Source organism: Adiantum capillus-veneris, chromosome 23 (assembly GCF_014529385.1).
Source record: "Adiantum capillus-veneris isolate H3 chromosome 23, ASM1452938v2, whole genome shotgun sequence".
Taxonomy (NCBI): Eukaryota; Viridiplantae; Streptophyta; class Polypodiopsida; order Polypodiales; family Pteridaceae; genus Adiantum; species Adiantum capillus-veneris.
Window position 1 is genome coordinate 113,136,041 of NC_140953.1, and position 144,179 is coordinate 113,280,219.

Below are 144,179 nucleotides of genomic sequence, written 5' to 3' on the forward strand. Positions count from 1 at the left end.
CGTTTCATGATCGTATCTAAGCAAGAATAGGAATCTCAATCCTATACGTAAAAATAACAAACCCTAGAGGCACCTCATGAGAAAATTAACACGGAAGCTGTCTCAGTGAATAGACTAGTCTTGCTTATTCTAAAACTTCTCAAAAGTAAGCAAATACCCACCATATAACATAGGTCCATCCACCAAGTTTTATGTAAGATGGCTCCTCCTCATTGATGCTTTTTTTTTTTTTTATAATAGCATTACTTTCTTAGCCATAAAAGGTCTCAAGGAAACCTATTAACCTACATTGCAGAGAAAGAATACATTCTTTCAAAGTGTTTTATTGATAGTATACACACCTATGATAGGTCAGTAGACATATACTGAAAGAAGTCCCTAAGCTTGAAAGGAGAGTAAAAACCAGTGCCGCAGATACCAAAGGGCCAGTGGAAGTTTCCAACCATAAGCAAGCAAGTTATGACATAGCAACATAACTTACATACTACGACACTAGTTAAGTCAAAACATGCATGAGTTATATTACCATATCAAAAATGAATCACAACACATCCATGAAGCTCGGACGGTAGCTCGATAGCAGTATCTTAAGTCACCTAAGATTGAGTCAGAGTAGCCAGCTCCACAATAGCTTGCTTATCTTTGCCTTTTTTCCATAGAGACAAACACACTACCCTTGCTGGCAAACCCTTGAAATCCAAAGGTACATGTAAACCTTCATTAGTACACACACACACACACACACACACACACACACACACACACACACACACACACACACACACACACACACACACACACACACACACACACACACACACACACACACACACACACACACCACAGAAGCACATAGGTACCAATGCTAAGTGAGCAAAGGAAGATCACCTTTTATAGGGGAGGGTGCCAATAGCCAAATACCCTCCACATTAGTATGGCAGGTCCAAACTTCATGAGGGAGAAGAGCATTCGGTGCCACCTCATAGAGAGAGAGAGAGAGAGAGAGAGAGAGAGAGAGAGAGAGAGAGAGAGAGAGAGAGAGAGAGAGAGCATGTGCCACCGTGTAATCATGCGGATAAGTGTATAGCCTTTTCTTCATCCGCTTAATGTATAAGTGTAACCTATGGAGATAAGTGTATAGCCTTTCTTCACCAATGGACACAACCTAATTGAGATTATAGTGCCTCTTAAACATGCCTCAACAGTAGTGCAATCCCACTCTCCAAAACATTGAGAATCTCTCTCTATCACCCAAACCTACTACATTTTGAACATAGTAGGTTTTAGCACGTATAATAGCTAGTTGTCTCAATCAATCATGGGAGTTTTGGAATGATAGCTTATGTCAATTGAAAATCATCCCTTTCTCTCAAGGTCATAAATTCAATTATTTTATGAGTCTACATGTATGATATGCTATGGCCAATCTAGGAAGACCACAATCAAATGCTCAACCAGTGTTTCCTTGATAGCCATCAAGAAAGAGTGTCACAATTTGAAAGCAATGTAGGTAGCCTAGCGAGAAATCATGTTCCATCCACTTTGTGGCAACACTTGTTTGAATTCCGACCCCAAAGGTGATAGTGATGTTAATGTGAAAATAATGCCCTAAAGATGGCAAAATTTCCCCATGGATAGATGCTATTTATGATGCCCGCAACTATACTCATGCTGGTAAAAAAAGGCACTCCTATACTCTTTCTTAAAGTTCTTGAAAAATTGATACCTCCACGTGTCACGAGCAATTGTGCTACCCCCTCCCCTCCCATCCCCAATTGAGTTGTTGATTGTTGCGATGAGTGTGTGTATGCATGCGTACACGAGACGTGCGTACATGAGAGAGAGAGAGAGAGAGAGAGAGAGAGAGAGAGAGAGAGAGAGAGAGAGAGAGAGAGAGAGAGAGAGAGAGAGACTAAGGAAAACTCAAAGGTTAGTATGTTTCTACAAATAGAGAGGGACTCAGTTGCTTATGGCAAAGTTAATCCTTCTACATACCAACTCCAAATGTAGTTCAAGTTTGTCACGGGGGGCCGGGGGAGAGAGAGAGAGAGAGAGAGAGAGAGAGAGAGAGAGAGAGAGAGAGAGAGAGAGAGAGAGAGAGAGATGGTAAAGAGAATAGGTTTGTAAAAATCCCATTATCAAATTTGACAAGAGTGCATTTGATTGTGTGAATTGTCTTCTAAGATCATGGGGCTAGGATGGTGCACGGGCATGTGTGCGTGTGTGTGTGTGTATTTACACACACACACACACACACACACACACACACACACACACACACATGTTGACACCTTCAAAGAAGGTGAGAGAGGAGAGTGCCACAGTTACTTCTTCACGACCACAACAATGCACGGGTCACATACTAATGTATATATGTACATGTTGCCACCTTTGGGGGAAGCTGATTGCTTCTAGCTGCAGCAATGCATGGGTCACATACTAGTTCTCACTAAATGTGATGGGAGTGAGGATCATGATGGTTGCAAGGACCTCATCATTTTTAAAATGTTATCATTTTATTTTCAAGCTTGCATCGAGAAGGCTTATGGGGGACCAAGATTGGCATCGCTTGCTTAAGTGGTTTGTGTATTAGTAGACCAAGTTGGGAATATTTGCATTCATCTATTTGTATAAGAAATTGATATTATTTTGTAGCTGCATATCCCTATGCTCTTTGCTAGCCTTATGATTCCACTCAAAGGCTTTGCTAGCCGGTATAAAAATTGAAACACGCTTTTGTACTTGTTTCCAAGATAAATTGGGACTTTTGTTGTCTAAAATCTACATGTTGGGAACATGGAGACTACATACATTACTAGAGGAGTATAACAGTCTATACATTTTTTTTTTTGAAGCAAGATAGCTTTGTAATATATGTCATATTTTTGTTTATTGACTCGTGGAGATGAAGAACATCATTAACACTAGAATGGTAACAGGACACTTTTATGTCCTTGGACACTTTTGTGTCCTGTTAAGTGACCATTTTGCTTGAATTATTTGAAGAGTATGAAAATGAATTTCTAGGTGCTATATATCCACAAAGTTGCCTTATGAGCTGAAAAAAACTTAGCATTTTTTTTTGAGTATCGATCTCACCATTACCTTACTCTTGCACAACATTTTTGAACCTAAATTGTGTGAAAAAACGGGTCCTATTTTTGGCCTTTTTTCAATTTTTGGCAACTATACCACTCTAAACTTCATGTTTGTGAGGTTTAGATGGCTAGAGGTTAGGCATTCATAGTTCTCAACATGTTTTGATGCTTGTAGGGAGAGCTAAGTGTTAAAATTGAAAGTTATGACCAATTTACAAGAATTGCATAATCCTGTTTTTTGGCCAAAATTAGCACTTTTATGATTTTTTTGGTGGATTTCTTGATATCCAAATTCAATTTTGATTGTGTAAGTGTAATGTATAACATAAAGCTAATCTTCCTTGAGTTTTGGGGGACCTAATATGCTATATAGCATAGTATATGATGATGGTTGAGTTTTTTGATTGCTGAAGAATACGATACATTTTAGAGTAGCAAGTATAACTTTCTCAATATTGCTAGTTTCTTAGGCCAATTGTGTGTATTTTGTAGGTAGCGACCATATCTAATCATAGACTACAAACTTGGCTAGATATTCAGTAGTTTCTATGGGTTTCTAGAGGTCATACTACTAAACCCAGTTTTTTCATGTTTGCTGTATTTAGCACTTTATCATTGCCCCCAAGGTTCCAATTGTAAGAGATCCATTATCCTTTTGACATGCTCCATGTCTCCTTTTGAATCCAAAGGCCCAAAGGGAACTAAGAAAACATGTATATAGTATCTGTATTGAGCGTGACTATAGAAACTTTGATGATAGGTCCGCAGAATGGCAAAAATGCAACTTTTTTGTACCTATTTTTTTTTCCCAAAAAAAAATAGTGAGGTAAAAGTAACCATATGTTTTGGTCACCAACCCATTGAAGTTAACGAGGCATTTTATTGCAAGTCCTACAAAATTCCCCACTCTTATTTATATGCAATCAACCGTAAGAAATTGCTGGTTTGGGCAAAATGCACTGGTCCATCAACTTTGGAGGCTTGTAGTGGCCAAGGGATGAGAAAAATTACAAGTTTCTCATTTTTTCCATATGTAGTAGTTATTGAGCTATAAGCTCATGAAAGGATTTTTCAAAATGAGTGGATCTACTATGGTTTTGGAAATTTTTTCCAAAACCCTGAAAGGACACTTTTATGTCCTGTTAGGTTACCATTCTAGTGTTAAAGGAAAGTGATTAAGGGTAACTATGAAGGGATAATGTGATGATGCCTCTAAGGAATAAAAGGATTTCTTGCTCGCCTTTCATGATTTCTTGGATTCCTTTGCTCACCTTATCACTACTTCACATTGTGGTGCGATATAAAAATGTCATGCCACAATGTGATATAGAGGCATTTCAATCGTCCATGTTGCGTTGTGGAATGACATAAAAATGTTGTGTCACAATGCAATATGGACATGTCAATAGAAGCCTCTTGCATTATTTGTGTTGTAGGGTGACATTTACCTTTGTCAAGACTCCTTATATCGCGATATGGAGGTACCTCTGTCACACTCACAATATGTTCTCTGATTATTGCATGACACAAATAAGTGGTCTTCAAGGTGCATACCTCTTTCTCATGTTGTGGCATAGAAAATAGATCGTTGTTCCACAACGCGAGGTAGTGAGCATTTGTGGAATGAAAACCTCCTCTCATGTTGTGGCGTGAAACAGTTTGACAATAAATTTGGCATCATCACCCAACCTCAAAAAATGAAACATAGAGGTGCAAGTATAGGAACAAGATAGTATGACCATTATGTAATTTCAAAGAAAAATATACAATGGATTCTCCTTTAGACAAGTCCAATAGGTGACCATTGCACTATGTTGTTTATCCCTTCCTACTATTCTCCCTCTTCCTTTATCATTGCAGGTTTTTTCTTTGCACTGATGTCTCCCTACATTGCATTTATATGCCCGTACTGAAAAAAATATATGTATAAAACGTCATTATATGTTGAAATCCCAAAAAACCATCGGATAGCCATTTTATTTCTTTTCGATCAAAACATATTTTGATCAAATATCTTTTGATCGAAAGGTCTTTTGATCAAAAAAATATTTATATAAGAACCGTCGCCGGTTTCAATCAAAACCAACGACTAAAAGAGAAGGAGCAATAGACAACTCGAGCTTAAGGTATAATTTTGAAATTGTTACCATTTCTTCTAACTTGTTTTTGTGTGTTGTGTCAGATTCATGTGGTGCAATTGTTTTTCCCTCACCACAAAGTTGGCTTATAGGCTATAAGCCACTTTGTGGTGTGTAGCAATTCGGCTCACTCCAGAAGTGGGTAGAAACTAGTCACTTTTCTTGTGTTGTGCAGCCACTTGGCTCACTGTAGAGAAGGGTTTTAGGATAGACTTAGATTCTCACTTGTATGGTGCAGTAGTCTATCTATCACCACAGGGCCGGGCTGAGTTCAAATTTAATGGTCGACTCGTGGAGTGCAGTAGGAATGATGCTACACCTCTCACTTCAGAGTGACCTATAGGTTTCTCAACTTTAGATCAGCTCAAATCATCATTTGTATCACATAGAAACGCAAGAGTTTTGCTCATCACACAAAGAGTGGAGAGATGCATAGTTTATGCCCTCTTCATTTTTGTGTGATGCATTGTTAGTCTGTTTACTCTTTTATTTTGAACTCCAAAGACACGCCATTGTTCATCACTAGATGACTTGATGTTGTCATGGATGTAGATACATACGATATTTGGTCTGCATCTAAGATTGTTAAGTTGTCCGTTGATGTTTGTGTTGTGAGTTCCACACACTTCATCAGGGATTGGATTAAGTCACATCATCTTTATTACTACATAGAAATATGAGCAATACATTTGTCTACCTAAGAGTAGAGAGATGCATACCTATGCCCTCTTCATCTTAGCATGACATGCCTTGCTCTTGTACTTTCTATCCGTAGATACTCCACTCATCAATATTAGACTTGATGTTGTCTTAGATGTAAATATGTACGATGTTTGGCCACAATCTGAGATTTTTAAATTATCCATTGATGGTTGTATTGTGCGTTGAAGTTCCACACACTTCATCAAGGACTAGATTGATTAAACTATCAATCAACATTACAACAACGTTGAGCATATCTGACACAAGATGGGTTGTTCACATTCATGTCTTGATCGTTTACGTGTATTATGTAATGCACTTAATAGGGTCCAATTCTTGTGATGAGCATCCCTCACACTCCTGGAATGTTCACCTCTCTGCATCTCTCTCTTTGTGTATTCTCCTCTCCATTGTACAATGTATGTATTGCAATCATAATATATCATTGTTTGCTATAAATTCTGTCAATAGTCTATGGATTAGGATCACGACACAATTTTGAAAGTCTCCCCTCCCCTCTGAAAATGCTTATATTTTGAAATTATATCTTGCAGATATGGTGGACATCAACAAAAAAATTACTTCGAAGTGATAGTATGTCACTTTCATCACATATCAGAGCCTGAGCTTTATCATTGCCTAAACCCCTCTACTCCGGAACATTATTATCAATTCATAGAGGCCTTTTTGAAGTCTTTATTTGAGCAACTTCAGCACGCATTTACGTGCAATGCTATTGATGTATCTCTAATGACATCATGTTCATTATTGAACATGGTCAAGCAGTCTATTGGACAGATTGTGAAGTTTTTTTAGGATCTAGAAAATCCTAAAATCATTATTTTGCTAGACATAGCTACTTGCATACAACTTGTGCAACAGTTGTATACTGAGTTCAAGAGCAAGGGAAATCTAGAAAGAGCCACAAAGCGCACAAGAGTGGAAGCTAGCTCTTCTGATGCTACAAAAGAGCCGAGAACTACGGTTAGAAATAGAGTCTGCTGCTAGTGCCACTCTCGCTCTTGATCAATCTTAGCTCCCCTCTGTATTACATCTTTTGTCAGAAACTGCAATCTTCAACATACGGGCTACGCAACTGGGAGAAGGGAGATGGGCACATGTGAAGTGTGTAAGTGTCACACATCCTGTGTTTAAAGAGCCAATGTATGCAACGAAGATCTTAAAAGTCCACTTGCATGGACCCACAGTGGATTAGCAAGTCATGGACGAAGCCACATTTTTGGACATTGCTTATTGCAGCATTATTTATCCACTTGCCATGGTCCGCCACATAGACTGTCCAATGCTCATTTCACGTTTTTGGAATGGCGGCCTTGTAGAGCAGTGGATAAGAGAGTGCACTGTAGATAGCAGTCAACTTGCCATTTGTGATTATGTAACCACTGAAAGAATACTAGAGTTATTCCAAAATAACACTTTGTAGATAATAAACGCTCTTCTTCAGACTCTAAAGTATCTACATGCACAAAACTATCTCCACAATGACCTTCACTCCTGCAACATGGTGCTTCACTTTGGATAGAAGAGGGTGTATGTAGGCATTGTGGATTGAGGGTCATGTACAAAGACCAAACCAATGACATGCTTTCGTCCTCTTCGCAACTTGCAAATAGAAACTAGAGAGCAAAGCTAGAGAGATTTTCCATGGGCTTCTCCAGAATGCATATCTACTAATCCCCCTCCCTAGAATAAAGCCATGGATATCTACTCCATGTGTACATTGGTCACACCGCCCCAAGAATTTTGGCATTGGGCATGGTTGGATTGCAGTGAAAGTGGAAGCAAGTCATGTCAATAATCCAATGCCTACATGAAAACATCCCATAGTTCTGCTTCTTGAAGAATCAAAGATGCTCGTTGCATTGGAAAGACAAGGGCAAGATCTTGCAAGCCAAGGAGAGACACCTAATATTTTGCACAGCAGTATCCTTGAGCTTGAGATAGAGCTATCAGAGGCCCAAGCCAAGTTGCAACAATATGCAACACTCTACGGACCATTGCGAGATCAGGCTAGTCCTTCGCAACAAGAACCTCCAGGCCCATCTCCTGCGCCTGCAAGTACAACATTCGACATAGATGAACTACTCAATGAGATGATTCAATCTTTGGCTTGAGCACTTGGCTCACTTTACCCCTATCTATTTTGGCAAAGGGATATAGTTTTTGTAATCATCATAGCTTGTCATTTATCCCCTCAAATGTCCATTTTTGTATTTTTATCAAACAAATTGTATTGTATTGTATCTAACTGTAATTATGACTCTTATTGCAAAAGTAACTTGAGTGAGTGAGTGAGTGCATGAGAGAGAGAGAGATATATATATATATATATATATATATATATATATATATATATATATATATATATATATATATATATATATATATATATATATATATATATATATATATATATATATATATATATATATATATATATATATATATATATATATATAGAGAGAGAGAGAGAGAGAGAGAGAGAGAGAGAGAGAGAGAGAGAGAGAGAGAGAGAGAGGTGAACATCTTGTAGTGTAAAATGACGATGTGTCATTACTTTTACATACTGACACCGAGCAAAACTTATGGCCTTTAGTCATACATCTTTGTCTCCATCAAACACACCAATCATATCATCTATTTCATCCATATCAGAGCATTCTGAAGCTATCTTCCATTCTATATCATCATCATTGTCTACTTCACAGCTATAGCTTCATGGGTTTGAAAGACACCATAGTGCTTTTGTGTTGCTCTTGAAGCAATGTTCATTGGCAAATGGGTAAGTCTCATGTTGCAAAAAACATAAACCAAATCAGCAGCACGAATTTAGGATGAAGCTGATTTTGTTTCTTGGTATGCATAAAGTCAAAAGCTGACCAATTTCTATCAGAGCTTCCACTTGATGCAACAAAAATAGATAGAGCTCTAACATCAATGTGTTGTTCCACTTTCTCCCCACCATACTCCTTCCACTATAGAGATGCACTTGTGTGTGCAATGGCATCTATATGCCATGGATCCTGGAACATGCCAGTTCTATTAGCATAATCAACTCACTGATGAAAAGCAGTCTTCTCATCCTCTTGTCCTAATAGTTGAGAGCACACTGTTTTGAAGTCACTCGTGACTTCTTTATTGGACAATTTTTGGTGCATTTGAAATTTAGGATCCAATACAAATGCAGCACCATGCAATGGCGTATGCAATTGCACCCATCCCTTGTTGACAACTGTGATGGAAGCTTTGTCCTTTATACCAAAGCCAGCATGATCTCTTACTTTACGTAATGCCTCTGACATATACCAATAGACTCAACCAAAGACAAAAGAGTCTTTGTTGCAAAAGATCTACAAATGGTTTGGCCAGGGTGACAATTCTCTCTACATTGCGCCAAAAAACTTGCGAGTTCACAAGCTTTATACATCTTGCAGCTGCATCTTGGTAGCTAGGATATTTATTGAGCCAAGCATCCCATCCTCTATCGGCTAACGTTTCAATCAAATGCAAGATTCACTTCTTGCAATGTGGCAAGAACATAGTATGAAGTTGCAAGCCTTGTTGGACAAAATATTTGCAAAGTTTCATAGGATGATTTTATTCAAAAAAGAGCATACAAAAATTGATGCTCTCTAATAAATTTCACCGCATGATTTGCATCGAGAAGCGTTTGTTTCATGACGGCCATTTTCCCAATGTCTTTTAATAGAATATTGGGAGTATGCGCAGTAGATGGCACCCAAGTAATTTCTGGGTACTTCACTTGGATAACCCTTCCTGTAGCCTTGTAATTGGATGCATTATCTGTGACAATTGCAATCATATTCTTTGGCCCACCTGCCTTTGCTATGGCATGCTCATATATCCTTGCTAGATAATCATTGGTCTTCTCTTTTAAAGAGGTGTCAATGGATTCTACAAACATAGACCCTCTAGGATTGATAATCATCACATTGATGAGCGGCTTCTTTTGACAGTTGGTCCATCTATCCAAGGCTATGGTGCAACCATATGCAGGAACAACTTCCACCACCGTGCGCTTGAGGATGGCTTTAGTACTATCTTTCACTTTATCTAGAGACTTTGTGCGTATCTTAATATAATCAGGAAGCACAAACCCCTTTTTGGCCGTGCTCATTAAAGCATCTTGAAATATGGGGTTGCGCATAACATTGAATGGTGTAGCGCACGCCACAAAAGCTTGCGTCCATTTCAAGTGCAACTCAAGCAACCATTGCTTATCTCTAGCTTCATACAATGTTTGGCCATTGGATGAAGCTTTACTTACTTTAGTTGAGCTAGGATTTATTGATGCTGCCGACATTGAAGCATGTCCATGAAAAGGAGTTGATTGGGGAGTGTGATCATTTGCTTCCGTAGGCACATTCTCGGTCTTCTCATTGACAACAGACATTTCAATATCCGTTGCAGTTGTTTGGCATTAGCACTTTCCTTTTTAGCTGCAAGAATTTGATCTGCTATGCGAGCATACTCTGGCAATCTAGCCTCGATATCTCTTGGCGGAGCCGTACACTTGGAGACATTACTAGGGACTTTAAACAATATCTCTTTGATTTTGGTCACATTACTACTAAAATCATGTCTGTAGGTCTTGCATTTCAATTGAGATGTATTATTTCCAGCATGTAGCTCATGGATGTAACTCCACTCATGCTTTTTCACTATGCCAGGATAGATAAATTTAAATTGCCAGATCAACAAATCCACTTGCTAATTTCGAGGTCAAAACTAATTCAAAACAACAAACTACACGAGAAATGCTCTATATAGTAATCAAAATCTGTCCACATTATCAATTAGTCTCACGCTACATTATCAATTAACAATAAAAAATGACAATCTTAGCATTCTTCAATAAACTCATGTTAATCGAATTATATAGGCTACGCTAAATAACTTTATCACTTCAAACAAAAAATTTCAATAACATTGCACTATATTGATTCATCTAAAGTGCAAGCTTTTGGCTTTCACACATTACGATAATCAATAATCTTAATCAATTATTTAAAACAATACAAACAAAACTCATCATCATGCTACACTATATTGATTAGTCAAAGTGCAAGATTAAAGCTTTCTCACATTATGATAATCAATAATATTGATCAAATCATGCAATTGATTCTCATTGGAACATGAGGATTAATGGCAGACCTTGACAATTTTCATATCTATTTGAAGTGCGAACATGAAGTTATCACACTCCATAATAGATCTTTAAAAGCTTATCTATCTACAGTTGATGCACGTGTACGATCACACAGTATGATAGATGTAGCAATCCAAATAAAGATAATATAATATCAATGTATTTGGACATGAGATTCCTAAATTTTGATTCCAGTGAGAGTATAAAGTAATGGCTCTACACAGCACCAAAAAAATTCTATATATGTTCACTTTGAGGTGAGAAAGTATCTACGCCTCAAAATTGAACCTACCTAAGTACAATTGACCTCTATTCTATTATATTTTGCAGATAGATAACCTCATTTGAGAGTACACTCTGCACACAATGACAAACTCTAAATTATATCACTAATTCACTTCCACATGTCAGTAAACTGCGCACGTAGGAAGTGACTCCTAAAAACTAAACACCTTGTATGAGTGAGAGTTTGAGCTCTACACAACATACATAGCTTACATAATTTGATTTTAAAAAAAAGAATCAATCAAATTTTAACAAAACAACAAATTGATTTTAATCAAAAGATTTTAAAACTATTTCAAATTTTGATATTTTTGAACTATAAAAAATCACTTTTTTAGTCTACTATTGACATAGAATACCTTTTGTGATGAATACTAGTCTCAGCAAGGCACGTTGCCGATATATATACTTCCTTTTTTGATCAAAACATTCTTCGATCGAAAAATATTTTTTCCTAATTTTTTTTTGATCAAAAAACTGGGAAAAAAATATGTTGCCCATTTTTGCTAAAGTGGCACCGTATAATACGCTCGTATAATATGAGCTGAAGAAAAGTACACCCGTATATGACATATTATATGTTTTGCGTATAACATATAATGCAACTTAGATATCTCCCATAACCTTCACGTTCTGGTTTTCTTTGTTTTTCTTCTTCAACCCCTTTGGCATTTCGTTTTCCTCAGCCAACATTTTTGCAACCTCCTTCATGTCTGCCATCATCTTCTTGAGGAGCTTCACTTTTCCCATGCTCTTGTGGGTGAGTCCAAGATTGTGTACTCAAGGTACTTTATATAAATAACTACAATAATCACCTAGCCAAGACATGTGTCATATGTTGTGATTGAGCTTGTTGCCTCGGGCTCAACCACAGCATATGACACATGTCCGGGCTATATTAAAGAAATCATTGGGATGGATAGAATGACATCATGGAATTCTTGAGATGACTATAAATATCAGACTGTTCTTTCCTCTCTTTGTACTTACAAGTCCTAGCCAGAGTCTTCTTACTCCCACGCTTACCTTTGAAAATTTTCTTGCTTCCTTTCACAAATGGATCCCTTCTAGATCAAGATAGAGGATGAGATGCCTTGCTCTAAGGAGGAACCTAAGGACAAGATCTTCCACTTTCTCTACCAAATTTGACTTCAATAACGATAGATGAAGAGTTTCATGTATATGCACCAACAATTGGATTTAATTTTTCATAGCCTATAGTTTATGATAATAAAACACCATATTATAGTGTTTGAGACTTTAGCGACAATTTGGGAATCACCAATATCTTTAACATTTGTCCAAATGGACAAATATCAACTTTTTTTTCAATGTCAAATCCTTTCACAAGGTAGTACTTAAAAACCTCCTTCAAGCCATGCTCTCAAAACTTTGGGTATGTAGTCAAATCTTAAGCTTGTCACTACAAGAGGCTATTCATATTAGCGACGCTCACACAGCGACGCTCAAAAAAAAATTCCCCGCGTCGCTATGAGCGTCGCAAATTTCTTTGTAAATTTGCGACGCTCATAGCGACGCCGGCTGGGCTAAAAAAAATAACCGAGCGCGCCCAAAAACTCAGATCTCAGATCTGAGTTTTTCGGCGCCCTCAAGCAAGGAGCAGGTAATGCTCTCCCTCACTCTCTCTCTCTCTCTCTCTCTCTCTCTCTCTTTTTCTTCTCCACACACACACACACACACACGAGGAGAGGAAGGAGAGCCAGGTATGCTCCTTCCCTCTCCTCATTCTCATGTTCCCTTCCCCTCTTTCTCTCTCTCCCTCTCTCTCTCTCTCTCTCTCTCTTTTTCTTCTCCACACACACACACACACGAGGAGAGGAAGGAGAGCCAGGTATGCTCCTTCCCTCTCCTCATTCTCATGTTCCCTTCCCCTCTTTCTCTCTCCCTCTCTCACACACACACATACACACACACATAGTGTTTTTGAGAGAGAGAGAGAGAGAGAGAGAGAGAGAGAGAGAGAGAGTACAAACAAAAACAAAAACGCACACACACATACATAAACAAAGAATGCACACACACATTGAGAGAGAAAAAGAGAGAGAGAGCATGCATAAACAAAAAACGCACGCATTGAGAGAGGAAAAGAGAGAGAGAACATGCATAAACAAAAAACGCACACATTGAGAGAGGAAAAGAGAGAGAAAACATGCATACGATCCAAAAAAATGCACACACATTGAGAGAGAAAGAGAGAGAAACTAATTTAACGTCGTAGGAAACTAATTAAAATTAAAAGAACTAAAGATCTAGCCGACGAGGAGTTGAACTCAAGACCTATTATTCAAGAGGGAAATGACATAATCAATCTATCATACTTGGCATGGGTGATAGAAAGGTTAGACCATTTATCTCTTTTTATTGGCACACACATCCACACACGCGCACACACACAAGAAGAAGAGAGTTATAACGTCGTAGGAAACTATCTTAAAAGACGTTAAAGATTAGGTTATATGTAGACTTACATTAAATTAGATTTAGGTTTATTTTTAACTAGATTTACGTTATATTAGATTAGATTTAGGTCTCCATAGACTGCGATGCCTGCATGAAGCGGGTGAAGAAAGCCCTCAATGGAATATAGGGTATTGCTGCCTTCACTCATGGTGGGCTCCGTCGATCCAAAAGTACTGGTGAAATATCTTCAGAAGATAGGGAAGAAGGTGGATCTTCAGGGCGGCAAGAGTCACTCCATCCCCGACACAATGACCATCTAGACAACCTCTAGTCATTCAACAGCAACTTCAAAGTTAGTAACAAGAGCAAGAACGGTCTAAAGGGCCAATTGCTGTCGTCAGATGTGGATGGAGATGAGGCAGCGTCACCGCCGGAAGTTAACTCTCACATCTTTAGTGATGAGAATGCCAAATCTTGCCGAGTTATGTGAAAAATTATGTGTTAAATCAGTTTTAAGGTTCTTATAATCCCTGTTAGTTTAGTTCTTTGTTTTTAATATAACATAATTTACGTTAGATTTAGATTTATGTTATATTAGATTAGACTTAGGTTTATTTAGGTTTACCCCCACACACACACACACACACAAGAAGAAGAGAGTTTTAACGTCGTAGGAAACTATCCCAAAAGACGTTAAAGATTAGGTTAGATGTAGACTTACGTTAAATTAGATTTAGGTTTATTTTTAGTTAGATTTACGTTTATTTAGATTTACGCTTATTTACGTTAGATCGAGTCCACGCAAGAATTACTTACGGTTTAGGGTTTAGAGTTAGACGAACAGTGAAAAGATCTACTGTGAAAAGATGTTAAGATGCTGTGAAGTGCTACAGCTAGAGAAGAGGCAAAGGGGTTTTGTCCACTACATGCAGTATCATGTAGACGTGGGTGTGTAGATTTCTTGTACCCACAAATATAGGTATTGACCAATAAAGACGAGATTATAACCCGGTGGTTCTGATCTCCGTGCACCTCTAGACCGAGGTGTGCGGGGATTGGACATGACTAGAGAATGTGAGGTAGAGAGAGAGAGAGAGAGAGAGAGAGAGAGAGAGAGAGAGAGAGAGAGAGAGAGAGAGAGAGAGAGAGAGAGAGATAAGACAAAGAATGCCAATAGAATATTAAATTTGTTGTCTAGGTTATAAGTTTTTTATCCTCATTATGAGTAGCGACGAGGATGTGGGACCGTCCAACCGAAACACCTATCTCTCAACGAGGGTCTTATGTCCTTGTAATCAATGCAAGCATGTTGTGCGACGGACAAGACGTGTTTCTTTGCAGCACGTTCGTGAATTTGGAGAGTTCTATCCATCTATTATAGATCGCGTTGTTGCCAATTATAACTCGTCGGACTCTGACGCTGGCCAACAAGCAGCAATCTTGCAACCCAATAGACGTGTTCGCAGGCGCTTTGGTCAAGCAGCATATGTGAGGCCACAAGATGTAGCCTCTGACAGCTCGGGGGATGATCATGCAGAGCACATTCCCAACGAGGCAATGTTTGAGCCCAAGATTGATGAAATGATCGAGACGATCATGGATTCAGAAAGGCTTATCTATGATGATATGAAAAGTGAAGCCGATACGCCATTGTATAATGGAGCACGTATGTCTAGATTGAAAGCACTCCTGGTTCTTCTCAACATGCAGGCAAAGTTTGGATGGAGTGACACTAGCGTCACAACGCTTTTCAGGTGATCTATTACAATTAGTTTACTTTACACTACAAGAGGCTCTTCATATTAGCGACGCTCAAAAAAAAATTTCCCGGCGTCGCTATGAGCGTCGCTATAAGCGTCGCTATGAGCGTCGCAAATTTTGTTGTAAATTTGCGACGCTCATAGCGACACTTATAGCGACGCTCATAGCGACGCCAGCTGGGGTAAAAAAATAACCGAGCGCGCCCAAAAACTCAGATCTCAGATCTGAGTTTTTCGGCGCCCTCAAGCAAGGAGCAGGTAATGCTCTCCCTCTCTCTCTCTCTTTTTCTTCTCCACACACACACACACACACACACACGAGGAGAGGAAGGAGAGCCAGGTATGCTCCTTCCCTCTCCTCATTCTCATGTTCCCTTCCCCTCTTTCTCTATCCCACTCTCTCTCTCTCACACACACACATACACACACACACATAGTGTTTTTGAGAGAGAGAGAGAGAGAGAGAGAGAGAGAGAGAGAGAGAGAGAGAGAGAGAGAGAGAGAGAGAACAAACAAAAACAAAAACGCACACACACATACATAAACAAAGAATGCACACACACATTGAGAGAGAAAAAGAGAGAGAGAGCATGCATAAACAAAAAACGCACGCATTGAGAGAGGAAAAGAGAGAGAGAACATGCATAAACAAAAAACGCACACATTGAGAGAGGAAAAGAGAGAGAAAACATGCATACGATCCAAAAAAACGCACACACATTGAGAGAGAAACTAATTTAACGTCGTAGGAAACTAATTAAAATTAAAAGACCTAAAGATCTAGCCGACGAGGAGTTGAACTCAAGACCTATTATTCAAGAGGGAAATGGCATAATCAATCTATCATACTTGGCATGGGTGATAGAAAGGTTATACCATTTATCTCTTTTTATTGGCACACACATCCACACACGCGCATACACACAAGAAGAAGAGAGTTATAACGTCGTAGGAAACTATCTTAAAAGACGTTAAAGATTAGGTTATATGTAGACTTACATTAAATTAGATTTAGGTTTATTTTTAACTAGATTTACGTTTATTTAAGCTAGATTTAGATTTACGTTATATTAGATTAGATTTAGGTCTCCATAGACTGCGATGCCTGCATGAAGCGGGTGAAGAAAGCCCTCAATGGAATATAGGGTATTGCTGCCTTCACTCATGGTGGGCTCCGTCGATCCAAAAGTACTGGTGAAATGTCTTCAGAAGATAGGGAAGAAGGTGGATCTTCAGGGCGGCAAGAGTCACTACATCCCCGACACAATGACCATCTAGACAACCTCTAGTCATTAGACTTACGTTAAATTAGATTTAGGTTTATTTTTAGTTAGATTTACGTTTATTTAGATTTACGCTTATTTACGTTAGATCGAGTCCACGCAAGAATTACTTACGGTTTAGGGTTTAGAGTTAGACGAACAGTGAAAAGATCTACTGTGAAAAGATGTTAAGATGAAGTGAAGTGCTACAGCTAGAGAAGAGGCAAAGGGGTTTTGTCCACTACATGCAGTATCATGTAGACGTGGGTGTGTAGATTTCTTGTACCCACAAATATAGGTATTGACCAATAAAGACGAGATTATAACCCGGTGGTTCTGATCTCCGTGCACCTCTAGACCGAGGTGTGCGGGGATTGGACATGACTAGAGAATGTGAGGTAAAGAGAGAGAGAGAGAGAGAGAGAGAGAGAGAGAGAGAGAGAGAGAGAGAGAGAGAGAGAGAGAGAGATAAAACGAAGAATGCCAATAGAATATTAAATTTGTTGTCCAGGTTATAAGTTTTTTATCCTCATTATGAGTAGCGACGAGGATGTGGGACCGTCCAACCGAAACACCTATCTCTCAACGAGGGTCTTATGTCCTTGTAATCAATGCAAGCATGCTGTGCGACGGACAAGACGTGTTTCTTTGCAGCACGTTCGCGAATTTGGCGAGTTCGATCCATCTATTATAGCTCGAGTTGTTGCCAATTATAACTCGTCGGACTTTGACGCTGGCCAACAAGCAGCAATCTTGCAACCCAATAGACGTGTTCGCAGGCGCTTTGGTCAAGCAGCATATGTGAGGCCACAAGATGTAGCCTCTGACAGCTCGGGAGATGATCATGCAGAGCACATTCCAAACGAGGCAATGTTTGAGCGCGAGATTGATGAAATGATCGAGACGATCATGGATTCAGAAAGGCTTATCTATGATGATATGAAAAGTGAAGCCGATACGCCATTGTATAATGGAGCACGTATGTCTAGATTGAAAGCACTCCTGGTTCTTCTCAACATGCAGGCAAAGTTTGGATGGAGTGACACTAGCGTCACAGCGCTTTTCAGGTGATCTATTACAATTAGTTTACTTTAATACTAGAACTCTAAATGTACAATGATCTGATAGATTTTTACACGACTGTATCATATTTTTATGTTGTGTAGATTGCTGAAAGAGCACATACTACCAACTGACAATGTGATGCCAGATTCCCGAGATGAAGCAAGAAAGATTTTGCGAAACTTGGGGATGGATTACAATTCTATCCACGCTTGTCCTAATGACTGCATTCTTTTCAGAGGGGAATACACAGACATGGAGAAGTGTCCGAAATGTGATTCCGAAAGATATCGAGTAGATCTCCACGGGACAAAAATTCCACAAAAGGTTTTGCGACATTTTCCTCTGCTTCCTCGCATCAAGCATTTCTTCGAATGTAAGTCCATGGCCGCCCTAGCATCATGGCATGAGGAGAATAAATCTTCGGATGGTGTGCTACGAATTCCTGCAGATTGCGCAGCCTGGAAACATATAGATGGAACATGGTCGGATTTTGCCAGGGAAGCTTGAAATTTGCGCTTAGGCCTGGCTATGGATGGCGTAAATCCATTTGGTCAAAGATCAACATCTTACAGTGTATGGCCCGTTGTCATCGTCAACTACAAAATTCTCCCGTGGTTGACTACGAAGAAGGGGCACCTATGGCTAAGCTTGATTGTGCCAGGGCGATATAAAGTGGGGAATATGGATGTGTATCTTCGTCCACTATTGGAAGAGCTACAACAATTGTGGATTGGCATAGAGGTGGTGGATATGAGCCGACACACAGGACGACGAAATGCTTTGATCAGAGGCATTCTAATGTGGACCATGCATGACTATCCCGGGCTAACAGAATGCTCAGGTGATCTATTGACACTCCTCACTCAGACACTGTAAATCTTGTTTTTTCTCATAGTTGATCTATTATCATGTGTATACATGCAGGGCTTCAAACAAGCGGATATAGAGCATGTGTCACATGTGGACCTAGACTGAATGCACGTAGGGCACCCTCACTGAAGAAGAAAATCTACGAAGGTCATCAAGCGTATCTTCCAGAGAATCATGTGTTACGCGACGGCTTTTTGGGAAGAGAGCCACCAAGGATGTCTGCACAAGCATGGTTAGAGCAGAAGGAGATGTGCGATGACGGATTGCCTCCAGGGATGAAGAGACTATCTCTATGGTACGAGTTACCATACTGGCCCCGACTCATGATCAATCACTTGCTCGATCCAATGCACATATTCAAGAATGTGGGTAATCTACTATGGGACCATTTGACCGGCAAGAAAGATACTTTGGGAGCCAGAGTTGACCTTAGAAATGTGGATCGTATGGAGCAATATTGTCCGCAAACAGCGTCTGATGGATCGATAAAACTCCCTAAAGCACCATGGATTTTCACAGGAGCCCAAGAACGCAAAGTAAAAGAGGCCATTCGATCTTTGCGGACCCCCACTGGCGTAATGCACTCGCTCCGAACGTGTTTTACTAAAGAAGAAAAGCTTACCGGTTTGAAGTCACACGATTGGCATAAAATGTGTCAGGTACGTTCATAGTGGACTTTAATATCATTGCATAAAATGTGGACTTTAATATCATTGCTGCACATACTTTACAGTTTATTTTACAGGTTGCCATTGAGGGATGTTTGTCTCTCGACATCCGTAACACAATCTACAAACTTGCAAAGCTGGTGCAATGGATCTCACAAAAGGAGATCAACGTAGACTCCATACCATTCGCCAAACTAAATGCTGCGGAGCTTGTGTGCATGTTTGAGAAACATTTTCCTACTACATGCTAACCATTCAGGTGCATCTTCTTGTTCACATAGTTGATGAGGTGGAAATAGCTGGCACAGTTCATTCCAGATGGATGTTCTTCTTACAGCGTTTCATGAAAACGCTTAAGGGATATGTGCGTCAAAAGGCACGTCCGGAGGGTAGCATGGCAGAAGGTTGGTTGGTATCAGAGTCCCTAGTGTACATTGGAGAGTGGCTAGACGGATTTGATAAATCCCGGGACACGCTATGGCGAACCATAGATGATGAGCGCATATCTGGGATTGTCATGTGCAATCTCGGTGTTGAGAAGAAGATGACGGAAGATCTAGAGGCTAAAATCAACCGATTTTGCATGCTTCACAATCCAGTGATGCAAAAGTGGATTTCACAATATGAGGATGCAAAGCAAGAGCGACAAAGGGCACGAATCGAGTGGAGACGGGGAAGACGACCACCGATGCACTATCCAGCGGTTCTGGAGAGCCTACCAACCTTCATGAGCTTAAGATGGTTGCACAACCAATTGAAAAGCGCACAACAATGCGGTGACGAAGTGACTGAAGAAGAGTGGGAGTACTCTCGGGGTTGCGCGACCAAGGTAAGTTTGCAATGTACGACTAGCAAGTGACTTTATTTATAAACGTTTGAACGGCCACTCATAATCTTTGTTCGTTGTAGTATAAGTCATACACAGCAGCATGGTGTAAAGGTCGACATTTTAGGGTGGAACGAATCGACAAAAAGCGTTTTACTCAAGATTGTGGAATCATGGCAAAATTTGAACAGTCTAGTCGACGACGTTCCTCTGATGCAGATCCTGTGGTGGCGGAACTCACTTACTTCGGCACGCTGCAAGAGATTTTGAGGATCGATTACAGAGGATTTTTTGTCGACTTGTTCGACGTGCAATGGTTCAAGATAATCATGGAGGGTCGCAACGCTACTGTGCGTAGAGGAGAGTCTGGTTTTCTTGAGGTGGATTCTACTAAGAAATGGACTGACCTAAGAGACACTTTCGTACTACCCGAGCATTGTGAACAAGTAAGTATGTAAATAGTTAACATCCCCCTTTTACAAGTTATGTGCTTGAAAGCTCTCATGTAAGTTATGTGGCTCTGGCAGGTAATATTTCATCCTACAAAGTCTACATCAAACTGGTGGTACGTCATAGAGGTAGCCCCTCGTAGTGCAAGGACGTATGAAGGCTACCATGTGCCAATCACAACGACATCAATGGAGGAGATCAGAGAAGATGCTCAATCAGAAGCCGCTGCGGTGGTGCCAGACGAGCATCAAGATGCTACTACTCTATATGGGGTGCATGCAGAGGAGCTACAAAATGAAACAGAGGATATGTGTTTAAACGGAGAGCTCTATATAGATATAGGAAGTTATGCTGAGTTATGCGAGGATGAGAGAGAGATCTCTTAAAGCCACAAATATTGTATTTGAACAATTTTGCTCCGTGTTGTAAAAGCTCTGGCTCTCTAAGTACCTTCCATGGTGTATAACGCTCTTTTCTACTCGCGCTCACATCTTTTGATTGAAAATTTTGAGTTTTCGACTTGCCTCTTCTATCACTCGATTCATTGCGTCATTGTATTTATATGCGTCATTACGTCATTGTATTTAATGGTCTTTGCGTCATTGTCTACTCTATTCATTCAATATTAGGTTTAAATATTCGTGTGTTTAATGCAGGTATGGATGATGAGGAGTTTCTTTCTTCTTTGTCACCGCAGCAGAGACAGTGGTACGTGGAGCGTCATCGCTCTGGCGCATCATCGTGCGTTCCTACACCATCCGCATCTCCCTCTCTTTCGGATCATTCGGCGCGCTCCGAAGCTTCGGCGTCGACGAGACGAGCTTCACACTCGTCTAGACACTGGCGCTCTAGTGGTGGCGGTGGCGATTGTTGTGGGGATTCCGCCACCGATGCCTCCACACCGCCTCGTGTTCGACGAGGCTCTTTACCCTCCCCTTCTTTGCCCGCCCCCACACCAGCCACAGCATCGCCATCTACGCCAGGTTTTGCACGGCTAGCTGTTCCTAGAAGCTACACATCTCTACCTACTCCACCAGGAGCCACCCCACTCAACACTCCTCGCTTCGGGGCCCAGACAAAACCTGACGTCCGTACCCCCATCGACACGCCGCTAGAGACCCCTGCCGGGACACCCAGGTTCACGCGTCACCGGCCAGAGGGCTTGCCTTACTCCGTCGACATCAGCGGCGGCATCATCATGGATGATGACGGCAAGAAGGTGATCTCGCGCATGCGTGGTCTTTGCTCTCAGCTGTTTAGACACTACATACTAAACAAATGGAGTGAAGTACCAAGTGATTTAAAAAACAGAGTCATCAGCATACTTCATGATGAGTTTCCCGTTCCAACACGGGATCAGCGCTTCAATGAAGACCTGATGAAGATTCGAATGCGCGAATACTACAAACACAAGCGTTCCGAAGTGCAAAAAGCAATCAAGAATGGGTGGAACAGGCCAGATTGGCTGCCCAAAGAAGAGTGGAAGAATGCGAAGAAAGCAGCGTGCGAGAATCCCGACAAGTGGAAGCAACAAAAGGATACAGCCAGACCGCAAGTAGAGGCAGGGAGCTCGCACCACTTGGGGAGCGGTGGATGGGCATCATTTGAGGCCGATTTTGTAAGTCTTTTCACATTGCTCTTTATGCATGTTCGATAGTTTAGGGTTTATGAGTTTTTTAGTTCTAACATAATGAAATCTTTGTATGTTTTGACAGTGGTCGATGACAGGACGTGATCCCACACCGTACGAGCGCGAGTACGCAGGCAAGAAGGGCTTAAACGCCCTGATGGACATTCTCCGTTCTCGCGGCGGCATGGTTAGTATTAGGGTTTACTCTTTTTTATTTTTTGTATTGTTTTATAAATGTCGTTATATGTTTATACTTACTGAGAGCTGTCTTATTGTCTTTTTTTGCAAAATCCGACAGATACGCCGCTTGGACGCGATGAGACGTCTGACTAGACGACGTCAGTTTAGCCGTAGCTAGATAGCATTAGTTTAGGGTTTCTCATAGCTTATGTATCATGAGACAGATTTTATACGTCTTTTTGAACCATGTATATTATTACATTTGTCACCGCAGTTCCTTTTGCCAATCAATTCTTTATGCCTATGATGTTGTACAATTGTCATTATTACATTTGCCAATCAATTCATTTTGCCTCTGATGTGTACAATTGTCAATTTTGCAAACAATGCGTCTTGTCGGTGACTATTTTGGGTTTATTATTTACCTTTGCACTTTTTTTAAAAAGTGAATCAAGTACAATATGGTTGATGGGTGGCAGGGCATTCAATGCTCTGCCACCAAAAAAAAATTCTCTCGGGCGTCGCTATAAGCGTCGCTATTTATGGCTCTGGAGCGTCGCTATAGTCTTCTGTGTAAACGTCACTATATGTGTCGCTATAAGCGTCGCTATATAGAGACGCTTATAGCGACGCATATAGCGACGCCTATAGCGACGCTCTCGTAGCGACGCTCTTAGCGACGGTTTTAGCGACGTCGAGGGTTATAAAAACCCAATGTATTTTCGTCGCTAACAGCGTCACAAGAGCACACAACCTCTTGTAGTGTTAATAAAACTCTAAATGTTTAATGATCTGATAGATTTTTACACGACTGTATCATATTTTTATGTTGTGTAGATTGCTGAAAGAGCACATACTACCAGCTGACAATGTGATGACAGATTCGCGAGATGAAGCAAGAAAGATTTTGCGAAACTTGGGGATGGATTACAATTCTATCCACGCTTGTCCTAATGACTGCATTCTTTTCAGAGGGGAATACATAGACATGGAGAAGTGTCCGAAATGTGATTCCGAAAGATATCGAGTAGATCTCCACGGGACAAAAATTCCACAAAAGGTTTTGCGACATTTCCCTCTGCTTCCTCGCATCAAGCATTTCTTCGAATGTAAGTCCATGGCCGCCCTAGCATCATGGCATGAGGAGAATAAATCTTCGGATGGTGTGCTACGAATTCCTGCAGATTGCGTAGCGTGGAAACATATAGATGGAACATGGTCGGATTTTGCCAGGGAAGCTCGAAATTTGCGCTTAGGCCTGGCTATGGATGGCGTAAATCCATTTGGTCAAAGATCAACATCTTACAGTGTATGGCCCGTTGTCATCGTCAACTACAACATTCCCCGTGGTTGACTACGAAGAAAGGGCACCTATGGCTAAGCTTGATTGTGCCAGGGCGATATAAAGTGGGGAATATGGATGTGTATCTTCGTCCACTATTGGAAGAGCTACAACAATTGTGGATTGGCATAGAGGTGGTGGATATGAGCCGACACACAGGACGACGGAATGCTTTGATCAGAGGCATTCTAATGTGGACCATGCATGACTATCCCGGGCTAACAGAATGCTCAGGTGATCTATTGACACTCCTCACTCAGACACTATAAATCTTGTTTTTTCCCATAGTTGATCTATTATCATGTGTATACATGCAGGGCTTCAAACAAGCGGATACAGAGCATGTGTCACATGTGGACCTAGACTGAATGCACGTAGGGTACCCTCACTGAAGAAGCAAAAGGCACGTCCGGAGGGTAGCATGGCAGAAGGTTGGTTGGTATCAGAGTCCCTAGTGTACATTGGAGAGTGGCTAGACGGATTTGATAAATCCCGGGACACGCTATGGCGAACCATAGATGATGAGCGCATATCTAGGATTGTCATGTGCAATCTCGGTGTTGAGAAGAAGATGACGGAAGATCTAGAGGCTAAAATCAACCAATTTTGCATGCTTCACAATCCAGTGATGCAAAAGTGGATTTCACAATATGAGGATGCAAAGCAAGAGCGACAAAGGGCACGAATCGAGTGGAGACGGGGAAGACGACCACCGATGCACTATCCAGTGGTTCTGGAGAGCCTACCAACCTTCATGAGCTTAAGATGGTTGCACAACCAATTGAAAAGCACACAACAATGCGGTGACGAAGTGACTAAAGAAGAGTGGGAGTACTCTCAGCGTTGCGCGACCAAGGTAAGTTTGCAATGTACGACTAGCAAGTGACTTTATTTATAAACATTTGAACGGCCACTCATAATCTTTGTTCGTTTTAGTATAAGTCATACACAGCAGCATGGTGTAAAGGTCGACATTTTAGGGTGGAACGAATCGACAAAAAGCGTTTTACTCAAGATTGTGGAATCATGGCAAAATTTGAACAGTCTAGTCGACGACGTTCCTCTGATGCAGATCCTGTGGTGGCGGAACTCACTTACTTCGGCACGCTGCAAGAGATTTTGAGGATCGATTACAGAGGATTTTTTGTCGACTTGTTTGATGTGCAATGGTTCAAGATAATCATGGAGGGTCGCAACGCTACTGTGCGTAGAGGAGAGTCTGGTTTTCTTGAGGTGGATTCTACTAAGAAATGGACTGACCTAAGAGACACTTTCGTACTACCCGAGCATTGTGAACAAGTAAGTATGTAAATAGTTAACATCCCCCTTTTACAAGTTATGTGCTTGAAAGCTCTCATGTAAGTTATGTGGCTCTGGCTGGTAATATTTCATCCTACAAAGTCTACATCAAACTGGTGGTACGTCATAGAGGTAGCCCCTCGTAGTGCAAGGACGTATGAAGGCTACCATGTGCCAATCACAACGACATCAATGGAGGAGATCAGAGAAGATGCTCAATCAGAAGCCGCTGCGGTGGTACCAGACGAGCATCAATATGCTACTACTCTATATGGGGTGCATGCAGAGGAGCTACAAAATGAAACAGAGGATATGTGTTTAAACGGAGAGCTCTATATAGATATAGGAAGTTATGCTGAGTTATGCGAGGATGAGAGAGAGATCTCTTAAAGCCACAAATATTGTATTTGAACAATTTTGCTCCGTGTTGTAAAAGCTCTGGCTCTCTAAGTACCTTCCATGGTGTATAACGCTCTTTTCTACTCGCGCTCACATCTTTTGATTGAAAATTTTGAGTTTTCGACTTGCCTCTTCTATCACTCGATTCATTGCGTCATTGTATTTATATGCGTCATTACGTCATTGTATTTAATGGTCTTTGCGTCATTGTCTACTCTATTCATTCAATATTAGGTTTAAATATTCGTGTGTTTAATGCAGGTATGGATGATGAGGAGTTTCTTTCTTCTTTGTCACCGCAGCAGAGACAGTGGTACGTGGAGCGTCATCGCTCTGGCGCATCATCGCGCGTTCCTACACCATCCGCATCTCCCTGTCTTTCGGAGCATTCGGCGCGCTCCGAAGCTTCGGCGTGGACGAGACGAGCTTCACACTCGTCTAGACACCGGCGCTCTAGTGGTGGCGGTGGCGGTTGTTGTGGGGATTCCGCCACCGATGCCTCCACACCGCCTCGTGTTCGACGAGGCTCTTTACCCTCTCCTTCTTTGCCCGCCCCCACACCAGCCACAACATCGCCATCTACGCCAGGTTTTGCACGGCTGACTATTCCTAGAAGCTACACACCTCTACCTACTCCGCGAGGAGCCACCCCACTCGACACTCCTCGCTTCAGGGCCTAGACGCCGGTGGAGACACCTGACGTCCGTACCCCCATCGACACGCCGCTAGAGACCCCTGCCGGGACACCCAGGTTCACGCGTCACCGGCCAGAGGGCTTGCCTTACTCCGTCGACATCAGCGGCATCATCATGGATGATGACGGCAAGAAGGTGATCTCGCGCATGCGTGGTCTTTGCTCTCAGCTGTTTAGACACTACATACTAAACAAATGGAGTGAAGTACCAAGTGATTTAAAAAATAGAGTCATCAGCATACTTCATGATGAGTTTCCCGTTCCAACACGTGATCAGCGCTTCAATGAAGACCTGATGAAGATTCGAATGCGCGAATACTGCAAACACAAGCGTTCAGAAGTGCAAAAAGCAATCAAGAATGGGTGGAACAGGCCAGATTGGCTGGCCAAGGAAGATTGGAAGAATGCGAAGAAAGCAGCGCGCGAGAATCCCGACAAGTGGAAGCAACAAAAGGATGCAGCCAGAGCGCGAGTAGAGGCAGGGAGCTCGCACCACTTGGGGAGCGGTGGATAGGCATCATTTGAGGCCGATTTTGTAAGTGTTTTCACATTGCTCTTTATGTTTGATAGTTTAGGGTTTATGAGTTTTTTAATTCTAACATAATGAAATCTTTGTATGTTTTGACAGTGGTCGATGACAGGACGTGATCCCACACCGTACGAGCGCGAGTACGTAGGTAGGAAGGGCTTAAACGCCCTGATGGACATTCTCAGTTCTCGCGGCGGCATGGTTAGTATTAGGGTTTACTCTTTTTTATTTTTTGTATTGTTTTATAAATGTCGTTATATGTTTATACTTACTGAAAGCTGTCTTATTGTCTTTTTTTGCAGAATTCGACAGATACGCCGCTTGGACGCGATGAGACGTCTGACTAGACGATGTCAGTTTAGCCGTAGCTAGATAGCATTAGTTTAGGGTTTCTCATAGCTTATGTATCATGAGACGGATTTTATACGTCTTTTTGAACCATGTATATTATTACATTTGTCACCGCAGTTCCTTTTTCCAATCAATTCTTTATGCCTATGATGTTGTACAATTCATTATTACATTTGCCAATCAATTCATTTTGCCTATGATGTGTACAATTGTCAATTTTGCAAACAATGCGTCTTGTGGGTGACTATTTTGGGTCTATTATCTACCCTTGCACTTTTTTTAAAAAGTGAATCAAGTACAATATGGTTGATGGGTGAATGCCCTGCCACCAAAAAAAATTTCTCTCAAGCGTCGCTATTTATGGCTCTGTAGCGTCGCTATAGTCTTCTGTGTAAACGTCGCTATATGCGTCGCTATGAGCGTCTCTATGAGCGTCGCTATATAGCGACGCTTATAGCGACGCATATAGCGACGCTCTCGTAGCGACGGTTGTAACGACGCCGGGGGTTATAAAAACCCAGTGTATTTCTGTCGCTAACAACGTCACAAGAGCACACAACCTCTTGTAGTGTGTTTTGAAAGTGGTAATTGGGAAATGCCCATATTCACCAATATAGTGTTATAAGTTCATTCCTCATTCCTATGGATAGTAGGGCAAGGGAGATTTGGAAAAGAATTCCTCCCTTGGACATTACTACTTGCCAGAGAATTTGAGATTCCAAATTTCCTTCGCTTTCATTCCAGCTTCTTCAAGGACAAGTTTGAATTTTCTCTTTTTTGATTGAAGACACTCCTAAGATATCTAGGATATGTGGCTATTAGATGGAATGCATACAAGGACATGTTGCTAGAGATGCAAGCATTTCATTTAATATTTGGTCTTGGTCCTAGCTTTTATAGACTATGCAATCACTACTTTTTGACTCATTCTATGTATGGTTTTGCTTGTGGAATCATAGACCCATGCCAATTGGCACAATATATAAAATATGATCTGCTAAAAAATAAGTAGCCAGTCCTTCAACTTATAGAAGAGGCCCCACAATCTGAGGCAAATGAGGAGACTAGATTGCTTGACCTCAATGTGCTCAAAGCATATGCTAATGATGAAACACATTGCTCAAAAAGACTAAGGCATGAGGAGGAGGGCCCTTTAGATGAGGGCTAGAGGCTAGAGTATTTTGTATCATTTTTTGATGTCTAAAAACAATCAAAATGTATTTGTTTTATGAATCAAAGTTAGATTGATTTTGTACCAAAATCTTGCAAAGTATTTTATTTTTTTACAACCATCATTCACATTATAGAAATTTGAAATTACACAAAGTCTTCTAGATACATTATGGTTTGTATATGGAGTTATGAAAAACTTGAAACAATGTTATCAAAACAGTTCCTCCCTTGTGTTGTTTCTACAGCCGCCAATTTGCATGTTGTCTTACCACAAATGATAACTCCCACATCTTCCTCCTTCGTCATTTTTTAGCTAATCTCAATGGATGGCCAATATGGATGTATTTTAAATGTTCCTTACAAAGTGGAATGTGAATAAGTTTGCTATGTGTCCATTGATGTAGCTCCTCTGAGCTATTTTATTTCTCTATAGCACTCACTATGAAAATCTCCAAGTGTTTACCGCGATGTTTTATCGCATTTTGTATTGAGAAGGTGCAAATTCATTTAGAGAAACAAGAGAGAGGAGGGGGGGGGGGGGGGGGGGGGGGGTGGGGGGGGGGGGGGTGGGGGGTGTTGTTTGTGTTTTAAAGTATTACTGTGACTTTTTCCGCTGCTATTATCGCGGTTATTACGGCGCTTATTACCATTGTTATATCCGACAACCAAATTTAGCGCCTAAACTTTTAGATTCTGGCTTAACTCCTCTCCCCCCTTCAAATTTTGGTGTTTCCCTCCTATCAATAAAATTTAAAGAATATTGTATATAATTTTCAAATTAAAAAATAAGAGAGAGAGAGAGAGAGAGAGAGAGAGAGAGAGAGAGAGAGAGAGAGAGAGAGAGAGAGAGAGAGACAGGGGGGGGGGAGAAGGAGGTGGGGGATATAAGATTACACTTGGTTATAACTAAAATAATCATTGTCAATTGATTAACATTATTGAGCATATTCTCAAATCTAAAGAGAGGAAGAGGAGGGAGAGAGAGATGAATGGATTATACGACCAAAAAACTTCATAACTGCAAAATGTTTATGAATCATCTTCCAAAAGATCTCTACATGAAGCATCATCCAATTCTAAGCTCATGGATCCTAAATAAATAAAGAGAGAAACGGAATTGTTGTTTGTGGATGCATTGCCAGTTTCATCATCTTTGAATTCGTCATCCTCCATATCATCATCTTCATCATGACAATCATCCTCGCTAAGAATAGATTTCTTCCACCGGCCTTGACTCATCGACCTCCCTCTCCTCTTTTTCCACCTCATCCAAAGTCGGAGGTGGAAGAGGGTCGAAGATAGTCTCCAATTCATTAGTGGAAAAAATGGTTCTCTCCCGAGGTGTTACGGGAATTATGAACCAAAGTTTTGGTTGGTGGATTGTTGGGATATAGATGACCTATAAAATAGAAGCTCAAAGTGAGTAACATTGGTATAGCTAACTCTACAAGAAAATAAAAATAAAAAAGATACATATCACTCACGTGCTCACAATTGCGCGGTAAAACTAATTTGTCATATCTCCTTGTGTGATGCACACTAGAGTCCACCATGTAGAGGCCATTCTCATGTCGTCTAGACACATTTGCAAACCATTTTCACTCAAAGATGAAGGTATGAAAGGTTCTAAAATTAACCTTTAGTATCCTTTCAATAATTCCGCAGTACCTGGCTTCATCACCATCTGTGTCAAAGTTGCCCATGATTGCACAATCCATGGTGGTTCTACGCTCGTCAATGTGGTGCGTACATAGGTGCATGGGATCCAAGAGGTGCTATATTTTAACAATATGGAAGCCTTAAAAATATGGAATACCTTGACATACCTTTTGGTGGAGGACACGGAGCCGGACTGTTGTTGTGGTGTTCCTCCCAAATGGTTGCCCAATCTGCCATTGTGAGCTTTAGAGGAGTCCTCCTATTTGTTGGAGCCTTGTGCTTGTTATGCCCTTGGGGCAAGAAATGATCGTTGTTTGGATAGATTACCTTGCACAAGGAATCGGGCCTCTCTGTCACCAACGATGGCCCGCAAGTAGGACATGCATTGTGCCCCAATGTGGACAACCTGCATACATATCATATGGTTAGAGTGATGAGTGAACTAAAGTGAACTAAAGGGAGAGAGGGAAAGAGGGAAAGAGATATAAAGAAAAGGGGGTTACCATAAATATCTACAAGCCCAGGATAGTCGTGCATAGTCCACATAAGGATTCCCCTCACTTGGGCCTCTCTCCCCCCCTTTGCAAGTGAGACATCGACAACAGGAATGCCTCTGCATAACTCCGCGATGAGGGGCTCAAGATAAATGTCAATATTTGACACTTTGTACTTCTTTGGCACAAGCGAAAGAAGTTTATCGCCCTTCTTGGTTGTCTCCCATGGTGGAATATTGTAGTTGACGATCACCACATGCCAAGTGCTCCATGAAGTAGACTTAGTGCTGAAGGGGTTGACACCATCACTTGCTAACCCAAGCCTCAAGGGTCGAGGCTCCAACCCAAACTCTGGACATTGAGTTTCGATGTGTCTCCATGCAGGTGAATCAGCAGGGACACGCAACATTCCATCATTTGAGTGATGGTTTGTGTGCCACGTGAGAAGATCTACGGTAGGCCTGCTTTTAAACATGTATTGGATGCGAGGAATTAATGGAAAATGTCTCAATACCTTGCACGGTAGGAGTGCCCCGGTCACTCCTGTCTTGTATCGTCCCTCCCCGCACATGGGACATGAGGTAGCATGTGCATGCTCATTGCATTATAGCATGCTATCGTTGACGCACGCATGGATGCACTCATACTCCATTCCAAGTGCAGTGACATATGATCTAGCTCATCGATGATCTGGAGGCATGTGGTGATCTTTTGGCAACATTTTTCCCATCAAACTACAACAAACATGCGAATTAGTATAATTCCTAGAAGATGGCACCATAAAGAGAGAGAGAGAGAGTATATAAAAGCCACATTCCATACTTACAGAAGTAGTGCATTGACACTTGCATTACTCCAACCAAATTTTGCTTGCAAGTTGAGGACTTCCAATGATGCTCGGAGCACCGAGTACCGTGCACTATTGTAAAGATGTGTTCAGGCACTCATCATCAATCTATCCTCCATTTCGACAACCGTTTAGTGTAGGGCTAAAAATCCTCCTCACACATGTCGCGCTCATGAGCTAGTAACTCATCACACATGTCAAACATGTGCTCATCCTCTGCCTCAAAGTGTGAGGAAGACGCCATAGGAGCTATCGACGTAGAGACAACGGGAGGATCACCATGCAGTGCACCCAAATTGCCCAATTGCTCTTGCCTCTGCCATTTGGCCTTGCGCGCCAGTGCACCACCATTGAAAACAGACCAATGGGGTACCTCCTCAAGCAACGGGTGAGTCGCGCTATCATCTCTCCAAGCGTTTTTTAGAGGCTTCCAAAGCCCTTGGTTCTCCACGTGCTCCAAAGCAATGCGCCTCAAGTGAGGGATTTCCCTTTTGCACTTGGCGCAAGGACAAGGTAGTTTTTCCTTGAGCCAACGATTTTGCTCTGGGTCTCCAGGAGGACCACGATCATCCCAGTCGATGTCCTGCACATGCGAAATGTTGTTTATTTAGTCATGTGTCCTAAAAAATAAATAATTAGAAAAGCACTTAATTCCATTAGAAAATTACATATAGTTAAAGTCAAAGGAAATAAATGACAATGAGTGTAAGAATTATTTTTTAACTAAAAGAGAATTTCAAAAATGCAATTAATAAACATTTAAAAGTACTACAAAATAAAGTATCCATAAAAAATTAAAAATCTTCATCAAAGAACTCAAAAGTCTAAAAAATGAAATAATGTATATATAGCTAAGGTAGAGGGGATGGTTTGTACCCCCCCACCCCCCCTGCAACCTTTGATTCGCATGTATCCGTTTGAAATGATTGGTCGCGGTAATATAAGTGGTAATATCTGCGATAATAACTGGCGCGTAAAAAAGGCAAGAAGGCAGAGTATGCCGCGTTTTTACAGCATACCCTGCGTTCTTCTCTCCGCCATCTCTCCCAAGATTCCCATTCCCCCCCCTCCCCGTCCCCCCCCCCCCCCCCCCCCCCCCCAACCCCCCCCCCCCCCCCCCCCCCCCCCCCCACCTCTCCCTTCCCAAGCTTCCCAAGTTTCATCGAAGAGGGTTTCGTCCAAGTTTTGGCGAAGGGGGTATTCCACCATTCGCTCTCCATCACCTCCTGAATGGAGAAGACCATCACACACTTCTCCACACCATAATTCAAAGAGGGATAGAGAGAGAGAGAGAGAGAAAGAGAGAGAAAGAGGGATAGGAAAGAGAGAGAGAGAGAGGGAGAGAGATAGGGATAGATAGAAATAGAGAGAGAGAGAGAGAGAGAGAGAGAAAGAGAGAGAAAGAGGGATAGGAAAGAGAGAGAGAGAGAGATAGAGATAGATAGAAATAGAGAGAGAGAGAGAGAGAGAGAGAGAGAGAGAGAGAGAGAGATAGGGAGATATGAAAGAGAGAGAGGGAGAGAGATAGGGATAGGTAGAAAAAGATATATATATATATATATATATATATAGAGAGAGAGAGAGAGAGAGAGAGAGAGAGAGGGAGAGATAGGAAAGAGGGAGAGATATAGAAAAAGTGTGAGAGAGAGAGAGAGAGTGAGAGAGAGTAAATAGAGAGAGGGAAAGAAAGGAATAGAGAGAGAAAAAGAGAGAGAGAGATAGAGGGAGAGAGGGAGAGAAAGAGAGAAAGAAGGAAAGAGGGAGAGAAAGAGATAGAGAGAGAGAGAAAGAGAAAGAGAGAGAGAGAGAGAGAGAGAGAGAGAGAGAGAGGGAGGGAGGGAGAGAGGGAGAGAAAGAGGGAGAGATAGGGAGAGAGAGAGATATATATATAAGGAAAGAGATAGAGAGAAAGAGGGAGAGATAGAGAGAAGGAGAGAGAGAGAGATAGGATAGAGGAAAAGAGAGAGTATAGATAGTTAGAGAGAGAGAGAGAGAGAGAGAGAGAGAGAGAGAGAGAGAGAGAGAGAGGGAAAGTGAGGAATAAAGAGAGATAGGGAAAGATAGGGAGAGAGGGAAAGAGGGAGAGATAAAGGGAGAGAGGAAAATTGGGCTCCAAAGGGATACCTGAGCAAACATCACCAAGATTACCTCCAAGGCGAGGACACTTTGTTGAATGAAGTGCTTGCTTTACATGGAGGTGCAGGCATGAATCTGGGATGGAGCTTCTGCTTTGTAGTTCAACTGCACGACCGAGAAGGGGAGGGTGAGAGGGATAGAGAGTGAGAGACTCAGTGAGAGAAATAGAATTACTCATTGCATTACATTAGGATTGTAATGTTATGATCAATTGATCACTTGGACGTTGAATCTAGGTGTAACCAACACACAAATGATGGCTACATTTACAACCATAACATATATATGTGTGTACATATATATTTGTTTATACATGTATGTAGGAACTAAATACAGGAGCATAGCACCCGAAGGTTAGACGCTTCCTCTTGGGTATAGTCATTTTTTAATCGCGGCGTTGTGATCATTGATCCACTCATGCATGGATTACCACAATGTACCTTTGGTTTTACCACGGTTGAGACTGCGATGATATCTAAAGAGGTGCAGTTGACCTTTGGCACTACTAGCCTCTACTTAGGTCTACTAGTATGTATATGTATCTATCTGTTTGTGTGCTAATATATATATCCTCTGGGAGAGAATTGTAATGTTACAATCAATTGATCACTTAGACGTTGAATCTAGGTGCATCCAACACAAAATGATGGATACATTTACAACCATAACATATATATGTGTGTACATATATATTTGTTTATGCATGTATGTAGGCACGAAGTACGGGAGCATAGCACCTGAAGGTTAGATGCTTCCTCTTGGGTATAGAACTTTTTTAATCGTGGCATTGCGGTCATTGATCCACTCATGCTGGATTACCGCAATGTACCTTTGGTTTCACCACGGTTGAGACTGCGATGATATCTAAAGAGGTGCAGTTGACCTTTGGCACTACTAGCCTCTACTTAGGTCTACTAGTATGTATATGTATCTACATGTTTGTGTGCTAATATACTTGTGTACGTATTTATAGATGAATGAGTAGGGTGGAAAGCTTAATCTTATATTGCTCTTTGTAATGTAGATGTCAGAGGAGAGACCAATAGTGAGGAGAAGCTAGCTGGCTCTTCTTTTGGTTGGTTCACATCTCATGTGGGCTCCCACCCGGGGTGGACATCGCCTCTATTGGAGCCAAATCTTGAGTTGGTGAGAACAAACAAAGAAATAAAGAATGTTACTACATAGTTAATCCTAAACCATGAGTGTCATAGGTTTTTTTTGTTATTTGTAGGCATGACCATCCTACACCTGCCCTTCTCACGTTCTTCCACTGGTCGTAGATCCCGACTTACAGCAGGCTATCTCTTTACGAGAGCATTATCTCCGTTCGACGAAGGATTTGTTTGGCTGCTACACTCTGCAATAGCTTGTGGCCTACGGTATTTCTCCACATACTACACCATGGGGGAGTCAGGGAGGTACTCCTTACCTATAGAGCCTCGCACTGACGACACCTCCCTCTACTCTCCCTTCCTATCGTCCTACTCCTATTCCATCGGATAGTCCTAATCCCCTTGCATTGGAGGGTCCTACTCCCATGGCATCATAGGGTCCTATGCCACTCCATTCCACTCCTGCTTCACCAGAACATCGTCATCGGACTTCCTCTGGCGATGCGTGTCAACGCTCGTCTCAGGGCAGCGAGCACCGTGAGAGATGAAGCGGCAATGGATCTTGTGGTTTTGCATGTTTTGGTAGGGGTGGGGGAACGGAGTCCCCAATTTCAGAGCGTGCCACCCCTGACACAGAGGACAAGGATACTGACGCACCTGTGCCAGACACACAACATGGACGCTACTACAGGGTTAAATATGGCAGGGAGATGCATTTCAACACAGCACATGGCAAGGCATTTCGACGCCATCTACAAATTCTTATACATTCAATGTATAAGAACTGTTTTATAAAGTTTAGAGACCAATTGTCCCATCATGCACGGTACATTGAGGACGCTCTGTTAGCTAGATTTCCAAATGGCCCCGATCAACGGTTTTCACAACAATGGTTGAAGGGCTATATAAAGACATTTCTAAAATACAAGCAGTCCAGTGTGCGGTATGTAGTAGCCAACCAGGTGAAAGATCCAGACAGGAGTTACTACGGTGGCAACATGGCAGACGTGGAGTGGGAGTGGGCAGTTCAAGAGAAGAGCGATCAAGCTACGATGGGCTCATCATATAGACAACAACGCGAGGCTCGCGCAAGATAAACTCCCACGCACTATGGCTCAAGAGGCAAGGGAGCTTGGAAGGATAAATATGTAATATTAATTGAATTATAACATCTATCGATGATTATAAAGATTGTAGTTGATGATTTGGTATTGTTATTGCTAACTTAGGAAAATATCACTCTCTCTCTCAACCAGCCAGAGAGATGGTCAAGTATTGGGAGCGACATACAGAATTTGATACTTGGCGATGGTTGTTCGAAAACAACCACATCTCTTGTGAGAAATTTGACATGACGGTTGGACCACTACAAGCGGTAAATTTAAACAAGTAATTTTGTATCAATTGTTTTGAGCTGTTGATGATTGTTTAATTTGGTTTGGGTTTATGTAGACTCAAAGTGATCCAACATATGTGCCTCTGGACAATGACGAGATAGAGGAGGATTAAATAGAAAAATGTTTTGTCAAAACTTTTGTAAAGTCCCAATGTGGCACAATGTATATACAACTATTTACTTTTTATTGTAACTTTTTTACATAGTTGATCTTCTACATTTTTAGTTGTCAAGTAAAGTAAATTCAATTTCATTTCTTTGGTATTTTTTATACTCTTCCAAAAAACAATTGATGTTTCATTGTTTTATGCAGGTAAAAAATAAAGGTGCTCATTTTGGGTGGCCCAAATAAGCACCTTTATTTTTGAATTGGTGTGTAGCGGCAATAAGCGCGGTAATAAAAGCGGCAAAGGTCACGATAATAGCAGCGGGTATATTGCCATGACTATTACCATGCTTACTACTGAGAAACCACTACTGCGTGCATAGCCATGGTTTTTGCCGCCCCCGCAAATTTTTCTCTCCTTTTTCCTTTGTTTTTCATTCCTAGCTATTTTTTATTTTTCTTGTAGAGGCCATTAGGTCCACCCAATCTTGGAAAATTAAAAATCCTTTCTAAACATCTCAAGTGCATAAGTGAAGGGTGAGTTTAGGAAATGAAAAGACCATGGAGGTGGAAAGTCAAAAGACTTGTTGTGTGCATATAAATATAGATGGTTGAATGCACCTTATAGATTCTTATAGATTCGTGTTTTTCTTCTTAATTTTCTTTCATTTGGCATTTTCAAGCCATTAGAGCCATTAGGAAGCCTTTTATTTTTTTTAGAGCCCTTACCTTTTATTTTTTGTAGAGGCCATTAGAGCCTTATTTTCTTCAATATTTTTGATAGAGATGTTATATTTATGAATTCAATAGCCAATATTCATGGGAGAAGTAAAATGTAAGCATGAAGCATGGTCTATGTTTGGTGGCCCCCTCTTGTTTTGTATTGGCTCTTTGTTTGAGTTCTCTTTTTGTGCTTTCATTGTTGCCAAACTTATCGTCGGTCACCTGAATACCACACACAAGGATTAGAATCTAGAAGAATTCAAGTACTACAATCAAAAAGTTCTTTTACATGTTGGAATTAGGGTTACAGTAAAAACACAAATAGCTTGGAGAAGACGAAGAAATCTCAAGGCACACAACAGAGAGTGTATTACTTAGTGTGCAATGGAAGGATGTATAGACCTAGAATGATGGGCGTATACCCGGGGAGGTCACCTAATAAAAATGCAACCTATCACGTGAGTTCAGCAGAAGGGTATCGAAAGTTCTTGACACTTACAGAAATATATACAGAAGGGCATTATTTTTTCAAATTTGAAAAAAACTTACAGATTTTAAAAGAAAAGGGTACATTATATTCCTAACAAAACTCACAGATAAGGGTTTTACAAACATGTCTTGAATGTACGTGATATGGTAGTTTTACACATAGTAAACCCCCCGAGGGCATATATACAATGAACGGGGGGTAAAACCTCCTAGTGAGGGAAAAAATGCCCCAACGGTCCTAAGTGTGTTCACACACATCACTGCCACATGTAAATGGTAATCCCCCCTGGAGTGATGCGGTAAACAAGAGCAAGCACATAGAGTAAAGGGAAGAGTCATGCCATGAGGACATAATCAGTTCACAAAGGGGAGCAAGTCCAAAGATTTGCGAAAAGCTTCAAACTTCTCAAGAGACAATACCTTTGTGAAAAGATCTTCAAGGTTGTCCTATGTTGGCACATAAGCCAAGCTGATCTCTCCTGCTGGGAGAGTCTCTCCCTGACATAGTGGTAATGTACCTCAATGTGCTTTGTGCGAGCATGAAAAATTGGGTTCCTTGCAACTGCCAATGCACTCTGATTGTCAGTGTATATAGAGTTGATAGTGTCATGTCCAACACCCAAATCAACCATAAGGCTACACTCAACCGTAGCTATGAAGACTACCCTATACTCAGCCTCACAACTAGAAGTTTCCACATTAGGTTTCTTCTTGCTCAACCATGATATACATGAACTGCTAAGAATGATGAAAAAACCACTTGTGGAAACTCACGTGTTGAAACAACCTGCCCAATCAGGGATTTCATTAACGTCAATAACTTTAGTATTTACACAAAAAAATCACGTGATCACGTTAATCGTTAACGTGACTTTGATTATGACCTGCAAAAACCTATAGATCCGGTTAGCCCTCTGGGTTTTTCATTTTTCCCTACAAGGACCGTCGAGTTTTTTCATTTTCCCGATGGGCCCGCCAGGAAAATGAAAAAGCCCGATGGGAATAATTATATATAGTAAACAATGTCTTAACCGCTTCTAAAAAGTTTTAATTTGTTTACCGACATAAAGGTACAAAACCAAAACAACTGAAAACTTCGAGAGTCATGCTCATTGCAAAGAAGCCATTGGTCCAAATGAGGGCTATAATTGGTTTTAGAAGATGAGTATATGTAAATGACAAGTCGATAGTCAAGGGTCGGATGCCCTATACTAGTGTACTAGGACATATAAAGATCCTTGAAGTTTTGCATTTGATTTGATTTACACTTGTCACTCCACAATATAAGATCTATAATCCTTAATTGGGTTAAAATAGCTTTTATATATTGAACTGGTTGTATGTGTGGGCTACAATCCTTCACTGGGTACAAGTAGTCCTCAATTCAGTGATTATATTGAAGATTTATTTGCGTTAATTCATGCATTGGTTTATATAGAGAGTGCATTATGTATTACAATATATTATTAGTGCATGAAATGACCAATCATATATTTTATTGTTCTCTTTTCGTTGTAGCAATTGAAATTATATGTGTCTTATTGTTTGCAAATCAAAGTGGACATATAAATAATCATTATAATAATAATTGCACTGAGAGATTCATAGCATTGTTATAGTTATTATGCCATGCACGGACTGCATTTCAATGTGTATGGTTGCTCACAATATAGGTGATCGATATGTGGATTCACTAGCCTGCATTGAAAATCTCATATTGTGCATCATAGTTACTTTCATATTGAATGGTTTTTAAATTTTAATATATATTGAAAATAAGAAAAATGTTTCAAAAACTAAACATCTGGTTCTTTCATCTTCGGTTTTAATTTAAAAGAAATGGAGCAAAATGTGGGCACAAGTGGTACGAAGAAGCCAAAGAATAAAAAAGCTCATGGCAAAGAGTGGGATTATGCTCACAATGTATGCGGCCAATATATGGATTGGCAATGTAAATTTTGTCACACAACAAAATCAGGCGGTGCACCACACATTACGTATCATTTTCTAGGTAGCGTTAAAAAGAGTTGTAAGAAATGTGAACATGCTTAGGCACCTACAGTTGCAAAGGGTTTGAGATAAGAGCTCGCCAAAAAGGATGGCAAGAGACAACATATATATAGATCTATGGCTTTGAGTCAAGAGTTCTCAGAGCCAAGTATTAACTCTATAGATCCTGTAGTGATGCCAACTAACCTTGGAGAACAACCTACGCAAGGAGAGGAAATTTCAGGCACTGTTCCTTGTAAGCGTCACAACGAAGGTGGAGTTAGTCAAATGCGTAAAAAATCATTACATCAAAGATTTCAAGTGCAGCCTCTAGAAGAAGCACAAACTGCACTCGCGAAAGAAATATTCTTTACTCAAAGTGCTTTGGTCATGGTAGACAGCAATCATTGGAAGGCTCCTTGGAAGAAAATCGGTGAGTTTGGTCCAGGATTTTCAGCTCCTTCTTATCACACGATAAGAAATGTTTTCTTGGATAAATTTTACGTCGAAGTTAAAGAGCATGTTGGCAAAATAATACTTGGGAATATTTCACTTTCAAGATATACGATTGTGAGTGATGACTGATCAAATCTTCAAAGAAGACTGCTGATCAATGTAATATTGGTTTGGCCAAGGGGAGAAATGTTTATAAATACGATCGATAGTTCTGGTGCAATTAAAAGTGGTAAATACATTTTTGAGGTCTTGATTAATGTAATTAAAGAAATTGGTGCTGAACATGTCATTCAAGTAGTCATGGACAGCGCAAATAATTATAAAAACACCAATAAATTAATAATGAAGTGCTTTCCACACATTTTTTCCAATGGTTGTAATACGCACAGCTTAAACTTGGTGCTGAAAGATTGGTACGCTAGCAAAGAAACCACATGGTTCACCAAAATAATTGATACAACACGTCAGGTTGTGAAATTTATCTTGAAACGACAAAGAGTGCTTGATTTGTATAGGATGCACATGTCAGTGATGTTGAAACTTTCTGCTGAAACTCGGTTCTTCACACACTTTTATACCTTGGAATCACTTCTCCGTAATAAATGTGTTGTGATTGGTCACACATTCAATTGTGCGGCCTTTGATGAATGGCAGCTTGAGCAGAAAGAAAAAGTGAAAGATAAAATTACATGTCTACGTGGCAATGTAAACAAGGCTGCTTGGTGGAGGAGTGTAATGGATGCATACCATGTAATGATGCCTGTTATGTTTGTGATCCGCAATCTTGATCAAAGGACGCCAAACTTGGGCAAAGTTTGGATGGCATGGTGGTCAGTCCAACAGAGTCTTGAAAATCCCGAAGAGTTGAAAGAGTCTGTAGTAGAGGAGTGGTGATTATCATTCTCTGGCAAACAGTGAAAAATTTTGGCCAAGTATTTTTATGCAAGGTGGAAGAGTGCTCATAGTCCACTCCATAGTGTCGCCTACATGCTCGATCCAGAGTGTTAGAATTTAGATTTGTCTCAAATACAGAGGTGGTAAGCAATTTCTATCACGTAGTCAACACGTTCTACTCCAACGTTTAGGATCCAATTGATTGCATCAAAGAAATGAGTGCATTTAGATTAAAAGAAGGTTCTTTTGCGAATGATTTTGTATAGGTAATGGCAAAAGAGCAACATGCATGGAAGTGGTGGATGATGAATGGTGGAGAGCATTACTCTGCCTTACATCCCCTTGCAATGAAAGTACTCGCACAATGTGCAACAAACTCAAGTTTAGAGAGAAACTGGAGTATGTACAAGTATGTTCACAACACAAATCACAACAGACTATTAGTAGAGAGAGCAAAAAAATTAGTGTATATGTTCTACAACGAAAAGATATTGAATCACATCGAAAGTTCTGGCTATGAAGAGGAAATGCCAACCTGGTTGTATGATTGTCAAAACAAAGATGAAGAAGAGTTCAATGTTGGTGTATCTCAATGCACTGTAGATGAAATAGAAGAGAATTTGATAATAGATGTGGAGGTTGAATTACAAGGAGAACCACAACACTCAGACTTAGAACCAGATAACAACTTAATAAATTCAATATAGCTTGAGAGTAGAGTGAGTAAATGTCAAAAACCATTGTAAAAGACCTTGTATTCAAATGTGTTATGAGTAATTACAATGCTTTATATTTGTAACTGTACATAGTTTGTCGATCTCAATTGTGTTGCTCTGAAGCAGCATCTTGCTCATCAAATTGATTTCTAATTGCGCTAAGGGTATCTTGGCGGGCTTGCTTGGATCTATACTCGTTTGCCATGCCAAACATAATATATATTTCTTGTGGAATATCTTGTGAACAGATTGCACATTGACTACTATTTTGCATTAAATGAATAAGACAAACAAAATGATAATAATGACCACATGTCAATGTATAATATCCATTCCATCCATTAAAATTCTTGTAGCAAACTGGACATTGGGAAGATGAGGATGCATCTGAAGTAGACAAGGGGACCAAATCTGGATGCATGACAAGGTGGATGATGTGTGTCCCTTGTACAAGTGTTGGATTCACTCGTTGTGTCAGATTTTGAACGTCCTGGCTTAAGCGGTGAATGCTTTTCTCCATCCGGACTTGTGAGGGTTGGGGTGTCTGGGTGGTTATAGAAAGCTGTGTTATTTCTGCATCTTTCTCTGCCAGCTGTGTCGTGTAAATATCCTTCTCTCTCTTTAACTATAGGTTGGCGCCTTCCACTATCAATGCCAGCTCATCTCGGGTGAAAGTGACACAACTCTCCCTTAAATCATGAGTGGAAACAATTGTCTCCGTTGATGAGAAGTCTACTAATCGTTGTTGGACAAAGTGGACATATAACATTTTTGCAAAATATAGCGCACAATCTGCATTGTGCAGGGGATGGCTATAAACCTCCAAATAAATCCTCTCAGCATTTTCTTTGATCGCATCATGGTTGCACTTCAGAATCTTCCACCTTCCTTTTTTGATCTCTGCATCCTCACATGGCCATATTGTCTTGATCATGTCCTTTGTCACTTCTTTATTGATCTCTTTCCATTACATGTGGTTTGGATTTTCCCATTTTGAGAGTCATCGAGCAGTATGCATCGCTTGTTGTGCCGACCTATCGTGTGCTAGAGACTTCACGTGCTGAAATGCATTGACAACCACTTGTTGATCATCAAGCAGTGATTGGGTGCCAATATATTGTTCTCCATCAGCCATTTTCTCTTAGAGATGCAATCAACAAACAAACAAATATTCAATATCATTGGAAAATATATATTCTCACGATTCAACAGTCTCACACATGCACAAGATAGAAAATTATCGTTCACTACAAAAGACATCAAAATCCACTAAATCAAACCACAGCAAATGTGACTAATTGAACCACAAGAAAAATTTGAAATACTGACACTCAATATGACAAATTTGAAATGACTAAAGATGCCGACGCGGGGTTTATTGGTGCAAGTAAAGTCCAACATTATGTTGAATGAGTGCAGGTCATTGTACACTATACCGGCTGAGTGGGCAGCCGCAACACCATCGATTAAGGAGTGACAAATGGCTGTCATCTACTCGATCACTGCTTTGATCCGCACTGTGTCTATCTCTTGTATAGGAAGATTTGCTACATGCAATGACCTCCAACCATGTTGTAGCCTGTGCATGTGTCGTCTGAACAATCCGTGAGTGAATGGTAAGCAGCACATCATGTCTCCCACGGTACCCCCACTGTAGTATGGGAATATTGTGATCGAAGGAGCTTCGGTAGTAAAGACAATGCACCTTACAATGGAGGAGTTAAGCGTTTGCATTCCTTGCTCTTTTTGAAATCTGTCAAATTTTGCCTCACTCCCTCCCTTGTAATATTTTCACACATATGTAATGTGGTCTAGAAAAAAAGAGATGCCTTTGATGGTGTACAATGTACACACACCAAAGGAACCTACTCCAATCCTCATAACTTCTACCAAGGCTTCATGAGGGATGCCGAAAAGATGAGTGCACTTTGCATTCAAAGCCATGCGCATGATTGTGCTGGCGCCGCTCGCATCGGATCGAACTCCCAAAGCTGGTTGTGCATGTTGGGCCATCTTCAATATCTTGGGTAAGGCTTCTTGGTCCTGCGCTTTCACACGCTTCATCTTTACCTTTTGTTCTTCCCACAATTTATCCCAGAGCTCTAATTTTGACATGTTGCAGGGAGGTGGTATATCTTCCTTTAAGTATTTGCAACATACTTTCATATTGCCCAACACTATCCTAACCTTGTGGTGGGGGTCAAATTCTCGAATCCCTGTTAGAAACAACAACTCATATTGCCCATCATGGTATGCAAAATGACCCAACCATAGTGTACAATACATCATCAATGTGAGTCCCCGATTACGCTAGCAACCCAAAAAAAGCCCTGCTCATCGAACCCGCCCCCCTCCCTTTTTTTAACAATTATCCCAATACAACCAGCCAGTACGTAGATACATCAATAGTGTATCCTGCTTTTTAATGGCATTAGCGGCTAAAACCGCAGCTAATAGCCCAAAATATTGAGTCAATACACCAAACTACGAGCCCAAAACCTAGGCCTTAGACTTATTGCCATGCTTACCTGTGAAGTGCATGGGTACGACCTAATGCTAGTTATCCCAATACATCAAAAAGATGGTCAAATCGCATTTTTTTCAAAGTGAATGCTAGCCAAAGGATTGGTGTAGAGATACCTACACCCTGTTATTGAGGCATAAGGGAGTGGGAATAATAACTAAATTAACCATTAAAGCATTACATCATCATCCCACAGAATGAAAACAATTTCAGTACTTGAACAGGTTCATAACCAAATCAGGGAAGTGAAGGAAAACTAAAGACTGAATACACATAGAATCATAGAATCTTAATGGCCATAGCCTTGCATTCATCACCCTTCTCTCATACAATGTGCTACCATCAGGTGCGAGGATAACTACTTAGGAACAATGAAGAGGCACAAAGCTCTTTCCCAATTACAAACTGAAAGTAAAACAACTAAGGTTCAAGAACACTTTACTGAAAGAATATGCAAGGCTAACACCTGGCACAGCCCGGTGGCAAAAAGTTTCTGAAAACCAAAAAAACTTTTGACTTGTTTCCCATCAATCCCTTGTTAATCAAAATCTAGTGCTCACAAGATAAAGTAAAACAAAGTGTAGTGCCTGGAACCAAATCCAAGGTACACAAATTATTTACTATATCCAATGAAACACCACCCTTTCCCACTTAGCGTTGAAAAACACTATTGATCATTTAAACATCAGTTTCCCCTGGTAACTCCCTATTGGGCTCCTCCAAGGTAACTGTCTCTTGATTCAATTCTGTAGCAACTGTTGTATCTGCAATGCCTTCTTCCACTTTTTGTTGATCATCAAGCATTGCCTCCTCTTTGTTGAAACCTGGAAATTCCTCAATGAGTTCCTTGGTGCTCATGATCTCCCCCACAATTTCTGTCACTGCACCTGTCTTAGTTTGTTCAGATTCCAAAGTCTGAAATGAATCAATTTTACTTCCAGGTATCATATCTCCTACATCCATTGCCTCATGAGTTTCCACAGCATTAACCAAGGTATTAAAATCAGTAGTGGATTTAGGATCAACTGCAGGACCTATGACCATCTTTCCTTTATTGCATCGTTCAGTTTTATATCCCTGAGTAAACCTTGAACTCTACTGAATCTTCAATTTCTCAAAATCCTCCATCAAGTCGTCAAATTGCTTTTGCAAAAGAACATAATCTTCATTCTTCTCCTCCTTTTCATAGCTTTGATAGGGAATATTCATCATGGAAAACATTTTTCTTCTCAATTCTAACCACAACTGGTCACCCTGCTTTTTGACTTCATTCTTCAAAATTTCTACATCATGTGGTAAGAGGTACCAACCATTCAATTCAAGGTCCTCCTCAGACATATCCCTGATCTTTTCTTCAAGCCCTTGACAAGTCTGGACTCTACTCAAAAGTACACTATTCTCTATTTGCAGTTTAGAATAGTCCCGAGCTATGACTTCCATTTGAGTATTTAAACAAGACATCCACTGCTCTTTCCAAATCTGAATCTGTTCTGAAGATTTCTCCTTTCTCTCCAACTGTGATCTGTAAAAGTCAACAGAGTTTTTAGCAGTAGCTAATTCATGAATGATTCCCTCTTGTTCCTCAATCAACTTGATGTCTTCTTCACTTCTCTTTGAAACATTTTGTAACTGAACCACCTGAGTTTGTAACTGAAATTTTTTCCTCTGCAGTACTGAACTATTCAGTTGTGACTGAGATGCTAAATTTCTCACCACTTCAAGAGCCTTATAAACATCAGAACTTGCAATTTGTTCACCAAATTTACCAAATTGTATTCCCTCCTGCAAGTCTGTTTTGACCTCTGCTATTGGGCTACTGAACTTCTTTCTTTTGAGTTTTAGAGAAGACTTAGGGGAAAACATTGTAGTAGTATGAGCTTTCAATGCAGGCTTGGGAGTTTCAATGAAAGAATCCAGATTAGTTTCAAACTAATCACCCAAATTTCTCCATAGATCTTCCTCCTCATGTTCTTTTGGGTTAGATTTCCTGTCCTGTTCCTGAGGATTTGCTACCTTCTTCTTTCTGTTCTCTGCCTGAGAACTGTCTTTGTTTCCCTCAAGATGACCTCCAAAGACAGAGACTTTTGGGGATATTGTACCTAAGGTTGTCATACTCATTGCATGGATTTGTAAAGCAATCAAGAATGCTCCAATCTTGGTAGACATATCCTTCCTCTTTTTCTTCTGATTTTTTTTTTGAACTAAGCCTTTGAAAAAGTAGATTTGCCCAACCAATTGTTCTGCCACACTCTGCAGCATGCAAGAGTGCAAAATTCTCCTTTGCAATGTCTTCCAGCTTTACAAGAACACATACCTTCTTTAAAAACCATTTCAATTGTTGAAATCTGAAAGGAATCTGAAGTTTGCTGATGGGATAATATCCCTTTTCACCCTGAGCCGGACCAAATTCTTTTTTCAACAACAGGGCCTTAGAAGCTCTATCAACTGAATTATCTTCCTCCAAATGAAGATAAAAAACTGTAGAGATCAGTTCAAGGCACAACCAGTAATTACCAAAAATATTCCCCTTTGTGTCCTATACATGACTGAGCAAGGTCATAAGGGAATCATTGTTCCTCTAGTGTTTCCATGGAAGTCTTGCAAATTGAAGATGGTTAATCTTTTGTAGCCACTCGTGATGTGCCAACATGGACAAGTCAAGCTCTTGTCTCATCTCCAAAAAGGTGTAGCTAACTGGACCAGTGTCCACTGCCAATGAAGATGCTTCCAAAGGAGTTGAAAGTTCTTCATCAATAACAACATCCTCAGCCGCAATAGTCTGAGCTTTGTGTAAAGCTTTCCTTGCTGAGCGCCGCGTCCCTGGACCAGTGTGCTCTTCAAATTCTTGACTAGGGATAGCAAAGGGGATATCAACAGTGAGTGACTTCTTTGACATGGCTAGAAAGTTTAAGAAAACACAGCAGAGGAGGTGTAGAAAACGCGCGTAGGAGAAAGAGTTTGTGTGTTGCCAAATATAAACGTCCTACTGGGGTTCTGATAACGTTTAAAAGTAGATTTTGAACTTACCCGGCATGAAATTTTGACATCCACATCATCAATCTATATGGAAAATATTGGGTTTTAGCCTAAAGCCATTAACTGCCTTTGGGAAAATTCTACCCTGCTCATTTGCCAGAAAAAATGTTGAATCTCCTATTTCTTCTGCTATCTGAAAAGGCCCTAAGTACCTTAACTTGAGTTTATCACGTCTTTTGCCAAAGATGTTGTTGTACATAAGTGCCGAATTACCTTCTGCAAAGGATTTGTACTTAATTTTCTTGTCCACCCAAGCTTGTCTTCTTCTTTGAATTGCTTCAGTGATATATGTTGCCTGAATTCTACTCTCCTCTAATTTCAATAATTGTTCCTGCCTGCAAACTGAAGACTCATCTTCTGACAATTTATACTGAAGTGCAATCCTCAAACTTGGAACAACAAATTCCATAGGGACTATGGCTTCTAGACCATACACCATCTTAAATGGTATCATCCCTGTGCTAAACTTAAATGCTATTTTGAATGCCCACAATGTTGAATCTAGTTTGGTATCCCTATCCTTCTTGTTTTTTGAAACAATTCTCCTCAGGATCCTCACTCGAGTTTTGTTGGTAGACTTTGCCTGACCATTAGCTTGTGGATAGTAAACTGTGGACTTCTTGTGGATAATCGGGTGATATTCAGTAAGATTCCTGATGACTTTATTGATGAAATGTCCACCCTGATCTGAAACTAATTCAACTGGACATCCAAATCTGGTCATTATGTTTTTGTAATGGAACTTGGCCACGCTCTCTGCCTTGTTATCCTTCATTGCCTCTGCTTCTACCCACTTCGTACAGTAATCTCTTGCCACAAGAATATACTTATTACCTATAAATTTTGTTGTTGGCTTCACAGGGCCCACAAAGGCTAATCCCCACTTCTAAAAAGGTTCAAGTGGTAGAATAGACTGTAAAGGCATACTATCAGCATTGAGAGTTCTATCATCCCTCTGACAAGTTGAATAGGACTTCAAAAACTCATGGGAATCCTTAAAAACTGAGGGCCACCACAAACCTGCTTGTAATATTTTCTTTGCAGTAATCTCTCTTGAAAAGTGACCACCTGCATCACCTGAATGGACTTCATTTAAAACTGCATGTTGTTCAAACTGCTCAACACATCTTTTGAGTATCTGATCAATTCCCTTTTTGTACAAGACTCCCATAATTACTGTGAAGGACCTGCTTTGCCATGCAAGTTTCTTCCTCTAGGTATCCACCATCTGTCTGGGTAAAACACCATCAAGAAGAAAGTATAACATATCTGCATACCATGAATCTTTGTCTTGAATGACCTGAACTGGAAACAGGTTTGCATCAGGTAATTCATCAATTTCCTGAGTGGGAACTTCACCTGTATCCAATCTGCTTAGGTAATCTGCAATAACCTGTTCTTGGCCTGGTTTATGAATGACTGAATAATCAAATTCTTGCATCAACAATACCCATCTTGCCAGTCTTCCTGACAAAAATGAGGTTTATTTAACAAGTAAACCAAAGCTTGATGATCTACATGAATTGTCACCTGATTAGCTAACAAATAATGCCTGAACTTCTGTAGTCCAAAGATCATCCCGAGGCATTCCCTTTCAGTTATTGAATAGTTTCTCTTTGCAGAAGATAAAACCCTGCTTGCATAATAGATTGGTTTGAACCAACCCTTCTCAGCTTCCTGCATCAAGACCGCACCAATAGCAGAATAAGAGGCATCCACAAACACGTGGAATGGTTTTTTCCAGTCAAGAGGAATCAAGATAGGGGCAATTACTAGCATTTTCTTCAACAATGTAAAAGCCCTTTCCTACTCTTCTTGCCATGCAAACTCCACATTCTTTTTTGTTAAGTGTGTCAAGGGTAAACACACATGAGCCAGATATCTGAGAAACTTGGTGTGCCATTTAACCTGTCCAATGAACCTCATCAGCTACTTAACAGTTTTAGGAGCATGTGCTTTCAAAATAGCTTCCACTTTCTTGGGATCAATGGAAATTCCCTCTCTACTGATGATGTGTCCCAACAAAATACCCCTTTTCACTGCAAATGAACATTTTGCAGGGTTGAGTGACATCCTGGCCTCCCTGCATTTCTGAAAACATAATCTCAAATGATGCAAATGTTCATTCTTAGTTTTTGACACACTGAAATCATCCAGAAAAAACTTCATAAATGTTGTCAGGTAAGGAGCAAAAACTTCCATCACCCATTTTTGAAATGTTGGTGATGCATTTTTAAGGCCAAAGTTCATAACTGTGGAAGCATAGACTCCCATTCTGTTATGAATGTTGTTTTATCCCTATCTTCAAAAGCCATACCAACCTAATTGTATCCACTAAATCCATCCAAAAAGCTGTAAATCTCCTTCCCTGCAACAACTGCATCCAACATTGTGTCACAGTAAGGCAATGGGAATGGATCAGTAATGGTGGCAGCATTCAATTTCGTGTAATCCACACAAATCCTGTTCTTGCCATTCTTTTTTGGCACTTCCACACTGGGTGACAACCATGTTACTTTATCCATTGGATAAATGAAACCTACTATCAATCTCCTCCTAAACCTGCTTTGCCTAATTGGGGTTGATTCTATACCTTTGTTGCTTAACTAGAACTACATCAGTTTTCAAATTGATCCTATGCTGGCACATTGCTGGGTATGATCCCTTCATATCAGTGTACGATCAAGCAAAACCATCTTTAAACTCCTTTAACAAGGTTTTTAATGATTCTTTGAAGCTCAGATCCAGCTCAGTGGAGACTTTAACTATTCTGGGATCTCTGTCCTCTCCCAGGTTCATGTCTTCCAAATCATCTTCCCTAACTCTTGATCTCTTTACCATTTGCTCATCAAAGATCTGCTATGCATGTTTAATTGCTTCTAATGCTTCCTGCTCCTCTTGTGACTTTTTGTTGGAAGCTGAAATCCCTGAAACTTTTCTCATGTTTATCGATTTTGGATCAGGTGATTGATCCTAATTCTGAATTGTGTTTGCAATTTTTTGAACATCAACCTCAAAAGTAGGAATAACTGTGTGATTCCTTTGAAGAAACTCTTCTTCCTCATCTTCTTCAACTGCCTCCCCCATATTAATACCCTCTGCATACAAAGGTCTAAAACCTAGTGGGATTGTTTTCCTGCATCCTAACCTTTTTCTTACCCTGTTTGATCACAATGGTGTCTGCACCCCAAAGTTGCTTGACTTTAGCTACTCTTAACCATGGTCTTCCCAGGATCATTGGGTAGGAGCAGGTTGTTTCTTTGAGTCTGAGAATCACAAAGTTCACCACGAAAATAAATTCTGCAACATTGATGGTTTGATTCCTAAGAATCCCCAAAGGTTGTACTCTCCTGTGATCTGCCATTTTCACTTGAAATGCTGCAGGCACCCAATTGGTTAATTTCAGTTTCTTACACACTAATTCAGGAAGAATGTTAACTTCTGAACCTCCATTAACACAATTGACAAGTACACCTTCCCAATGGAAATGTTGATCACTGGACCTTTGTAGTCTACATCCACTAGTGCTACATCTCTAGAATCAATATGTGATAGACGAATCTGTCCCATTTCTTATCTGTCCCATTTCTTAATGTGGTAATGTCTTTCCTTTAGCTTCATATGTCAGTTTCCTAAGGAACACCTGACTGAAGTCAGGGACCAGTTTCAAGAGTTGTCCCACTTTGACTCAAATTGGGACATCCATAAGAGCTTCAAAAAGGTCATCAGATAATCCTTTGGTAGAGGTTTGCACTAAATTATCTGGCTTCAAGGAATTTGGCAGTGATGCTGAATCTGACTGATTACTGCCCATCTTCTCCCAAATTTGTTTAATTGAATCTGTGGCCCAAAAATCTGTTGCTTTGTCAAGTTTTTTATTATATTGGATCTCTTGTAAGACTCCTCTCTTGATCTTCTCCTGAGCTCTCCAATCAATAGGGTCCCCAACATCTTTTCCTGGCTCTTTTTCCTGTAGTGGTAACTTTCCCTTGGATCGTGTGATGGATAAAGTTTGTACTTCCTGTGGTTTGTCAAACACTTCCTCAATTTGAATACAATGAGAGCAATCACACTGAGAAGTGTGCATAGAATCAGTATATGGTTTGGGTAACTTTCCTCTTGTTTCCTCAGTAGATAGTTTGTTGTCAGGTTCTAATAATTGACTACCTTGTTTTTCATTTGAAGTGTCAATCTCTTTCAAAAACAATGCATTTACCTGAGCTGGTGACTTCATTCTAGCATCATTGGAAAAACTAGTGCTGGCATTTGGGGAATGAAAATTCATAATTGGAATACCTCTCTCATTCCTATGCTTACACCACAGCTCACATGCAGGTCCTTGCCTGTGTCCCATTGTACCACAATAGGTACATGGTTGCATTGGATTGGTATTTTGCTAAAATCTTGGCCCATTTTTCCAACTCCCTTGTTGGAATGGTCTTTGTTGATTTGTATTCTAAAATCTACCCCTGAAGGGTTGTGGTGCAACCACATTAGCACATGATTCCATCTTTGTTAAAATGTGTGTTGGTCTTCTGCCTCTAAAATGTGAGGCATAAGGAAGTGGGAATAATAACTAAATTAACCATTAAAGCATTACATCATCATCCCACAAAATAAAAATAGTTTCAGTACTTGAACAGGTTCAGAACAGAATCAGGGAATTGAAGGAAAACTCAAGACTGAATACACACAGAAGCATAGAATCTTAATGTCCATAGCCTTGCATTCATCAACCCTGTCTCATACAACACGCTACCATCAGGTGCGAGGCTAACTACTTAGGAAGAATGAAGAGGCACAAAGTTCTTTCCCAATTACAAACTGAAAGTAAAACTACTAAGGTTCAAGAACACTTTACTGAAAGAATATGCAAGGATAACACACCCGTGCAGTCGTCATAAAAAACTTGCATTGTCTAGAAAGACCAGAGAAATCATGTGAGTTCATGGACTAGTTTGTTTTAATGCTCATGGCTACTAAATCTCAAGCCACACCATCTTTCTTACTTTTGTTTAGAAAATTTCCCTCCAAACCATATAAAACCAGAACGTGTAGTGCAAAAAAGACAGTAAAGAAATATTTTTATAGAATGCGGACCTGAGAAGCACCCTCTTTTTCCACAAGCTCCATGGTTAAATAGTATGCAAGCTTCCAAGAAAATCCCTCAAATCTCTCTTTATATCAACACAAACACCACGCAAAGAGACTAAATGAGGGCCTCAGGGCCATCCTCACCTTTATATAGTGCTTCATGATGATGCATACCCGTGTCTTTTAATTCTGCTCAATTTCCAAAGTGTCTGGCTACAAACGACAGCCATCATGGCCCCTAAGGGGGTTTAGTGGGAGAGAAGAGAGAAAGAACATCATCATGAAGCGTGCGGGTGCACAGAGCTCATATGACAATAAGATTGTGAGGTAGATATTGTAAGTGAGAAGGATGAACTACTCGATATGCACAAAGTCATTTAACTCAACATCAAGAAATGTCTACCAGTTACCAATTATTTTTGGGTAGTGTCCCATACTTCATGCGCCTTTGAGAGGCTAAAAAGTTATCAAAGTGATGCTTTAAGGGGCTAGTCCCAAAGGGGGGAGGGAATTATTTTTTGTATTGAGGATTTGTGGGGGTAAAGAAATCCTTAAACAAACTTGGTAAAGAGTCGGCTTTGGTCCTAGGTTAAATACTAGCTATATAAGTACTTAGGTGTGTGTGTGTGTGTGTACCCATCCTGTCCAAGACACCATACACAATGGGTCGATAGTAGGCCCATTGTGAATGGGCCTACTACCTAATTAAAGAAATGAGGTTATTGTGGTTGAAATGTAAGCCAGGCCAGTCACTTTGAGAAAGAGATTTTGTGATTTTGTTAATTATGTCATTTCTCTTGAATCCATTAAGCAAAAATTTATGTATCAGTATCTTGATATCTTCCCATGCTAAGAAGCAATTAGAAGAGGAGTATACTATCAAGTATAGGAGGCTGATGCAAGTACTAAGAGAAGCTTTATGTGGTCCATTACTGTTCTTTTTTATGATATCAATGGGTGGGATATCTAATAGGTCTCTCTTCCAAGTAAACTATTCGTCAAAGCCTCCCAAGCATGGGTTATGAAGTGTAACTGTAAAGTTAAAGAATTGTACCAAAGTAGAAATTAAGCCGGTTGCTGTAGTAAACCCTTGTCCATAGGTTGGTTCAATTTTTAGGCAATTAGGATAAATATGATTAATTTATTTTGAGAATGTTTTATTGAAGAAAATAACCAAGTTTATCTAGATGTTTTGAAATCATATCAGTGACCTCACACAGAGAAGTGTTAAGTGGTGTGAATTCCTTCCCAGACACCTTGGGGTGAGCCGCTTTCCAAGCCAAGTTTTTGCATAAAAGAGAGGGACATTTGGAGATTTTATCTAGGCCTACTATAAACCAGCCCCATGAAAGCTTTTAAAATTTCACTTCCAGTTGTGGTGTGATCCATGAGCTTTCAGTAGACAACCATTTATATGGTAAGAGCAAGATTTTAAAAAAAAACATTATTCAACCAAATTTGCTAAGTCCAGTAGGACTGTCTTCTCCAGTCAGAGAGTACTGACAAGGTCAGTTAAACAGTTAAGTAGAGATGATAAAGCGAGACACTATGGGCTTTTAGGAAAAATGGGTATGTGATCAAGTCCTTTAGCTAGAATTTTCCAGATTGTGGTATTTTTAACTAGATACAAGTGCAGCCATGCTTGCTATAAGTATTAAAATCTTTACAAAAAGGGATATATTTATCACATGCACAATCATGAACGGTGTTCTATCGTAAAAACCATTACTGTAGACTAGATTCTCAATAGGTTGTTGATACTTCCAACCAGTAACTACATTATCAAGCATTTCATGGTTTCCAAAAAGTAAGTCAAAACACTCACAAAAAAGTGTCTTTGGGCATACCCAATCTAGAAGTTCATTTTGGAAAAGACAATGTACGTAAATATACTCTTCGAAAGAAGTCTTCTTGGTAAGATGCCTCCTTCCACATGGGCCAACAACAATCTGCACAACATAAGTGATCATAAGTCAAGAAGGTTTCGAATAGGGGTGTTTCTTCCTCTTCCCGTAGTAAAGCTACAAGACTAAAATTAGAGGAAGAGCTAGGTGTGATAAATGAAGCGAATGAATTGGGGGTAACTAGAGAGTTAGGTCTTTTTAGTGAGGAGGAGTCATCATCCTCAATACATGGCTTGAGTAAATTGGTGATAATCTTAACACCTTTGTAGTTTACACAAGTGGTTAAATATGTCCTGGGTTGATCAGATTTTAGTTCTTTAAGGATATCCAACATAAGCCCACGAAAAATATTGAAAGCAATTTGAGCAATCACTAATTGTTTAGCTTGTCCACCTAACCAAGAACAGATAAGGGATAGATGAAAGTCCTCCGTCTTCTCGAGGAAGAGCTGGTCTAGATGGTTGAGGATAAACCCGATAGCATGATCAAACCACATAATGCTGGATTTGCACAAGGAATATTTTTTCACGAGCATTTTTTGGTGAGCGCTTTTTTGGAATCCATCGAGCAGATTCCATAAAGATTCTTTCTCCCTTCTTTTCTCAACCTTTCTCTCTCTCTCTCTCTCTCTCTCTCTCTCTCTCTCTCTCTCTCTCTCTCTCTCTCTCTCTCGTTCTCTTAGGTTTTTTTTCCTTTTTGGTAAACACACCTCGATCCCACATTGTCATCACCATCACTTTTTCTCCTTTTTCTCCTCCATGACTCTCTGTCTCTCTCTCTCTCTCTCCCTCTTAGATTTTTTTCCTTGGTAAACACACATCGATCCCACATTGTCGTCACCATCGCTTTTGCTCCTTTTTTATCTCCCATGATTCTCTCTCTCTCTCTCTCTCTCTCTCTCTCTCTCTCTCTCTCTCTCTCTCTCTCTCTCTCTCTCTCTCCGCCCTTGCTCCACCCATTAGTTCTCTCTCTCTCTCTCTCCAACCCCCTAACCTGTCCGCGTCTCTCTCTCTCTCTCTCTCTCTCTCTCTCTCTCTCTCTCTCTCTCTCTCTCTCTCTCTCTCTCTCTCTCTCTCTCTCTCTCTCTCTCTCTCTCTCTCTCTAGGAGAAATATATACCTAAATCAATTTACATCAAGATTATTGACAACAAAAAGAGAGATTAAAAGTTGTATAGCCCAAGATAATCCAAAACATTTTTTCCAAAGGTCCAATTGCTACCCAATCTATATCAAGTTTGCCAGTTATAATACATGGCAAAAAATTGTACAATCATCGACTTCACTTCCAGTTTGGATATGTGCCTTTGTGGCTAAGAGCATTGTTAACATGTACTTTGCTTAGCACGGGTTGATGTATGAACATGTTTTCATTTTGGTTCAATCCAAGAACTCTCAAGAAAATGAAGTACAAGTGCTTGCAAGCCAAATAAGATTTTTTCTTGGCCTCCTTATCGGTGAAATCGACATGTGCAATAGGGTTCATCCTTTATGTGCATCTCATAAACCCCCACATGTCCATGTACTGCGTGATGCTCAACCTTGAAGACTTTAGATGCTTTGTCTACAACGCATTTCTCTTCAATCACCTTTTCCTTTAAACAAAGAGCGAGCCCAATTTTCTTAATTGCCTCCTCTGAAATGGAAGTCCAAAATTTGACTCTTATGCCATTTCGTAGTATTGAACCACTACTACTTGCTGTTGTTGAAGCGGAAGAGGAATCACCTCCACCCCTAGGAGGAGTTCGCATGGTTGTTGCACTCTCTTGATCTCTTCCAACTGTCTCCACTTGAAATCCTCCTTCAAGTAGTACCTCAACTTCTTCATCTGTGATATTTGTTCCTAGATCAACTAGCCAAGTTGTTGGAGGAGGATCTCGCCTTGGTTCTATATTATGATCCACCACATAGCAATGAATAACGTGTCTAGGACAAAATCAGAACCATTGTCTGAGTAGCCCATTTGGATGTTTTCTATACCCCTCAAAGGATGGTATAGGAGTGCCTTTACTTCATGCCACAATATTTTGTCCACAGCTTTTTCCACCACTGGGAGTGCCACTCCATGTCACACGAATACCGATCGGGGTTCTTCTGATTTCCCACATAGCTTCATTGACCTTTCGTTCCAAAACACAAATATTCGTCTTCTCTTTGGAATTCTCACTCACATCTACTACCCTTGAATCTTCCGTGAAATTGATCTTCCTTAGCCTTTCCTGTGTTGTGGAAGTTCGTGATTTTGCATTGCACTCTGGCCTATGTGTCAATTCATCCTCAACATCAATCATAATCACTGGCCCTCGCTTTTTCCAAATGGTTTCTTTGTCTCCTTCAAGTGGGGTACAAGCCTCATACATGGTTGTTCCAGATGTAGCCTCGTTTACTACTCTTATCACTCGTGCTAGACTAGAGGAAACTCTTTCCTTTAGCCTCTCTAGTGAAGTACCCTTTCCAATATGCTTACCTTGAGAGTAAACTACCTTTGTGCTTTGTAGTATTTCATTTTCCATATCTAAAGTACATGCATCATACAATGATATTTTTCTTTTGAACCCTTCACCTGCAAGCTAGCTACCATGCTTGTTCTCGGCCAAGTTGGTTCTTGGAGTGTTTTCCCCATCAACACTTCTCTCTACTGATGACATGATGCTCCCCCAATGGGCAATACACACCTCCCACCAACTCAACCAAGAGTCCATTGCAGGCATGTTTTTATCCACCATGAAATTTACATTTTGCCACCATTATCAAAGTAGACAAGACTCCATTGTAGCTGCCTCTTTAGAGGGGGCTAGACACCACTTTTTTCACATGTCTTTGTGGGTTTGTTGAGATGAAGAGACAATGTACTTTGTGATGTGTACCACCATGCTTTGCTTCAAATGAAAAAGGAAAGATCACTCTCGATGTTGTAGAACATTGTCTTTTCCACCATTGAACACTGTGGAAACTGCATTCCAAATGGCTTGAGCTTTGTCCGCCATGAATCCATGGAAATCCACTCTCTCACATCCATGAACCTCCATAAATTCATTTATGCAATTCCTGAAGAAAAGAATTTGTACTTCCATGTCTTCCTCTTTCATCTCACATGTTGCAATAGTGAGGAGATCCTGCATGCTACACTAGAAGACAAGCACATTCGTAAACACGTTGCTGGTTGTTTCTTAAGATATGCCAAACTTTTGAAATATGTTCTTAAGACAACAAACCCTGGATCATAAACGTGGCATGCCATGGTCACCCAATCCGCCACTTGATGAGTGTGATCAAATTGCACCCAAGCGTGCCGAAGATATCTAGGTTCACTTTGTCGCATTTGATTAACCAAATCCAATCCATATGTAGGACCTACTGTAGACATCTTGAACACAAAACAACGCTCCCCTTCCGCTCCTTACGCGGGAAGCCTGCTTTTGTGAAAAAAAGCATATGTGCAATCTCTATTTAGCCGCAGCAAGGAGTCCACACCAAAGCTCTCCTTTGTTGGCCCATTCCTAGTTGCATCTATGGACCTTTGAAACCTGGACTTTATTGTTAACACTAGGTTGGTAACCTAACAGGACATAAAAGTGTCCTTTCAGGGTTTTGAAAAAAACCTCCAAAACCATAGTAGATCCACTCATTTTGTAAAATCCTTTCATGAGGTCATAGTTCAAGGCCTACTACACATGGAAAAAATAAGAAACTTGTACAATTTCTCATCTTTTGGTCACACCAAGCCTCCAAAGTTGATGGACCAGTACATTTTCATGAAAACAGTCATTTCTTACATTTTGTTGCATAAAAATAAGATTAGGGAGATAGTGAGTTAAGGGAAACATGCAAGTATGATCACTTCTCATACCAGAGGTGGAAAATCCGCACACCATAAGATGCAAGTAGCGAGATGATTGGAATATGAGAGGGAGAGAGAGAGTGTGTGTATGGTGGCGAATCCGCACACCTCATCGTAAGCAAAATGGAAGAAACAAGCATAAACCATACTCACAATGAAGTATATCCCAAACAACACAAGGTATGGCACCAAGATGGAGTCTGTTGATTGATTGCAAAAGATGAAAACAATAGGTAGCATAGGGCAAGAATATGAGAAGGGAACAAGATCGTAAGATGCATAGTGGAGGGATGGGAGTTGACGGCGAGGAATATCATGAGTGTAGCCATCATTCTTCTTCTTGAAATCGTGCCTCTAATCCTTCATTAAAAGTGTGTGGATATATGGTGTTCATTTTTGTGCAAGGTGATTGTGATGGTGTTGTGATTATGTGATTAGGGTTCATGCCAACTAGCATGTAACACAAGGGTGTGTATGTGTAGGTGTGTTGTGTGTGTGTGTGTCCAAAACAAGAGGTCTCCTTTAATAGGCCAAGAGAGTGATTAAGGAAGAGATTATGAGCAAAAGGAGTTATTACAAAGTAACCTTAGTTAGAGGCATTCCCCCAATGAGAGAGCTCCGTGTGTGCCATGCTTATTGACCAATTTCCTCTCGATCGCCTTCATCATGGTGCACTTTGTCTCCATGTCACCTTCCATAGATTGAGTCCAAGAGCTTCCTTATAATATTTGAGAGAATCTTGATCAAATAAGAGAAAATACAGCAATAATAAAGAGAAACCTATAAAAAATTACGTGTTATATGTGTCCGTCTTTTTCCTTCAAAAAGTCTTCCAGGTGGTCCCCTCTTGACTCCATGTGCAAACCTTGTGTCCACAAGTGAATTATGCTTAAATTTGATAATATTTTGTTGACTCCAACTCAATAATGTATAAGATTCTCCTCCCTTTCACTATTGACTTTTACTCTTCACCTGTAGTGACCGCCAGGTAGTGATCGTCGGGTAGAATCAGCATCTAGTTATTTTTTTATTTTTATGTTTTCCTTTTTATAGGGGTTGTTCCTACCTCTCCTTATTTCCAAGATCCAAATGTGTCAAAACCATAGCTATGTACAAAATAAATAGATATAATTTTTTGCATCAGGTCCCTCCTCCTCCGTGAAGCGTTGAAGCCTTTCCACTAAGTGCATACCAAGAGCGAGGTGGAGCAAAATTTGAAAAGTGTCCCTCATTAGCCCTCCCTCTAAAGCTAGAGGTATTTATGATTCTAGTTCCATACTTGAGTCAGGCTGCAACAAATGAGTCGATATCTAGTTGCCTTTTGAACTAGCCATTGGACTTGGCCATTAGTGAGATCTCTGCAACATTCACCTGCTTTCAAGAAAAGCAATACATCCTGACAAGGCTCCTTGGTTAGAGCTAATTAATGATCAACAACTCAAACTACCTTTGAGTAAATGGGAACCCTACAAATTTCAAAATTTTGTGTCAATATCCTCCAAGATCCTAGCTAAATAATAGGATAAGCACCTGCAATGTCCTTACAATAAGACTTCTTACTTCATAGGATTTGTAACCACCATAAGTGAAAGGATAATTGAGTATTTTAGCTCCTTCCAAGAAAATATTTAGAATCATGATCCCCAAGATTGTACAAAAGTCCTCCATCGATGGCTTCCTTGTTGATGTGGCAAGTGCCACTTCTCTTCAAAACCTAGCTTACCACTACATGTGAAGCTAGAAAAAGAGTCACTATCCTCTTGGGTGTTTTCGAAAAGGTCCATTACCTTTCCTAACATTGGTAATAAGCCACCAACCTTGTAGCTCAAAGATAAGCTTGATACATGTTGTATCAAAGTGCATAGCATATACAAAAGGTAGGTTACAATCCACTAGTTGAAAAACGCTTCATCTCGACTATATGTATGCAAGACTGTACTCCAATATTTCTCATTGGAATTGGAGCGGATCTCTTTAGATAGCTGATTCCAGTGTTAGAAGTTTACAACTACTGGTGATGTGTTAGTTCAAACAGTAGACTAGAAAAGGAGATAGAAACTGAACTGGAATACATCTACTTAAATGAGAAACAGATTGAAGTACTGAGAATGATGTCCAGATTCAGATTCAGAGCAAATGAGTACAGAGTATGGATGGCTGAAGTACACTGGACTTCTGTATTTAGGATTACCGATGAAAGATTACAGATAAAGATGATGTAGCTCAAGAATAGCTCAGGAACTAAGGATTATGAATCGAAAGCTAAGCAAAAGTATAGCCACATCAACAAGGATTAATGCCACATGATTAATGCCAACCCAATTATAGAATCTCAACCATTTCTCTGTATTGTGGTCCTAGGCCTGGTTTAGTCATAATGTCCTTCTCAGACACTTTAGAGGACTCAACATTGAGCTGCAGCAGTTGGTTGGTGATCTTAGTAAGGCCTCTGAGCTGAATTTTCCAGTGTCCCATACACAGTTTGATCCTCTGCACCTCATCTCTCAGCTCCTGGAGATCATTCAATTGGAGAGCATGTGCTTGCCAGGTTTTCCATTCCACAGTCGATCGCTCATACCAATCCTGAAGATCATCAATAATCTTGAAATATGTGAGCCGATTGACTGGTTCTAGATGTTGAGGATAAAGTGCTGGAAAAAATCTTGGCAATTCTGCCTCTCTTGCTGGTAAAGCATACAACAGAACTGGGGAATCAGACACAAGTTCCAAGAAGTTAAGGATAGCCTGGTTCTCTTGCTGCATCATCTTTTTGGTTACTTTAACCAGCTGAAATAGTCGTCGGAGAGCAGTTGCTTGTTGTCCCATTGACATTCGAGTTTGAGGTCCCTTGCTGGTGGCAGTCTCATCTTCAAGAATAATTCGCACCCTTTGATCCAGAACTCTCCTAGCAATCTGCATTTGCACTAAGACCTCTTTCAATTGATTCGTGACATTCTTCATGCATTTATATGGCGGTTTGTTCCCCAGCAAAAGCTCTAATTCCATGGCCAGAGAGCGACAATCTGCAGTAGACTGCCGTTGCCAATGTGGATTGGTTATTCTCTCTTTAGCAATTAGTATCCATTCAGGCACCCTTTCTAACAGTTGTATTGTCCTAGGATGCGCAGGCAAGTGGCATGCCTCTTGATCATAGAAAGCAGTTGATTTCCAATGCTCAACCATTTCCTTGGCATCGACATACAGTCGCTGAAAGCGCTCTAGATCAAAGATAAGATCATCATCCTCCAGATACTGTGTGGTTATAGGAGCCTACTAATGTCTCAATCTGTTGTTCAACATGATGAGCTATAATGAATGTTTCTCATCACCTACTGGTACATCAGTCACATTGCTTTGCCTTTCCCTTTAACATCTCGACTATTTTGTGCTGGTGTGCCGGTGGATTCCCGGTGTCGCTAGGTTGATGCTCTCCTAAATGCTGATTACTTGACCGCTACCCTTCATGCTGGTTTGGCTGGTCTGCCTGTGATTGATTTCCTCTAGTTGGCCCTGTACCACCAGTACCAGTTTCTGAAGGTGGAGATGGAGGAGAGGCATCATCATCATCATCATTATGCCCTTCATCTGGCTCATCCTCCTTCTCTGCTTCTTCTTCCTCCTTATCCTCATATTCTTCAATGGTATTCTGCTGTTCAATGTAATCAAGGATAGCTTGATTCGTCAGAGCACTGTTATATTCAGTACCTTTATTTTGCAAGTCACTCTACATCGTCTCCATAAGAGATTTCAAGTTATCCATGTTGAAAACAACATTGCCTACTGGATTCAGGATCTTGGCTAGATTATTATAGATATATCTTTCTGTTAATGTGGCCTTCAGAGCATTGTGGCGGATCAGTAAAGAGTTGAACTAAACTCGCTTCATTCTCAGTATGGTTTGGAACCGATCAGTAGCTTATTCAGCTTTTGCCTTTTCTTCCCGCATGGTCTGCATCTCAGACTCTACCATGGCTAGCTTATTTTGTGACTATTGAATAGTCCTATCTGAGTGAGCCTCAAGGATACTATGGCGTAGGTTCTGGGATGCTCTCCCTTGCTCTAGCTTTCCAATCTGTTCCTCATCTTCCTTGAGTTCAGTTTTTACTTTATTCAACTCATCTTCTGATCCTGCAGCATTCAGCATTTGTCCTATGCAATTAACAATAGTATTCCATGATGACTCAATGAGTATTGAACAGCCATCAGTAATTTTTGCTGGGTCAGATTCAGTTGGCTCATAGACTATGATAGGAGCCAGTGAGGCGGTCCAGGGCGGGCAACAAGAGAGGCGACCTCTAAACACCCCTCAAGGCTCCTGTGCTGCTCAATTGGGGATGGGCAACCACAAGCACAACAAAACAACAAACCCACAGCCAAACCCAAACAAGATAGGGGCACCACCTAGTTACGGTATGCGAACTAGGACGCAAGAGAGATTTTGGTACAACCAAGAAGATGCACCACACAACACACACAAGAAACCTCACACCAAGACACACACAAAATGGACCAGAGAGAGCTAGAGCAAAGGGAAGAGAGAGAGGAAAGGATCTTGCGTAATACCTTATTTGTGACTTGCAAATGGAGATGGTTCGTTATGATGCTATTGTAGAACTTGTACAAAACTCACTCAATGCTTAGTGATTGCTAAACATTGCCAAAACACACACACACAGTCTTAGGGTGTGGGAGACCTCTCACCACAATACCCTCTTACAATGGACACAAAACTGGCAATGAAAAACACACTAAAACACTTTCTAAAATCACGATCAACCGATAAAAACTCAAAACACACAAGTCACCTTGAATTCACCAAACCGTATTGCACAAATGGAAGGACAAAGATTTGAACGTTGAATCACGCCTTTGATGCACCAAACCTCAATTTATTGATGATGAAGGAGCATATACAATAGTGGTTTTGAGATTTGTGGAACTCACGCTCTCTCACTTGCAATGTGTAGCTTGAAGGCTTCTCTCACACCAAGAGTGAAGCTCACAAGTGGTTGCTACACCTAAGTCTCTCCTCACACATAGAGTGTTGGGGTGCTATGTGAGATGTTGGAGGTTGTTTTACAAGAAGGAGAGGGGCCTATTTATAGGTTGGAGACCCCTCATTAAGATTATTGAAAATCTTAATTTACAAGCTAACAAATCAGGATTATGATTTTTTTGAATATCAAAACATTGCGGGCCTTCTTTGTCTGCTTGAGTCATGGGTGTGGGCTCAAAAGAGAGCATTATTGATGGTAGATAAGGTGAAAGTAAGTAAGGAGAGAGAGAAAGAGAGAGAGAGAGTTACTATACACATGTCTTGAGGTGAGGTGTCTTTTATGGTTAGGTCAATGCTATTTTGTGTTAGTATGTTAGTCGTTAGTAATCACTAGAAAGTTAATGATATATTTACAATGGGTAGAATGGGGTGGATGGTTGAAGTAAGATGGTTGAATGAAGTGAGGAAATCCTTGTGATGGTGAAGCTTGAAGAAGTTTTTGACTTACTTGTGTAGGTTCTCAAAATGACTATCGATATTCTTCTTCATCTTCCCTTCTTTACGCCACCGCCGCCAAGGTTGATTATTGTGATGAAAATAGTAATTCCGTTGATGAGATCTCTTGATTTTCAGAGGTTAAGCATGGTACACATGCTAAATTTATGTATATATATAAGGAGTAAGATGGAATTGTACTTTGGAGATAATAGAGAGAGGCATAGAGATGGTGTATGTACATGGAGAGCTCATATGAGAGCTATGGGAGTAAGAGGGGAGGTTAATGGTGAAGAAGGTGAGAGAAACCATTGAAGGTGCAGGTTTGAGTGAGGGATTGAGAGGGATGTGTGTGTGTGTGTGTGTAGAAGTGTGGAAAGAGGTGAGAGAAGACTATGGGCTACTTGTGAGAAAAGTGAGCAGACTGGGGTCCACTCAAAAAATCATAGCTCACCGGTGGTTACTTCAAAAATCATGAAAAAATTTTGAGGTGATTATTCAAAAAGTGGGCTACATTTTATCTTTTGAACACCGCTTCAAATTTGGAGTGGAGATGGATATTAAAAATCCCACCAAAAGACCTGTTTTTTCTTCACAAAAAGTCTTCAGTGGCCCCCTTCTTTGTTGAATTTGTACAATGCATCCAAGAGTGAGCCCCTCCTTTGTCATATCATAATACAAAGCATCCAAGTTGCCCTTGAAACATGCATGGAGGAGGATTATTGGTGAATAAAGAAATATATACATGGTGGGACTAGTGTATGGACTATTCATGGACTTTAGCTCAATGAGCACATGGTGTTAGAATAATGAGTAAAAATAATAATAAAAATATGGAGGAGTTATGGATATGGAAAGATATTGGAATCATATGATATGGCCCCTCTTTTAATTATTTTGGGTGAAAGAGGAAAAGGTATGCAAGTAAATAATATAATAAACGTGACCAATGAGTAGAAATCAATTTTTTTGTTTTCACGAGGATGAGGGTGAAAATGTGGGGGTGATTCGTATAAAAGAAAAATATGAGGTTAGAGTATGTACATATTGGAAAAAAATATACTTATGGTGTAAGAGGATGAAAGAAGGTAAATTTAATAAAACACACACCTAGGTATAAATATTTAAATAAATATCAAAATAATTATAAAAATCCCTATATTTAGGCCACATATGAAATATTTACACACAAATGGGCCATAATATTTATTATTATTTTTATTTTTTTACTCAACTAGCCCAGTGACTAGCTAATTGAGGGTTTTTAAAGAAAATATGGGAAAAGTCCCCTAACTCACACACGCCTATTTACAGTGAAATGGTAGGGATAGCCATAGCGTTTGGGTGAATTTGGTAGGGTGGAGTAACTTACTATGGAAATTATGGAGAGCTGAAAAATGGCTATCATTAGCCCTCCCCCAAGATGATGGTATATTCATGTACCATCATAGAGCATCTTTTCCAAAGAGAGTGCTTCAGAGTCCTTGACGAGATCTTCATTGTTTGGGCCCTCATAATTTTGGCTGGAGTTACACTCATGCTTCATATAAAAATACTTACATGAGACAGCGGCCTTTTGACAGATCTTTGGTAGATCCTTTGGTAGAAGGCGACTCAAATAGGGATTCAAGCGATACCCGTTTACCTTCCTGGAGTGCTCTTTACCATTCAAGTCCATAAGCTGATAGTAACTTGAATTGAAAGCCTTCTTGACTATATATGGCCCTTGCCATCAAGTTTCAAACTTGGCATCAAAATGATTGTCAAGTCGATTGTCATACCTTAGCACAAGCTCTCCTTCCTTGATGCCTTTGTCCTTCAGTTTTGTGTCGAGCTTTTCTTTCGCTTGTGTGGCTTTCCTCATGTAGCACTCATATGCTGCTTCTATTTTCCACTCAAGCTCCACTAACGTAAGAAGTCAATCCATCCATACCTCTTGATCATCTTGTGCTGCTTTGCCATGAAATCGCATTGTTGGAATGTTGAGCTCGATAGGCTGCAAAGCCTCTTGACCATAGACCAAGTGAAATGGTGTGAACTCCGTGGCTTCCCTATATGTGGTTCGATATGCCCACAAGGCACCATCCAAGAAGTCATCCCACAACTTTGTCTTGTTTTGCACCATCTTTCTAATGATTCTTGCAATGACACCATTAGCCTTCTCCACCACACCATTTGACTGTGGGTAGTATGGAGTGCTATGACGATGTAGAATGTGAAGCTCTTCACAAACTTCTGTGAGTAAACCCTTCTTGAACCCCGAACCATTATCCGAGACAATCTCTAGAGGTTTGCCAAATCTACAACAAATATTAGTGTAGACAAACCTGCTCACTGTCCTCTCATTTACCTTTGCCACACTTTGTGCTTCTACCCACCTAGTCATATAGTTTATAGCCACTAGAATGTAGAGTTTACCATTTTTTGTCCTAAGCAGAGGACCCATAGCATCAATGCCCCATTTTTCAAAGGGTCCATTTGCAAGCACTATTTGCCTCAGGCCATGCACCAACTTTCTATTTCCATTTATCTGACAATTGTGATAGATTTTACACCAATGTTGAACATCCACATGCAAGCTTGGCCGAACATACCCCGCAAGCAAAATCTTCTTCACAGTTAATTCTTGGGCAAAATGACCACCACATGTTTCTACATGCAAACCTTTTAGAATGACTGGAATTTCCTCGATAGTTGGTACTCTTCTGCACACTTGATCCTTTCCTCTTTGGTAGAGCGATCCTTCTAGGAAGAGATACGCGTTTGCCTTCTTCATGAGTCTCCTCTTCTGAGCCTTCGTGAAGTATTGTGGAAACTCGCCCTCCAAAATGTAGCCAATAATGGGAGCCAATGACTCCAACCCTTGGTATCTCGGTTGCTTGACAACTGCTGCCACCATGATGACCTGCACTTCTTTCTCAACACATGTAACTGCTTGTTGTGCAAGTAAATCGACATCTTCATTTTGTTTCCCCGGAATATGATATAGTTGCACTTCTTCAAACTGATTAAACATCCTACGAATGGCATGAACTTTTGTCCTTAAGCTTCCATTCTTGCATACCCAAATGCCTAAAATCTGTTTAACAATGAGAAGTGCATCTCCCTTTACCATGAGACGTTGTATACCTTGGCCAATGCATATCTTTAAACCATGAAGTAGTGTGTCATATTCTGCTTCATTGTTGCTAGTTGAACCTGGTAGATTGACCTTCTCTTTCATGACCACCTCCCCACTTGGGTTGAGCAATACTAGACCTCCCCCTGCTTTTCCTATGGCTCGTCGAAAAGCTCCATCAAAGAACAAGGTAAAAGCATTAGGAATACTTTTAGGTGGTGGCAATGGTAGGGTCTTTACTTCAGGCACCTTAATCCTCTTTTCATGTACCCTATAAGTAAGATCCCTGCCAATTGTGCATGCACACTATCTTCTACCTTGAAAGAGTATTGGAAATCTTGCAACTTCATAATCCACTTTGAGATCCTAGTACTAAGATTCATTTGAGATGACACCCAAGGGAACAAATTTTCTGCAGTGAGGATTACAAAAGGTTTTGGTAGCAGGTAGGATCTAAACTTTCTCACCGCAAACATGAGAGAAAGCATCATGAGTTCTGCTTCTGTGTAGCTTCTCTCCAAGGCATTCATGACCCTACTAGCAAAGAAGATGGGTCGCATCCTGGTACTGTGGGGATCTTGTTGTAATAAAACTGCACCAATTGTTTCCTTCCCAACACTAGAGCTAACAAAGAATGTGTACTCCCAACAAGGAGGCATGAGTGTTGGTAGCTCTGACAAAATGACTTTAATGTTACAAAAGTACTCTTCAAGCTCATTAGACCATGAAAATTCTACTTGTTGTGTCAACTTTTGCAAAGGGTGAAGTAACTTCGAGGCTATGTGAATGAACCGTGACATATACTTCACCTTTTGAATGAATGAGATGACCTCCTTAAGACTCTTTGGTGATGGTAGCTCAATGAGAGATTTTGCCTTTGCTAGATCCACCTCAATACCTTTATAGGAAACCTTGTGACCAAGCAAGATCACTTCATCCTCACCTATGTGACATTTGTCGGGGTTGAGTTGACCTCCCATGTCATAGAGCTTCTTTAAACCTTCTTCTACCCTTTGTAGATGCAATGATTTTGAGGTATAAATGCAGAAATCATCAATGAACACCCTAATTGAATTTCCAAAGAATGCTTAAAACACCATGTTCATGAAACGTTGGAATGTTGCAGGAGCATTTGTCAGACCAAATGGCATGACTCTAAAAGCATAACAACCCCAAGGAGTGATAAAGGTTGTTTTCAATTGATCTTCCAATGCGATACCTATTTGAAAGTAACCCGAGTAGCCATCACACACAGTGTACTTCTCATGACCAACTACCTCATTTAGTATTTCATCCTGAAATGTGAGGGGAAAGTGATCTCTTTTTGTTGCCTCATTGAGTGGACGGTAATCCACACACACCCTCCACTTGCCGTTCTTCTTGGGAGTGACAACAACGGGAGAGACCCACTCTGAATTCTCTACTAGATAAATGAAACCTGTTGCTAGAAGCTTTCTTACCTCCTTGAGTAAAGCCTGCTCCTTGATGACTCCTAGCCTTCGTACCTCCTTGAGTAAAACACTGTTTTGATTTGACTTCCAACTGCTTGAGGAGAGGAGCGCTTTTAGTGAGTGTCGTCCTTGGCTTCTTTGAACTACCAGCTTCATCTTTTTTAGCCTTCCTTTTCTGTCCTGTGGGGGTTGATTGGCTTTCTGGCTCTTCTTCATCTGATGACAAGTCTATATTCTTTGATACTGGAAACAACTTCTAGATCTAAGCCATTCTCACATAATCATGGGTGTCTAGAGCTGTTTCCCAGTACAGAAACTGCCAAACATACCAAGCCTTGAATACACTTTGAGATTTCAGCTTGGCAGTTTGTTGAATCACATTATGCGACAATATATGGCAGAGGTTGATAGAGACTTTGGAATCCATTCTTTTTGCTAAAAGCATAGAAAAAAGTTTCTCTGACACATATGTGGGATTATTGTTCAAGCTCACAGCTTCAGCCACAAATCAAAAGGCAGTGATAGATTCCAGTCCTGCTACTAGAATCTCTTGTGCACTGACTTTCCTTTTCCTTTTGGCAGCATCATCTTCCTTCAGAGCTGCACTGATCTACTCTACTGTTTCCACAGATAGCTTGGGCCCGTTCGAAATGTGGAATGTAAAATCAATACTTTCTGGTGTGACAGAGACCTTCATGCCATAAACCACAGCACTGCCATCTTCAGCATTAAAAGAGTCCAGGACTTGCCTTATGATGGCTGTGTCAAACTCAATCCTCGTGGCTTGAAAAACCACATGCAAATCCCGCAATTGGAGTAAAGCCTTATCTTGCTTAGTAAACACATAGCACTGAATTTTGCTGTGCGGGATGAGTGGAAGGGTTGCCTTTGTAGCAGTAATAAGGGCTTGGGTTTTGTTGATAGTCTCTTGCATCTTCTTTGTCTGACAGTTTCTTCCTACCCATGCACCGTGAAGATGATGAAGGAGGAGAAGATAAAGATGACTAACTTGATTCTTCAACACCGTATCCAAGTGTGGCTTGCAAAGACAGACAACAATCCACATTCTCCTTAGAGGACGAGGTTTGCAGCTGTAGTGAAGAAACTTCAAAGCTCGACGATGGTGAGTGGACAACAGAATGCAAGCATCACGCAGGAGATTTACGAGGAAAAACTCCTACTCGCCTTACTGTTATACGCGTTCGCGCCATAAAAGCTCCACCACTTACCGTTCCTAGACTTCTATGCATCACAAATGACGTGGCAAACATGCATTGGACAAGAACTTCACCCGTCTTTGAAATGATTACCAATGATATTCCATCTGACCGTTGGTCCCCTAAAAACTGATAACTTTGTCCCCACTTTGTTGGTCTTGGTATAAGCATGGCTTGGTCATGCTGGTACTGGTCTGAAATTGGCTCTGGAAGTCCCAAGATAGATGATTCCGGAATTTCTTGGTCTTCACTGCCTAGATCCTTAGTACCCTGTTCCTGGCAAGGGTCTCTGGCTTCTAAATAGTAGAGCTTGATTCTAGCTCCATTATACACCCCTGGTAGCAGTAATCCAGATAGGTATTTTAATCTTACCGTGCCGTTGGAGAAAACCCATTCCACTTCGAATGGTCCTGCCTAGGCTATCTTTAGATTCAGCTTCTTAGGACCCAATTTGGACTGATATAGGAGTACTAGATCCCCTTTCTGAAACTCCCGGAGCTTAATCCTTCGGTCATGCCAGTGTTTCCTTCTTTGCTGAACAATCTTTTGTTCCAGCATAGCCCTTTGTCTCAGTTCATCTAACTGGGTAAGCTCCTTCAGTCGCTTCTTAAGATTGTGATTAAAATCTAACCCATATTCTACAACCGTTCTGAGACTTGGAACAACAAAATTTATAAGGACAATAGCTTCAGTACCATAGACCATTCTGAATGGTGTTAATCCTATAGTGACCTTATAAGCTGTCGTGTATGCCCATAAAGCAGTCTGAAGCTTCAAATCCCATTGGTCTGGCTTTTTTCTACACAATCTCAGTGAGAATAGTCTTAATGGTCTTGTTACTGCTTTCAGCCTGTCCATTGCATCTAGGATAATAAGGTGTGGATTTTCGATGCTTGATTGAAAGCATATCCATAAGGATCTCCACAGTGTCATTGATGATGTGTGTCCCTTCATTCGACACAATCTCCCCAGGACAGCCATAGCGGCAGACAATATTCTCAAATAAAAATCTTGCACTTGATTTGGTTGTGTTGTCAGGAAGAGCCTTAGCTTCTACTCACTTGGTTACATAGCAGGTAGACATCACTATATACCTATTCTTCCTAGGAGTAACCTTCTTGAAAGGTCCCATAAAATCCAAACCCCATTTCATGAAAACACCCAATAGATGTAATGGTGTTAAAGGAGTCATGTATGTAGCTGTGGGTCTACCCATTCTTTTACATGTGTCACAGGTTTCGTAAAAACTTCTGACATTGGATATCAAGGTTTGCCACCATAAACCAGCCTGCAGAATCTTCTTGTAAGTAACATCAGTAGAAAAATGTCCACCAGATTCTCCATTATACTCCTCTGAGATAACTTGCATTCTCCCCTCCATAGGCACACATCGATGAAGAATCCCATCCACACCTAATCTGTAGAGTGAACCCCCAATGATGGTAAACTTTAAGCTTTTGATAACCAGAGCCTTCTTCTAGTTTTGCTTCCAGTAATATGGGAAACCACCTTGAGAAAGAAACTGATATAATTCATATAGTTCAAAATCGACTGATTCTGCCACTTCCAACTGAAATAATACAGCATCCACTGGTTCGTCTCTTAAGGACGCTTCAGAATAGCCCTCCTTACTCCTAGAGAGTAAATACACACCACAGTGGTTCTTGCCAGGTTTATGGAAAATTCAAAATTCAAATTCCATAAGGAACATCATCCACCGTATTAACCTGCCTTGAATAATGACTTTATTAATCAATAATAATAGGGCCTGATGATCCACATAAAAATAAAAAAATTTGCCTAGCAAGTAATGACTGAATTTCGTAGCACTGAAAACCATCCCTAGAGACTCTTGTTCAATGGTCGTATAACCTTGTTCAGCTTGGCTGAATCTGCGACTGGCAAAGTAGACAAAATACTCAGTCCTTCCATCTCGCTAGTATCGCCCCCATCGCCAGCCCCGAAGTATCCACATGTACATGGAAAATAACATCCCAATTTGGTTGCGGAAGGACTGGTTTACTGATAATGGCACCTTTTAAGTTTTGGAAACTTTCCTCACACTTAGCAGTCCAATTGAACTTGTTGGTTTTCTTTGTGAGCTCATATAGTGGTAAAGCTTGGGAGGAAAATTTATGCACAAATCTTCTGTAAAAGTTAATATATCCCAAGAAAGAACTGAACTTAGATGCATTCTGGGGTGCCTTGGCTTATTGAACGCACTGGATCTTGTCATTGGCCATTTCTATTCCATTGTGGGATACCACATGTCCCAGTAGTTGTCCTTTCTAGACTAGAAAAACAGGTTTGAATGGATTCAGACAAATCCGCTTCTCCTCATAGCGCTTAAAAACCATTTCTAGGAATAGTAAATGTTGTTCATTAGCTGAATATACAGTGAAATAATCCATGAATATGGCGAGGAAACAATGAAGAAACTCATTGAATATCTCCATCATGCACCACTGGAAAGTGGCTGGTGCATTGCATAGGCCAAATGGCATTACCAGATACATAAATGCTCCCCACTCTATAATGAAAGTGGTCTTCCCCCGAACCTCAGGAGCAATTTGTAACTAGTTGTAGCCACTATATCCATCCATAGAACTGTACATCTCATACCCTCCAATCTCATCGACAAACATATCTATGAAGGGCAATGGAAATGGATCCTTGATGGTTTGAGCATTGAGTTTCCTATAATCTACACATAATCTCAACTACCCATTCTTCTTGGGAGCCACTACAATAGGAAACAACCAATCGCTACTGGCTACTTCAGTGATGAACCCAGCTTTGAGAAGGTTGTCAATCTCTTCCTTGACCTTCTTAGAAGACCTATTTAGGAATTTTGGGAATTATTCAAGTCCCATTTCTTATAACGCTATTAAAAAACTTAGTATTTTTGTGTAGTTTGAGCTATCATCTATTCACAGTTACACTCTATGTTTCATATACCCCTTAACACATATCTATAGGGATATGTGTATTTATATACATACTTATATGGATTAACTACAATGACATCAAAAGAATGAGGGAAGCATGGCACTAACTCAATTTGCATTATACTACATTATTCATGTAGAAAATGTTCTTTGAATCAGTAGCTCAGATTTGAGACATTAACGTTAAAGAATTGGCTTTATCAACACTCATAAAAAGAATACAATAATCAAAAACAAATTTTAGAATTGAAGGGACCTCAAAATAGTGTGGTGTTTAGAAACACCAAGATAAAAAATAAAATCCAATTCACATATTTACATGGATCCAAGTATTGTACAACTCATCTGAGGAAATGATACTATGTTAAGAGGCTCAATGACTATAAATACATCATTAAACTTTGCTTTTTTTCATGTATTGCTCCAATACATACAAGGTTTCTCTATCACAAGCTTCTTCATTTACCAACATATTGCAATTATACTCTCGTTTGTCCCTTGCATAGATCCAACCAAGTAACCATGCAGTGATTGTTCTCTCCAAAAAACTTTCAAGCTCTTCATTTGATTGATTCCACATTTTTGGAAAAATCAAGTAGGTTCCGGGCATATTCCACATTACACTGTAAAGGGCCTCGTAAAAAATTAAGGTATTATTTCCATCCAGATCATGAAAAATTCTCCATGCTACATCCAAGTTCTTGTGGTATACAAATCGATATCCAATTAGAAGATCTGTCTTTTGGCATGCTGCCTGTCCTGCTATGACATTAAATTTTTGATGGTGTTGTGGAAAGCATAACTCAAGAATCCGACGAGTTCTTTGCAATCTTTTAGTGCTCCAAATCCACACCTCAAACCATTGCATGCAAAAATCAAGGAAAGTGAATGCATCTTTGCGAATAAAATGCCACACATTTGTACTCTCTTCAATGATATGCATATGTTTTCCCCAATCTGGGCATACATCACCATGTTGCATTTCAATGGTCTTAAGTAAAACACCATTGAGTTCAAGGATCAATACTCTTCTTTGTTTCCGTATAGTATCTGAGGGTGGTGGAATCAATTTCCTTCTAGGACTATGAGTCCTCAATGACATGTGCCACCTCAATAGTAAATGCTTTGTACACTTGAAATCAAATTTATATGCTTCAGAATCTCCTGTTCCAAAACAAAGGCATGATGGTCAATGGAAGAGATATTATTTTCAATTAACACACTGTGCACCAACATTATTTATTTTATCCATGATATATATAGACTTAAACCTTGAGAAGACAACAAAAGAAAATATTTTTCTTCAATACACAGAAGAAATTTTGTGCAAAGAGCTCCAACCATAAAGATAAAAGAGAGACTTCTTTTCCAAGGCTGAATAACATCTAGTTGATGAAATATAAAAGTGTACATATTTGGTTCATGTTCAAATAATTGGACCCAACACATTGTTTTGGCTAGAATACTAGAGCCCAACACATTGTTTTGGTCAAAATCTTCTTAACACATTTCCACCACTCTAGATGTATGTGAACATTCCAGGTGATTGAGTCAACGCGCACGCCAAGCCCTTATTGGTTGTTTTCTTCCACCTGCAATAACAAATATGCTAGATTAGATAAACATTTGATTTTATTTTTTATATTTTTTGATAAATCTAAAGTGAGTCCTACCCATAAGCTTAAGTAGGCCTTTTGTAGCTTTGATATGTATGCTTTTGCTGCAACTCCGCTCATGAAATGACCACGACCATACCCCAAGCTAGTAGCATAAGCAATAGCATGTTGATCACTCAAATTTTTTGTTTTGTGAGACAATTTTAACAAGTTCAGCTGGTTTGAAGGTAATAGTGGCACACCAAACTTGGATGCCAACATAGCTGGATCCTTGCTTAAGGAGTTTACTACTTTCTTGCCTCTAATTTCTTGAACATAACTTAACTTGTTATTGCACAATGGTAGCTGTGAAGATGCACAAGATGAGCTTTCCACTTCGACTGAATTGTTGTCAGGTTCTTCCCTTAGAACTTGGACATTGAACATGCCCCATTCTTCCACAATGTCTTGAAACTTTGTAAATAGTTCATGAACCTCTGTGATTGGAGATTGTCCTAGCTGATTGAGTGAAATAATAGATCAAATGTCATCTGTATTATTTAGATTTAAAAGGTATGGTAGAAGCTCATTGCAAAGAAGATAGTCAGGCCTCCCTTGAAAACTTTCAGGATATAAGCAGTTATCATTTGGATTAATACATCCCTTGAAAGGGCTATCATCAATGAGCAATGTACTCTTTGTACTGCATAAATTCATGCATTGATACCAAACCCTCAACAAAGGCTTAAACATAGCCTCAACATTAGGCTTATCCGGTCTATACACTTTTCAAAGATTATGGATGTAGCAATCTTCTTGTCCCCATACCATAAAGAAATGATATTTTGTATGTGCATGCTTTTCAAGAGTGTTCACATAAGTGCAAACATTCTTTTAGCATGGTGGACCAAATACCAACATGAAAGTACTGACATATCTCATCCAAAAATTCAAAACAACCCGGGCGAACAACAATTGTGGTGTGACCAAGGTCAATTTTGACACAGTCTGTACATGGATGTCTCTTGTCTTCTTTGCTGAGTAAAACTTCATTAAGATCAAGAATGAGTGCATGTTTCTTCATGTTGATTGCATGAGCAATATTTTCTGCATACGATACAAAAGAATGATAACAATTTAAGTTTTTGCACTTATAAATCTCACAACAAGGGACCATATATTTGCAGCACACAATTGTAAATTGCACACGTTTATTTACGTCTCATACTCCCATACTCATCTATAATGATGTCTCCTAAAAGTGATTGCATTTCTCTATTGATGTGGAAAGATTGAAAGACTAGTTTATCTCCATCTCTCTCAAAAGAATATAATCTTCCAAGTGGCCTACGTTTTTGTGCATGGGACATAGCTCCTCAACATTGATGTCTACTTGTGGCACACTGGATCCTTGATTTTGAATGTCAATTTCACTTGCAAAGACAACATATCTATACTAATCACATTGGACAAATAAGTACCTTTTTTTTTCTCACCAACTTCAATCCCTTGCTCCCTTTCTTGAATGCTCTGAACTTTGTTTATATTTGGTGTCGCTTTTCTGTCCCTTTGTCATTTTTTTCTTGTATGTCCTTGGTTGCAAGAGTCGCTTGGAGCTCTTCATTGGCTTCACCCTTCTTCTCACTACCCTCTGCATCCTCATCTCTTTGAGGCATGTTGTTAGTGTCGTGTGAAGGTTTTGGAGAATTTTGCACAACAAACTCCTTTGATGCTCTACAACCACCATCTCCTCTTCACTATTCCTAATGTCACTTTCATGAATTTGGGTCTCTCCAATTGTAGGTAGCATGTTCTCGCTCTCTTTAGTCATGTCATTTGAAGTTTTTTGAGAGGTTTGTTCTACAAGATCACTTTTGTGCTCTACAAAATCACCTTTATGAAACTTGGTCTCTCCAACAATGGTGGGTAGCACTTGTGCTGCTTGAGATATGTTATGTCCGTCTTCTATTTTGTTGTCTTCATCTGAAAGATGAAAAAAGCCAAATTTTTACCAATTTAGAAAATAGTCTAGTGGATTCTCAATAACCATAGAATCCATTTCATTTCCATCATCTAACCTAGACGTTTTATGCTAGAAAGGCTCCATTTAGCACATTAACACAAAAATGCTAATCTAGAATAATACGTAAAGCACATTTGAAAGTGAGGCTTAATCTTAAGCTCCAGCCTAAGGCTTAAGTCTCAAAGTTTAGGCTTTTGTTTCAAGCCTAAAACTTAAGTCTCAAAATTTATGCTTATGTTTGAAGTTTAAAATGTAAGTCCTAAGCCCTTTTTAGTCTTCATCATTCACTATGTGAAAACCTTTTATACTATGTGCACTGAAGACTTATTTATAAAACCCCTTATCTATGAATTTTTCAAGGTATCATCCAATTTTTTTCATAATCTATAAGTATTTTGTTATTTGTAACATTTTTTTGCTACAATGCTCATGAGACTGGACTCATATGTTAGTGCTACACTAACATACAAAGGCAAGGCTCGAACTTAAGTTCGATCCTACAAAATAAATTTTAGTTTCTTATTATAGATTATGACTTTTTCTCTTTCTTAACATATGTAATCGCTACAATAGGATATGAAATTGTGAGCTTCACTTGGAAGTACTGAGGTAGGATGCTATGACAAGGACTTTTGTTGTTGAGGTAGGATTCAATGACAAGGAATTTTGAGGCTCAAACTTAATTTCATGCCTAAGGCTTAAGTCTTAACCTTAAGCTTATGTTTCAAGTGTAAGTCTTAAATCTCAAGCCATGTCTAGTCGCAACGCATTCACTATGTATAAAATTATTATATTGTGCACATCTAGGGCCTATTAAAAAAACCTCTTAACTATGAATTTTTCAAGGTATGATCCTTTTTACTTCATGATCTATAAGTATTGCTATTTGGAAGATTATATTACTACAATGCTCTTGAGATTGGCATAACATGGTAGTGCTCATGAGCTCGGCCTCACATGGTAGTGCTACACTAACATGTGGAGGCAAGGTTCAAACTTAAGTTCAAGCCTACAAACTAAATTTCAATGCCTTGTTAGGTACAAAGACATTATGAGTTTCACGTAACATATGCAAGTGCTACACTAGGATAAGGAAGTTCAAGTCTCACTTAGAACAACTCAGCCATGACTTTTTTGATTGAAGTTCATACACAAGTGCTTCACTATCTCTCCTTGTTAGGCTTGAACTTAAGTTTGAGCCTCATTAGTGTTTGGTAATGCTTCATTATTGTCTCACCAAAACCAAAATTTCTTACTCTTAAAACACATCTGTATGTTAGCTATGCTTTGTGAATTGACACTTTAAATAAAGACATGTGCTTTGTGATGGCTCAAACTCAAGTTTGATCCCCCCCATCATTTTTTAAAACAACAACAATTAAATCTAATTAAAATGATAGACTTTTAGATAAAGACACAAGATAGTATTAAGAAAATAGTGTTTGAAGGACCTAAAGTATCACAATTGATCAATTCAATACACTATCCTGCCTTTTTATACTTTAGGAGTCTGTTGGTACATGATAATGACATGCATCATTAAACCTAGTATAAAAAATACTCTAAGAAGCATTCACACCTTTTTCATCAGCTACTACAATGTCTTGAGGGGCTCTATCATCCTCTTGTGCATCCTCATTGCCTGCATCATCATCCTCATTATCTTCATCATTTTCTTTTTCTCACTCAATATCCACAACTAGACTCATTTCTCCAACATTGTCTGCCCCCCCTTAATGATCAAAATTCGTAGCTTCTTGAACTTCACTATCATCCGTGTTGTCTACGTTATCGTTGTCTTCATTTCCATCAACATCCTCTCCACTTCCTTGTTGCTCATCGATGTCAAGATTGTTAAGGTCTTCTTTTTCTTTATCATCCAGCTCCACTGTTTGTCTCGCAAGTGATGCTTGACTTGCACCACACCACTCCTGCAAGGACGGATTGCTCTCCAAAAGACTAGAGCATTGAGATTCTAGCTCCATTGATTCAAAATCATCTTTACATAAAGCAATTGCCCTTCTCTTCTTCCACAAGCTTTGCTGCAACACAACTCCACCGCAAAAAAATTCCAACACATAGCTTTTCTCAAGACAAAACCCTGTGATAAGTCCATCAATGAAGTTTCTATCAATAAATTCATGATCCTTGCCACAAGAGCCTGAGAAAAAGACTCTTTTTGTATGAGCTTTGTCAATAGCCTCAAATCTATCAACCTTGCTAACAAAAAGAGCAACCATTGCAGAGTCCACAGTTCCATCTATCCATGAGTCATCTCTTGTTGCTTCGATATTTCCATATTCAATATGGACCTTAGTTGACTGGCTAGAAACCCCTTCAACAAGCATTCCGATATTGATGAAATCAATGAAACACACTAGAACATATTAGTATTGTGCATTCAATGTATTTAGATTGAGTGCCAAGTTTGCAAAAAAATCTATAGAGAGCTTTTCTTTAGTACCATGAAGATCCAAGACAACCAATTGAAATGGTACGTGCTCTGTATTGCAAAAGTCTTTGATCTTCCCCATATCAAAGCCCACCCCCTTGATTCTCCATGGAACAGACTCATCTTGAGATATAATGCCCATATTAGCTCTATAAAGATGATTGAGGAGAGTTATTACACTTTTTGGAAGTGAGGGTGGAGTCTTCTTTGCTCTGTTGAGGGAGTCCTTGACATAGTACTGGCTATAGCTCCTCATTTGATTGTACTCATGCTCTCCTAGCTTGTACTTCTCACAAAATTGCTCCCAAGATAAATTTTCCCTTGTCAAATCAAAGAAGAATGATATTATTGCTTCTTTCAACACTCGATCTGTTTTTAGCTTCCAAGCCATCTCATCCATGTCCATTCTATGAGGGGTATGCTTGCTCTTCTTTAGCAAGATGGTTTTGTCCAGGATTGCATTTTGTAGTTCAAGAACTTCTTTATTCTCGAGGCCTAAAATGCACCTGAACAATGTAGGTGTCAGTGTTGCTGTGCCAGGTGCTTGTCGAATCTAACCACCCTTCATAGTTAGAAATTTAGTATTTTCGTTGGAACCTTCGTCAATTGTTTCTCCCTTTGTATTTGGTAGCAAGCCTCGAGCATATTGTCTCATGATCTTGACCCAATTCTTCCATATCTTCTCATCACATAGAAGCAAATGCAAGTCGGTCTTGACAAATCCCTTTTGAAGTGTGTGCTCTGTTGTCTCAACAAAGGTCTGCAAAATTGAAAATTCCAACATCAATATTGACAAGGCTCTAACTTGTGGGATTGAGACGTATACTTAATAAGTGCAAGCCTAGCTAGATTGAATTGTTTCTTTATGTGCTCACATACATCTATGAAAAGTCCAAAATACATGGGTATATGTAAGTGGGGCTCAAACTTAAGTTCGAGCCTCGCTTAGCCTCATATGCAAGTGACACTAAATCTTAAGTTAAAACCTCAATTTAAGTTCTAAATGATCACATGGAGGTCTTGCTCGAGCCTATGATAGACTCTAGTTTACAAATAGATATTGATTAAAAAGACTCACATCCATGTTTTCAAAGAATCAAACAAGTACCTTCCAAGCCTCAAAGTCCTTTTTGGTTTGGTTGACACCAGGTGGTGGCTTAGAAGGACAACCATTTGCATGCCACTGTGCTCGTGCTTGCATAAGTTGGTCAAGAAATGGATCCTTTTGCATTGACATTGCAACAGATAGATTCGCATCTTTGGAGATTTCACGAGAGATCTTTGGTGGGCAATTGAGAATAATCTTTGATCGTCTATATTTGAATTGTTGACGCAATTGAGGGGTAACCTTTGCAACGTTTGCACCTTGCAAACGTTTTGCAGCACTAATGGAGTGTTGTCCAGAGATGATCCAGTAATCAACATTGAGAACATCTTCTTTGGCAAGTTTGTCAAGAGGGTGTTTTTTGGAAGGATCACAAGGCATCAACATTGCTAGTATCTCCTCTTGCTTTGGTTCTTGAATGAAGTCTAAAGTCAAAATCCTGACCCAATCTAGATTTAATCTTCTGTACACATAGTTTGATGGAGCAGGAAAACACCTTGTCACATCAATGCTAAAGACTTCATTGATCCCAAAAGGATAGAATCCCTTCTTGATTTCTAAAGAGGTCAGTGCCTTGTTATCTTCGGATGGAGTTTCCATGTCCATCAACTCCTCTTCCGAAACCTCTTTTTCTTCTGCACTCTTTTTCATCTTCCTCTTTGCTAGTTTTTGTCGATCTTCCTCAAGAGTAGAATCATCCTTTGACTTTCTTTTTCTTCTGAGTCCTTGTGCATCTTGCCCTTGTGAACCTTCTTGCTCCTCTAAATTAATGGTGCCAGTGATCTTCTCTACATTTGTTAAAGCGCTTGCACGGGCACCTCTTGATGCTGCAAGTGCACTCCTAACTATGGCTTTCCCTGTCTTCTCCACAACTTTCTTAGGTAGTGCCCCTATTGGTTTCTTTGCAGGTACAATCTTCTTTGGTAAGCTCAAGACTCGCTTTGCATGTTTCACTGCCTTCACTAGGTCTTCCACACAGTCCACACCCGAGTCTTCTTGATTAGTGAAGCTGGAGATCTTCAATCCTAATTTTACAATAGAATTTTCTTTTCCTAGTTTGCTACCATTCATGTCTGCTACATGAAAAGTGCCCAATGATAAGAAAAACTTGTTTGCCTTTATGGTCTCTCCGATAGGTAGCACATTACATGCATTGCTGTTGCATCCACATCATCTTTGACACCCACAACAATCCCCATGTCTCCGTATTTCATATCACCTTGTGACAAATAAAGATGGATTTCACCTTTGTAGTTTGCATCTATATCGTAGGTATCCACAAACCACTTCACTCCTTCTTCTTTTGTTAACTCAAAGGTCTTGTCAACCTTTATTCTTGGAGCAGTAGTTTTGGCGTGAGTGGACATTCCAAGAACATCGAGTGTGAAGACTTGTGCACCCTGCTCTGGTATACTTGGTACATTGCAAACCTCCATTCCTGAAACAACCAAAAAGAACAATGTTAGAACCTAAACAAGGAGCATATGTTTAAGTTAAATAGTACATTAAAAAAAAACACTAGCATGTGTAGGCGAGGCTCGAACTTAAGTTTGAGCCAAAAGATGTTGTTTTGTACCCTTGCTAGCCACAAGGATGTCATGAGAGTAGTCTTGCAAGTTAGTGCTACATTAAATTTGAGCCTAAGAGTGAAGCTCTATTATTTTTCAAGCTAGAAGGATGTTATGAGGCTAGGCATGCACCCTAGTGCTACATTAGCATATGGAGAGGAAGTTCAAACTTAAGTTTGAGCCTAAAAGTGAATTTTTATTCCCTGATGCACTTGAGGCTCGAACTTAAGCTCGAGCCTAAAGGTGCTATTCTATGCCCTTGATAGCCACAAATATGTCATAAAGCTAGCCTTTCATGCTAGTGCTACACTCAAATATGAAAGTGGGGATCAAACTTTAGTTTGAGCCTCATGTCATTGGTAACCAAAAGGATGCCATGAGGCTAGACTTAAGTTCAATCCTAAGTGTTTTTCTATTCTTGCATGAATCCTAAAAGGACTTAGTGAATCTAGATTTTCATGATAGTGCTATACTAACATATCTAGGTGAGGCTCGAACTTAAGCTCGAGCCTCTTGCCTCCGGTATCCACAAGGATGTCCCTCGGCTAGCCTTACACCCTAGTGCTACAATAGCATATGAAAATAAAGCTAGCCACAAGGATGTCATGAGGCAAGCCTTGCATCCCAGTGCTAAAGAATATGCACTTGAGGCTCGAACTTAAGATCAAGCCTCATGCCTCTGGTATACTAACATTTCATGATAGTGCTATACTAACATATCTAGGTGAGGCTCAAACTTAAGCTCGAGCCTCTTGCCTCTGGTAGCAACAAGGATGTCCCTCGGCTAGCCTTACACCCTGGTGCTACGATAGCATATGCAAATAAGTCTAGCCACAAGGATGTCATGAGGCAAGCCTTGCATTCTAGTGCTAAAGAATATGCACTTGAGGCTCGAACTTAAGATCAAGCCTGAAGGTGTTCTTCTATGCCCTTGGTAGCAACAAGCTCTACATGTTGGTGCTACTCTAGTATATGCAAGTGAGGATCGAACTTCGAACTTAAGTTTGAGCCTACTGGCATTGGTAGCCAGATAGATGTCATGAGGCTAACCTTACACCCTAGTGCTAAAGTAACATATACAGTTGATGCTCAAACTTAAGTTCAAGGCAGACTTGCTATATTAGCATATGTAGGCAAGGTTCGAACTTAAGCTCGAGCCTCTTTCCCTAAGTAGCCACAAGGATGTCATTATGCGAGACTTGCTACAATAGCATATGTAGGCAGGGTTTGAGCTTAAATTTGATCCGCTTTCCCTAAGTAGACACAAGGATGACATTAAGTTAGACTTGCTATGTTAGCATAATTAGGCAAGGTTCAAACTCAAGTTTGAGCCTCTTTCCCTAAGTAGCCACAAGGATGTCATTAAGATAGCCTACAATAGCATATGCAGGCAAGGTTCGAACTTAAATTTGAGCCGCTTTCCCTAAGTATTCACAAGGATGTCATTAGCTTAGACTTGCTATACTAGCATATGTAGGCGAGGTTCGAACTTAAGTTCGAGCCTCTTTCCCTAAGTAGCCACAAGGATATCCCTCGGCTAGCCTTACACATTGGTGCTACAATATCATATGCAATGTTGGGGTATAGGCGCCTGTGCCTTGCCCGGCCGCCCAGAGTCTGGGTGCCCATTGACTTGTATACCTTAGACATAGCATAAGTGTATAGGGGGCTGCTCACTCTTTGAGTCTCCCCACCCATATCTGTGTGTCGTGTGTCTCCTTTCTCTCGCTCACTCTCCGTTTGTGGTGCTCCCCGATCCCCTTCAATTGGTATCAGAGCGACAGGTGTGAGAGCATAGATGGACGGCTTCGCGATGAACTCGTCGACTATGGCGGAGAGGTCACAGATCTAAGCAAAGAAATAGAGGAGGCTTGTGGGCAGCCATACAGAGGCTTGCAGGAGAGCTCTCAGGAGCTTCCTAGTGCTCACAGATCAGAGTTCCTCTACAAATCAGCCCACAGTGTACATCATTTTCCCTCTTCTCGGCAAGCTTTGCAACGGCTACATCGACAACGACAGGTTGGAGCTTGGAGCTTCCATAGACATGGAAGCATTGTGAGATTGATGCATTCATCTCATGCATCGAGGTGGGAAGTGAGTTTGAGCCTTTCTATGAGCTCAAAGAAGCACAGAAGAAAGTCGTTCAGTTTTTGACAGTTTGATAGCAGTCTACTATTTTGCTCATAACTTGAGCTACAGAGCTTTGATTTCAAAACTTTTTGGTTCAAAACGGAGCTGGCTTTGAGCTCTACGACTTTGTAGAAGGAATTGTTTTCTAATTCAGAGTGCAGGTGGGTCTGAAATTAAAAACACAGAGACTGTTTTTTCATGACAATTTTGGGCTCTGTTGTTTTCTTTGCTGCAGACAGCTTACCCGTGCACACTGCAAGTAGCAGGCACATATGAGGTGTTACAAAATTGGGTTTGACTCCCAGGTACATGTTGAGTCTAGTACTCCCACAGGTGTTGCCAGTTGTAGTTGAGTGGTTCTTCTGCAGTGTTGTGGCTTGCATACATGGTCTTTGAGCGGGTAATGCTCTATGTATGCTTATGTGGTGAGCAGTAGATCTTATGAGCAAGTGCAGAGGTTGGTTGTGGATGACATGTATGGTCACATGTGGTACTCTTTGTGAGTATTTGTTGGACACAGGTTTGTAGAGCTTATGCATGTATGTTGAGTGTAGTTTGATGCGCATTGATTGCTCGTTGTATTGAGCTTGCAGGACAATGGTTATTTTGTGTTGATAGCCATTGTGCGTCGAACTCTGGCAAAATTTTCCCAGGAGTTTTATGCGCATCATTTATGCAATCTAGGTAGAGATTGCGGGTTGCACTCAGCATTTGCGTGCGGTGTTCTCTGCAGCTGGGAGATTTGTGTGTGTATATGCATCGATACCGCACAGTGTGGGCTTGGTGATTAGCTCACAGATTGCAGTGTGATACTAGAGCAGGCGAGGCTTGTATTGACATTGCGGGAGCTCTATTTTGGAGTGTGTCTCACAGGTTTTACATTGTGTTTCTGGCCATATTTGTAGACAGTTTCCAGGTGTTGTTGGTGAGGTGGTTTTGCTTTCTAGTTTTCTACATTGTGCTCATGGCAGAGACAGGTGATCGCTCAGATTATGATCTCTCTGAAATGTGCATGTTTGATGGGTCAGACTTTGCAGCATGGAGAGAGTGTATGCTTGATGCATTGACACAGCAAGGGTTGCATCGACCATTGAGTGGTGATGCAGGTAGACCTTCAAACATGTCTGACGATCAGTGGCAGGAGCTAGAGGAGATGGCACTATCTACACTCTCTTTGCACCTTGCGGAATCTGTATATGCTCTTGTTATGTATGAGACTACTTCGAGAGAAATTTGGCACAGATTACATGATATGTATGATAGATCTGAGTCATCAAGGACTCGTGTAAGACATGTACATTCACGAGTATGCCGATAGGTGATATGTTGGTATTGTGGTCATTCTGGACACGTTAGACGACGTTGTTTTCGTCGTATGCGACATCGTAGGAGACATGGCAGTCTCAGAGATGTATGTAGTGATGCCATGGACTCAGTTGCTTTGACAGTTGAGGGAGATGTAGTGTCGGAGTATACTAGTGACGGGGATGTCACTTTTACCTTGAGCTATGCATGAGATGCTAAACATGTGGATAGTGCACTCCCTTCGCAGTGGTTGCTAGACGCAGATGCTATGTTTCATGTCACGCCGCATTGTGAATGGTTTTGTAGCTATTCTAGCGGGATGCGTGGCAGTGTACGTTTGACCGATGGATCGGTGCATGCGATAGCAGGTGCAGGAGATGTGAGACTGTCATTACCGAGTGGTGCATCTTACTTGTTACGACATGTGTGCTATGTACCAGATTTGACAGTGAGTTTGATCTCGATTGGTCAACTTAGAGATTGTGGATGTCAGATTTCGCTACGAGAGCGAGATTTTGTGATGCATTTGGGTTCGCTAGTGATTGCGAGAGGTGCCAGGAGTGGTACAGGTTACCCATTGCATGTGGATCATGGGAGAGACGATGTTGTCTCTGTGATCATGCAGCCAGGTAGAGAGCGAGAGAGTAGGCGAGTCTCTTTTACTTGTGGGTTGCAGGATGCTTTGCATGGCGTGCAGAGTAGTGAGCTCGTTGTGCACACAGTTGGGGCACGACTTGAGCAGTCACACAGAGAGGTGACAGAGTCAGACATGCATGCTTTGCTAGTGACTGAGCAAAGCAGAGAGTCAGTTGTGCGGGATAATTCTATGCAGGATAGACAGGTAGAGCGGTCTTGCTCTAGTGAGTCACGACAGGAGGACATTGTACAAGAGTCTATGCATACGGAGTTAGAGCATGAGAGCTCTAGTGAGTCACAACAGATTGAGTGGTCATGTTTGCAGTGGATGATTGTAGAGGAGGCTGAGACGTCAACGATTATGCAATCATTCCTTTCTATGCTTGACAGTGAGCATGGGGATATAGTTGTGCAGGATATGTCTTCCAGCAGACACCTAGAGCAGCTAGTTTGCTCTGAGGTTGCACGACAGGTTGATGCGTCTTTTGTGGACAGTCAGGAGATGCATGTGGCTGACACGCCTTGTCAGTCAGAGATGCCTATTGCCAGAGATATATATGTTGATGCATGCTCCGTAGAGCTAGAAGGGCCCTCTAGCATTGCATCGGCATTCGATGGTCTCATGTATGAGATGTTGATCTTGAGACCGGATATCGCAGCTGAAGTGGGAGCATTTGCAGTTGGGGTTGTCAGTCGTTTGTTGACTGATGATGGCATAGTGCACGAGGGAGATATGTAGGTATTGCGTACATACTTGCAGTACGTGTGCGGTACGTCTGGTGGTGTATGGACTTACACGGGAGTAGGACAGCCGGATGCACACGATCACAGCCAGCCAGTGGGCATCGATTGAGAGCGGTTTTCTCTCACCTTTTGTAGTCTTTAGACTAGGTTCCCTTGCTTAAAGGCACAGTCACCTTTAAGTGGGAGGTTGTTGGGGTATAGGCGCCTGTGCCTTGCCCGGCCGCCCAGAGTCTGGGCGCCCACTGACTTGTATACCTTATACATAGCATAAGTGTATAAGGGGCTGCTCACTCTTTGAGTCTCCCCACCCATATCTGTGTGTCGTGTGTCTCCACCTCTCGCTCACTCTCCGTTTGTGGTGCTCCCCGATCCCCTTCATGCAATTGAGGCTAAAACTTAAGTTTGAACCTAAAGGTGTTGTTATGTTCCCTTGGTATCCACAAGGATGTCATGAAGCTAGACTTTCATGCTAGTGCTATACTAGCATACGTAGGCAAGGCTCAAACTTAAGTTCAAGCCTCTTGCCCTTAGTAGACACAAGGATGTCATGAGGAAAGCCTTGCATCCTAGTGCTACACTAGCATATGAAAATGAGGCTTGAGCTTAAGGTGCTATTCTATACCCATGGTAGCCACAAGGATGGCATTAGGCTTGCATTCTAGTGCTACACTAGCCTATGCAAGTGAGGATCAAACTTAAGTTCGAGCCTCTTGAAATTAGTATCTCTAAAGGATGAGTCTAGACATACTCCCTAGTGCTACAGTAGCTTATACAATTGAGGCTCGAACTTAAGCTCGAGCCTCAAAGTTTTTTTCTTTAATTCCTTTGGTATCCACATGGATGTCATGAAGCTATACATGCATCGTAGTGCTATACTGACATTTGTAGGCAAGGTCTACACTTAAGTGCAAGCTTTTTCCCATTGTTTGCCACAAGGATGCTATTCTATGACCTTAGTAGCTATAAGGATTTCACAAGGCTAACCTTTCCTCCTAGCGCTATAGTATGAAATACTCAAACTTTAGCTTGAGTCTAAGATATTTTTACATGCCCTTGATAGCCACAACGATGTCGTGAGGCTGTGCCCTTGCATAGTAGGGCTACACAGCAAGCAAGTCTCTTTCCATTGGTAGCTACAAGGATGTTAGGAGGCAAGCCTTGCATCCTAGTTCTAAAGAATATGCACTTGAGGCTCGAACTTAAGATCGAGCCTAAAGGTGTTCTTCTATGCCCCGTGTAGCAACAAGCCCTACATGATGGTGCTACTCTACTATATGCAAGTGAGGATCGAACTTAAGTTTGAGCCTACTGGAATTGGTAGCCACACAGATGTCATGAGGGTAACCGTACACCCTAGTGCTAAAGTAACATATACAGTTGAGGCTCAAACTTAAGTTCAAGGCAGACTTGCTATATTAGCATATGTAGGCAAGGTTCGAACTTAAGCTCGAGCCTCTTTCCCTAAGTAGCCACAAGCATGCCATTAAGCCAAACTTGCTACAATAGCATATGTAGGCGAGGTTCGAACTTAAATTTGAGGCGCTTTCCCTAGAGTAGTTAAGTGTCAAGAACTTGCATGAGGCAACGCTATCATGCTAAAATATCCACAATAAGCTCATGAGGTCACACTAGAGTGGAATATGCTAGTGCTTTGAGAGCATTAGAAGGTGAGGTTTAAGCTACATCAGCTCATTGTTCTAGTTTCTCAACAACGAAACAAGGCACCAAAAACGAGCTAAATATCAAAAGAAAAGAATCTACGTCAAGTGGAAATGTCACACTCAATACCCAACCAAGTAAGTGTTGTTATCTATCTTTTTCTTTACGTAGATTAATTACTTAATTATAGTTTAAAAAAAAGTTAATTAAAGTACTTATTGATTAAGTACTCTAATTAAAGAATAGCCACTTACTTTCAATTTATAGAGCGTGATTTTAGACGTAGTTGTAGTTTGATTAACTTAATGATAGAGTTTAAAAGGTGTATCAAGGAGACGGTAGCAAACAATAATGAGTATAAGTAGTCATGAGAAGTAGATTAAATAGAGATTAGAAACTAATAGAATGATATTGAAGACTGAACTTTTGAGATGCAGGTTTAGGAGAGATTAAGAGGTAGGGAGGGAGTGATTAAGAGGAGGCAAGGGAGATTACATAGAGAGATTAGAAGAGATTAGGGAGTGATTAAGAGGAGGCAAGGGAGATTACATAGAGAGATTAGAAGAGATTAGGGAGTGATTAAGAGGAGGCAAAGGAGATTACATAGAGAGATTAGAAGAGATTAGGGAGTGATTAAGAGGAGGCAAGGGAGATTACACAAAGAGATTAGGGAATGATTAAGAGGATCTGATGGTAATTACACATAAAGATTAGAAGAAGATATCACACACACACACACACACACACACACACACACACACACGCACACACACACACACATGAGAGAGAGACAAAGAAGTGCACCTGGATAAGCCTTTCGAATTTGAAATTCAAATTTCAAATCTAAACTACAATCAGATCTTCACCTCCAATCAAAAAGAGAAAGATATGCATACACACACACACACACACACACACACACACACAGAGTTAATGTATACATTTTTGGGAGTGCAAATAGATTCATAGAGGAGAGGGAGATGGGAAAGTAAAGAGCCATACCTGTCACGTCGTCGTCAGTTTTTTCACTGTCTGCACAAAAACCGAAACCCTGTTTTAATGCAGAAGAGAGAGAGGCAGAGAGAGAGAGAGAGAGAGAGAATTAATCTAGAGTTGTGAAAAAGAGCCTTGTGGGGCCGCGAGCAGATTTGCAGAGGGCAAGGAGATGCGGGAGTAAACAATCTCACCTGTCGCACCGTCGTTGAATTCGTCATAGTCTGCAGAAAAATCCAAACCTATTATAATATAGAAGGTTTTAAAGCATTAAAAAGCCTTTAATAGCATTTCCCACCAACCCTACCAAGGTTATATTAGAAAACTCATATGTGTGGACCAAAACTAATGGTTTTCATGATGGTTAAAAGAAGTGAAAAAAAAACTTTTCACGAAAATCAGCATAACTTTCACATACGGAGTCCGATTGCAAAAACTTTTTTTATGAGCCTGTAGCTTGAGAGCGGCTCTACGCTTTTCTAAACAAACCCTATTCAGAAAACTTGTTGTTTACAATAAGTTTTATGAACAGTTTTCAAAAAAACGACGTTTAAGGGGTCAAAAAATTCGACGAAGTTAGGGGTGTCTAGAACTAGTTTTTTGAGAGTTTTGGGAAAATAATACTCACAAGTTGGACATAGTTTTGACTTCCCTTGGCTAAAACCTCTTAGGACCAATGAGTGAGGGACCCACCTCCACCAACCCTCTTCCTTAACCGATTTCATTGCACCTTTTTGCATGTAAAATTGTCCTGCTACAACACGTAAAACACCAGGACTATAATCACCAAGAATCGATTTACACATAAACAATTGAGAAAAAAACCTCATTGTATTTTGAATGTCCATCAACGCTCAATTTTCATAGCATAGTCTCCAAGGCCACCTATACTCAAACTAATGTCCTATCCTAAAAGAAAACTATATTACTAACTAGGCTCGAACTTAAGTTTGAGCCACTCATGCAACTACTTTGAAGCCTCACCTTCTTGTAAGCTCCGACTCTTTTGATAGGTCATTCAAGGAAACTTGGGTTTGATGTAAAGCTCATCATTACCTTGGATCCACCTTACAACTCTTTAAATGTATAATATAGCTCGAACTTCAATTTGAGTCTCCTTCCAAATTCAAGGCTACTTCAACATAGCTTGGGTTTTTTCTCACACCTTTTGTTGCTCGTAGATTTCTAACACTAGAATGTGCATCTATGCTCAAACTTGAGTTTGAGACTTCTACCAAATTCCATGGATGCCTCCATGTAACTTGGGCTACATCTTGCAACCCGTGTGACAAGTATAGATTTCTAACACTTGGATGTACATTTAGGCTCAAACTTGAGATCGAGCCACCAAAAAAATTCCATGCTTGCCTCTATGAAACTTTGGCTTTGTGAAACTCTTTTTATCTAGGTATTTATAGCACTTAGATGTACATCTAGGATCAAACTTGAGCTTAAGCCTCCTACCGTCGTGCGTGGGTTGACTTATAGCTTGAGATCCATCTTGCAACTATTTTAAGCTAAAGATTTCTAGCACTTAGACCTACATTTAAGCTCCATCGATGCTCCGGCATTGTAACTTAGGCACCATATTGGACCTATTTTCATCTTTAGATTTCTAGCACTTAGATGTACATTTAGGCTCAAACTTGAGCTCGAGCCTCCTACCATCCCCAATGGGTTGATTCAGTATAACTCAAGATCCATCTTGTAACTCTTGTGAGCTATATATTTCTAGCACTTGGATGTGCATAAAGGCTCTATGAAATTCCATGGGTGCCTCTGCAATGTAACATAGTCCCTATCTTGCAACTCTTGTCATCTTTATATTTCTAGCACTTGGATGTACATACAGGCTCAAACTTGAGCTCGAGACTCCTACCATCCTCCATGGATTGACTCAGTGTAGATTTTATTAATTGAATGGGATGCAAGATTTTGCCAAAATTGTGAGTGTATCTTGGGAATGCATTAAATTTTGAGTTATATGTTCAGACATACAATTTTACTGATATCTCTTGATTTTCTCAAAAATTGCAGGAAACAAGGTGATTCAGTTTTTCTTGTTGATGGTTCCACAAGGAAAGCTCGTGGGGTTATTCATTCCATTGATGCATCTCAACGTTGTGGTTTTGAATTGATTGGCACAACATGTGTGGCAATACATGTACTAGAAAGTTTTGATGACACCTTCTTGATTCCATTCGTCACAATGGATGCAAGAACCATGTCTCAAGCAGTTGGAAGCATCATCAAATGGCCATTGCATAATATTGTTATGGACAGAGGAAAATCTCACACAATAGATGAGGATTTTCTTGTTGGTCAAGAAGATGGCTTGATAGATAGAGCGAGTTGGAAAGAGAAAAGAGTCATCCTTTGGGCTGACAATAGATCTACAAAACTTGGTAATGGAGTGGTATTGCTGGTCCACCCATATGAGGCTATAAACTGTACTGAACTAGGTGAGAGTAGCTTGGGTGTCATTGTGGAAGGGTCGATGCATCCACATCAAAGTGATATTTCAAGTTTTAATTTGGTAAGCTGGCCTATTAGGCAGCTCACATTTGAGAATGGTGAGCCCTTGATCAAAGACACTGGATCCTCTTCTGCCATTGAGGGTATTCAAGATTTCCTCATGGAAGAAACGGGAGATTCCCTTGACAACTTATATGCTTCCAGTGATGACTATGAGGATGATGGCATACATAACAACACTGAAACTAGTTTTGAAGAAGGTACCACCATTACAGAACTAGGACTTCTTCTTCATACTCAAAATGATAGAGAGCAGGATGCCATTGCCGGTGACTATGATATAAGAGATGGGACAGGTAAGAAAAGGAGTTATGTACATAAAGTTAGGCCTAGAAAAAAAAAAGGTAATGCTCATGCTTTCAACAAACAATGTGATGCTTCAAACATTCACAAAGTTGCAACAATTGATTGTTGTGAGATGCGATGCTGCCAGATTGGAAACAGATCCAAAAGCATGCAAGCGAGGGTAGACTTTTGGGGACAAAGCTACACTAGTCGATGCACATTTGTATTGGATTGTATGAGCATGGCTCATAGAAAAAATGAAGAAGAGGAATTATTTGAGTTTACTTTTGATGGAAAGAAGGTATGTAGTAAAGCATGGTATGTAATGCATGGAATAGGAAAGTCAACATTTTACAGGCAATGGAAATCATGGAAACACTGGAATAATAAGGAAGAGCTTGACACATGTTGAGATGGCAAAAGCACTCATACAAGGCTTCATAGATAATAATGCAGATCAAATGCCACATAAGTCAAGGACAACCATGCATGGCACTCGGGAAACTCAACGTGTTCTACCAACGATGTACAAACAAGTGGACATTTTGCGGGAAGTAAACGACACACTTGTCACAATGGAATACAAAACATTGTCACAACCAACATTCTCAAGGTTGTGGAACACAGTCTTCAAGAAAGTCACTTTATCAAAATCAAGCACATTCTCTAAATGTGACATTTTCACATCCATAAAGGTCAAGCTGGAGTCTACCAAAAATCAGGTGGAGTGTGCTAGATACATGGCACAGAGTAGATCACACATGTTGCAACAAATGAGCTGTAGAAATCTGTACTATGCTTGGAGGAGCTCTTCAGAAATGAATCCAACCAAGTTCTTGTGCATTATACATGACAAGATGGACCAAAGTAAGACTGCTATACCACAAATTAAACCAGTTCCAAAATCTCTCAATGGAGTTGAGAGTCTTCCAATATCCTTGACAGGAATGCTCACTCATGGACATGGACAAATAGCTTATGGTCACTTTGCATTGGGATTATGGCCGAGTGATACCAACTTGACAATTGCATCTCTCTCAAAATGTCTAAGAAACTTAGAATGAAGAGATAAACATATGTTTGGTGACTTGAGCTTAGAAAACTCAAGTGTAGAACCACGAACAAATATTTTTTATTGTGTTTGTCTACAGCTTCTCTCTATCACCATATGAAAGAGCTTAAGGAGAAAAACCAGTACTACAAGGAACAGAGTGCTCAGAATGAAGAGGCAGAGACTGATCTAATCACAAATGTGAATGTGGACACTAAGAATTTTGCTTCTAGATAGGGAAATGGTTGTCCAAGGATGCAATCAATCTTTGGTACTAATGCACATGTACAGGAGGATGGCAATGTATTTGGGTTCAAGAGGTTGCCAAGAACATTGCTGTTGCAACTTGACAATTGTGGTTCAGAAAATAAGAATCGATATGTGTTTGCATACCTATCATTGTTGGTTGCACGAGGAGTCTTTGAAACTGTACAACTTGGATTTCTTATGGTTGGTCACACTCATGAAGACATTGATGCATTGTTCAGTCACTTTTCTGAGAAGCTTAGAAAACAAGCCATTTTTACATTTCCACATTTGATGAAGATCTTCAGTGAGTGTGTTAGCATGCATCCAGAACCTTTTCTCCTACAAAAGGTGGCAGACTTTAAAGGATTTGTAAAGGGGTTCTTACATGATGGAGCAGATAGCTTAGTGGGTCATTCAAAGCCATTGCAATTAAGGTTCTATATGAGTGATGGAATACCTTTGATGCAATACAAAGTGCACCCTAAAAATGTGGATTGGTTACCCGAGTTACGGAAGAGAAATGACCAAGGAGGAGCCAAGATTCCTGAAGGTGTTCCAAAAGTATTACCACCCTTTGAGTATGTTAAAGATAGTGAGAAAGTTATGGAAGGAATAAAGAAGTATGTTAGTTGGTGGAAAGATCACTTGCAAGAGAAAGAAGATGAAAGTGAGTATGCTAGGTGGATTAACCCAGGTCTTATGTACTGGGAGAATCTCATGCAAGCTATGCAAAACCCTGGACAAAGTGAAAACACTTTATTTGATGACTTTTGGCCAAGGAGTATGCGTGAACAAGATCATCCTCTTGAAGTTCCATTGGAAGATGGTCTAGATGAAGCACTTGACATAATAGAGGGCCACTATTGTGGTCCAATGCGCAACAAACCTGCTGAGGAGTTCAACCCAACTCTTGATGTGGCAAAGGGATACTTTGTACTTGTGCAACCTTGTGATGAAAATTACCCAATTTGGTTAGGAGTGGCAACTACAGATATTGATCAGAAAAATGACTCGGCAACCTATCTTCAAGTGAAGATACAATATTGGGCACCAATTTCAAAGAAGAAGAATGCAAGTGATGTGGAGGTTTACAAGGATTGTTGGAACAAGTATTGGAAAGAGAACATCAACGATCCTTAACGTTGGGAAGACACTAGCTACATCATTTGGGCATGGAAGCCCAAGGGTGGACGAATTCCTGAAAAAATCAAGATTCCAAAGGCAATAATCCTCAAGGCCAAAGAGAGTCAGTTGAAACTTGATGAACATGAGGCACCATCAAATGTCAATGCAAATGAAGAGGAATGATCGCTTAGCATTTGCCTTTCAACTTTGTAATCTTCTAGCAATGGGTCCAATTAGTCCACCCATAGCTATGGTCATTATCAACATTGATAATGGCATCCCACCTCTGTAATCTTCAAGAAATCTTATTCAATATGATTGGTTTTTTTTTTCACATTAGTCACCCAAGTTTTTCTTGCAACTTACATTTTAATTGTTTTATCAAATGAAGCATGTGTGGGAAGAAAATTTACGGTGCATGAGCATGTGTGTGTGTGTGTGTGTGTGTGTGTATTTGTAAACTAACATGCGAAAAAACACTCTAGTGTATAGTATGGTTGTTGAAACCGGCCCATATTGGATCTTGCAGACTCATACGCATCCACTAAATATTGTATCTTAGTTTTCATATGTGCAACAACCTAGTACAATACAACCTTACCTCAAGTCCATGAGACACAAATAATCGTCCCAAATGTGTGAATTTTTCCCTATTTTCCTAAATAGGTGTTTTAGCATAATTGGGATTCATTCGATACCACTGCAGTCTCACTGGCCTAGCATCTAGCTTCAGTGGTATCCTGTGCCAACAGAGCTCCGGATCCACCCCTTTCAGATTAGTGTGCTCCCAGGCAAAAACATATTTTTAATGCTGGAAGATTCTGCGTGCTTTCTCCTTCATTGTAGGGTTGAGATGTTTATTAACTTTGGTCATTCTAGGGTTGTCTTCAGAGCCTCGATTCCATTCCTTGATCTCTTGGTCATCTGGAAGTAACCAGTTAGGCTCGCCGCCTTTTCTGTTGGTTGACTCTTCATTGTAATCCCAAGACTGCCCTTTGAGTTTCGAATTACTATTTTGACTTACCGTGTCCTCCCCAGAATGTGCTAGCTCATCTGGTGTGCTAGATTCAATTGATTCTTCCGGCCTTCCAGTTAACTGAACTGAACGTCTCCTGAATTGAGTTCACTAAACTGGTCCGGAAACTGCTTCTTCTGTTTGTCAGCCTGCACCTTGTTCAATAGAGCTGCATTGAGATCAATTTCTGCTAAGGGAAAAATATTTAGAGCTTCTAACATCCTTTCAATCTTCTTGACCTTATACTTCTTGCATAGTTCTTTAGGTCTCAGTTCCTTTATCCATCTTTTAGTGTTGTTTGTCTGAATCTAGATCCTGCCCCCACTGGCCCCTTGTATAGTCAGAGTTTGATAAGCACAGTTGTGAACAGCCTGTGCCATTCGCAACCATGGGCACCCTGGTAGCATTCCATATGCTCCTTGCACATCAAGAACTAGAAAATTGGCCTCGAACTTCTCCTTGCCCACACGTATTGGCGCATTCTTGTTCATACTAGTAGCTTACACCACTCCATGATCTGCCATCTGCACTTTGAAAGGTGTTGGCTTAAGGTTTGTGATGCCCATCCTCTGTTGAAGATGTACTCCCATGATGTTTACTCCTGCTCCTCCATCCTCAATGACACTCGAAAGTGGTTCCCATTGTTTCCAAACTTTGTAATCTACTTGAATTAGTGGCACTTCAACATCTCTGACAACCATCAGGTCAACAATCCTGGCCTCCGCCTAATCCTTCCTTCACTGTCTAATGAATTTCACTGCTTCAGGCAAAGTTCTTCGAATGTCTTCCAACTCCACAATGAGTTTTTGGATTCTGTCACAGATTTTGACATGAATTTCCTCTTTCTCATGGTCAGAGTTGTTGTCGGAGCTTGAAGAACTGGTAATATCTTCACAATGCCATTCCTTGATTTTAGTGCTTTCAGCTCCTCTATCAGCTCCCAACTCTTCAATTTACCCTTGTACTACAGCCAACATGGTCTTAGGCATGCTGGGCTTTGACTGATCTTCCTCAGTAGATTGGGCTTTTGGAATGACCCATGCTTCAGAACTCTTTGGTTGCTCTGGCAGCTTCTTGGCTAAATCCTCTGTGATATTCGCCGGTAGTTCTCTTTGCTCCTGCCATTCATCAACCACCTTTTGTTTACCCTTGGCCTTCCATACCTCTCTTTGTTGAGCCCATTTGCTGCTTTCAGTGGTGGCTAGTTTTTTTGGAATCTTTGGGATTTCCTCAAGCACTACTCCTTTGCTTCATGTAGCTGCTCATACTAGGACTGGCTCTGGAACCTTTTCCTCAGTAGCTGTAGTCACAGGTGTTTCTGGACATTGCATCGTGAAATGCCCATGCTTTCTACAAGTATAGCAATTCAGACTGCGGCTCAGAAATTACCACGCCCCCGGCCCCAACCAGTATCTTCTTGGTATCTGCATCACATTGTACCAGTACCACCGGTACCGGGTTTCTCCTCTTGAGAAGCGTTGGTAGTTTCCGCTCTTACTGGTTCGGCATTGGTAAATTCCACCATTGACGAGTCTTTGCCCTTTTTCAAATGATGAATCCTAATGCCATAGTTATTCCATAGATGGCCATAGGCTTTACAATAAGTACATTGTGGGCACCCATTGGAAACATAGTCCTTAGATTTACATTTTGAATACCAAGTCTCCATTCTTCTCACCGGTTGTCTGGTCTCTCTAATCTCAGCAATTTGCCGAGCCATCTCTTCAATCTTCCTAGCCCAAGACCCCTTTTTAGGCTTATCCTTGGTCTTCTCATCGGAGCTACTCTCAGAACTACTGAAAACTCTGCTTGAATTAGAGTCATCAGTAGAAGGATTGCTACTACTGGACCTCCTCTTCTTATGACCCTTTTCCTTCTTAGCTTGTTGTTCCAGCTTCAGGGATCGCATATTTTTTAGTCATCCTCATCAATATTTTTTAGCTCGGCATACTGCTCAAAAGCTTGGATATGAACATCTGGATCATCCTTATTGCTCCCTTTGAACACGGGAAATAATAATTTTAACGAGGATGTGTAATCATGCCGATCATCGTTGGTCCTTCCTCTTCTCATCTTGGAGTCTGGATGCCTGCTTGGAGTTATCTCACAATTGCTTGTATCTGCATCCCAATTAATATCTACCTCCATCTCAGTTTCTATGTCCTCCCTGGCTTGTCTATTGGACGTATGGTGACTTCCATTACTACCTTTGGTGCCCTCGTCCCCCTGCCTGGACCAAGAACTTTTAGCCTTGCGTGCTTCCCTTTCTACCCTTCTGCATCTGGACTGACTAGAATGCTGTGAGTCCTGCGCCTCATCAGCATGACTCTGCTCCTCTTGATCCTCACTGTCAGTCACCAACTCATGCTTGGGGTCAGAGTCTCTTTATAACTCCTCAGGAATAGGGTCAATACGCTAGAATGGTTTCGGTCACGACTGGGTTTGGGTGCCATTACTGCAACTGAAAAACTTCAAACTGAGAGATGAGTTTTCTAGTCAATGAGCAACAGCTCTAGCCACCGTGATCGCCAAAATGGAATTGGAGCTGATCTCTTTAGATAGCTGATTCCAGTGTTAGAAGTTTACAACTACTGGTGATGTGCTAGTTCAAACAGTAGACTAAAAGAGGAGATGAAAAACTGAATTGGAATACATCTACTGACATGAGAAACAGACTAAAGTATTGAGAATGATGTTCAGATTCAGATTAAGAGAGAATGAGTACAAAGTATGTACGGCTAAACTACATTGGACTACTGTATTTAGGATTACAGATAAAAGATGATGTAGCTGAAGAATAACTCGAGAACTAAGGATTATGAATCAAAAGCTAAGCAAAAGTACAGCCGACAAATGCCAACCCGATTACAATGTAATTGGTCCTATTTATATGCGTTGGGAGTTACTGTGGTAACTGCCGTGGTAATTACTGACTGGTCAGGTGTTCGTCTCACAAGAGCCGGTTCCCACCCAGTGAGACTGTCTCCGCCATCTACATCCTTCCCTCCTTTCTTGAATTTTGGCAAGTTTCTAAAATTTCTAAGAAAAAATTCCACCGTCTCATTTGTTAAGTATGGAGCCTGATTTACCCTTGTAATTTTCTGTGGTAAAAGCGCACATTTGTAAGGCCCCCATTATGAGGAGAAGCCATCGTGCGTGAAGGAAAATCACTCACCGGAAACCAAAAATTTTCATGGACAAGAATCAGGGGCAACTTTAAAGGCCTCGGGGGTGGAGGCCCCCGAGACTTTTTTTTCGCTCGAATATTCTTTTTCGCCGGACTATTATGGCCGGACGGCGGCCGGAAAGTGGTTGGAAAACAACCGGTCGGTTGGCCGGTGGTCGGAAGTCAATGGCCGATGGCCGGTGGTCGGAAGTCAATGGCCGGTGGCCGGTGGCCGAATTCAAAAGCGGACTTGTCTTCTCAAGGGCGGCCACACATGGGCGGATTGGAGGGTCCGATTTGGACTTATTCGCACAAGGGCGGCTACACATGGCTGTCTCTCATAAGAGAGGGCAGCCCTTTTGGCCTATAAAAGGAGGCCATTTCTACACACATTTTATAGTGTGTGAAGTTGATGCAACAAGGTGAGTGTGAGGTGGTGAGAGTGAAGCAAGGCGGGAGCTCCATTAAGGGTATAATCCCTTTGTAAACTACTTCTTATTTTGAAGTACTAAAGCCATTGAGTGGCTGCTTTCCCGTGGACGTAGCCCACATTGGGTGAACCACGTATATCGTGTGTACTCTCTCTCTCTCTCTCTCTCTACTCTATAATCTCGTGTATATAAATTTGTCTCTCTCCATTAAGTAATCTACTCAATTATCTATTTAGCTACGTCTTATTTCCTAACATCATTCTTCTGAAAATTTTGCTCATTGAATGCTTGACATCCCTATAGTTGTAGTTCCAGGGGCATCCAACCAATAGACCCCAAGTCGGACTGAAAAAATCCACCGTCTGATTCTTCTAGTGCTGGGTTGTTGAGTGCTTGACACCCTTGTAATTGTAATTCCAAGGGTCGTCTAGCCAAGTGACACCAACCCCTCAGTGAAAAAATCCAGCGTCTGTTGCGAAAACTGCTGGAAAAATCCACCGTGTGATTCGAAGACCGGCAAAAAAATCCTTGATTGAATTCCGAGATGGAACTACCAAGTATCCTTTCACTAAACCCGCTTCCTTTTACCCTTTGACCTGGATGGCATCTGAGAAGTCCTAGTGCCAGCATTCTCCTTCTGAATGAGCCTGTAAATGGCCTCGTGCTCAAGCTGATCCCACCTTTATGTGGTCATCTCGATTTCATAAGGAGTGAGAGGATGATAAGTTATGCAAAAACTTCTGGAATCGGATATCAATGTTTGCCACCATAAACCAGCCTGCAAAATCTTTTTGTAAGTAACATCAGTAGAAAAGTGTCCCCGTGATTCTCCATTATGCACCTCTGAAATAACTTGCATTCTCTCCTCCATAAGCACACATCAGCTAAGAATGCCATCGACACCTAATCTGTAGAGTGATCCCCCAATGATGGAAAAATTTTAGCTTTTGATAACCAGAGCCTTCTTCTGGTTTTGCGTCCAGTAATCTAGGAAACCACCCTGAGACATAAACTAATATACTTCATATAATTTAGGATCGACTGATTCTGCTGCTTCTTGCTGAAATAATTCAGCCAAGCGTCTCTTAAAGACGCTTTAGAATAGCCCTCTGTACTCCTAGAGAGGAAATCAGCACCACAGTGGTTCTTTCCAAGTTTATGGAAAATTCAAAATTCAAATTTCACAAGGAACATCATCCACCGTATTAACATGCCTTGAATAATGACTTTATTAATCAAGAATAATAGGGTTTGATGATCCACATAGAAATGAAACAATTTTCCTAGCAAATAATGCCTAAATTTTCTAGCACTGAAAGCCATCCCTGGAGCCTCTCATTCAATGGTCGTATAACCTTGTTCAACCTGGTTGAATCTACGACTGACAAAGTAGACAGGATACTCACTCCTTCCATCTAGCTCGGCTAGTATCGCCCCCATCGCCAACCCCGAAGCATCCACATGTACATGGAAGATAACATCCCAATTTGGTTGCCGAAGTGCTGGTTTACTAATAATGGCACCTTTTAAGTTCTGGAAATTGTCCTCACACTAAGAAGTCCAATTGAACTTGCTAGTTCTCTTTGTGAGCTCATACAGTGGTAAAGCTTGGGAGGCAAATTTATGCACAAATCTTCTATAAAAGTTAATATATCCCAAGAAAGAACTTAATTGAGATGCATTCCTCGGCGCCTTGGCCTGCTGAAAGCACTCGATCTTGTTGTTGGCCATTTCTATTCCATTGCGGGATACCACATGTCCCAATAGTTGTCCTTTCCAAACTAGGAAAATAGATTTGAATCGATTCAGACAAATCCGCTTCTCCTGACAGCGCTTAAAAACCATTTCTAGGAATAGTAAATGTTGTTCCTCGGCTGAATATATAGTGAAATCATCCATGAATATGGCGAGAAACCAATGAAGAAAATCATTGAATATCTCCATCATGCACGGCTGGAAAGTGGTTGGTGCATTGCATAGGCCAAATGGAATTACCAGATACATAAATGCTCCCCACTCTGTAATGAAAGTGGTCTTTCCCCGAACATCCGGAGAAATTTGTAACTGGTTGGAGCCAGTATATCCATCCATAAAAATGTACATCTCATACCCTGCAATCTCATCAAGAAACATATATGTGAAGGGTAATGGGAATGGATCCTTGATGGTTTGAACATTGAGTTTCCTATCTACACATACTCTCAACTTCCCATTCTTCTTGGGAACAACTACAATAGGGAACAACCAATCGCTAATGGCTACTTCAGTGATGAACCCAGCTTTGAGAAGGTTGTCAATCTCTTCCTTGACCTTCTTAGCATAATTGGGATACATTCGGTACTGCTGCAGTCTCACTGGCCTGGCATCTGGCTTCAGTGGTATCTCGTGGTGATAGACCTCTGGATCCACCCCTTTTATATCAGTGTGTTCCCAGGCAAAGACATCTTTGTAATGCTGGAACATTCTGCGTGCTTTCTCCTTCATTGTAGGGTTGAGATGTTTGTTAACTTTGATCATTCTAGGGTTGTCTTCAGAGCCTAGATTCCATTCCTCTATCTCTTGGTCATCTGGGAGTAACCAGTTAGGCCTGCCGCCTTTTCTCTTGGTTGACTCTTTGGTGTAATCCCAAGACGTCCCTTTGAGTTCCGAATCACTATTCTGATTTACTATGTCCTCCCTAGAATGTGCTAGCTCATCTGGCGTGCTGGATTCAATTGATTCTTCCGGTCTTCCAATTAACTGAATTGAACATTCTCCTAAATTGAGTTCAGTAAACTCGTATGGAAACTGCTTCTTCTGCTTGTCAGCCCGCTCCTTGTTCAATAGAACTGCATTAAGATCAATTTTTGCTAATGGAAAAATATTTAGAGCTGCTAACATCCTTTCAATCTTCTTGATCTTATACTTCTGGAATAGTTCTTTAGGTCTCAGCTCCTTTCTCCATCTTCTAGTGCTGTTTTTCTGAATCTGGATCCTGCCACTAGACCCTTGTATAGTCAGAGTTTGATTAGCACAGTTGTGCACAGCCTGTACCATTCGCAACCATGGGTGACCTAGTAGCATTCCATATGCTCCTTGCACATTGAGAACTAGAAAATTGGCCTTGAACTTCTCCTTGCCCACTCATATCGGCATATTCTCAATCATACCAGTAGCTTGCACTACTCGATGATCTGTCATCCGCACTTTGAAAGGTGCTGACTTCAGGTTTATGATGCCTATCCTCTGCTGAAGATGTACTCCCATGATGTTTACTCCTGCTCCTCCATCCAGAATAACACTCGAAAGTGGTTCCCATTGTTTTCAAACTTTGTAACCTACTTGAATTAGTGGCACTTCATCATCTCTGATAATCGTCAAGTCAACTGTCTTGGCCTCCGCCTCAGCCTTCCTTCGTTGTCTGATGAATTTCAGTGCTTCAGGCAAAGTTCTTCTAATGTCTTCCAACTTCACATTGAGTTTTTGGATTCTGTCACAGATTTTAACATGAATTTCCTCTTTCTCATGGTCAGAGTTGTTTTCGGAGCTTGAAGAACTGGTAATATCTTCACAATGCCATTCCTTCATTTTAGTGCTTCCAGCTTCTCTATCAGCTCCCAACTCTTCAATCAACCCTTGTACTTCAGCCAACATGGTCTCAAGAATGCTGGGCTTTGACTGATCTGCCTCAGTAGATTGGGCTAGTATCTTTTGCATGACCCGTGCTTTAGAACTCTCTGGCTGCTTTGGCAGTTCCTTGGCTAAATCCTCTGTGATTTTTTCCGCTAGTTCTCTCTGCTCCTGCCATTCATCAACCACCTCTTTACCCTTGGCCTTGCATACCTCTCTCTGTTGAGCCCATTTGCTGCTTTCAACAGTGACTGTTTTTTTTGGAATCTCTGGGATTTCGCTACCCCTTTGCTTCGTGTAACTGCTCATACTGGAACTAGCTTTGGAACCTTTGCCTCAATAGCCGCAGTCATAGGTGTTTCTAGACATTGAGCCACAAAATGCCCATACTTTTTGCAAGTATAGCAATTCAGACTTCGGCTCTAGAAACTACCATGCCCCTGGCCCCGGCCAGTACCTTCTTGGTATCTGCCGCGCTCTGCACCAGTACTACTAGTTCCTAGTTTCTCCTCTTGAGAAGTGGTGGTAGCTTCCACTCTTACTGGTTTGGCATTGGTAAATGCCACCACTGACAAGTCTTTGCCCTTTTTCAAATGATGAATCGTAATGCCACAGTTATTCCATAGATGGCCATAGGCTTTACAATAAGTACACTATGGGAATTCATTGGAAACATGGTCCTTAGATTTACATTTTGAACACCAAGTCTCCATTCTTCTCACCGTTTGTCTGGTCTGGCTAATCTCAGCAAATTGTCGAGCCATCTCTTCAATCTTCCTAGCCCAACACCCCTTTTTAGGCTTATCCTTGGTCTTCTCATCGGAGCTACTCTCAGAACTACTAGAAACTCCGTTCAAATCAGAGTCATCAGTAGAAGGATTGCTACTACTGGACCTCCTCTCCTTATGACCCTTTTCCTTCTTAGCTTGTTGTTCCAGCTTCAGGGCTCGTTGCACCAAATCATTGAATTTCTTCGTCGGTGCTGGCACCTCTTGCTCCCTAAGATTCTTGCTGTGAAAGCCATTCAAGAACCATACTCGCAGTCGCTTTTTCGATGGTGGTCAGCTGCCTTGTCAGCTCTTTGATTTTCTCAACATAGCTTCGGACTGACAATTTCCTCTGCTTAATCTTATCCAGTTCACAAAGAATATCCTCATCACCTCTGTTGTCGAGATATTCCAGTCTGAAGGCTTTAAGTCGTTTATTATAGGATTTGAGCTGGCAAGCCGGGTAATGGTAGTACCACTTCCTCGCTGCCTCCTTCATCGTTTGCGGAAAGTATTCACCCAGTCATCCTCATCAATATTTTTCAACTCGGCATACTGCTCAAAATCTTGGATGTGAACATTCGGATCATCCTTCTTGCCCCCTTTGAACACAGGAAAACAGATTTTAAATGAGGATGTGTAATCATGCCGATCACCGTTGGTCCTTCCTCTTCTCATCTTGGAGTCTGGATGCCTCTTTGGAGTTTTCTTACAATTGTCTGTATCTGCATCCCAATTAATATCTGCCTCCGTCTCAATTTCTGTGTCCTCCCTGGCTTGTCTACTAGAAGTATGGCGACTTCCTTTACTGCCTTTGGCGCCCTCGTCCCCTGCCTGGACCAAGAACTTTTAGCCTTGCGTGATTCCCTTTCTGCCCTTCTGCGTCTGAACTGACTAGAATGCTGTGAGTCCTGCACCTCATCAGCATAACTGTGATCCTCCTAAGCCTCAGTGTCAGCGACCAGCTGCTTGGGGTCAGAGTCTCTTTCTGACTCCTCAGGAATAGGGTCAACACGGTAGGATGGTTTCTGTCCATGACTGGGTTTGGGTGCCATTACTGCAGCTTGAAAACTTCAAACTGGGAGATGAGTTTTATAGTCAACGAGCAACATCTCTAGCCACCGTGATCGCCAAAATGAAATTGGAGTTGATCTCTTTAGATAGCTGATTCCAGTGTTAGAAGTTTACAGCTACTGGTGATGTGTTAGTTTAAATGAGAACTGGACTGGAATACATCTACTGAAATGAGAAACAGAGTGAAGTACTGAGAATGATGTCTAGATTCAGATTTGGATTCAGATTCAGAGAGAATGAGTACAAAGTATGTATGAATGAAGTACACTGAACTGCTGTATTTAGGATTACAGATGAAAGATTACGGATAAAGATGATGTAGCTCAAGAATAGCTCGGGAACTAAGGATTATAAATCAAAAACTAAGCAAAAGTACAGACGACAAATGCCAACCCAATTACAATGTAATGGGTCCTATTTATATGCCTTGGGAGTTACTGTGGTAACTGCCGTGGTAATTACTGATTGATCCGTTGTTCGTCTCACAGGAGCCGGTTCCCACCCAGTGAGACTGTCTCCGCCATCTACACTCATGTCAGGATTCATTCTCTGTGACTCTTATGAGCACTCCTTGTGATAAGGTTTCTTTAAAGGTGTTCTTAAATGCATCTAACATAGTATGATCAAACACAATCTCTACATCTAGGTTGCCAAACCTAGATATCCAATAATTTGCCACTACATCCACTTGCTTAAGAATCTCCTTATGGTGGACTCCAAAATCCCATTCCTTGATAACAACCATTTGAGTTTGGTCCCCAATCAGTTCCTTTGGTTGGTGTAGTGCCAAATATTTCATGCTTTCTTCTTGCAATGGTATATCTGGTGGATCCACCTTGTTGTGATCAGTGAGAATGGTCTGACCCATGATTTCAATAGAGTTGTCACTATCATTTGTTGTGGTAGATTCCTCCTCCTACGGTTGTTTTAGAACTGCTAGAGAGTTCATATGCAATAGTCTCTAGGTCCATCCCTTGTTGCTTACCAATCTTTGTGCTGTATAGAATGTCCTTGCCCTTTCTAGCTTTCATATATAGAATTCTTGTGTCCAAATATTGATTTTCTCTCATGGCCATGAGCCATGGTCTCTCTGTAATAATTGGGTAGCCCTCCCCCTTAGCGATGCTCATGCCTTGCATAGGAACATCACTCAAAAGATCATAAGATTTTGTAGACACCAATTGTGAAATCTAAAATGCCAATGTTTTGTCGTGGCTTATACTTCCTGTTGATTGACTCTCCCTTGGCCTTTATCTTTTCTTTTCTTTGTGGATCTTCCTCATGTCTAGAGTGATTAAATACCATGGTGTCAAGCTCTTTTACCTTGTTCTTACCTGTTGCTACTCCTTTGATATCTTCCTCCACTTTGGCCTTTTCCTTACTTTCAAGACTGATGACACTCACTACTTGGTTACCAGCTAGTGGTAGTCGTAAAGGTGGAATGAGGATATGTGGTGGTGGTTGTGGTTGCACAGGTCATTGTAGGATTTACACGGGTGGTGCTTGTTGTTGTGGTCCCCTTGGTGGTGGTGGTCTAACATTTATTGGACTAAAAACTTGTGTGTAGTGGAAATTAGCATGAACATAGTGGGCATTTCATTAGAATAGATTCCTAATGAGAATTACAAGAGTGCTTGGGTGGAGAGAGCAACAAAAAGAATAACACCTAGTTAGATAGCATGAACAATACTTTCAAAAGAGAGAGAAATTAAGCTATTGACAACAGTTGAGGACCGGATTTACATGGATCCGATCCCCCCTCCAAAAGGCTTTGTATTATGGTTTCTCCTATCAAGAGAGACATTGTACAATACAGTTCTTTGTGTTCCTTCAAGACTAGCTAGTGCAATGAAGATGAAAGCTTCATGCACTAAGCAAAACACTTATCAAACACAACATCAATTCCCTCACGGTCTCAGACCCAAGACCTCACTCACCTTCGAAGATGGTGAGAGCTAGTGGGGTATGAGAGTAGATTGAGAGGAAGAAGGAGTATTCTTACGAGAAAGATGTACATCTCCTCACATAATCACTCATATTAGCATATCTTAGCTTAGTAATTAGCATGGTAGAGTATATGAGCATGCATTGAAGCTTGGCTCTTGGTTGGATTTGCATCACAAAGCCAAGAGTTGTTGGTGTAGACCTCCCTTCTCATAAGCTTGGAGTAGGTGATAAGCTTTCCATTAAAGCTTGAGAAGAGAGAGAGAGTCTTCTTACTTTCACACATGAGTTGTTTGTGTGTGTGAGTCAATAATGCCTTTGAAAAATCATCCCCCTCTCTCTCTTGGTCGACCCCTCTTGCTATTTTCTCATGCTACAGTCTCATTGGACCTCCCTATAGCTAGCCAATGATAATTAAGTAGTATAAGTGATAGCTTTCTGACATGTGTCCCCCTTTCCCCTTTTGTGAGAGATTAATGTAATTAATAAATGCAACTAAACTCTCATTGGACCCCTTTGCCTCCTGGCCAATAGGAATCATGCAAGTCATTGGGCTGTTGAATGCTCATTGGTCCCCTTGGGAGACTTTCCAATAGTCTTCTAGAGAGCTTAATTCTCATTGGTTCTTTTATTAAGTTTTTTTTAAATAATTAAACTAGATTTACTCTAGCCTAATTCTCATTGGTCCACCTCCAAGGCCATCCAATAGGATTTGAGTACACCTTGTGGGCATCTGGGCTAGGGAGCTGACATGTGTCCCTCTTTCCCCTTGTGTACAAAGGGAGCTTGTGTGTGTGTGTGTGTGTGTGTGTGAGTTTCTCTCTCATCCCCTACTTGCAAGGCTCACCCCCTCCTATGTAGGGATTGACAAAGATGTTTGGGACACACACAAAGCATCCAATTTTCCCAAAGTTTGACCTTTGGACACAACCTTTGAATTTTGGAACCTTAGCATTTTGGAAGTCTTAATGGGCTGAACCTTAGGGTCTTTTAAGCCCATTGTTGCAAATAGCTCTTCTGCAGATGGCCCCCCCTTTGAATCCCTATTTTCCCTCCTTTAGATCCGGACTATGGCCGGTCTGCTAGCTTAACCAATATTCTAGCTTTTTCTCCTTTGGCACTTCCCCAAATTAAATGATCAGTTTAACATGAGAAAATCATTTAGGAGAATTAGATATTGATTATTATGATAGGTGGTCTTGATCTCGATGGTAAAATCTGGTTTTGTATGGCTCCTCTGTTGAAATTCTTCCTCCTTGGGGGTGGGTAGTAATAAATACCATGGCCATCCTTCCCACAACTGTAACAGTGGTATTCTTGGTTTTTTCTTTGTTGTCCTCTCCCTTGCTCTTGATTGTGGTTATGTGCATGTCCTTGTTACACCAAATGCATAAATAGATTCTCAAGCTAAGTACTAATAAGAATCAACAATTCTTGTTGCTCTTCGAATGCCTCTTGTGGTTGGGTTCTCTGAGCGGCTGTTGCAGTTAGTGGGGTTAGTTGACTGAGCTTGATTCCTCTGACTCCTTGAATCTTGCTTGCATGTGGAACTTCTTGTCTTTAAGGTGGGCTACTTCCACTGCCAACTCATATGTTGCAAGGAATCTCCCCTTCACCTTCTCCTTAAGCACCGACCATAGGCCAACAATAAAATGGTCCTTCTTCAAGAAATTAGGCACTCCTTCACCTTCCTCTATTGAGGAAGCCCATCTCTCGCACAATCCACAAGATTGGATCCATAAGAGGCATACTCTAGCAGACCTCCCTACTTTAACTCTATCAGTAGGCTACCATAACTTTTTTGAGGTTGTGCCTCCATGAAACCTCTTAACAAAGGCAACACATAGTAATTCCCATGCATCCTTGGTAGCTTGGGGCAAAGCATTGTACCAAGAATTGGCCTCTACTTTCATCAATAGAGGAAATATTTGTAACCATGAGACGTCGTCATCCTTGTTACTAGCCACACAAGCGATGTCAAAGTTATCCAAAAAATCAGTGGTGATGTTTTCCCCCTTCTTGCCATTGAATGTGAGAAAAGAGATACATACCATGATGCTAAATCAATGAGCATACAATCACAAACTTTTTTTTTTGGGATGACTAAATGATTCATAGGGGTTTATACATGGTTGGAAAATTTGAGCATGAGCTAAGAAGAGCACAAGGCTAGAATAGAATAAAGATGATTACATCAAAAGAGTGGTAGTAATCAAGAATGGGCAAGATGATGGGATGTGGGGATTTAAGGATTTTGCCAAACATTTGTGCTCCAAATAGGAAAAAAATATTTTTCTTGTAGAATATCTTTCTATCAATGTACATGTTTACACGCACATGTTGTAAGAAACGAGAAGGAAAGACTTTTGGCCTATTGTTATTATCCATGTTGGGTGTAGGGGAAGGCTTTGAAGACTAGACTTGCATACCTTAACTATAGTCCTCTACCTCTTGTTGAAGTCCACATAATCCACCATATTGGGTTCAAAACAGACTGGGCGAGAAGAGTCTACCTCAATCAGCTTTCCATTTTGCATGCGATAGTGATGATTGGGTGGTCGTACTTCACTTAAACTCTTTAGGCCTAGAGAGAGACTAGGCTTGCTTGCTTTCACCAAATGCTTTAGTCTTTATGGCTTGGACTTTGTGGTTGATGTAGCTTACAGCTCTTGTCTCACTGTTGGAGAGAAAACACTTGGTGCTACACAAAATCTGATTGATGTGAGAGTGTTGATGCGGTTCTCAAAAGAAAAACTCACTGTTCTTTCTTCACCTCCTTTGTCGGAACTCATTGACATAATACTTTGGTTGACAACAATGATCACATTTTATAGACCTCCCTCTTGATGCTCCTGATTTGTGATTAGAACGAGCAATGTGAGATGGGGAACTTACCTCTTGGATATCAACGACGCTACAACCTGGCAGTAGCACTTTGATGAAGGTCTTCAATGATTTTACAGTCTCCTCTTCTTCAGTCCTCCAATTGGAAAAATCTTGCAGCCACTCATCCATGATTGATGCCATGCATCACTACTCTTTGTTGACTAAAGGTCTTTGCAAAGCCCTCCTCAGTGGGGCACCAAATGAGAGACGGAAGTGCAAAACAGACCAAGTGGCCTCTACACTAAGACTATGCACAATGTCCTCATCATGGAAGGTACACAATAGGGGCACTACCTAGCAAGATATGAAGCTAGGATGCATACATATACACAATCACACATGCCATGGAAAAAAATTTCAAGATTCACGCCCAAGTGTGGGATGGGGTGGTCAAAAAACAAGATGAGAGAAATGGTGAGTGAGTGAGAATGGCCTTGCTACTCGTGCATGTAGTAAGGAAGATAGACATGTAAGGGAAACATGCAAGTATGCTCACTTCTCATATCAGAGGTGGCAAATCCGCACACCATAAGATGCAAGTAGCGAGATGATAGGAATATGAGAGGGAGAGAGAGAGAGAGTGTGTGTATGGTGGTGAATTCACACACCTCAACATTTAAGCAAAATGGAAAGAAACAAGCATAAACCATACTCACAATGACGTATATCCCAAACAACACAAGGTATGGCACCAAGATGGAGTGTGTTGATTGCTTGCAAAAGATGAATACAATAGGTAGCATAGGGCAAGAAGATGAGAAGGGGACAAGATCGTAGGATTCATAATGGAGGGATGGGGGTTGATGGCAAGGAATGTGTAGACATCATTCTTCTTCTTGAAATCGTGCCTCCAATCCTTCATTACAAGTGTGTGGAGATATGGTGTTCATTTTTGTGCACGGTGATGGTGATGATGATGGTGTTGTGATTATATGATTAGGGTTCATGCTACTAGCATGTAGCACATGGGTGTGTATGTGTAGGTGTGTGTGTGTGTGTGTGTGTGTGTCCAAAACAGGAGGCCTCCTTCAATAGGCCAAGAGAGTGATTAGGGAAGAGATTATGAGCAAAAGGAGTTACTACAAAGTAACCTCAGCTAGAGGCATTCCCCCAATGAGAGAGCTCCGTGTGCCGTGCTTATTAACCAATTTCCTCATGATCGCCATCAGCATGGTGCACTTTGTCTCCATGCCACCTTCCATAGCTCGAGTCCAAGAGCTTCCTTATAATATTTGAGAGAATCTTGATCAAATAAGAGAAAATATAGCAATAATAAAGAGAAACCTATAAAAAATTATGTGTTATATGTGTCCGGCTTTATCCTTTCAAAAGTCTTCCAGGTGGTCCCCTCTTGACTCCATGTGCAAGCCTTGTGTCCACAAGTAAATTATGCTTGAATTTGATAATATTTTGTTGACTCCGACTCAATAATGCATAAGATTCTCCTCCCTTTCACTATTGACTTCTACTCTTCAATTGTAGTGACCGTCAGGTAGTGATCGTCGGGTAGAATTAGCATCCAATGATTTTTTTTCCCTTTTTAATAGGGTTTGCTCCTACCTTTTCTTATTTCCAAGATCCAAATGTGTCAAAACCATGGCTATGTACATAATAAATACATAGATTTTTTGCATCATGTCCCTCCTCCTCCGCAAAGCCTTGAAGCCTTGCCACCAAGTGCATACCAAGAGAGAGGTGGAGCAGAATTTGAAAAGCGTCCCTCATCACCTTATCTCACTAATATTGGAGAAATAAGGCCTTGACACCATATTAGCATATTGTACTATTCTTTTCTCCATATCTATCTTATTAAAGTTGTTGTTTTAACATGTGTACTCTAAACCTTTCAATAATAGTTTGTGGTGTTTCTATTGCAATCTTTAAATGTTGTTCAAAATAGATTTCCATTATTATGTAAACCATTGAAATTAGTTTGTTGCATGTGTACGAGTGATCACAAGTGTGAAAATATAGAAGGACACTTGTCACGTTGGTGGTTTATCTTACTGCCCAATAGTAAATTATGAATGTTTGGTCGAATGTGTGTGTGTGTGTGTGTGTGTGTGTGTGTGAGAGAGAGAGAGAGAGAGAGAGAGAGAGAGAGAGAGAGAGAGAGAGAGAGGAAGATGACGATGGAGAAGAACAAGCTTGGGTAGTATAGTGATAGAACTATTTACCATTTTTAAAAAAAAACACACATACAACCATCATCAAAGCACACACATATCTGAGAGAGTATGAGAGAGAGAGAGAGAGAGAGAGAGAGGAAGATGATGATGGAGAAGAATAAGCTTGGGTGGTATAGTGATAGAATCATTTACCACCATTTTTCTTTTACACACATACAACCATCGTCAAAGCACACACATATCTGAGAGAGAGGGAGAGCGAGAGAAGATGACGATGAAGAAGAAGAAGAAGCTTGGATGGTAGAGATAGAGAACAAAGTTGAGAAGGGAGAGAATGTTTTTGGAATTTTCTCGCGGGATTCCAAAAAGCGCTGGCCAAAAAATTAGGCCCGATTTGCACGATGCTTTAGGGTCAAGAAATTTACATGTACATTTAGTATATGGTCAAAAAACGTTCCAAATAGATTTCATGTAGAAGACAGGATTACTTTTAGCAAACTCCGTGTTCCCTTTTGTTCGAATGTATAGACCTGTATTGGAAGAGCATTTGGAATGGTCAATAAGGTTAAGGTTGAAGGGGTCTTAAATGAGTTCTGCTTTGTCTAAGAACTGTCCTCCTTTCAGAATCCTAAGTCTATAATCTTCAATTGTGGAGGCAAGAAGATTAGCCAAATAAACCCAGGTTTCACTAAGAGTGTGTGCCAGAAAGGCTTTGTTAGGTAAAACCCAGAGCTGATGGTCCACACCAAAAGATTCAATTTCAATTGTCTAATTGGTAGGAAAGGAAAAACCTTGGACTCTTTGGGTACCATTTCCAAGATATTAGAGTCACTAAGGGAACAAAGATTGTTTTGAAACTCCTTGACAGCTTTAAGTGCCGCAGTATCTCTGCAAAAGATACCACCGGTTTGAGGGACAGTTGGAGAAGCAGGGGTACGGATAAAAGATGGATTGAGGCCACTTTTTTTTAAAAAAAGTTAGATAATTCAACCCTAGAAGAAGAAAATAGGGCTATCTCTTGTTGATATTGTACAAAAAGTATAGGTAATTGGCAATGTAATGGGAAATCATATTAACCCCATATTTGGAGTCCTTGTCTAGGGTAGCCTTAACACTAGGTTGGTAATGGGACACTTTTATGTCCTGTTAAGTGACCATTTTCCTTGAATTATGTCAAGAGTTTCAAAATGGATTTTGAGGTGCTATCTATCTAGAAAGTTGTCTCATGAGCTGAAAAAAACTCCACATTTTTTTGGAATATCAATTCCATCTTTAACCTTGCCGTTGCACAACATTTCACAACCTAAACTGTGTGAAAAAACAGGTCATGTTTTTGTCTTTTTTCAACTTTTTGCAACTATACCACTCTAGAATTCATGTTTGTGAGGTCTATAATGCTAGAGAACTATCTTTAATAGTCCTCAACATGTCTAGATGCTTCTAGGGAGAAATAAATGTTAAATTTGTAAGTTATGACCAAATTACAAAAATTGTCAAATCCTGTTTTTTAGCCAATTTTAGCTCTTCTATGATTTTTTTGGTGGCTTTCATGATATCCAAATGTAGTTTTGATTTTCTATGTTGCATATTGTAACATAAAGCTAATATTCCTTGAGTTTTGGGGCACCTAATACCCTATTTTTCATATTAGACAACGATGGTTGATCTTTTCAATTATAGAAGAAAACGAAACTTTCTAGTATGCCAAGTATACCTTTTTCAATATTGTTAGTTTCTTGTGACAACTACATGCATTTTGTAGGTAGTAACCATATCTAGTCATAAGGATCAAATTTGGCTAGATATTGAATAGTTTCTATGGGATTCTACAACTCATAATGTTGAACCCAGTTTTTTCATGTTTGTTGTATTTAGTACTTCATCTTTGTCCCCAAGATTCCCCTTGGTAAGAGATGTATTATTCTTTTGACACGCTCCATGGATCCTTATGAACCTTAAGGACAATAGGGAAATAAGAAAACATGCATATATTGTTTGTACTGAGCGTGGCTATAGAAACTTTGATGATAGGTTTGCAGAATGGTAAAAATTCAACTTTTTTGTACCTATTTCTTTTGGCAAAACAAAAAACAGTGAGTGAGAAGCAATCATATGTTCTGATCACCAAGCCATTGAAGTCAACTAGGGAATTTATCTCAAGTCCTACAAAAATCCCTAATCTTATTTTTATGCAACAAAACGTAAGAAATGACTGTTTTGATGAAAATGTAATGGTCCATCAACTTTGGAGGCTTGGTGTGACCAAAAGATGAGAAATTTTACAAGTTTCTTATTTTTTCCATGTGTAGTAGGCCTTGAACTATAACCTCATGAAAGGATTTTACAAAATGAGTGGATCTACTATGGTTTTGGAGGTTTTTTTCAAAACCCTGAAAGGACACTTTTATGTCCTGTTAGGTTACCAACCTAGTGTTAATCTTGGCCCAATCATTGAAAGAAAGCATGTGTTAGATAAGTAACTTTTTATTTGAGGCAAGAGACAAATCATATATTAGTTTAGAAGCATCCAAACTGCCAATACATCTGAGGACAATAGAAGTTTCCACAGAGATGGGCTCATAAGATAGTTATAGGACTTGCAAGAGAGCAAGGATCTGTAATAGAAAAAATTATTTTAGTAAGCCAGGGATTACTTATGGTAATATGTAACACAGCATTTGGCCTATCGAGCCAGAAAAGGTCTAGTTCTAATAGCCAAGGCTTTTTTTGAAGAATGGTCCTTTACGTAAAACTTAATTTGTTCTAAAATCCTTGTATGCTTCTCCGGGTCGTAGTTTACTCTCATGCGAGCTGTCAATTTAAAATGTTTGTGATACTGAAAGAAAATTTATAATTAGTCCTGTAGGTTGGGCTTGCAATCCTTAAAGTAGCAAAGTCAGAGACTATAATAGCCATGAGCAAGTATCCAAAATACTAGCCTATGAAGGACGACCTAACACTAGCCAACCTAACACTATGAAGGACGACCTAACACTAGCAGTGGGTCCAGCTTATAACTATGATTCAAGCTAGCTTCCAAAGTCAACGTCCTAGTTTTTCCAAAAAGAATGGAAAAACCTATGTATAGGATGTGTGTGTAGTTGTTTTTACTTATATGATAAGACATAAATGAACTTTAACATTCAAAAGGCAATTGGCTTTAGAGAAAAGGTAGAGATTAGTACAAGAGCAACTCAGCCTTAGAATTATCTTTGTACATGGCTTACGAGGATGAGGCCTCATTCTAGTATACAATGATAATGACTCATTAAAGAAATACTTCCCAAGTAGTAGGAGCAAGTGTAATCATGGATAGACATTTGCTTCAAGTCAAAAACATTCCAAGAAAGGATAGAGTCCTCACCTACATCCATTCGAGGGTTTCTAATCATTAAGCAAGAATCAAGTGAATTGACACATATTAACAATGGTGAAAGAAAAAATATGCCATGCATATTACTTTCACTACACAAATCTAACATTCAATCGACGAAAAATGAGATTTTAGAACCAATGTGAAAATTGAATATCCGAGGCACAAGCAACCTCTTCACACTTGAAACATATACAATTCAATTCCATGTGGCATACCTCCTCTCAAAATAGGTTGTAAAATTTTTGGCAAGATCTAGTTTACTAATTACCAAAAGTTCAAGTCAAGACTTCTCGTCTCGCTTAAGTTCATTGGCAGCCTGTGCAACATTGGCTTCTAAGCTGTCTCTTAATTCTCTGAGCCCTCCTAATTGCAAATTTAAGGATAAAATAAAGCTTGCATAGGTGCCTTGCAAGACCTCCAAAAGGATGCTTTATCTGATCATTTTTGTTTTTGGAACCACTTTCCTAAAAGACAATTTCTTGCCTAACGAGTCTTTTGTGAGATTAGTAGATAGAAATGATACGACCTAGAGCCAATTGCAAGTTCTTCTACACACGAAAGGTCCAAGTCTCATGTGCATTTGCATGCAATTGGATGAAGAGATAAAGTCATGAAGCAACAATTCCTTAGCAGCTTCTATATTGTGAGTGCTCTCACTGTTAAAAACACCCTAGGCCATGTCACAACTAGAGAATCATCTAATCCTAGGATACCTAGGCAAGATTGAAAGAATCTTTTAGTCCTAGCTCATAGAATGGTGAATTACAGCTTCCAAAGTCTGCAAGATCTTTTGCAGCAATAGGTAAACAAGACAAAACCATCACAGGAACAGAGGTAGTACAATAGAATTGTTTTTGCTACATGCCGACCTCTATGGTTGATCCAATGTCCCTCCAATCTATTACAGTACTGTTGTCTGTCACTTAGTATAATTATTGGACTGTCATCAAACGTCATTTGTGCTATGGGGTATACTATGTTGGAATGAATTGAGAGTGTTGGTTCGAATCCTGACTTGTGATAAACAGAGTTCATGCTCATTCATAGCCCACCCTAGTTTGGATCCCGAGCTGTGTTGAACAGAGTTCGTGCTCATTTGTAGCCTATGTCCAAACACCTTTGGTGGAACAAATTGCTGACTGGTTAATCTACTAATCAACTTGTCCTTGCGGCTACATGGAAGGCTGTCAAGGATCCCACATCCTTGACAGTCTGATATTTATCAAGAGCCGGATTTTGTGGGCATGATTCTATGGGCAGGAAGCAGTAAATGGGCAAAACGCAAAAATTGTAGGTGCGAGTGAGACAAACAACAGCAAAAAATAAGTCATTCACAAAAGCTTGGAATCCAACTCATTTTGACAAATGCTATTTTTTTCAAGGAAAAATTACCAAAGTACCCCTCTAATTTGTGGAAATTTCCAAAATACCCCTCAAATTTTAGAAATTCCCAAAATACTCTTGTATCTATTTTGGTTGGATTCTTCAAGATTTTCTAATCTTTATTCCTTTTTTGACAATTGAGATCCGTTTTTGAGTGCTTAGCATGTAATTTGTTACAGATACCTCACATAAAGGGCAATTATGTTCAAAAATAATGAAGCAATTCGTCTCCAAAGCCTACATAAGCAACTCAAATTCTAGTTGTAGCATCTTGTATTGATAGACAACCAGTCTTCTTATAAAAAGCTAGGAAAAAAAAAAAAAAAAACTCAAACTTGGGCGTATTTTGGGAATTTTGGAAAATCTATAGGGCATTTTGGAAATTTAGGACAAAATATCGGGGGTAATTTTCCTCTTTTGTAAATGACCCTACCCGCACTGGTTTGCTATTGCAACCAGTCCGCGCCAGCGCGGAATGGTTGCAGCTGCATACCAGGGAGCCAGGGAGCGTGCGGTGCCACAGGCTTCTAGCAGTCGAAGATTCTATGTCATAGAGCTCTTGGGTAAGCCAATTTTGTGGGCGAGAATTTGGCAGTTTGTAGGCATTGGGTGGACATCAAAATGCTCACAAGCGCGAACGTCAGATTGCAATGGAGGACGAATCGGACGGGAAGGCCAGTGGAGCAGCAGGTAGAGGTGAACACAAGGGGCTCTCTTTCTCCGAGCTCATCTCTCACCAAAATGGAGGCTTATCGCTGAATTAAACCACATAACCATCTCTCTCTCTCTCTCTCTCGGCTGAAGGCGAGCAGATGTTTTTTTTTATAAAAGGACCTTACCCGCAGGAACCTACCCGGCTGCTGCTGCAACCAGTTGCAGCAGGAAACCAGGGCCGGGTAGCGGGTAATGATGAGCTTTAGTGATGAGACGGGCAGAGGTAGGCGCTTTCAATCCTTACGTTCCCTGAGCCTCCCTCAACACTCAGCCGAGACGGAGAAGGAGGTGTGTCATGCAGAGAGGCAAACATAGGCTGTGCCACTCTCAGGTGAGCGATGTAGGTCGTGCCACCCTCAGTGGAGAGAGAGAGAGAGAGAGAGAGGGGGGGGGGGGGGGACGAGGCCGCCTACAAGAGACATTGAGAGGGTGGGAGGCATATTCGAGCTTGAGGTTTTGGCCCTGCGCATGCAGCTCAGGCGCCCACGACTTGCCCGACAGCGAGCAGCCCTTCTGATTCACCACGCTTAGCGCCACCAGCAGCTTGGAAGCGGAGAGGGAGGCATCCACGCACATTGTCTGTGCAGCATGCCTACTGCCAGCTCTTGTGCGCACTTTGCCAGCAGCAAGAGGTTGTCAGGCTAGGCTAGGTGCTTTATTTGCCTGTGCATTTCAGTTTTCTTGCGAGCAGGTTCTGGAGAGGACTTTGCGGAAGTGCAGGCCTTGCCACCCTCAGTGGAGGGAGAGAGAGAGAGAGAGAGAGAGAGAGAGAGAGGAGAGTTTCTGCGAGCGGGTCCTTTGGTTCAAGGGACGAGGGGAGGGAAGAGATGAACGTGAGCAAAAACATGCATGCCATTGGCGAAGGTGGTCAAGAGGAGATTCTTCATCTATTGTTGCGCGAGAGACAGTAGACTTGTCATTCATCATCATATTTGTAACTAGTCACTCAAGCCACATTTCATGTGACAAGAGAATGGCTATTGCTATTGCTACTCATGTGTAGATGAAATCCCAATGTGGATCCGCTCGGATGCGTCATACAATAATGTCACCCTCAGTGATCTCAAAATTTCATGTGACTCGAGGGCGGGAATAGCTATTGCTACCAACAGTATTAGATACTATGATGACATTGAAGTGGACATGGATCCTTAGAAGATGCTCAAACCAGAAGAACCAAACACATTCCAAGCGACCATTTGAAAAGCGATGCGTGAGGGATATTGGGTCACCTTGCCCAGTGGACGCGAGGCATTTTCGCCGGCCCAAGACTTGCGCTTTTTGGGTGGCTTGGAGAAACTGCCGCAGCTATTCCATCCTGGACAAGAGGTTATAGTGCGTGTTGTGACTCGCAAAAGCTCTGGTTGAGAGGTGCTCTCGCTTAGGAATCCTGATCATAACAAGCCAGATCCCCTCCCCCCCAACCTCTCTGTAAGGAATTTGAGGGTGGCCGTAGGCCTCGCTCATCATCAAGGTATAGCTAAACTTAGGTGTCTTTCTGAACTTGTATATGGTTTCTCAATATCCCTTTGTAACTTGATTAGAAATTTCACAATGCAGAGATCAAAGTTTTCATTCTTACGGGTTTTCCATTTCCCGGATGATTTGAATAGCAATGTAAGGCAGATGTATGAGACATGTCTTGCGGGAGAGAGACAGAGAGAGAGAGAGAGAGAGAGAGAGAGAGAGAGAGAGAGAGAGAGAGTCCGCTTGGGTGTGGGCCTCTTCGTCACCCCTCAATACTATACTTCCTATAATTAGCTCTTTAAAATGTCCATAGTATGAAGATTACTCCTTCACCAAGCCTATCCTATGTTGCTCTCTAACCCTACCCTCACTGCCATGCAATCCCTGCACTAGGTAGCATCTTCTTCTACCCCGGCTTGCGACCCTCCTCCACATGCGGTTGGCAAAAACTCCTCCAATCAGTAATGCAGCAAGGCTGCTTGCGGAAACCTCTTGTCCATGTCTGCTTTGTGGTGCTACAACATAGGAACAGAGGTGAGCGCCACGAGAGAGAGAGAGAGAGAGAGAGAGAGAGAGAGAGAGAGAGAGAGAGAGCTATGCTCTGTCGAGGGTGTTTAGAATAAAAGGTCTTCACATTTGATCCAATAAGGCATGGTGGAATATTTGTATGTTAACTAAAGTGGGTACGGTTTATATTACTTTGCTCTTTAAGGCAACCTAGTGTTTGGAAAAAAGCTTTAGCCTTGAGCCAGTTGAAAAATCAAAACAACCTATTGAAGGGAAGGGAAGGAGGAAATCCACTAGAAAATGTCATTGATACTATAATAATGCAGCTTCATCTTTGGTATCTTCTCATAAGAATGAAGATATGTTATTATTTTGCTACCATTGCTTGCTCATAGCTAGACTTTACCTCATGCTTGGTTTTCAACATTGAATGAACGTATTAATTACAATGATTATATTGATTACATGATAAATGTGTAAAATACAATCGTTAATAGTAATTGTGCAGTAGTTTAAGGAGTTGTTTATTTTTTTGAAAGCTTGGGTGTGGTCCTACAAGTAGGAGAGTCTCTCAAAGAAAAGGAAGAGGGTCTCTGTCTCACGATCCTCTATGCAGTGATCAAGTGTGTTCCGTGTTAGTCACATAGGACTTTGATGACAATGATCTTCATGGTGATGAGAGAGAGAGCACAAACATTGGCTTGAGGTCATTGAATGAAGTAGATGCTTACATAGCTAGGAGGGAGGCAACCTTGAAATTGGCTCCAATCTTGGTTCCATGGGATTAGTCATCATGGGATTTGAGTTTAATTGTGGAATTAGTTTTCAACAATGGAAAACCCTCTTACACTTTTGCAATTTACTCTATTAGATTTTCAGTAGTCGATGGCTCTTGGAGAGAGATGTAGGATGCACCACAACAACAGAGGACACTGGGGGGAGCATTCAATTCATTCAATGTTCTCACCATTGAAAGAGTATATATGACCTATTTAGCATTTGACAATAGGGGTTTGGATCAATGCTATAGGGTCTGTAGATAAGGGTTTTGTTTAGATGGTTGCATGCATGTGAAATCTCCCCATAATTATAAGTAGATCCCTCAAGATTTTATGGTGTATAGACTTGGGGACCTAGTCTAGACCATAAAGTTTCTTTGGTCGGATGCATGGTGGAGGGATATGGAGAGGCCATTATTCACTATGATATCTAGAATGATCTGATGTAAGGCTACACTGCCATATGAGGTTGCCAAAGAAGAATTGGAAGCTACATCATCAATTGGTCTTGATGCACTTAGTAGATCAATATGTTACATAAAAGGGTTGCTGATGATTGGCCATCAATTCACCTTCATATCTCGCCACATGAGAGAATGTAGATGCTCATACAGATATATCACCTTGGTTTTAGCTAGATGGCTTTACAATGGAAAATTTATTGACCTTTCATTACTCCTTGGATGAGATTGACACATGAATCAATGGCCCATTAGGAAGAGGATGGAGTCTAGAAGGGCCTCTTTATTTGTCATGAGCTTATGGAGGTGATTAAAATTTGATGAATAGGTGTATGCCATGTATGCAAGAATGGTGGGTGTGTAAGAGATGTGTAAGAGTGGTCAAAGGATGTACATCCCCCCCAAAAAGGAGATGGATAGTTTTATGATTTTTTGCCTTCTATTACTCCCACATATGATTTTTGATTTGAGCAGAGATCATAGATCTTCAATCTATGTGTCGAGCTCTTTTCATAGATATGCTACATGATATCCGCTAGATTTTGAATTTCATTTTGGAGGGAAAATTTGAATTCAAATAAACTAGCCATTTTGCCTGTCTCGATTCACAAAAGATGTCCTGTGATAAATTCTGCAATACTAAAAGTTTGACTTCCTGAAACACCAAAATGAAGAGGCCCTCCCAGATGCCATCCTCTTCCTAATGCACAAGAGAGTTCATGTGACACTACTTGCACAACTATATATCCATGAGACTCTTTATAAAGAAGGACATTGATTCCACTAGGCAACAACCCATGACAAACTTCATGTGATGGTACTTACACAAGGGCAAGCCACATTAAAAAGATCACACTTTTAGAGATAGAATGTCAGCTTTCTCTATTGACTCGCTTAAAATTTTCTCATGTTCTAGCATTTCTTGTTTACGTATTTTGCATTTTCTATACTCAATTTTTTGACTATATTCAAGATGTTGATGTAATTTTTCTGATCTCAAAGCCTTTTCTAGAAAAATCCCATTTCATTCTCTCTCTCTCTCTCTCTCTCTCTCTCTCTCTCTCTCTCTCTCTTTGTTTGATGAGATGATATCAATCACTGATGTAGTTTGATATTTATCTCAATGGAACATTTGCCTTTAGTATACCCTTTGCAGTCCTCCTTGAGCTGATCACATCACCTCATCGATGTACACCATGTTACACCCCAAGTATGGTAGCAGATGGAGGTAGGTAGATTACATATCATGAATTTATTCAATACTCATATAGGCTTTGTATTACAAGCCCCTAGGAGTACGGATTCACCCTCTTCTCTCTCTCTCTCTCTCTCTCTCTCTCTCTCTCTCTCTCTCTCTCTCTCTCACACACACACACACACACACACACACACACACACACACACACACACTTTGTCCTAGTAGCTGACCATAGTCTAGAAATTTCCAAGAAAAATAAATGGTACTTACTACTAGCCTACTATGCCATTTCCATGGCTGATTAAATACCATTGAGAAAATTAGCATGGTGGGTGTGAATAAAACCTCGCTTGGTTTACTTGGGTTGAAATTAACCACTATAGTGGTTTTCGGGCTAGCTTGTGCATACAACCCCTAACATCTCTCTTACTAAGTGCCCATCTTTTGGCCTCTTAATCGGGCAGTTTCAGACTAGACTGTTTCTACTAGGTTTTTTACATTGTCGCAGCACTCATACTGAGTCATGGCCTTGCGTTACGAGGAGTGGTTTGGTGCGGATTCTTTGCCTCTTACCCATGGATTCTGTCTTAGCTGCACTACCTCTTGCAATCATTGCTTGTGATCGACACCAGGCTGCTGTAGCACCTCCACAACCGAGTACACATTTTGAAAATCCTCCTTGCCTCTTACACTACATAAAGGTGAGGGGTTCTTCCCTTCACTTAGGCTTGGTCTCCGTGGGTATTTTGATGATAATCTTGGTGTGGTGTCTGCTCACAGGTTCTTTGCTCTCAAAAGTTTAAATAAACCCTGCTCTGATTGGGTGATTATAGATTATTAAGAAAGAGGTCCTTTTGGAATTCATACTTTCACACATGATGAAGGGCTTATTTTCTTCTTGTTTGATACTAACTGCTTACATACTTAGTCTTTTTTTTTAAAAATGGCATCAAATCTCACATACATATGGATATTGTTATGGGTTTTGATACTAATGATGGGTTGTAAAGTAAAAGCCTGCACTACAAGAGGCTCTTCATATTAGCGACGCTCAAAAAAAAAATTCCCGGCGTCGCTATGAGCGTCGCAAATTTCTTTGTAAATTTGCGACGCTCATAGCGACGCCGGCTGGGGTAAAAAAATAACCGAGCGCGCCCAAAAACTCAGATCTCAGATCTGAGTTTTTCGGCGCCCTCAAGCAAGGAGCAGATAACGCTCTCCCTCACTCTCTCTCTCTCTCTCTCTCTCTCTCTCTTTTTCTTCTCCACACACACACACACACACACACGAGGAGAGGAAGGAGAGCCAGGTATGCTCCTTCCCTCTCCTCATTCTCATGTTCCCTTCCCCTCTTTCTCTCTCCCTCTCTCTCTCTCTCACACACACACATACACACACACATAGTGTTTTTGAGAGAGAGAGAGAGAGAGAGAGAGTACAAACAAAAACAAAAACGCACACACACATACATAAACAAAGAATGCACACACAAATTGAGAGAGAAAAAGAGAGAGAGAGCATGCATAAACAAAAAACGCACGCATTGAGAGAGGAAAAGAGAGAGAGAACATGCATAAACAAAAAACGCACACATTGAGAGAGGAAAAGAGAGAGAAAACGTGCATACGATCCAAAAAAACGCACACACATTGAGAGAGAAAGAGAGAGAAACTAATTTAACGTCGTAGGAAACTAATTAAAATTAAAAGACCTAAAGATCTAGCCGACGAGGAGTTGAACTCAAGACCTATTATTCAAGAGGGAAATGGCATAATCAATCTATCATACTTGGCATGGGTGATAGAAAGGTTATACCATTTATCTCTTTTTATTGGCACACACATCCACACACACGCACACACACAAGAAGAAGAGAGTTATAACGTCGTAGGAAACTATCTTAAAAGACGTTAAAGATTAGGTTATATGTAGACTTTAGACTTACATTAAATTAAATTTAGGTTTATTTTTAACTAGATTTACGTTTATTTAAGCTAGATTTAGATTTACGTTATATTAGATTAGATTTAGGTCTCCATAGACTGCGATGCCTGCATGAAGCGGGTGAAGAAAGCCCTCAATGGAATATAGGGTATTGCTGCCTTCACTCATGGTGGGCTCCGTCGATCCAAAAGTACTGGTGAAATGTCTTCAGAAGATAGGGAAGAAGGTGGATCTTCAGGGTGGCAAGAGTCACTACATCCCCGACACAATGACCATCTAGACAACCTCTAGTCATTAGACTTACGTTAAATTAGATTTACCTTTATTTTTAGTTAGATTTACGTTTATTTACGTTAGATCGAGCTAGTCCACGCAAGAATTACTTACGGTTTAGGGTTTAGAGTTAGACGAACAGTGGAAAGATCTACTGTGAAAAGATGTTAAGATGAAGTGAAGTGCTACAGCTAGAGAAGAGGCAAAGGGGTTTAGTCCACTACATGCAGTATCATGTAGACGTGGGTGTGTAGATTTCTTGTACCCACAAATATAGGTATTGACCAATAAAGACGAGATTATAACCCGGTGGTTCTGATCTCCGTGCACCTCTAGACCGAGGTGTGCGGGGATTGGACATGACTAGAGAATGTGAGGTAAAGAGAGAGAGAGAGAGAGAGAGAGAGAGAGAGAGAGAGAGAGAGAGAGAGAGAGAGAGAGAGAGAGAGAGAGAGAGAGAGAGAGATAAGACGAAGAATGCCAATAGAATATTAAATTTGTTGTCCAGGTTATAAGTTTTTTATCCTCATTATGAGTAGCGACGAGGATGTGGGACCGTCCAACCGAAACACCTATCTCTCAACGAGGGTCTTATGTCCTTGTAATCAATGCAAGCATGCTGTGCGACGGACAAGACGTGTTTCTTTGCAGCACGTTCGCGAATTTGGCGAGTTCGATCCATCTATTATAGATCGAGTTGTTGCCAATTATAACTCGTCGGACTCTGACGCTGGCCAACAAGCAGCAATCTTGCAACCCAATAGACGTGTTCGCAGGCGCTTTGGTCAAGCAGCATATGTGAGGCCACAAGATGTAGCCTCTGACAGCTCGGGGGATGATCATGCAGAGCACATTCCCAACGAGGCAATGTTTGAGCCCGAGATTGATGAAATGATCGAGACGATCATGGATTCAGAAAGGCTTATCTATGATGATATGAAAAGTGAAGCCGATACGCCATTGTATAATGGAGCACGTATGTCTAGATTAAAAGCACTCCTGGTTCTTCTCAACATGCAGGCAAAGTTTGGATGGAGTGACACTAGCGTCACAGCGCTTTTCAGGTGATCTATTACAATTAGTTTACTTTGATAAAACTCTAAATGTATAATGATCTGATAGATTTTTACACGACTGTATCATATTTTTATGTTGTGTAGATTGCTGAAAGAGCACATACTACCAGCTGACAATGTGATGCCAGATTCCCGAGATGAAGCAAGAAAGATTTTGCGAAACTTGGGGATGGATTACAATTCTATCCACGCTTGTCCTAATGACTGCATTCTTTTCAGAGGGGAATACATAGACATGGAGAAGTGTCCGAAATGTGATTCCGAAAGATATCGAGTAGATCTCCACGGGACAAAAATTCCACAAAAGGTTTTGCGACATTTCCCTCTGCTTCCTCGCATCAAGCATTTCTTCGAATGTAAGTCCATGGCCGCCCTAGCATCATGGCATGAGGAGAATAAATCTTCGGATGGTGTGCTACGAATTCCTGCAGATTGCGTAGCGTGGAAACATATAGATGGAACATGGTCGGATTTTTCCAGGGAAGCTCGAAATTTGCGCTTAGGCCTGGCTATGGATGGCGTAAATCCATTTGGTCAAAGATCAACATCTTACACTGTATGGCCCATTGTCATCGTCAACTACAACATTCTCCCGTGGTTGACTACGAAGAAGAGGCACCTATGGCTAAGCTTGATTGTGCCAGGGCGATATAAAGTGGGGAATATGGATGTGTATCTTCGCCCACTATTGGAAGAGCTACAACAATTGTGGATTGGCATAGAGGTGGTGGATATGAGCCGACACACAGGACGACGGAATGCTTTGATCAGAGGCATTCTAATGTGGACCATGCATGACTATCCCGGGCTAACAAAATGCTCAGGTGATCTATTGACACTCCTCACTCAGACACTGTAAATCTTGTTTTTTCCCATAGTTGATCTATTATCATGTGTATACATGCAGGGCTTCAAACAAGCGGATACAGAGCATGTGTCACATGTGGACCTAGACTGAATGCACGTAGGACACCCTCACTGAAGAAGCAAATCTACGAAGGTCATCAAGCGTATCTTCCAGAGAATCATGTGTTACGCGACGGCTTTTTGGGAAGAGAGCCACCAAGGATGTCTGCACAAGCATGGTTAGAGCAGAAGGAGATGTGCGATGACGGATTGCCTCCAGGGATGAAGAGACTATCTCTATGGTACGAGTTACCATACTGGCCCCGACTCATGATCAATCACTTGCTCGATCCAATGCACATATTCAAGAATGTGGGTAATCTACTATGGGACCATTTGACCGGCAAGAAAGATACTTTGGGAGCCAGAGTTGACCTTAGAAATGTGGATCGTATGGAGCAATATTGGCCGCAAACAGCGTCTGATGGATCGATAAAACTCCCTAAAGCACCATGGATTTTCACAGGAGCCCAAGAACGCAAAGTAAAAGAGACCATTCGATCTTTGCGGACCCCCACTGGCGTAATGCACTCGCTCCGAACGTGTTTTACTAAAGAAGGAAAGCTTACCGGTTTGAAGTCACACGATTGGCATAAAATGTGTCAGGTACGTTCATAGTGGACTTTAATATCATTGCATAAAATGTGGACTTTAATATCATTGCTGCACATACTTTACACTTTATTTTACCGGTTGCCATTGAGGGATGTTTGTCTCTCGACATCCGTAACACAATCTACAAACTTGCAAAGCTGGTGCAATGGATCTCACAAAAGGAGATCAACGTAGACTCCATACCATTCGCCAAACTAAATGCTGCGGAGCTTGTGTGACTTTATTTATAAACGTTTGAACGGCCACTCATAATCTTTGTTCGTTGTAGTATAAGTCATACACAGCAGCATGGTGTAAAGGTCGACATTTTAGGGTGGAACGAATCGACAAAAAGCGTTTTACTCAAGATTGTGGAATCATGGCAAAATTTGAACAGTCTAGTCGACGACGTTCCTCTGATGCAGATCCTGTGGTGGCGGAACTCACTTACTTCGGCACGCTGCAAGAGATTTTGAGGATCGATTACAGAGGATTTTTTGTCGACTTGTTCGACGTGCAATGGTTCAAGATAATCATGGAGGGTCGCAACGCTACTGTGCGTAGAGGAGAGTCTGGTTTTCTTGAGGTGGATTCTACTAAGAAATGGACTGACCTAAGAGACACTTTCGTACTACTCGAGCATTGTGAACAAGTAAGTATGTAAATAGTTAACATCCCCCTTTTACAAGTTATGTGCTTGAAAGCTCTCATGTAAGTTATGCGGCTCTGGCAGGTAATATTTTATCCTACAAAGTCTACATCAAACTAGTGGTACGTCATAGAGGTAGCCCCTCGTAGTGCAAGGACGTATGAAGGCTACCATGTGCCAATCACAACGACATCAATGGAGGAGATCAGAGAAGATGCTCAATCAGAAGCCGCTGCGGTGGTGCCAGACGAGCATCAAGATGCTACTACTCTATATGGGGTGCATGCAGAGGAGCTACAAAATGAAATAGAGGATATGTGTTTAAACGGAGAGCTCTATATAGATATAGGAAGTTATGCTGAGTTATGCAAGGATGAGAGAGAGATCTCTTAAAGCCACAAATATTGTATTTGAACAATTTTGCTCCGTGTTGTAAAAGCTCTAGCTCTCTAAGTACCTTCCATGGTGTATAACGCTCTTTTCTACTCGCGCTCACATCTTTTGATTGAAAATTCTGAGTTTTCGACTTGCCTCTTCTATCACTCGATTCATTGCGTCATTGTATTTATATGCGTCATTACGTCATTGTATTTAATGGTCTTTGCGTCATTGTCTACTCTATTCATTCAATATTAAGTTTAAATATTCGTGTGTTTAATGCAGGTATGGATGATGAGGAGTTTCTTTCTTCTTTGTCACCGCAGCAGAGACAGTGGTACGTGGAGCGTCATCACTCTGGCGCATCATCGCGCGTTCCTACTCCATCCGCATCTCCCTCTCTTTCGGAGAATTCGGCGCGCTCCGAAGCTTCGGCGTCGACGAGACGAGCTTCACACTCGTCTAGACACCGGCGCTCTAGTGGTGGCGGTGGCGGTTGTTGTGGGGATTCCGCCATCGATGCCTCCACACCGCCTCGTGTTCGACGAGGCTCTTTACCCTCCCCTTCTTTGCCCGCCCCCACACCAGCCACAGCATCGCCATCTACGCCAGGTTTTGCACGGCTGACTGTTCCTAGAAGCTACACACCTCTACCTACTCCGCCAGGAGCCACCCCACTCGACACTCCTCGCTTCGGGGCCCAGACGCCGGTGGAGACACCTGACGTCCGTACCCCCATCGACACGCCGCTAGAGACCCCTGCCGGGACACCCAGGTTCACGCGTCACCGGCCAGAGGGCTTGCCTTACTCCGTCGACATCAGCGGCGGCATCATCATGGATGATGACGGCAAGAAGGTGATCTCGCGTATGCGTGGTCTTTGCTCTCAGCTGTTTAGACACTACATACTAAACAAATGGAGTGAAGTACCAAGTGATTTAAAAAACAGAGTCATCAGCATACTTCATGATGAGTTTCCCGTTCCAACACGGGATCAGCGCTTCAATGAAGACCTGATGAAGATTCGAATGTGCGAATACTGCAAACACAAGCGTTCCGAAGTGCAAAAAGCAATTAAGAATGGGTGGAACAGGCCAGATTGGCTGGCCAAAGAAGATTGGAAGAATGCGAAGAAAGCAGCGCGCGAGAATCCCGACAAGTGGAAGCAACAAAAGGATGCAGCCAGAGCGCGAGTAGAGGCAGGGAGCTCGCACCACTTGGGGAGCGGTGGATGGGTATCATTTGAGGCCGATTTTGTAAGTGTTTTCACATTGCTCTTTATGCATGTTCGATAGTTTAGGGTTTATGAGTTTTTTAGTTCTAACATAATGAAATCTTTGTATGTTTTGACAGTGGTCGATGACAGGACGTGATCCCACACCGTACGAGCGCGAGTACGCAGGCAGGAAGGGCTTAAACGCCCTGATGGACATTCTCAGTTCTCGCGGCGGTATGGTTAGTATTAGGGTTTACTCTTTTTTATTTTTTGTATTGTTTTATAAATGTCGTTATATGTTTATACTTACTGAAAGCTGTCTTATTGTCTTTTTTTGCAGAATCCGACAGATACGCCGCTTGGACGTGATGAGACGTCTGACTAGACGACGTCAGTTTAGCCGTAGCTAGATAGCATTAGTTTAGGGTTTCTCGTAGCTTATGTATCATGAGACGGATTTTATACGTCTTTTTGAACCATGTATATTATTACATTTGTCACCGCAGTTCCTTTTGCCAATCAATTCTTTATGCCTATGATGTTGTACAATTGTCATTATTACATTTGCCAATCAATTCATTTTGCCTATGATGTGTACAATTGTCAATTTTGCAAACAATGCGTCTTGTGGGTGACTATTTTGGGTCTATTATCTACCTTTGCACTTTTTTTAAAAAGTGAATCAAGTACAATATGGTTGATGGGTGGCAGGGCATTCAATGCCTTGCCACCAAAAAAAAATTCTCTCGGGCGTCGCTATAAGCGTCGCTATTTATGGGTCTGTAGCGTCGCTATGAGCGTCGCTATAGTCTTCTGTGTAAACGTCGCTATAGACGTCGCTATATGCGTCGCTATATAGCGACGCGTATAGCGACGCTCTCCTAGCAACGCTCGTAGCGACGGTTTTAGCGACGTCGGGGGTTATAAAAACCCAATGTATTTCCGTCGCTAACAGCGTCACAAGAGCACACAACCTCTTGTAGTGCTGATGGTTTGATTGGTTTTTCTTTTAAAGTTGTTTCACCTTTGGAACATTGACAAAATTATACATTTGGGATTTTCTGTACTAATAGCATTTGGTTTGGTAAAACCTCGGCTCTAATAAGTACAGATCATTAGTTGATTTTTCCTGCCTGGTTCGGATTACATACACTCACTCTGGTCTTTTTTGGTTGCTTGACATGAAAATGGCATCAAGTCTATGGTTACTGAAAAATGGTCATATAGGTAAACTGATCTAAATATGCTAATCACTGGATGATACTCTGATTTATTTTGTGATGGTTCATATACTGGTAGGTTATGAGGAGATTCATGGAAACTTATCTTGAAGAACTGATGCTTTTTTTGCATTAAAATTGATACTTATGGAGAGTTTTGTAGTATTATTGGTTATACTGCCAAACTTTTGATAGTTGCAGATGTTTAGAATATTCAATTTACAGATATTTGGAGAAAATGGAGTTAGTACTTGATGATCTGGTCGGGTCTAACTTTACACCTTCTGCTTGATCTTGGGTGTGGCTGGAATTAACCAGATCTGGTTTTCCATTTTACTGATCTTGTCTAATATAACTAATTGTAGCTGGACCTTATTCCTTCTGCTTACTCTTGGGTATGGTTGGAATTAGCCGGATCTGGCTCTGGTGCTAACTTATAGAAAATCTAAATCCTGCTTGGTTATCTGGTTTATAACTGCCTAGTGATGATACTAGCATATAATTCTGGTGTTTTACTGTTTGCCTTGACATTATTATATAAAAAAGATCTTCTGATTTTTGCTTAGTTGCCTGACTTAGTTCTGGTCTTTATACACCATCTAGTTCTTGGTAATGATACTACCTTGAAAACCACTTGATTTTTTTTTTTTGGAATAAACTATGATTCGGACCAATATGATATAATGTTACTGTGGCACTGGCTGTTACTTCTCTGGCTTTTACTTCTCTAAACTGATGGTTCATCTCTTACTGTAGTTTCAAAGGAAACTCATTATAGGAATGTAAAAATTTGCATTACCTGCTGCATATTATTGGTTAACTTAGTGGCGTCAGGTTTATAAGCGGGTGTTTGATAACCTTAGTTAATTTGATGTTGAAATCTTTGTAGCACTATTGGTTTTGCTACCAAAATGGGAAATATGATAGTGCTGGAAATACTTGGAGAATTAAACTGCTACTGATGATTATTTTGTTTTGATACTTTAATATATGCTATTGGGTAAACATGCGTATTACAGATTCTGCTAAGATTTGGTGGGTTAAGTGATCTACAATACACTCTTCTGGTTTTCACCCAATCTTTGGATAAGGCTAGCTTGGTCAAATGATAATCCTAGTTGTTTCTGGCTTTGAAGGGCTCGACATCGGAACACATTTTTAGGATAAAACTACTTAGCTAAGCTTTCTACATACAATGATATGGATTAGTTGACATTTTGTGCATTATTAGTTATTTTATGCTAAATATATGAGTAACTCTAGCAAAAAAAATGATGATGTAAAATCCTCGAGATTTTAAATATGCAGGATAGTAGCTAGTATAAAATTTTTTAAGTTTGACATGGATAACAACTGATAGATTCTTTGAAGCCTACCATACGTAGCCAAGTTTAACATATCTGTTGTCTTGACTATATGGATGTAGTTGAGAATTCTATCTTGGCTTAAAGAGGTTTAGCTTGCTGCAGTCCGACTTTGGAAACATTTAATCATGCAATTGGGATAGTTTTTGATACCTTTGTACAAATTCCTTTGGAATGATACTTCATTCTTACTATATTATACAGTTATGATTCAAAGAGTTGATTGTTTCTATACTTATCTTTGCCTTGACATCTTTAGCTAGTCGTCTTTTTGAAAATCTTGTTCATTGCTGTGTTATTTATTTAGTTTAACAGCTACTCTCTCTCTCTCTCTCTCTCTCTCTCTCTCTCTCTCTCTCTCTCTCTCTCTCACTCACTCACACACACACACACACACACACACACATCTTTTCTTGTTTTCAAATAAATTTGGGTTTCTACCCTTTGCATTAAGATAAACATTAAATAGGAAATTGTGAAACAAAGTATTAAAAGGACTAGGTATGCATTCTAAAGGAGACATTATACAGGTTGAAACATGCCTTGCAATCATGGTACTAATGAAACATAAATGGTTGCTCAAATTATAAATAAAATTTTCTTCATGCTACCACACATGTGAATAAGAAAGAGGCCACATAGTTTGATCTCTCTCTATCTATCTATCTCTCATTTGCTTGTCTACAGCTCCATCATGTGGAGAGGTGATGGTATAAGAGAGAGCAACAGGGTAGAAGTATCTATGTGTGGTTGTAGGGGTGTGGGAGAATGTCTTGATAGATCATTGTGAGTGTCAAGACTTGTAGCATGTGGAATTGAAACGAGGAAGGGAAACATCATCTTTCAAAATAAGAAAGAGCTATACCACGGCACAATGAAGACTACTACTTAGACTAATCCATATGCTTTGGCGTACTGGGGCTAGTAATGGGATGGGTCCATGCACACCCCACCCCCACATATAGATGCTAATTTAAGGACAACAAAAAGTGGGCTTCTCTACGATCAACGTAGCTAATATAAAATCTTGATTGGATACAAGTTTTTTTTGCACCCAGCAATGACATCTTTAAAATTTTCTAGAGCACTCACACTCTTTTCCCTGCTTTTTGATACGCAGGACTATAAAGAATGCGGCCGATCTTGGCTGCATAAAACATTTCAAATATCAATTGCAATTTGAAAAGTGTATAATAATAATAATAATAAACTTCCAAATTAACAACGTGCTTTAAATTACATGTCATACCTTAGCTGTATAATTTGAATCACAAAAGAACAATACTTGAATTTTAATTACAAATAAAAACAGAATTCCAAATGAGGGTTTGTTGTACCATTTTTGCACTAGTAAAAGCGGACTACAAAAAGAGTATCAGTCGAAGTCTTTGTCTTCCTCGTCCATAGGTACAGAAGTTGGATTGCTTTGACTCTAGAACAACCAAAACCAAAATAGATTAATCTCAATAACTCAAAATGACTATTTCAATATTTTTTTCATTATACTTCACGCTTGTAGAGATCCAATTACAGAGTCAAATGATTTTTCAACAACCATCACCAAGTATCAAACTTCATGTGTCTCTCTCAATACTTGACTATCTCTCTAGTAGGATGGGTCAAAGTGTTATTTTTCTATATTAAAAATAACCAAAAAGTTTCATAAGCTAAAATATATCGTATATAAAACTTTCACAATTAAGAATTACTTAGATATTTATCTTTCCAAGCCGCTTTGTCTCTCAAAACATAGTACGTGGGAGTTTTCCTAGCTCCAGCTTCCCGTTGTTGCCTGTGGAATGAACTCGTTCCCGCTTCATCGCTCTTTCCTTGCACGGCCCACTCCCTCTCTACATCAGTTATATTGCCATCATGATAGCTCCACTCTAGATTTGCAACATGGTTGTCTATGGCATGTTGTACACTTGATTACTTATTTTTTTAGAAATTTTTTTATATATCCCTCCAACTATTGCATGGAGAAAGACTCATTGAAGGAAAACTGAAAGCAAGCATATAGTGCTCCCTCGACATAGCGTGCATGATCGAGATATTGATCTTTGAACTTAATAAATTAATTCTTATAAACAATTGTATAGGAATTTTCAAGTGATGCCAAAATCCCTTACCCTTGCAGTGCCAAAATCAAACTCACCACCATACTTGACCATATAGTAGCACCCGTTTGTATCTAGCATGGTTGCGTCAGAGTCCTCATCCTCTGCAATTGAAGCAACATGCTCCCAAATAGGTGCTATATCCCTTTCCACCACCAAAACAAGCATCCCAAAAATATCCCCTTTCACTCTGCATGTCACGGTGCTCGCTACCTGAGAGAACTGCCTACATGCACTGTTGGAAGTTATTCATTGACCACCCATAGAGTGTCGATGAGGCATAGGCAAGGAAAAAGTAGAATGGAATGGTTTGGTTCCCTATATGCTATAATGGAAGAAGGGTAGGTACCTACAATGGAAGGAGGGTGGGTCAAAGAAGCCATGATATAAGGGTGTACTATTGGTGTGAGGCTCTAGATATATGGAGTCCCTTCCTGACTCCCCCATGGTGTGTTCTACTGTGAAAGACCATTTCCTCATAGCACAATGATGCAATTACTCACCAGGACTTTGTGCTTAAGATGAGGAATTATATTCTATATAGTAGCTAGTAGAAGTGAGATTATGGATAACTTAGCAACATATGAGATGGTCACCAAGTAGAGTGCATGTATGAGAGGGTCTATCAGGCATAGTACATAGTACATAGTACAATAGTTCATTCCATTGCTAGAGAGAAATAGGGTTGTCCCTTTTTGGTGGTATATTGTTGAAATATCATACTATATTGCAAAAAATTTGATAGAGATTCACAATTATTAGGCACTATAGTACCCTTGTTTCTTTCTGTGGATGAAATTATTCTCATTCCAGACTCTCCATAGGGGATACAGAGATAGATGCATTAGATGGTCAAATCAGTCTTATCAGCACAGTATCTGATATTGTCTTCAAGGAAGACATTACCTGTAGGATTTTTAAGGCTTTGGCAGCCAGTTTGAAAAAATGTATGGTTGTCATTCATAGTCTATAAACGATATATCTTATGCTTTAGCTCCTGATGCCAAAGGAATCCTTAAATGTGTAGTTTGTTTAAAAGTAACATGTTCCTGACATCATCAAAAGAGAACTTGGCTAACTCCCCTTTGTGAGCAAGTGTCAAGGCAAGAATTTTTTCAATGAGTTCATATAACTCTATCACCCCTTCCTTAGAGTTGTTGACAAACTGGGCAAGGGTATGGACACATTTATCAAACAACATGGTTTGAACCAAAGAGTTGGCTAGATCAGCCATAGAATATTGGATTTGTCTTTGAACCTTGTCAAGACCAAGGTGACAATATTTAACACCACCGTATGAAAGGGTGAGGGCATCAATACCATTGACTACTTATAGTCAAGATGTGATGGTCAATATAGAGTCTTGCACATATCTGACAATCATTTTCATAGGACCCTCTCTGTTTATGAGAGAGGTAGTAGATTTGAGATTGACATGAGGAGGTTCAAACTCAATGAGCCACGAGAGTGTTCATTTCATGGTACATGCACAACTATCAATAATATTCTTTATAGAGGATGAGATTGATGCCACAAAAAACAACCCATCACAAAGTTCATGTGATGGTACTTATGCAAGGGCAACCCACATTAACTAGGAGGTCAAGCTTTTAGAGATATGATGCTTGGTTGTCTCTACTATATCACTTATAATTTTCTCACATTTAAGAATTTGTTAGTTAATTAGTCTTTCGTTTGTTCCATACTGGATTCGTGGACTACATCCTAAATATTGAAGTAGCATTCTAGTCTCAAAGTCTTTTGTAGATGTAAACAATAATTTCATTTCATTCTCCCTCTCTCTTTATCTTTGATGAGATGATATAGATTTTTAAAAAGTGACCACTTTTGGACTTTTGAAGGGGCAAAGGATGGACTTGCATAATGTTCTCCTCCCAACCTCCCTACTTGTAGCCCTTGGCCCTTGCAAGTAGGACCCCTTAACTTATACGTGGCCCTCCACTCCTAGCCGCACTGAGCCACTCAGTCCCTCGCCTTCGCCTGCTGTCCGGTCCTACCATTGGCCTGACATTACTCCCCCATTGGAGAAGCATTTTTGTCCTTGAAAACAAGAATGATGATACACTAATGGTTTATACAGTGGCATCCTTCATGGATCTAGCTGCTTGCTTGATCAGAACACGGTTCAGTAGGAGGTTCAATGAAACCAAGAGCATGATCTTGATTTTTACACATTGTTGTCCATTTGCAACTATCTTGTGTTACCAATTTTTATCCAATCATAGTGTGTAGACTCTATTTAGAATGCACATGAGCATGCTAAACAAGTTGTCACAACTAAGATGTACCCAAAAGAGTACCTCTTTGCACTTTCCATGAAATTAACTTGCTGACAAAACTCATCAGCCAAGTGTAAGTCCTTGACTTGTTCTCAAATTTCATCAGTAAACAACCCCAGCATAACTAGTGTTGAAGGTTGAGAAACTGACTTAAACATGAAGGGACTAAAATAAGTCACAAACATGCTTTACCTTATTGTAAGCAACACCAACTAGAGTGATACATTATTGCTAATTGGATTGCTTGGTGCGAACGTATGGGCTTTGCATATCCTTCAACAAAAGATGACACTTGTAACTTGTAATGTGCCTATCCTCTTTGGATTCTAACAGTATTGAGATGTGTTTTTTCCCCATGGTTGACAGAATGTCATTCTAGATGATTGGTAAATTGGAATCACAATATCATACAACATTGCTGAGAAAAAAACAATGTCCTGAAGAACCATTTTGGTTAACTTGAAAAATCCCCAAGCACCCAAACTAGGCCATGACCTCTATTGGTGATTGGTAGATCCAAACGTAAGATCATAGAGATATTGCACATAGAGTGAAAAATGCTTCATAAGCAACTAATGTGATGAATATGCATGCCGCTCCAAATCAGTCTTTGCTAAACACTAGGGCCCATAACATCTAGTGTGCATGAAATTAGCAAAAAACAAATCCGAATCTGTATATCCATGATCATTCTTTCCAATACTTATGGAGAATGTGATGCTCCTAGCACACATTAAAGAGGAGTGGAAATAGTTTTGGAAAGACACTAAATGCTTTCTACTGCAATCATTTGCAAGCCTTCCTAAAATGTTTGAACCATAATAGAAGGTGAAACATGAATCACTTCTAGGTACAAACAATGAAACTCTTTCATTAACAACTCATAGCCTTGCTATAGGCATGAACAACCATCCGTTAATGTTGTTTAGCAACAGTTGTACCTTAACAAGTCTTCCTGAGTATCTGACAATTTCTGGCCACTGAAATTTTTGTAGAAACATTGTGCTGAAAATGGTCCATAAAACGGATTTGACCAGCACCTAGGGACTTTGTTGTGACACATACTTGAAATAGTGGGCGCCAAAGTCAGTCCCAAAGACTCATATTCTCCACATGTGGAATATGTCTCATGTAAGGGTGTCTAAAAAAAGAACATCCTTCAAGTACAAGATGTATTTGTGTGTGGAGGTAACTGAAAACACTCTATGACAGGAGTGAGAGGGACCCTCATTAGCCTTTCTCCACACTGGTTATACCAAACTCCGTGAGTTCCTAGACCATGTTGCATCCCATGTGACAACATGTGCCAAATAAACACTACAAGTGGGTCTATAACTGCATAATGTAGAAACCTAATCGGACACTACAACCCAAATTTCTTGGCTCTTCATACATGACCTTGTCATTTCTCTTAAGAGCAAAAATGGAGGATAACATAGTTTGCACATCCTGCCCAAATTTCATGCCTGCAAAGGCCTAGGAGCACTAATTGAAAATTAGTGAAATGCAAGTAGTATTGTACATGTAACCTTGGGTGTTGCCTTTGCAATCCAGACCCCTTGGTTAAAATCAACATTGTCAAACCCCTTGGTTAAACTTTGCAGGAAAACTGCTTAACTAGCATCTGGCCCTTGGCCTATGTCCGTGACCCCCCTTGGGTTGGCATGTGGCAGTTCATTCCGTTGGAAGTGGAAACTTTTCCACTACCCTTTGGCAGTCTATGGTCTTCTTTCCTTGAAAATGCAAGTGTGAAGATTCCAAGAATTGACCATCGCACTGATAAGTAATTTAATAATCACAAGCTGGGTCTTACCCCGAAACTGGACTCATATAGACACTCGTAGTACTAGAGATAAAATAGAAGATCCACTGAAGTTGGAATCGTATTCAAAATTAGATCTTTTTCGGACCAAAAAATCCAGAATCTTGGTTTTGTGTAAACAACCGTGCTTTTTGAAAAGCTGGCGTCATCTATACACTTGCGTAGACTCATTAGGTGAAATTTGGACTCACAAAGGGGCCCTTTAATACTAGTCCTGTAAAAAATCAGCCACTTTTGTGGATTTTTGAGACTTTTGTAAAAAAATTCTCAACACTATGTTAGTTATCTAAATAGAAAATGGTTTCAGGGAATTATGACAAACACTCAATATGAGTTGATAAAAAATAGTACATAGCTAAATGAAGGTCTAAAGGTGTCTTTCCATTGCCATCTTCTATAATTAATTTGTGCGTATGGAAAAAAAATTTCTATTTTCTTTTGAAAGTAAATCAAATCATTGCTAAGAAGGTCCAAACTTCTTTGAAAAATCCCTCAATAGGTATGTGATAGATCTACCAAGCTTTTTTAACTCATATACAAAGACTGCCGACATTTTTTACTCAACGTGATTTTCACACTCAAAATGTGTAGTGCTAAAATAATGCCCAAAAAATCACTAATGGCAAGACTCTTGCTTGTCCATCATAATCGATGGGTACGTAACCGGATAGAAGTGTTCAACCTTGAAATCAATCACTAATGGACTACAAACAGATGGCTCTTAGCCATGCCAACACTCTTAGCCATGCAAAAATAGGTGGTAATAGATGGCTCTTAGCCCTTTCTGCTGGCTCATATCCCTTCCTGTTACCCTATTGTCATAAAAATATTTCAATAAAACCATGACTGGTTTCATCATTCTCGCATAGAAATTGGAAAGAGAGAGAGAGAGAGAATGTTGGGATGAGGAAAAATCCTTATTTGAATGTGTTGTATGCCTCGTGCATATAACCCAGTGCATACCATGTTTGTGTCTTAGCTTATCCTATAAGTGTACACCAGTGTACTTGTACCACGCCCTCGCAGAGAGAGGTATCGTAAGTCATAGCTTGACTGACTTACCGTGTATGTGAACGTGTCTGTATCAGGGTGCATGTGTATGGCACTTTGCCTATGATTAAACATAATTTTTTTTTGAAGAAATTAGTCACTTACCTTGTCCTTAACAGAGTAGTTAGTGTTATAGCGGAAGCGTATGCAATGATTGGCGGGTTGCGGGACAGAAGCCCTTGGCATCAATAAGAGTCTCAACCATGTGAGCCGTTGGTATATGTGTCGTGCACGATTACACTTTGCACATAAGAGAAGCCTTGCTTCACATGAAAAGTGGGAAAGCAATATGATTTGTACAAAGACTGCGTATGGAGTCTTCCCAAGCACTTGCTTTGCACAACAGAGAGATCTTTCAAAACATAGACAAAAACAAACAGAACCTGAAAATTTCCTAACCTTGTCGCCAAGTTGTGGCCAGGTGTCTGGTATTTCACTTGAATCCGGCTCATTCCAATATCTATTGAACAAACACATAAACATGTTGCAAAGTTTCCACGGGTTTGTATGCTGATGGCATATTCCAAATGGAGAAAACTGCTATGAAATATGTCTTAACATGAAGCCTTGCTTTCCAGAAGTCCATTAGAAAGATGAGATATAACTCTCTTGAGTGCTTATAGCAAACCAATGCATCTATTGACGCACAAATGTCAAAGAGAGTCGACCTTGTCGAGCTTGCATAGAAAAATGGCCTTGCCAAATCATGCAACATATTGAGAGTCATGCAACTACTCTATATTGAAAGAGATAGCGGTTAACATCTAGTCATTAAATGTCAAACTCAATTTGTGTAACCACTACCCTTGGCATTGGAAGTCATGGCATAGCTGTTGAAATCAATGGGCTTTATGTACGGGTGGTGCCCGCATTGTGGCAAGATATAAGGGTGATGGAGTGACCTTGCACCCAATGTATATACAGAGGGACAGAGCCATGCTCTTGAAAATCTAGAACTCAAAATCAGAGAGAAGGAGTTGTGGGGGATTTGTGAATTAAAAGGATTGATAGGCCTTGCCGAATACTTATATTGGACAAGCCACAAGCCGTGCTTGTACTTGCTTTACCGTAGGAAGCCTACATAAAGGTGTCTTGCCAGAATGTGGGTATTAAACCTAGCTTTTCTCGTTGATGCGAGTAACAGTCACAAGCCTTGCTTCTATTACGAGGGCTTATAGTGCACAAGGAGATAATTTTTGCTTTTTCAAATCATGGCATCAAACATAGCCGTTGCATGCCATACTATTCAGCACGTACTTGAAAACTTTGGCAAACAGAATCGAAATTGATTTCGTACCTCATAACATACTTGTATAAATGTGCCATCTTGATTGCCTAGCTAGGATGTTCGAGCTTCTATGAACCTCGAACCGAGCATCGACATTGTCGTTGCCTAGTGGCCTTGCTCGAAACCTTGTCGAACGCAATTGGTAGAATTCGTCATTGTGGAACCCATATGGCAACCGATTTGAAAGAATCTGTGTCTCTACTGCTTGCACCTACTTCATAATTTGGAAGCTCAACAGCTTCATATCCCTGAGCTTGGCGAAGCAAGATGTTGAGATCTTGAGGAGTGTGTGCCCGGAGTGGGCATGCACCCTTACTTAGGGTTTAATTGAAAAAACCCAAGGTTGGGCACCCGTGTATGAAAGAAACGCTTTGCAATGAGCCATGGTGAGCCGCCTTTGCGCTGAGAGAGACAAAGAGAGCAGACGAGAAAAGTGATGCTTACCATGTGTCGGGCATGTGTCGAGAACTGCTCCTCAGAGACCTGCGACCCCGTAGACAGCAAGCCCGCGCCATTTGGAATAGGTCCACCTTTTGTCTTTCCCCCTCTCACCGGCGTGCAGTTCCTCTATCGTCGGCTGTACAGGGGATGTGTTCCATGAATTGACCGAGAACGAGAGAGAAACCATGCGAGCTTCCATGAGAGATAGAGTGAGAGAGAGAGAACATACAAGATTCATGCATCCCTCCCTTACCCCTCCTCTATAGTTGTCCCTCTCCCCTTCTCCCCTGTTCTCTGATACCAGTGAAAGGGCAAAGGATGGACTGGAACAATGTTCTTGTAACATTTAATGGCCTAAAATCTTATGTGTAGCGGAATTTAGCATGAACATAGTGGGCATTTCATTAGAATAGATTCCTAATGAGAATTACAAGAGTGCTTGGGTGGAGAGAGCAACAAAAAGCATAACACCTAGTTAGATAGCATCGACAATACTTTCAAAAGAGAGAGCAATTAAGCTATTGACAACAGTTGAGGACCGGATTTGCATGGAGCCGGTCCCCCCTTCAAAAGGCTTTGTATTATGGTTTCTCCCATCAAGAGAGACATTGTACAATACAATTCTTTGTGTTCCTTCAAGACTAGCTAGTGCAATGAAGATGGAAGCTTCATACACCAAGCAAAACACTTAATCAAACACAACTTGAATTATCCCCGTTCTCAGACCCAAGACCTCACACACCTTCGAAGATGGTGAGAGCTAGCAGGGTATGAGAGTAGATTGAGAGGAAAAAGAAGTATCTTACGAGAAAGAAGTACATCTCCTCACATAATCACTCATATTAGCATAGCTTAGCTTAGTAATTAGCTTGGTAGAGAAGATGAGCATGCATTGAAGCTTGGCTCTTGGTTGGATTTGCATCCACATGCCAAGAGAGTGTTGATGTAGGCTTCTATCTCACAAGCTTGGAGTAGGTGATGAGCTCTCCATTAAAGCTTGGGAGGAGATAGAGTATTTTCCCTTCACACATGGTCAAGTGTGAGAGTGTGTGTGTGAATGCCAAGCAAAAATCAGCCCCCCCTCTCTCTTGGGCGAGCCCTAGCTGCTAAATAAGTCTGGCTTTTGCCTCATTGGACCTCCCCAGGTCAAGCCAATAGGGATTAAGCAGCATAAGTGATAGCCTTTAGACATGTGTCCCCCTTTCCCCTTTTGTGAGAGCTTTAGGTAATTAAATAATTAAACTAAACTCTCATTGGACCCCTTTGCCTCCTGGCCAATAGGAATCAGGCAAGCCATGGGGCTCCTGAATGCTCATTGGACCCCTTGGGAGACTGCCCAATAGTCTTCTAGGAGACTTAATTCTCATTGGTTTCTTTTATTAAATGTTTTTAAATTAATTAAACTAGATTTACTCTAGCTTAATTCTCATTGGTCCACTTCAAGGGTCTTCCAATAGGAATTGGGCACACCTTGTGGGCATCTGGCCTAGGGAGCTGACATGTGTCCCTCATTCCCTTTGTGTAAAGGGAGCCTGTGTGTGTGTGTGTGGCTTTCTCTCTCATCCCCCTAGCTTTGGGGCTCGCCCCCTCCCATGTAGGGATGTAGAAAGACTTTTTGGGCACACACTAAGCATCCAATTTTCCCTAGGGTTGACCTTTGGACACAACCTTTGAATTTTGGAACCTTAGCATTTTGGAAGTCTTAATGGGCTGAACCTTAGGGTCTTTTTGGCCCATTGTTTCACATGGCTCTTTTGCAGATGGCCCCCCCTTTGGATCCCTATTTTCCCTCCTTTGGATCCCTACTGTGGCCGGTCTGCTAACTTAACCAATATTCTAGCTTTTTCTCCCTTGGCACTTCCCCACATTAAATGATCAGTTTAATATGAGAAAATCATTTAGGAGAATTAGATATTGATTATTATGACATTCTCCTCCCAACGTCCCTACTTATAGCCGTTGGCCCTTGCAAGTAGAGCCCCTTAACTAATGCCTGGCCCTCGGCTCCTAGCCGCACTCAGCCACTCAGTCCCTGGCCCTTGGCTTGTTGCCCGGTCCTACCCTTGGCCTGAAACCTTTTGTAGTCCATATGGAGGTAGGTAGATTACATATAGTGATTTTAGCTTGAGCCTTATTCCATCGTGGTTGTAACCCATAGTAGCACCCTCTCACTCAAGGTATACTCTAGGTTGAGCTAACATTAGCTTACTATAAATTAGGTATAGTCTTTCATATTCATTTCATATTTGCCTATTTTGAGATGATTGAGGATATTCCACAAATGTACTTTATTTTTCTCATAAGCACGGTTTGGACTTTCAAACTCTCTCTCTCTCTCTCTCTCTCTCTCTCTCTCTCTCACACACACACACACACACACACACACACACACACACACACACACACACACACACTCACTCACTCACCCTTTGCATTATATATAAACTTGACCATCAATCAATAGGCAAGAAACATGATGAAAAACACGAAAAATATTCAATGGCATTATACAACCAAAGCAGGTATCAATTTTAAAATATATTCAATCAAGAAGATATAGAAGCTAAAATATTGTTATGATAAGTCTATGCACGAGGGAGAAAAACTTCCTAGTGAGGGAAAAATGCCTTGTCAATCCTAAGTGTGTTCACAAACATCACTAACTCATGTATGGTAACATATTCTACAACTTGCTTATAGCAATACCACTCACGGTGCTACAAATAAATCTCCATTTTAAATTGTGTATGGTCACTCTCTTCCTACTCCTGCTCCATTGTACCTGTCACCACGGATACTTTTACTACCAGTTTTTATGACATTTATAAAATTGTCATTCTACTATTACACAATGTTTAGCATTACAATTGGGATAACAGGCATGTAATGGCTGATTATGGTGTTGTCTTTTTATTTTTAATAACAGTGAGATGGATGCTATGTAGATTGGAATTTTGGAAATTGAGAAGAAGGTGGCAAGGAATCTCTCTTGGCCATCTTTATTTGCAGAGTGCTTTAGTTATATTTTCCCAATAACTTTTTACCCTATAAAGCGTCATACAAGAAGTGATAGCCACCACTCATGGACTCAAGTGTAAAGAGGGTGTTTGCGGGTTGCCGCGACAGACATCCATAGCATAGCTCTCACGCATCAACATAAAATATCAATACAAGGGAAGCGACCAGGATGAGGCATGGAAACTCACTAGGGTGTCATTCCTAATAAAGTGAACTTGATGAGATGCAACTACTAACTCTGCAAGAAAATCATACGCACTAAAGACAAGTAATCTGCCTATGTCCTTCTCCACAACTCTACAATCATCACGCCCGTTTACCATGCAAATCATGTCGGATTCGCACGAAACTTGAAGGGAAGCTACAGGGGATTATCAGGAGCATATCCTATCACTCTCACAGCATTCTGGAGAGGTACAAAGATCGCGATCGTTCATCCCAATGTTAGCAAAAATAGCGAACAAGTGATCCTAAAGGATTGTTTTAGGGTTCCTAAAGCCTTTCCTAGGGTCAAAACAACATAAGATGCGCGTTTAAACATTCAAAACAGCAATTTAAGGTCTCAAACTCGTAGTTAAAAACCTGCACCGAATCTTGAATGATTACACTTGAATGGAAGAGCAAAGTAAGAGGAACACAATGCAATAAATGAATCTGAATTTGGATTTCCGTAGCCACAGTAGCGAAGATTACAAGTCGGAGCAAGAAGAAGCTCTCAAACATACGCTGTCTTCTCAATTTCTCATAAAAAAGATGATGTTCAAACTTACAAAAGTTGACCTTTATAGTTTAGGTCTTTACAAATGGCTTGTCCGGCCAAAAGTTCCTAAACTTCTAACTGGCTCTCTAATATGCAATTGCTCCTAGAAAAATAATCATAAATTCTTTTACAAGTTCTCAGCTTAGAGAAGCTCTTTTACAAAAGGTCAAGATTTTAGCAAAAATGTAGATTCCCTGAAAAATGTGACTCTTTCTTTGGAGACCATCGCTTCGTTGCTTCGTCTGCCAAACATTCCTCCCTTCCTTATCCTTACACGTCCTCGTCCATGTTCAGAGCTTTGGTCGTTGATGGGGCTCCAAGGAAGCAAGTGTTGCTGAAAAACTCCGCGTATGGAGTACCGCCTCTAGGGCTTCTTGATGCTGTTGATAGCCGTTTTTTGGCTCTTTGTAATTGCCACAGTGAGTTACCTCACCCTACCAAAATCACCCAAACACTGTGGCTATCCCTACCATTTCATTGTACATAGGCGTGCGTGAGTCACGGGACTTTTCCCATATCTTCTTAGAAAACCCTCAATTAGCTAGTCATTGGGCTAGTTGAGCCAAAACAATAAAAATAAATAAAAAATATAAGTATATTATGGCCCATGCGTATGTAAATATTTCTTTGTATATAGGGCCTAAATAAAAGTTTTTTTCATAATTATTTTGGTATTTATTTAAATATTTCTACCTAGGTGTGTGTTATTTATGCTCTGTACATTGCCTCACCATTACCACAATTTTTTCTTACCATTTTTCATACTCTTTATTCCATATAGAAATATTTTCATGTAAGCTTCTCTTATATTTGGTGTGACTCTACCCCAACAAAAATCCAAAAAAACTAGTTTTATTTATGTGTATATTTTTTCACTATTGTGATTTTTCCCTTCCTACATCTATTTTGTTTTTTTTTTCTAAAAAATTAGAACACCAAAAATATTTATCTTTTTATGGTAGCCTCATAATGAGAGATTTCTTTTGACCCCTTTATATTTTTTCCACTTATATTATTTATATTTGACTTGTACATATTTTTTAGACCCCTCAATATTTGATTTTCTTAGTTGTACTATTCACTTATATCATAATCTCAACAATATCTTCAATTATAGACCTACCAAATAAGGTCAAGGGTAGGTGGCATGCATACATGCACTATGGAGGGCTCACTCTTGGAGGTATTCAAAAGAATCATCCAAAGAAGGACCCCACAAGGACCTTGTGCAGTGGAAAAACACGGTCGGTTTTGCTGAATTTTTAAAGTTCATTTGCTCTCCGAATTTGAAAAGGTGATACAAACAAAAGTTGTAGCTCGTGGGCTGAACTTTTGCCTCAAATTTTTTCATATTTTTTTGAGCTACGAGCTGTGAGCTATGATTTTATTAGTGGACCCCAATTTTCCCATGCTATGCAGCCACACTC

At 40.6% G+C, this 144,179-nt stretch overlaps 1 pseudogene; it reads left to right on the forward strand.

The window, feature by feature from the left end:
- Positions 1-116,927: 116,927 nt before the first annotated feature.
- LOC147428383 (uncharacterized) lies at positions 116,928-117,408 on the forward strand (annotated as a pseudogene).
- Positions 117,409-144,179: the final 26,771 nt, after the last annotated feature.